At 42.5% G+C, this 119,474-nt stretch overlaps 1 protein-coding gene across 4 annotated transcripts; it reads right to left on the bottom strand.

The window, feature by feature from the left end:
* Window positions 1-7,132: 7,132 nt before the first annotated feature.
* STON2 (stonin 2) lies at window positions 7,133-107,037 on the bottom strand (the record flags this gene model as incomplete). 4 transcript variants are annotated; one of them, XM_084239577.1, is made up of 7 exons in its annotated part: window positions 7,133-7,216; window positions 8,771-8,973; window positions 15,671-17,509; window positions 53,763-53,933; window positions 80,915-81,112; window positions 104,576-104,860; window positions 106,950-107,037. In XM_084239577.1, 7 exons carry the CDS (start codon window positions 107,035-107,037, stop codon window positions 7,133-7,135), a joined length of 2,868 nt encoding a protein of 955 aa, XP_084095703.1. The 4 variants fall into 4 exon arrangements, with proteins under 4 accessions (XP_084095703.1, XP_084095704.1, XP_084095705.1 ...); XM_084239578.1 differs by having other exon boundaries at window positions 104,585-104,860; XM_084239579.1 differs by lacking the exon at window positions 53,763-53,933.
* Between the last annotated feature and the right edge of the window lie 12,437 nt (window positions 107,038-119,474).

Here is a 119,474-nt window from a genome sequence, read left to right as displayed (position 1 = left end):
AATTATGTAGGTGATACACCTAACTAGGATAGTGGGTCACTTATTAGCTTTTCAGTTTATGAAAACTGTGTTAATTGGGTGATGGGCCTTTTTTTTTTTTAAAGATTTATTTAATTATACAAGCACTGGGTACAGTCAGAAGTATGGGAGGGCGAGAGAATTCACCAGAGCCAGAGCAGAGAGCAGAACAGGCAGACCAACGAAATACACTGCTGAGGGGAGCAGCGGGTGGCAGGAGAAGTCTGCGCGCCATGTGGGACCCTTGTCGGTGGCCGGGGATCAAAACGGCACTGCAGAGGCTGAGGGCAGCTTCACAACCCAGAGCTCAACCACTGCGCCACCAAGGAGGCCCCTCATGGGCCTTTTTAATAATACTATTTTTCCTTATGCCTGACTGCATTAAGTTTTGCATAGTGATGAACTTTGCTTAAACATTTTTATTAATTGCTCATATTCGTAGCTCACAAAATGGTTTTACAAATGGTAATCAGCAGAACAATAAAAACAAAACCTCAGTTCTATAGTTAGCCAGTGTGTAGACTTTATTACATAGGCACGTATTTTTTTTTTTTTAACACAGACTGGTTTTACATAAAATTAATCACAATAGTAAAAAAAGTGACATCAAATGAGGGTGGATGATGACAGAAAATACAAGCCTTGGATCAGCTGAATCATTCCTTGGATCTGGCGTCCATCTATCCCTAAGAATTAAAATTCTCTATAGACATTTTAAAAGTGGAGGGTGAGGAGTGGTTGTTCTTCATCATTCCCTGACTAAAACAGTTTCTGTTTAATTTCTTGAATATAGCAAAGTTTTCTCCAGATTCTTTTGGCAGGAGGACACAAAAATTAATTAAATGTTGACTTAGGGTCACCATTCAATATTCTTCCATTCTCCCACTGCCGTTCTTCCAAACCCTCAAACCATTTGGTCCAACAGGTTACTAATAGGATTTAACTGCCTATCTGTTTTCCCACAACAGGTCCCTTTGGATAGCATATGGGGTCGCTGATCCTGAAGCACGAGTCCAGACAAAGGTGCTTAAGGCTCCAGTCACAGTGTGACTTTAAAAATGTTCACAACCAGTTTGGAGGGTTTGATCCGAAGCAGAGCATGGGACTGAACAGGAAGAGGTCCTGGAATTCTTTGCTCTGTCTGGTTGGAACTGATCCATTTCATTTGACCAACTCTAACTACAACCAGAAAAGAAACTAAAATTACACTAACGTATACCACAAAGGAGATGCTATTTTGTAGTTTGTACATGTTTAATTTTTTTTTTTAACTCATTTCATGCTGCTAAGACACAGTGAGGATAGGGAAGTCCAGCCCTTTCTTGCATCTCATTTTGCCATAACTTACAAACAGTTCCAGCATGTTTACTGAGTGTTTCCCCCTCACCCACTCAATTTCTGCAGTCCTTTGTATGAAAGGACACATCTATAAATCAGTGATCATCCTAATATGGCCTCAGTACCAGGGAGGGTTAGACCTACTTCTGCTTCAAGTAGCATTCAAATCCTAACATTCCTTTTGGGGACTCACAGCCACTGTTTAGCTGTGCGATGCTGGAGAACATTCCTGAGCACTGGTTATACTAAACTTTACTGTTCTTTTTAGCTTCCATTTTAATCTATGCTTGAAAGCAACTACAAAAAAGAGGATTGCTGAGTTTTTCTGTGTTACTGTTGTCTGGAAGATGATAAAGGGTAGAGATGATACCAGAAAAGAGGGACCAGCTTTTCGTAATCTTGAAAATTTATATATCTTGGTTTGTAAGCCTATGTGAAAAGTCCCATTGACATGAAGAATCAGTGATAGTGGTACCAAAGAATATTTTGGGAAATAACCAATAAAAGTGGAGTTGGAAAGGCCCGGAAGGAAGCTAGTCCATTTTCCTCACTTGTTCAGTGGAGTCACTGAAGGCCAGTAGGGAACAGCCAGTCACTTAATAAACATGGAGATTGTCCCTATGACTGTGTCCCTTTCAAGGATGCATAAAAATCCCAGTTTTCATGGCCTTCCCTCCATGACTACTCAGTGTCCTTGTGTTTAACCTTTGTTCCCTTTAGGGAAGCTGGCTGCTAGCACAGCACTTTGACCAGATTCTTGATAAATACTTGCTGAATCCTATGAATTGTATTGATTATGCCTGCTATGTAATCTTTTATTTTTCCTAGAGCTCCTTACTTTTAACTTTAAGGGATGTTCTCTAATTCAAGTAGTTTGAGGTTTGGTGGTCAATACTGTATTTGTCATCTCTTTATATTTTGTTTTCATATTGAAATTGTTTTTGAATCTATTTTTTGTATTACATATAATTATTATTTGCTTCTCTCAAGCACTACCAAACACATTACTATGGATAGTTTCCACCTTCATAGGTCTATAATTTCAAGTCCAGAGTTACATTTATCTTTTCAATTCTTAAAACAAAAACTTAGGACCAGACACTTAATCTGATTTGCTAAGGCACACTGGAAAATAGCAAAGATTCCACCCTCCTGCTTTAGTTAATGCATGGCAAAATATTACCAACACACACATTCTGTTTTACATTTATGTCTGCCTTATATATGTCATTCACTTCTCGTTCTTTAAATACATAAATATGCATCACAATATCCAAAGCGGGTTTCATTTACAAAGAGTAAAATTAAGAAATAGTGATTTGTAGGGAATTGGCACTTGAGACATTGGAAATATTTAGAAAAATTCTTTAGAACTTGGCAAGAATGCCATGACTAATTTTATACAAAGAGCCGTCATGGTTTGGATGGGTTTGGTAGTGTGGTGTTAGAGATAACTCATTTACTAGATGATATTTTTGGTAAATTTAATTTTTGAGGTCAGTTTTGTCTGAATATCCTGTTAAATGGCATTCTAGACATGACCTAAGCTCTGGATATGCTAGAATTAACTTACCATTATCATTCACAGAAATGTTAAAGTTACCGACAGAGAATTTCTATAAGTAGCTTAGATAGTGGCGTTTCCTACGCCAATCAATTTCATATTCTCAAGGCTCTTAGCAAACATTTCAGATCATCGTCTGCTTTCCCATTGCAAAATTTATTATGAGACACAAATTAGATCAGAAACCTTGATCTTACATCATGAGGTTTGGCCTTACTCTGACCATGGTGACAAAATAAGTAACAGTGACAATGGTCAGTGGCTAAGGTGGGGGACACAAAGACCTCGCTCAATTAGCCTGGCTGTGCCTTCTATCACACACTTTCTTCTCCTGCTCATCATTCCAACAGGTAAGCCTCCAGCTTGCAGATCTGTTTGACTTGCAGGATCAAAACTGAATCAATAATCTACTGTGGACAATATCTGTGCTACTCTCTCTTTGGGCACAAATATGTTTTTCAATATGACTAAGGTACATTGTAGCTCAAATTCAGCTACATTTTAAATGCTTACGTGATGACAATTAGTCATTAACTGACAGTGGAAACAGGAATAAAAGGCAAGAAAAATTATTTTAAGTCCTCCAGAAAGTAAAAGTACTCTAGCTTGCTGCCTTGCTGGCTTTTATACTTGATGACAACTTAGGGTTTAAGTAGTCCTAGGGTATTAATAAGGTCAGTATTCTTTTAGTGAAAATTTGATATACACCAAATTATTTCCCTTTATTTTATTAATGTTTGCCCTATAAACAAGGGTTTAAGGTGACTGAAACCTGTGTATTCTGAGTTTTGGGCTATGTAATAAAAATAAAAAACAAGATATATTCCTTGCCTTCAGAGAAATATTTCTTGGAAATGTGAAGTTCTAGGAGAAATAAACTGCCTTTACCCACTATATTTGTATAGGAATAACTCTTATTTCAAATAAGAAATACTTTAAAATGAAAAAATTCTCAAAATGTGAAGTCCTGCCAATAATGCAGAAAGTAAGACAGGTGTGGAAGACCAAATAGGAAAACAAATAAACAAACACCTGCCCAGATAATGTTTAATGTAAGTGAAACACAAAATTTTGATGTGAAATCACTAGTACTATATTTGCAAGGATGGCAAAAGGTCTCAATGGCCTCCCATCCCTCCCAATACTGCATATTCTCTGGCTTGGCAGACATTTCCTACCCTCTTTTGCTATAAAGTCACACAGCAAGCCACTCGAATCAAAAGAAAGCACAGCTCTTGATGCCATGTGACATCTGATTGTATTCTAAGAGTAATACCATGTGGTGGTAAAACTAATTCACTTTTAATATTTAAACATTATTGATAATATAAAAAAGGATTATTTGTGACCACAAACACACACAAATTCAGGTCCAGGATGGCAAACTGAGAATCTGCACATTAAAAAGGTAATTTGTCCAACTGTATTTCCTATGTAGGTTATTAGCAGAAAATGTAGGTCTATAATATATATAGTATTTTATCCCTCGAGCCCCTAAATGCTAACATTAACCAGTTTCCTAAGAAGAAAAAGCAAATTTGAAGAAAACAAGGTGACAGGTTTTTTGAGATTAATAATGTGCTTAGTGAATGTAGATAGCATAGAAAGGATTTTCTGAGCTCTTGATAAGAAAAAAGCACAAAGGCTATGAGAATTAACCAATGGGGAAAAGGTCCAATAAGCAATACACATGTTATGCTAAGCAGGGAAGGCAGAGATCCTGAGAGCGTGCTAACCTTGGGATGACCTTCACCTTGCCAACTCTTCACCCCATCTTGATGTTTCTATGAGGACCTCTCATGTGACTTGAGAGCAACAGGGAAGGAATACATCTTGGAGTCCTCACTTGACACAGTCCTCTGGGGGCCACATTCTATTTCAAAGAGCATTAAAAGTCACTTGTCAAAAAGACAACAAGTTTGAGAGTCCTATCACTACTGAGATTAACCTGATATATAGAAATGATCTTGGTAGTCATCAGCCCAAATCCAACGTAAGAGTTCCTTTTATAGCCTCTGGGATAAATAGTTATTTTAACCTTTGGGCATCTGCAGGAGCATGAAGTTTTATGAAGAGTCCACTCTTCTTTAGAACAACTTTTATTCTAAAACTATTTCTTATATTGAAGCAAACATCTATCATCCATAAAGTTCCTCTTTATTCCTATTTTGGCCCTTTGAAGCTATGTGGAAGAAGTCTAATTCCTTTTCCTTTTTAGAACCCAACAGAAATTTAAAGGCAATTATTACATCTTTCCCTCCTTCTCTGAACTCTCCTTTCAGCTATACCTTCTATTCTTCAGGGGAACTACTTCCCTGTTCCTTATATAATCAGATCCTTCAAACCCTAGTTACCTGCCTCTGGACTTAATCAGTTTTTTAATATCTCTCTTAAAATATGGTATTGAACCCACCCCTCCACACAGATGTGGACTGATGAATGCAGCATTCAGGGCTCCCTGGACTTCTGGTAACACAGCTTGAAAGCATTAACTCTGTGAATAGCCAATTTTGAATCCTGATTCAAAACTGAACTCACATTTCCCTAAGAAAACATTTCTGTATGAATGGCGATGAAACCTGGACTTTGCAACCCCCTTCCCATCAGCACACACATATAAACACACATTTGCAAATGTACATACAAGCATACCACTTGGTACTTAAAAAGAGGGTTGCATTTGAAAAACCCAAATAGGAGGGTCCTCATTAATGCCTATTTAATTTCATCCTTTTAGTTTCAGTCTTATGTTCAGGTATTTAAAAAAAATATAAGGTTTCCTATATCCTAGTGTCTGTATGGAGTTAGAATTCAGTGGATGTTCACTGATTAAATTAATCCTGAATCTGTCAGTCAACACTAGATATATTGTCTATTTATGTGTCATCTACAAATCCAATAAGGTGCTTTCTTCATGAGAGAAACCGGAAGGCAAAAAGAAGCTGTCTTTACATTACTAGGCAGGTGTCCCCTTTGGGATGGACAATGTAGTTCCTTGGATGTTAAGAAAACACTAAGATACGAACCAGAAACTGAGGTACAGAATGTGAACAGGACAGATGAAGGGGAAGAAGACTCCTGGGCTCCTGGAATGAGGATTTAATGTTCACAACATTAGAAAAATATGGCTTTTCTCAATATCTATCCCAGGGTCTTCTGTCTTTTAGATTTGTTATGACATTGTTATTACCAAACTCTGAATTGGGGGGGGGGGGGAATCTCTTTCAAGCTCAGTTTAGGAACACTTTTTAAAATGATCTTTTCAGCTTATATTTTCTATAAAGTTTGAGTTAAAGAGACATGCAACTGTCTCTTGTCCATGAGGTATAAAAAGAAATCCCAAATGCCCTTGACAAATGCCCGAGGTACTGGCAGGACACATTGATCTGTTTGTTTCAGGAATCAGAAATGGCCTGTATTTTTTCATTGTGAATTTGGGAATTCACTGAGATTGAAATGATCTTCTGACTTGAACACAATTTGGTAATTAATGTCCCTTTTCCCAAGAATGAAGAAAAATAAGCTCAATTTTGCTTTCCCTTTTTGCAGAATGTGGAGCTAATCACAGAAGGAAAAGGAACCTACTGTGTCTTGTCCCTTTGTTGACTGTGGCGCAGGGTGGTGAACCCTGGAACTGAAACCTTATATAGAAAAAGTGTTTCACTCTCAGAAATCTAGAATCAGGGTGGAAAGTCTCAGAAACATCTGCTGCATAGTGTTAACATTGAAAGAATGGAGTCACCTATGAAAGGCCTGGTAGACTCAAAGAGGAAATTTGTTTTGTAATTTTCTGAAATTTTTCTAGAGGGACTACAGGGAGGGAGTCTTAGCTAATTATTTTCCAGAAACTCATGTAAGTGACAGATGAACATCAGAAGGTAATTGTGCCAACACTGATGTGGGAGGTTCTTTTCCTGACTCTAAAGTCACATCAAACCACGCCAAGTGCCAAGGATAAGCAGAGCCAGACAAGGAGGCTTAGAGTTAACTAAGCCCCCAAAGTCAGGTGAGCCAGGTGCTTCAGGCGTGAGGAGAGCTTCTCCAAGCAACCACCTCTGAGTTTCCTGTTAAAGTGCAGGTGACTGCCAACAGGAAGGGCAATACACTGTCCCCATCACTGAGTAGCCATGGCAGCGACTGCCTTGAACTTCAGCTATTCAGGAAGATATCCTCTTGTGACTGTTGGATCAAGGCCCCTGCAGTAGAGCTTCATCACTGGACCCCACACTCCTTGGGATTTTCCACTTCTTCTCTTTCAAAGTCTGGCTTCAAACTCTTTTTTTGCTCAATTTCCACCTGCCGAGAATAGAAGTTGGAGAGAAATATCAAAAAGAAGAAAAAACATCCCACTAAGAAAATAAATCAACTGAGAACACTAGCCTTTTGAGAGTCCTTGTAATATTGCTAATGTTTGGGGCTTTAGCCACACTGGAGCTACTAGCCCTGTGTGTATCATGACTTTCTGTCTTTGCAAATGTCCTTGGTTTGATTTGGAATTTCCTTTCCCTCATTGTCCACCTGGAAAATTCTCATTCCATGCTGTGGAGAGTTGCTCAAAGGTCACTTCTTCTGTGAAGCTATTCTTGACTCATTAGTAGAGTTAGGTGCTTCCCTTGTGAATATTCCCACCGTATCTTGGACACCTGCCCAGCTCCAATGCACCCTAAGCTTAGGACAGGGCAAGTCCTCATTTACTCCTGCAAACCAGCAGTGGAGGCGTAGCACAGGTAATCACAAAGGTTTACCAAATGAATTCCTTGGTAACTTTATACCTCTCCATTACTTTTCTTTTTTAATAGTCTCCAAACTAATAAGTATTGGAGTATTTATTTATAGTTCTCCCTTTATCTACTGCAAAAATAGTGTAGCTGCTATTAAGGGGTTAATAAATTAATCTTGGCTTGAAAATGACAAACTTCAACTGATGCCTTTGATAAGTCAGGCAGGGAATCCTCTGAGCTCAGGAATTTCATAACAAGGCAGTTCCTCTCAATACCACTTTGACAGAATAGATGACAAGGTTCATCAGGTTGGGGAAAGAAACTGGTTTTTTTTTTTTAGGCCACAAGATGGAGTATTTGTTCTTGTTAGTTGAATGTTTTAGCTCACACAACTGAGGAAGCGTTTAGAGGAGGGATAAATCATCACATAACTCTAAGAATATTATCATGAATGAAAAATTATTGAACCACTTGTAAAATCTTCTTTGATCACCTCCCTTTTCCATCTTTGGCATTACTTTCCTCCTGTTGGATTTCTAGCCCTTCAGAACATAATCACTGTTTATGTCAGGACACCTAGCTTGGTTTCCTTCTTCCTCAGCCCTGATCCCATTGCAACTATAAAAGCTGGCCTATTTTTTGAGATTATGTCCTAACTTCACCCAGATCCATGCCATCGACTCTTATCATTGACATAAATGCTTCAAGTTAGCACTGGAGTGGCCACGGCAGGTACTGACTTGAACTTCAGCTATTCAGGAAAACATCCTCCCACGTCCCTTGGATCAAGAGCCCTGCAATAGGGCTTTGTCATTGGAGACCACACTACTTGGGATTCCAAGTTCACTCTTACAACACAAATTACATTATGAATGATGAATAATATCCCTTTACCCATTGTTCTTTTTTGTGGTTTTTCATGATGACTGAAAAATTATTCTCTTTTATCAGCCTCTTTTTCCCCTGCCACTTTCTCTTGCTCACTAAAGATTATTCATTAAAGGCCAGAGTAGACTCATCCACAGCTCTGTATGGAGAAGCTCTTCTAGGACACTTTGAATGAGAAGGGAGAGGGAACAGGTGCCAACAAATAGACTTGGAAGCATTAGCCAGCTGCCCCCTGAGGTACCTTGTAGCTGTAGTGTGCTGAATAATTAACCCATTTCCTGACGTCAGTCTTGTCTTCCACAGAGATGGATCTCACAGCAGCTTTGGAGGCAGAAGTTGTGGGCATGCTGAACTCAACATTCACATGACTGGCAAATCTGGAAGGCACTTCCCGGTCAGAGCCAAGTTCAAGGTGGCAGAAGAAACAGTGTGGGTGGCCAGAAGCTATGAAAGAGAGACAAAAGAATCTAAGGAGCAGGTTCTTTGGGGAGGACATAGAAAGAGAATACAGAGGAGCGACTGAAGAGTAAGGGAGGACTGGCAGTCTGCCAGAAGGGCCAGTGCTGAGCAGAGGACTTGCCTCAGCAGAAATCACACTGCATGAGTCCCAGACTCTGTGATAGGACATTAGCTGATGACAGCAGCCTGGAACCCCAGCAGCCAAACCCATCGCCTGAGATTAGGTTATTCTACCTGCTCAGGTCAGTGTACGGGTTGTAGAGTGGCAAGAGGGAGCCAAAGGGAACAGCACTAACATCTCCTAAAATACCAGTGACAGCCACCTGGAGAAAGAGCATGATTTCCTTCAAAAGGCAAACTGAATTTTCTTAATAGCATTTCATAGTTTAAAAAAAATGTGGGGCTGGCCTGGTGGTGCAGGGGTTAAAGAGCTCTATCAAACTATCACCAGCCACTGTGGCACGAGTTTGATCCTCGGCAAGGGAGATGACCCACATGGCATAGCAGACCTCTACTGTCTCGCCTGCTTCTCCCCTCAGCAGTGTATTTCAGTAGATCCAACTGTCTTGCTCCCCAGTCTATTTCTGGTGAATCCTCTCACCCCTGCACCTATGGCCTACACCCCAGCTCTTGTATGCATAAATAAATAAAAATAAGTCTTTAAAAAATGCTTTCTGGCATTTTTTGTTCATGTGAGGGAATGGCATTTGTAAATGACAATGCTCTATAGACAGCACACAGGTGTCAGGGAAGCCTATAGTACCTGAGAGAACACAGACAGCCACTCGGGACAGCTGGGTTTGACCCCAGTTCTCCTGGTGAGTAGCAGAGAGCCAGCATTCAGTCCTGTGTTCTCTCCAGGCCACTTCTGTAAAGTTGTGCTGGGGGTGGGGAACAGTAGGAAAGGGTAGATTGTCCCTTGATTCTGTAAATCTACGGTAAGTTCAACTGTACTTGTCTGGCAAAGTTAAGGTTTAGTTTGCATTTAGGAATTGTTATTAGATATCTGAGCGAAAAGGGGTAGAGGTTAGTTCTGTGCCCGCGGCCACTGAGGCCTACTTTGTCATTCTCCAGACGCGGTGGGGAGAGTTTGCTGTGCACCCTGCAGGTGCTGTGCTAGATGCTCTAAGCAGATTCTCTCACTGTATCTTCATTCCATTCCCTTGAGGTCCCAATTATTATATTCCATAGATGAGGAAACAAAGGCTTTGGAAGTAAAGTGAATGGACCAAAGTCACAGCTAGAAAGTGGCAGAGATAAGGATTAAACCCAGCAGCCTATCTCTTAACCTCTTAACCTCTTTGTCTGAGCCATAACCTCATAGTCCCCAAACCTCGAGACTGGTTTGTAGGGTGACAGGGCTGAGAGGAAGTGAATTCAAAGAACCTCAGTGCAGCAACCCGCTGTGGATAAACAGTGTGAAATGGCTTTGACTTCATTATGTAACAAGATCAGCCCTCAGTTATCTGAGTTTTCCCAAATAAACTATTCCATTTTTCTTTATTGGTCTGGGCAGGACTATTTAATCTCAGAGAATGAGAACATACACACCCACTCTCTAAGGAAAACATTGGAATGAAGTATGTGTTTTGCTCTGTTTCACAAATGCAACATATTTCAAAGGTTATTTCTAAAGAGTAATCTTTTGGGAAATTAAAATTAAAAATTTGCACTGATTTTGGGGCAGGCATTTAAATAAGATGCAAATAATTGTAAAATTACACTTTTTAAAAAATCCATTTGATATTTTTCAACAATTTTATACCATGGATATAATTACAGGAACACCTTGAAGATGCTGTTAGGTTTGGTTCCAGATTATATTTACACTATACATTATTTAAAAAAAATTAAAAACAAAGTGAGTACATACTGTTGAAAAACGGCACTATAGACTTGTCTAAATAAGGGTTACCACCAACATTTATTTTATTTTTTTTTAAGAGGCATGTTTTTATTTATTTATTTGTTTGTTTGTTTGTTTGTTTATACATGCACTGGGTACAGTCAGAAGCGCGGGAGGGTGAGAGAATTCACCAGAGCCAGAGCGGGGAGCAGAGCAGGCAGAAGGACCGAAGTACACTGCTGAGGGGAGCAGTGGGCGGCAGAAGAGGTCTGCGCGCCATGCGGGACCCTCCTCCGGTGGCCAGGGAGCAGCCGGGGGTCGAACCAGCACCGCAGAGGCCGCGGGCAGCTTCTCAAGCCAGCGCTCAACCGCTGCACCACCGGGGAGGTCCTACCTCCAACATTTAATTTGTAAAAAGAACAGTATCTACTAAGCACAAAAGAAGGAGCTAGGCCTGTATATAGCTATCATTTAATAAATATTTATTATAGACCGGAGACTGTGCCAAACACTAAAAAGCATCATCCAATTTCATTCTTAGTAGTTAGGTATTAATAACTTTTATAGATGAAGAAAATGAAATTTCTCTGAGAGGTTTATGTAAATCGCCTATAATCATACAACCATTAAATTGTAGTACTGGGAATAAAATTTAGATCTGACTGACTTCAAATTATAACCTCAAATCCTGATATACTGCTATCATTTAGATGACTACTAAGTACATAGAGGAGTCTCAATTTAATTCAACAGCAACTTGAACAATAGTTTTATCTAATTACCCTTATTTAAACATTGTTGGAAAATTGAAAAAGAATTACTTCCAGCAAAAAGGGCCCCACCAATAATGTATTCTTACCCCATCAAAGTGTATTCACAACAAACCATGAAAACAACATTTAATTGATTCTGAGCATATACTAATGATATACAGGGATGCTGGACAGATAAGGAAGCATAATTTTGAAAGTTAGTATAGTTTTTTTCATGGTAATGAAATAATCAGCCCATGCACTGTTATTTTTCTTGATCAAACTGAGAAAATTAAAAATTAACATTCACATTTCTATTTTCCATAAAAGGCAAATCATTTTGCAATTACCTCGTCATTTTCTTTACCTCATCTAATAAAAATTGGAATTCTAGCAAAGAAAGCTAACTCTACAGGACAGAATGTTTTATTTTCTGGCAGGTGATTTGGGAAAATAGCAGCACTTGTTCTGGTGCCTTCTAGGGTTAAGAAAAGCTCTAGGGATTAGGGTGGGAGGGCCCTTGGAGAACAGACAGGGCAGCTAATAGCATAGGCTGTTTGGGTGGGGGCCATGTTGGAATCCTGGCACAGCTTGTTGGTGTCTCTTGGTGGCTGGATCTGGGACAAGCCTGTGGGAGTTACTCTATTGGGGTGCCAGCAAAGCCCCGTGTACTGACCTGCTAGTACCAGGTCCCATGTAGTCTGACCAGCCCCTGGGGGATAGGGGTGCCGGGGGCCACTGCAGGTGAGAGTAGCCACACAGAGGTTCAGGCTTCCTTCATTAAAAATGGAAGTGGACCTCCCTGGTGGTGCAGGCGTTTGAGCGCAGCGCTGCGCTGTCCGCAGCCTCTGCAATGCTGCTTTGATCCCCGCCAGCCTCAGAGCTACCCACATGGCACGCAGACCTCTCCGTCTCTCCCGCTGCTCCCTTCAGCAGTGTATTTCGTCAGTCTGCCTGTTCTGTTCCCTGCTCTGTCTCTCGTGAATCCTCTCACCCTCCCTCTCATCTGGCCAGTACCACGGTTCTTGTATAAATTAAAAAAAAATAAACATAAAAATAAAAATGGAAGTGTGAGGATTATGAAAAGTAACCTGTAAAAGGCACCTTCCCAGAGCTGTCTGAAGACTAAGGCAGAAGAGCACAGAAAAGGGTTAATTACCACTGTCAATTCTACAGTTTCCATATGGAGCACCAGATGGGGAGGACAGGGGCTGGGCAATGAATTCCAGCAGTGGTAGAATCTGCTGACTGGAAATCAGATCCTGTACATCTCAAGGTTCTGGAAAGGGTGTGATCAATTTTCTGAACTGATATGGAAATATCCTATTGACCAGTGTGAGTAATAAGCCCTCTTTTTGGAGTTTTACCACTAAAAATATATGACAGCAAAAGCAGTGATGGGGGAAGGAAGGAGTTTAAGTGTGAAACATTCCCAAATATCTTTATTCTGTCCTGTATTTCAAACATCTTTCATAAACTAGGGTCCAGTAATCTGGAAACAAATGCATGGCATATAATTTGCATTTACTTTGCCTTGAGCCTACTGAACACTACCCCTGGAGAAGCATTAAGGAAAGTGTTTGCTCGCGACCTGCTAATCCCCCTCTGTCCTACACCTATTCCCCCTTTCTTCAATCTGTTTTTTTCTTTCCCTTGGGATATTGCCTTCCCCAGCATTGCATATCATCTGTGAGGTCAAGATGGTCAACATACATTGTTCTACCCTCCACTTTGGGGCCAAAAGGCATGAGAACAGAAAACGACTGGTGATATGTTGTCCCAATAGTTGCAGCCTAAGGAAACAGCCACAGTTCCTGATGTCAAGATCTATTCATTTTTTTTAAGATTTAATTTTTTTAATTTATGCATACAAGAACTGGGGTGTAGGCCAGAGGTATAGGAAGTGAGAGGATTCAACAGAGATAGAGTGGGGAGCAGAACAGAAGGATCTACTGAAATACACTGCTGAGAGGAGCAGCGGGTGAGACAGGTAAGGTCTGCTGCACCATGTGGGTCAGCTCCTTGGCCAGGGATCAAACTCGTACTGCAGTGGCTGCTGATAGCTTGACAGTGCTGACATTAACCCCTGCGCCACCAGGGAAGCCCCCAAGATCTATTCTTTCCGAAGCCTGCCTGTTCCAACTTTCCTTGAGATCTCTCTGCTACCTATAGCCTCCTGACAATTTCTTACTTTCCTCCTTTTTAATTTTCATTGTTGTTTAAAGTAGTCAGTCAGTCTTTGATGCTTATAACAACCACCACCTCCTATATTTCTTTTAAATATTTGAGCTAAAGAAGTATGAAACATGCGCTATTTGTGTACATACTGAGAAAATTACAAATCTCTGTTCTCATAGTGGAAATTATTTCAACTTTGTGTCTATCTAGTGTTACCTACTAAGAGGCAGCTGTGGGCACTGAGAAAAGAATCCTGGATGTGGCTTCGTGACTTCAGACGAGTTATGTCACTTTCTGGTCCTTAATTCCTCATTTGTAGAATGAAGTGGTAAATTATTCCCAAGCCCCCTTCCAGCTTGAAAATCCCAGATGAAAGTATCTAAATACGCACTTACTAAATCAAAGTTAACACTTCTAATAAACATAAACCAGAGGGCTTATCTTTTCCTATGTCAAGACTCCAGCCAGTTAAACAGTAATTTTGTCCCTACCACTTCCCTTCTCTTCCCAAGGGCTTCTGGGTCAGAGGAAAGCTCTCATGGACCCTGTGGCTGAGGTGGGGATCACAGAGCTACCCCCAGGAGAACAGAGAGCTGATGTTAGGGGAAATGTATGAGCAAGAACAAAGAGGAAGACTTTGTTTTTAAAATTCTGTGTGTTAGTAAAAAGGGGTGGCAAGTCCAGCCTCAAACAAGAGGTTCAATTGTCTCCTTGGTGAGCACCGCTACACCCAGTGTCTGACACAGTGTCCTGGTGTGTCCTGCTGCCTGGCATCCGGGGAGTGGAGCACGGGGGAGTGGAGCAGATGGCATTTCTCTTGCCATCACATCATATTGCACTTAGGGTGCGCGAACACAGCCGCTCCACACTCAAACAGGGGATGAAGGCCGAATACACTAATAGGATTCCATAACAGAAAGGGAAAAAAGAATAGCTGCTTAAGAGAAAGACTTTTCAACCCAGAATTTTCCCAAATCTTATTCTTTTTGCTCAGCTAGGATACCCACTTTTGTTAATAGATGGGCAAAATTTATTAGAAATACGAGAAGTAGTTTAAGGATCATGGGTTTGCTACATGCCATTGGGGTGATCCAGACCCACTCTAAGAAATAAGGCTAGTAGGGTCGACCCGATGACTCCCTGGTCCTGTCGTTTCTCTAAGTCTCACTGGACATGAGGAAAGCTGGTGCCTTCCAGCCTCACTCAAGCACAAAAGTGAGTTGAGAGCTGGTGAGCTGAGAGCTGGTGAGCTGAGAGCTGGCCAGCCAGGGCTGGTAAGCATTCTTTCTTTGTTTGAGTTCAACATTCCTTCCTTGATTTTTTTGTCTGGTAGAATCTCAGTCCCTTTGGACCTTCATGCCTTGGCTGGATTTCCAATGTGATCAGAGCCCATGACTCTTCTCACTCCCCAAATCCCAGCTCTGGGCCCGATATGTAATGGCTTACAGGCCTCACACAGAGTGGCTGGAACCATAAATCTAACTCCTCACCTGTATTGTACATTGGCTTGGCCATAAACGGACTCTTTTACCTACAGCCAGACCACCATTAAGAAGCTATCTCTCCTGAACCTTCTAGGATCTGGAAATAGAGAGCTTCCAGTGCCACAGATTATACCTTAACCAATCAGCCAAGACTATAAATTCTTAATCTGCTTAGCGGCTTAGCTGAGAAGAGTAATGTTTAGTTTTATGGAAGAAGTATGATTATAAGGGAGCGAAAAGATGGCGCAAACTGGGCCACCCATACCCCTTACTTTGCTCAGATAGTTTGACTTTTCTGGCCCCCTTCCTCACCCTCCAGCACTATTCCTGTCACACAACAAAACCCAGCGCTTCACAGGGAAAGAGGATGTGGCACTTTGGTCCCCTTCTTGCTTTCGCAACTGTGGGAGACCTCCACCTACCTGAGTTTTTGTCAGGCAGTCGGTTTATCCTCCACACAATGGAGTTAAAGGCATGTTCATATTTGGCAGTTCCCAGAGTTACTCTCATGACAGGCTCAGAGCCTGACACACTAGTTGAGCCAAAACTTGCCCCACGGTTCACTTTGGCTTTCAGAGACTTCTCCCCCAGCATGCTTTCCCTGCGGAAGTTTTTCACCCACTCACTGGGCACAGGGTAACGGACCATCACATTCTCACAGGGCACCTGAGTAAGAGGGTCACGGTTAGAGGAGAAGCCGGAAGACATCCGAAGCCAGCTCTGCACTTCCACCTCTGCCCCATTGATGCTCGCCACCGTCCTGAGTGTGAAAGGCAAGGTCTTCTCTGCAAACACTGTCCTGAACCGCATGAGCTCAAACCGGCACGCGTCCAAAGGGTTGAAAAGAATAACCCTCGAGGTGTTGAATACGTCCTCATCCACGCAGCCATGGAAATGGCACTCATGGAGCTTGATCCACTTGCTGGTGGTGGTAGGCATGATGTCTTGCCGGGAGACGATTTCGTTGCCCTTGACCAGGACGTCATTGAGACCCAAGCGGCACTCTGCAAGCCCAGAGAGGAAACTCAGGATGTGTATCCGTGTCAAGACATGGTGCTGGAGAATTTGGTTTTCTCCTTTGCTCACGATGCCTGAGAATTCATCTTTGACATCCACTGTGAGCTCCTCTTCAAGGTAATTCAAGCCAACTGTGGTCAAGTCCATTGACAACACCGGTAGATTCATGAGGCGGTTCTGAACTGCACGGATGAAGCTCAAAAAATCATCATAGTTGGTAGTGCCCAGCTTAATCACCTGTTCCCTCTCCGCCATGTGGGCCACTGCAGGTTTGGGCTGGTATTTCTTCTTCTCCTTATAGGTGACACGGTCTATCCGCAGGCTGTGGATCCTGCCATTCTCATCATAGTTTTGGAGCCTGGGTTCTGAAATCTCATGGCAGATCTCCAGCTTGAACTCACGAAAAGGTTTTTCCAGGCCCTGTTCATAATACAGCTGCAGGTAACCAGTGTCTGTCAGTTTGATGTAGATGGGTCCCCAGTGCCTGGAGGACATGATATTTTTCTTTTCAGGGATCCTCAGCATCATTGGCCACCCATCCCTGGGCTGGGACGGTGCTGAGCCAGGCACGTGGTCATCTAGTTCAATCCAGGCGATTGGGTCATCATCAGGTAGTGCTGTGTTACCTAAATGGTCAGGATCATCAATTTGGAGTTGTTTAAGCTTCTCAACAGCATCAGAGTGTGACTGGCTTTTGCTTGAATCATCAAAACTGATGGCATCCTGGTAGACGACAATGAGGGAATCTCTTTGGTTCTTGCCTGCGGTGCTCGAAATGGAACTGTTTTGGGACCGTCTCTCCTGCTCCTCAAAGAAATCACTGAAAGGGTTGATCGGCGAGGGTTGTACATCCTGTAGAGTCTCATTCAAGAAAGGATTGGTTGCCCTCCAAGGTGGAGGCTTGGTTATGGAAGGTGGGTGATTTAAGGAGGAAATGTCCAGCTTCTGAACTTTGGAGAAGTTCATCAAAGTGCTTTTGGGACGTTCCCTCTTCTTAAATGACCCCACTGAGTTATAAGCTACATCTTGGATCACAGATCCAACAGGCGGTGTACTTGGCTTCAGAGGAGAGGTGGCTGGTGGCAAAGGGCAGCTGATTTCATTGTCATCAAAAGTGACCCAGCTGGGGAAACGCGCAGAGGTCACTGGAGTGGCAGGGTGTCCATTCAAGGTGGGACTGCTGGCTTGCCAGTGGATGGCCTCCATCTCTACCTCTTCATCTTCCTGGAGTGAAGAAGAATTGTCTAAAAAGAAAAGGAGAACACATGAGGGGCAGCTCTTCAGGGTCTCTAGATTTATGGGAAAGTGAAGTAAGGGAATGAGGGATGACTAGAATTTTATCTAGAATCCAGTGCATTCCAAAGTAGCTCATTACTTATCAAGCATTTAGTATCAGCACGGAGCTCACCATAGGGGCTATACATTAAAGGCAGTAGGAATACAAACGGGTCTCTCAATTTTGAAGCACTGGTAAGATCAACTTACTTAACTCTTACACATTCTCCCTTTATTTTATAGAAGTTTCCAAAATAAATATTTACTCTGCTCTAAAGTATATATTCTTAGTATTTACACATTGAAAATCACCTCCTAGATAAAATAATATAAAACTCTGATAATATGACTGCAAATAACAGGGATTTTAGCCCAAAGGTGTCCAATAAATATTTAAGACAAAATGTTAACATCCTTAGTGTGAATTAAGTTCACACAAATCAAAAAAATATAAAAATCCTAGTAGGAATACAAGTAAAGGACATATATAGACAACTCAGAAAAGATAATTAAAAATATCTAATAAGCATGTAAAAAATGTTCAGTATCTTTAGCAATAAGAAAAGTAAGATGAAACTAAAAAAATCAGTGAAGATTCTTAAAGTTTTTATTATCAAATGAGGGTAAAGAATCTGTGAACAATAAATAGACACTGGGCCTGCAAATTGTTATAAACTCTTTGCAAAGTGGTTTGGCAACTTATATTAAGAGTCTTACAAATATTCATAAGCGACTTAGTAATTCTACCCAAAGGAAATAAATCAAAATTGTGAACCAAGTTTTGGATGAATGTTAAACTGAGACACAGAGTCATTAGTATTTAGTAACATGAGAAAATGTTCATTATATAATTTCCTCTAAAATAATTTTCCATCTTGTGGTTTCTTCATTTAACGAAGAAGAAAAAGGTTATGACAAATAAATTTCACCCTTGCAGGGCCTTTAAGGAAGGAGACTTGAGCCTTGATGAGGAAAAGATACAAAACTTTTTGGTAACACGTGGACCCTGTGTGTCCTAAGGGGTTCGTGGGAAGTGGGGGGTGGTGGTGGGGGGGGTGAAATAAAGTCTCTAGTAAGATGGAGTGCATTCTGATGAAGAAATGGCAAATCTGTCTGGCATATAGTAAATATTCAGTAAAGGTCTGTTGATTGTATGATTGGGAAAAGAAACGTTACTTGAAAACTTTGTTCTCTTCTCCCTGTTTCTGGAAGAATATATATGGTGGGGTGAGGGAGTAGGGGGGTTCTCTACCATCATTCCACCCACTCTTTCTACTGCCAGTAATTTGGAATCAGAGGAAAATAAGTACTTAAATAATTGAGTCAAATTGTTGTTTTCTCCAACCCCGCCAAACCTTCATGAACGTCCAGCCGCTTCAAATCAACAATGCCACACGTAATTACTAAGGTAATGGCACGTGGGTGGGATGTCTGGCTTGTTACCCACCTTTCCAAGAATATGTATTGAAATAACAATTTCCTCTACTGGAGATATCAGCTGGAAAATACAGGTTCACACAGGAGCACGGATACATACATATACATACATAACCACATTCACCCTAGGAACAGAATGAGCAAAAATGTATTTCTGTATGTACAGACCCTCTAAAGGATTTCAAAGCATTTTAAAGATAAAGATTTTTTAAAGAGACTCTCCTTCAAGTTAATCATTAATCGATTTCTATATATGTATAAGAAATTTATTTTCTGGAAAATGAAGGCAAAAGGGTCAAGAACAATCTAGGTTTATGAGGTTTATATTTTATCTGCTGTTGCTACAACTGTTACTGCTGCTACTATTGTAAAGAAGGTCATAGGGAACATGAGGGCCCCCAGTAATATATAATCAGTGCATAGCAACTGATCCTGCCTAGAGAGCTGGAAAAGGGGTGCATCTTAAATCTCACCAATTTCCAATGAAGGGGCTCTATGGGGCTTTTGTTAGGTGTTTCACCCAGGAATTCCTGCATCGGCCCACTCCTATAGTTAGGGGAAGCCTTATTGCCTTGGGCTTATTACCACTCCCCAGTTTCAAAAAGGCTGAAGTCCTTTTCCTTTGGAGGGCAGCTTTCTGCCAAAACTATTTATACTTCCCTGCCAAAGGATTCCCTTCTACTGGAAACCATGCCCTAAAATAGCATTTCTCATATTCTTCTCCCCCAAAAAGGGGGAAAAAATAGGCCTTTGTCTCTACTAAACAGTTTTCTTACAATAAATTCCTTTTAAAACCAAGTTATTTAAAATCTAGACAGTTCAAAACTAGACAGTTTTAAAGCATTAGGCTTATAATTTGAAGGAAGTGTCTTTAAATCTAGAGGAACAATTTTTAATTAAATGAATTTTTAGAAATTCTACAATCTCTGTGGCAGCTATTAAAAAGTATTAAAGGGCCTCCCTGGTGGCCCAAGGGGTTGAGCATCACACTGTGAAGCAATCCGCAGCCTCTGCAGCACCAGTTCGATCTCCAGCCAGCCAGGGAGCAACCCACATGGTGCAGCAGACCTCTCCTGTCTCATCCACTGCCCCTCTCAGCAGTGTTTTTCAGTCAGTCTGCCTGTTCTGTTCCCCACTCTGTCTCTGGTGAATCCTCTCACCCTCTCACCTCTCACCCATGCCCACATCTCTGGTCTGTACCCCAGCTCTTGTATGCATAAATAAATAAATCTTTTTTTTTAAAGTATTAAAACACTTAGTTACAAAATTCTCTCTCCTGCAGCAGGTTCATTGTCTATGATCTTTTTTAAAATCCATGTTCTGGCAAATTGTAGTGTACAGGTTAAATTTGGAACGATTATCTGTTTACTACATTTATAAAGAAATAATACTTTACTGAGACAATTTTACAGATGACAAGCAGAAGTGGTCCAGAGTTGACATGCAAATAAAGCATTTCTTAAGGTGAACCCAAGGACAGCCCAATACCATTTTTAAAAGATTGTCACTTATTAACTTGGATATCCCTATGGGTGAGCTCTTAATTTTGCTTCATTTATTATTTACTGAAAGACATCTGCAGTTGTTTTTATGAGCATTAAGCCATGTATTTGAGACTTTCACATATAAAAAAAAGCTATCTGTAAAATTTCTGGAAAAAATATTTGCATATATATGGCAAAAGCTTAATATCCTTAATACATAATGGCATTGTATCCTTAATAAAAATGGATACACTTTCACATACAAAAAATAGGATAAGATTAATGAAGAAATATGAATGTCTAATGACTATTTAGAAAAAAGTTTAACATTATAAAACAATATATATGATTCTCCCAGTGTCAGAGAGGCAAAGATTTAGAAATAATAATCATTATTTGTGACAAGATGAAACTTGCACTCTGATGAAAGATTAAAAAAATCTTTCTGAAGCACACTTTGAAAACTGGTGTAAAGTCTTCAAAAAAGTGATCTAAGAATCTCATTTACAGGGGAATTTATTCTAAGGAAAAAACAGACAGACATGCTATGAAGTATATAGTGGTGTATTTATCATAGCAAATTTGTATGAGAAAAAATGGAAACAATCTAACTGTCTAGTAATGGGAAATTGGCTATACCAATTTTTTATATCTTAATGGAGTCACACATTGTCATGCTAGTCTTGCATGTTTATTCACAAGGATGCTGGTCATGATGTATGTGTTGAGTGAATAATAACCACAGCCTATAATTTGAGCCAGACTACCTATATCTGCAGCTTATTAGCTGGGTGACATCAGGTAAGTAGTTTAATTTCTCTGTGTCTCAGTTTTCCCATCTATGAAATAAGAAAAAATATTAAATCCAACATGACAGGGTTGTTGGGAAAATGTAATAGAGATGTTAATGTCATTGTGCCTGGCAAATAATAAAACATGCAGCGATGGCAGCTACTGTTACTGCCACTACCAGAATTATGCATTTTCATGTTGTAAAGTAGATATGTATTAAAAAAAGTTGGAAAATAATATTTCATAAAGTTTTATGTGAAAACAGATATCTTAAAATTGATTTAAAATATTTTAAGGTGCAACCTGTACCCCTATGTTTATTGCAGCACTATTTATAATAGGTAAAACCTGGAAACAACCCAAATGCCCAAAAATAGATGACTGGCTCAAGAAGATGTGGTATATATACACAAAGGAATATTATTCAGGAATCAAAAAAGATAAACTCATGCCAATCGCAGCAACGTGGATGGAGCTAGAAAGAATTATGCCAGTGAAATAAGTCAGAAGGAAAAAAGAAAAATATTGGATGGTTTCACTTATCACAGGAATATAGGGAAGCCAACTAAGACAACACTGTTAAAAAAAAGAAAAAAACAGTACAAAACACAACAAAGCAAAAACAGAAAATTATAACCCAGAGACATGCTGCAGGGGAGGAGGAGGGAGAGGGATTAGAGGGAGGGAGGGAGGAGCACAGGGGACTGAGGTGATGGTGCACGGGTGCCTTGGGGAAGGAAACTCTATGGGGACTACACCTGAGTGGGGGGGGGGGGGCAAATATTGTTTAAAAATGAACAATGATGTAAAAAATAAAAAAAAACAATAATGAAAAAAAGAAAAAAAAAGAAAGTCCCGGGGGCGGTGGGGAATATTTTAAGGTGCAAACACAGGTTTACTCTTCCTACTAATTAACTTACAGGAAGAAAACAACTGCTTAGCTGTGCTCCATGTGGATAAGACAGCTGCTAGATCTTTTCTGAGATGCTCAGGATGGGCACTAAGCCGCCAATAGTGGAAACAACGAGGAGGAAAGGCCTGCGAATCTTTGCAGTAAGAAACAGGCATAAACCAATTATCTTTGGACAAAGTTAACAACCATCTTTAATTCCATTTTACTGACTTATTAAAACAAAATCCAAACCAAAAAAAAAAACAAAATCTAGCATTATTTTATTTTTTATTTTTATTTTTTTTAAGATTTATTTATTCATGCATGCAAGAACTGGGGTACAGACCAGAGGTGCGGGTGATGAGAGGACTCACCAGAGACAGAGCAGGGAACATAACAGGTAGACTGACTGAAATACACTGCTGAGGGGAGCAGTGGGTGAGATAGGAGAGGTCTGCTGCACCATGTGGGTAGCTCCCTGGCTGGGGGTCGAACTCGTGCTGCAGTGGCTGCAGATTGTGTCATAGGTTGCATCTTAACCCCTTGAGCCACCAGGGAGGCCCTCTAGCATTATTTTAATTAGAATCACTCCACTTACTCCAAATTACTTTTATTATGACTTGGGAGGCTGCCAAAGAAAAGCCAAGTACAAAGATTTGGTGCTCATTCTACATCACAGGGAGAATTTCCAGAACCTCAGTGCTGCTTCCTACTACTGTCTTTACCAATGCAAACTAAAAAGAAAGGATGTGTTCTCTCAGTGTTAGACCACAATCAATTTTAACTTCTCAAAAGATAAAATTAAATGAAGTGAGTTCTAATCAATCAACAAAAACAAATCAGCAGCACAAGAAAAAGAACTACGGGAAAATAAACAACAGTTTCTATGATGTGAGAGAGACCAGATACTCTCGTATTTTCCCCAGTTGTTAACCTAATTTGTTACCACAATGACATGTGCAAAAAAGTCAGTGAGAGCTGTTTATTGGAATTTATTAGCAGTGGCAAGAACAAATATTCTTGGATTATTGCAGTTTTCTTTACATAAAATATTAGTCACTATAAGAGCATATACTTAAAGCTGCATGTAGCCGGCCTCAGATGCACAATAGTTACTTGAATATTTGTGGTGTAATGTGTCAAGTGAAAAAAGGAACACAGAATTAGGGGACTTGAAAAGTATTTTAGAAATAATAAGAGTTGACCCCTTCATTTGGCAGAGGAGACAAGTTTGAGTAAATTGCCCATGGGGAGATTAGAAGTGAGGTCCTGCTTTTCATTCTCTTTAACAGTGGTATTTCCTTATGCTTGTTCATTAAACTAAAGTCTGGTTAATTTTTCCAATTATCTTTGCGATTAGGAAGAATTATCCTGACACAACTTTTAAGAGCATTGTTCAGTGGAGTAAAAGAAGTTAACTAAACAAAGATTAACATCACTTTATACAGGGAAGACTTGGGGCATGAATTCAGATTTCCTTCTTGATGAGTGAGAGAAAGCAGTTAGTTATCTGGACCTTATTAAGGGAGCTTCTAACTAGGGTGAAAGAACTGAGACCTGCTGAGTGCTCACAATACACTATGATAAAAGGGAGAGCCAGAGGCTCTGAGTCTAGCCATCCATTCTTAGCATTATCTAGGGGAGAAGATGTTTGGATGATGGTAAAGATACCTGGTCAGAGATATCCCCAAAGCAAAGAAGTCAGTTCATCAAACTACCACTTAACCACTACTTGATAAAATTCTTATCAAGAAAATTCAACACTACAGTTGTTTTTTTTTTTTTTTTTTTTATTTGCTACAGGAGCTAGGAAGCAGTGCTGAGCAACTTCTAATGATTGGTCCTGCCAGCTCCATACCTGCTCATCAAGATGGGCTGAACCAACACATTTCTCTCTCTCTCTCTCTCTCTCTCTCTCTCTCTCTCTCTCTCTCTCTCTCTCTCTGTGTGTGTGTGTGCCTGTCTGTCTGTCTGTCTCCCTCTCTTTCTATCTCTCTCTCTCTGTCAAAAAAGTAAGCTTAATATAGAGGACTTTAAGTTTGATGGATGACCCAGGAACACCCCCAATTTCTTATGTATCCTAATCAGTCTTTTCTCGCTGGTTCTAAACTTTGACCTCTGAACCTTTGGATTCCTGCTTTTGGTTTTCTCCTCAAACAACTGAACTCCCACTCAACTGTCTTGCTGTTTCCCTGGCAATACGCATATCTGATGTCAGCTTTTCTTTTTCTTAGATGAAGGCGCCAATCTCCAACTATTTGGGTAGAGACCCCCCCCCCCCCAACACCCTGCTGTTGTCTGATGGGCCAACTCCAGTTCACCATCTGAGGTCTTAGGTAGGGGCAGGACTAAATTCCAAAATGTATGGTTAATAGAAAAATCAGCATTCATTTTAGAAGGTAACCTGTTAACATTTCAATATATCAAGGTATCTCAAAGAGGGCTAACTCATAATGAGAACTTCTGAGAATCCGAGTTTTACTTATCTTTTCCTGCCATAGCAAAATCACCATATTTTCCATTTACCCTCAACTATTTCTTTTTTTTTTAAAGATTTATTTATTTTTATACAAGAACCAGGGTACAGGCCACATGCACAGGAGGGTGAGAGGATTCACCAGAGATAGAGCAGGGAACAGAACTGGCAAACTGATAAAATACACTGCTGAGGGGAGCAGCAAGTGAGACAGGAGAGGTCTGCTGTGTCATGTGGAATTCTTCCCGGCTGGCTGGGATCAAACCCGCACGGCAGAGGCTGTGGACAGCTTCACAGTGTGGCGCTCAACCTCCTGCGCCACCAGGGAGGCTCTACCCTCAACTATTTCTAAGCCCACCAAAGAAGAGTGAACACAGAGGACTTTCTAGGACCTGAACCCTTCTGGATGGGCCATGAAGTTCTGCTTGGTGAACTGTTAGACTCTTCTATGGTGAGTTAAGAAGTGGAAATATTCTTTTTGTTTTGTTCAGGTGCTTAAAAGAGAGGGAGTCAGAAGTTACTGCAAACCAGAATGTATAGTAGAGACAAGGGAAAAAGGAGGTCTCCATCTTCACTCTGATTTGAACATGGTTTTATGCCCTGGAAGTTCCAAGGCTGGAGACCAGGAAAAGGATGGCCCAGAGGGGCACTGGGCAAGTTCCCACAGACAGTGGCAGATCTGCAGTGCCCATGCCCTTACCCTGACCAAGGCTTGACTGCCCCTTTACCACAGAGGATATCCCACTCGGGTGCCTCCATATCTTCAGTCACTGTTTACCTGGACACCACTTGAAGATACACTCAGCAACAGCCCAGGATGCTTGCAAACGTCAAGGAACCCTTGGACTTCTAAAGCAGTAGGAGGAAAGTCAAGTTCCTGGACTTTAGTGAAGGTCTAGGTGAATCATTGTACCCTAAAGCAGGGCTAGGAGGTACTGAATTCTACTGTTAAATTTGGTCAGATGTCTCATTTTCAAAGAGCCTCATCATTTTTGGGTAAGAAGGTTAAATCAGGTTTCTGGCTTTGTAAGATGAGCCCTTGGTGCTGAAATATCCAAGGAAGGTAAAGACACAGCTTAGTATGGTTAACATCTCTTAACCACAACAGTTAGAGACAGAAAAAAGAACCAGGTTTATGAAGGATTAAGACACACCCAAGGTTAGGTGCTTGGTGATTATTATCCTGGTTATGTTGTTGAGTAACAGAAGCAGAGTTGTGCCTTGGAGAGGACGTCAATGTGACCACATGAAATTAACCTGGGGGTGTCTGTCTCAGCAAAGGCTCCTCTCTTCTCCCTTCACTATATGGGTCTACTTTAACTAGTACTAATGTCCTTCTAATCAGTACATGCTCCTATAGGGCTGAGACTCAACATTCTCTTTATAAATGATACTTACAATTCTAATGTCCATTGTACCACATGAATCATGGCCACTTATTCTGGGAGTGGAACTCAGGTGTTTCACCTGGCTGGACATGTCCTACTTCAAGCACACACAGCATGCTTTCTAGCCTTTAACAGTCCTGGGACAGTTATATAGTAGTCATACTCTGGTCAGATTCAAAGTTCATTCATTTTGAATTTTAGTGATGGAAGCTGCTACTTTTCCAAAGCTGACTCTATAAATTCAGTCAGGGACTGATGACAAGGGCAAGGAAACAGTTGGGGGCCCTTGCACATGATCGCCTATGCTTGTGCACACGTGTATTAAGGTCAAGGAGAAGAAGGGGCATCTGTGTGAGTTGGTATCAAGCCTGACTCTCTTCCAATTGTTAACACTGCTGTGCTATAATACAGCTTTGAGGAGAAATTCAGAAAGTCGTTTGGAGGCAAGAGGCACACTCAGCCACCCTAAGATCATCCCTAGTAAAGTTATGGGCAATTCCTGCAAGCCAAAATGATCCTGACAAATAATTTCCAATCACCTCTATTAGCCAGAGCTTATTCCCAGCAACGACAATGATAAGGAAAAAAAAAAACCCAAATGGCTCACATGTGCAGTGGATTGCTTCTTTTCAATTGAATTTGGAGTCCATAATTTGATTTCATTTCAGTACTTGTCCAGCTCCCTCTTAGCTACCAAGATCAAAGGAGACATTCTGACAGATGATGGTAGATGCAATTTATAAACTGTAAACATCACAAGTTCAGATAGTATCTTAGAAAACTAGGACAAAGACTAATTCCTAGCATAACAATAGATTTATTCTAACAGGAAGAGATCCATTACTACTCCTGACCCTCTCAAATTTTTCAGTGGGCCTCATGAGGTAGGAAACCTGCAGACAGAGTGAAAAGCTATTGCCAGATGATCCTCCTTGGTCACAAAGCAAGGAGTCAGATTCTCTTTGGATATTTGAATGGAATCACTAGAGGGCAGGAGAACATGGGAGCTGAGTTACTGACAAGGAGGCACCCTGAAGAGCCTGCATATTTGTTCTTGGTGAATAGAACTTTAAAGCTGCCAAGGTTCCTAACCACTTGTGGGAGATCACAAAAATGGCCCCAGATACTCCCTTTCTCCCTGTCTTTGGCAGTCCCACCCCACACTGACTCTGAGCTAGAGCCTGTGACTGGTTTTAATCAAGAACAGATACACGGCAAGCTGAAACTTGAAAAGGGCGTGTGCACTGGGGCTCAGCCTCTTCTATGGTACTTGAAACCCTGACACCATCCTGGGAGTGAGCCTGCAGGGTACTGGGTGACCATGTGAAATGGGGGCAAGGCACCCCAATAGACTAGGCAACTAGGATCAGGAGTAAGCACCTAAGGAGATCGTCTCAGCCCTGCACAGACCGGGAACTGTGCAAGCTTGCCTGGATCCCTGATTTGCATAATCTTGAGCTAAACAAGTGGTTGATTTTGGGGTGGGGGTAGAAGAGGAGGCACACCAAATTCAGGGTGGTCTATAACACAGTAAAAGCTGATATAACAATTTTCCAAAGTCTGAGTCTTCCACTTTTCTTTTCATTCCATAAACCACTATATCCTTAGAATAAACTCCTTAAATAAATTGCTTAAAGTTAGTAAAATCCACTTCTGTTTTTTCAATCCAAACTCCTTGACAGTCAGGCAGGAGACAGATGAAAACATTGGGCAGATCTGAATTCCTAGAACTGTATAAACCTGTGTGGTTATTGTGCAAAAACATTTCAGCTTTACTGTTGCTCTCTCAACTCTCCCTTGCACTGTTCACAAGGAAATTGAACAGTATTCTTACTGCTTAAATAATATAAGGCACATGCTTCAAACTGTACATTTAGAGAGAAGGAATTCAAGACTCATCAAAACTGCCATCTGTGGCCTGGGTCACCCCAGGCATAAATAGGTGGGAAGCAGACAGGCCCCGACAACCATTGTCAAGGGGTCATGAGCAGGCCTGGGGCTCCAGGAGATTCCTATCCTGGCTACTCCACCTCCAAGTTCTGTGACCCCGGGCTAGTTACTTGAAAGCACTCTCCACTGTAAAATGATGGTAATAATAGTATTTACCTCTTAATTTGTGGTTTGGACTGAGTTAATGTACACACACAGAGCAAACATTATATAAGTATTTGATGTTATTTTCATGGGTATTCCTTAGAGCCAGGTAGCCCTGGGGAAGCTCTCAGAAAGAGACATTTGGCAATGTAGGAGTTTTGATGAAGCCACAGAACAGAGGATTTATTTCCAATCCTGGCTCTGCCACAAAACTTGCTGTAGTCTCAGGCAAGTCATTTCCCCACTGTGACATGGGTCAATCATAATCCTGGTTCTCATTTGAAAGCAAATATGAAATTACTTGTGTAAACATGCTTGCGAACATTTGAAAGTGCTCAGCTGCTGTGTGGTGGCGCCTACCGTCACTGTTCAGACATGGAGTGATTTTAGATTCTCCATTGGTCCTATTGTTTCTCGTGATGTTTGTGTGGGCCCCACGTAGATAGTCATTGCATTTTAGAGACAGACCATAAAAATGCAGAAAGCAGTCTTGGAATAAACACCTACTTACAAATATACTAAACCAAAACCTGCATGTTGAGAAGTTTGGTTACATGTCAGATAAAAGAGGCCACAGGCTTTTTAAAAGTCTCCCAGAGATCTTCAATGTTTCCAAGAAAGGAAACACAATCAAGTAATCAAAGAATGGGAGAAAGTGGAAGGACAAGAACTCTCATATCTTAAACAAGGTGAACTTAACTGAATTGTTCCCAGCTCCCCCAGGACCAGAGTTGAGTCTTCTTGACCTCAGCCAAGGGTGACTCAGGATTGAAGTCTCGTTGTAGCTAACGCACTCACAGGGGAATTTATTTTAAAGCACATCAGTCTCATGGATGATCCCATCACCAACTTCTAAAATAAGTTAACAGTCTATTTCTTAAATACCAAGATTAATTGTGATAATGTTTTTTAAAGATTTATTTATTTATACATACAAGAACAGGGGTACAGGCCAGATGCGTGGGAGGGTGAGAGGATTCACCAGGGACAGAGTGGGGAACAGAACAGGCAGACTGACTGAAATACACTGCTGAGGGGAACAGCAGGCGAGACAGGAAAGGTCTGCCGTACCAAGTGGATATCTCCCCAGCCGGCCGAGATCAAACCCACACTGCAGAGGCTGCGGACAGCTTCACAGCGCTGCGCTCAACCGCCTGCGCCACCGGGGAGGCCCAATTGTGATAATTTTAAGAAGTTCTATTTTAGAGCATTTGGAAGATGCAGAAAAACATACAATGAAAAGCACCTGAATCTTGCTGTCACCTGAAATGATCGATGTCACACTTTCATGTGTCCTTCAAGCTCCCCCTGAACATTCATAAACACTCCTACACGCACAAAGTAGGGGTTATTCTACATCTATCATTTTAGTGCCTATATTTTTTGCTTATCATTCTTAAATGAGAACTTTCATGAGACAATATTCAAAACAGAATGTGGAAGACATAAGCCCCAGAGGTTTTTGGCAGTGTTTGACCAAGTTGTTAGCAAAATTATTGTGTATGCTAAAGGAGTTTGCAGGACAGAGCAGGTAAATACATTAATTCTGGTACGTGTACAGGGTATGTGGACAGTAACAAGAAAGCATGAGCCTGGGTACAGGATGGTCAATGCTAATGATTTGCTTCCTGAAGTTAACTTGATTCCTGCTGACATTTAAAGTCAGAGACTTGAGTAGACAGAGATGAAGTAATGGGTCAGGACTTTTGTTTTGAAATCTAAAGCTCCTTGCCCGACTATGACTCACTATGAATGTTGACAAACATACTGCCTTCCACTCTTTAAAAATAGTAACCCCGTGTCCTACACTGAGGGCATGGCCCAGGGCTCATACTGAATCTTTTCTGCTGCTAGATGCACAGCCAGCCGGCACTTGGGTGCCTTGTCTCCTCTCTCTGTATATGAGCAGTCACTCAAAGGACCTAAAGGTGGGGTGCCTGCCCTTCTCGAAGCAGCTACATTTTAGGGCATGTTGTACAACACAAAGCACAGATTTGCTTCCCCAAAGACTTTACAAAAGCATGCACCAGAGAATATAAGGATATCGTTATTTTCACGAGGACACTTATGATGAATCTGATAAAGGTTGTCAGCAAGAAAGAATAAATAGGGCCTTCCTGTTGGCGCAGTGGGTTAAGCACAGCACTGTGAAGCTGCCCGCAGCCTCTGCAGTGCAAATTTGATTCCTGTCCAGCCAGGGAGAGTCCCACATGGCTCGGCAGATCTCTCCTGCTGCACCCGCTGCTCCCCTCAGCAGTGTGTTTTGGTCTGCCTGTCTGTTCTGCTCCCTGCTTTGTCTCTGATGAATCCTCTCACCCCCTCAGGCCTTTGGCCTGTACCCCAGCTCTTGTATAAAAATAAATAAATCTTTAAGAAAAAAAAAAGAAAGAATAAATAATCCCAAATGTATTTCGAGAGGAAGAATGTAACTATGCTCTCTAAGACCTTAAGATTTCTGGGTAATACTAAGAGAGGTACAGTAGCTCGCTTGCCCTCCTGTGACTATGCAGGTGCCTCTCCTTTTCTTTCTCCTTTTCCTAATAAACCTGTTCTCTTAAAATGTCAAAAAACAGACAAACAAACAAACAACAAACACAAAAGATTAAGACAGGTACAGAGCATGTAGAGGAGATAAGTACAAACTGTCTTCAGAATCAGGACAAAATTGAATTGGGGAAAGAGATTTTTATGGTGTTTTACTTCAAAGTATGAATTTGGAACAGGATTCTCTAACCTCACAGAAGTTTGGTGATTCTGGAGTGTGTCTGAAGTACTCAAGTAACTTTGGGAATAGAATTCAGATTTCAGGGCAGGAGAGGCGCCTAAAAGGAAAAAGGGCAATTACCCACCACCACCGCCTCCTCTCTAAGACAGCAGCAGCACAACCAATGCTTTCCATCCACGTATTATTGGCCAGAGTGTGCCCAGAGCCATACGGAAACATTCTCCATGACCCAGGAGATTCCTACCAGAGGCAGTTCTACTAGTATTCCTGTGTTAGCAATGGGCATATGGAGGCGCTGAGGTTAGGTGAGCAAGCCACAGTCGTGGAGCTGCTAAGTGGTAGAGCTAGGATTTGAATCTAGAAGGATGAGCCATACCCCTGGGCTGGTTATTTGGGGGTGCTGTGGCTTTGGGACAGCATCTCAACCTCTTTAAAACTATCTGATCTTTTTATTTCCCCCCTATTTATATTTTATTTTCTTACATCATTCATTTTTGTTCAATATGTGATTTCTCTCCTCAGGGGTAGTCCCCATAAATCTCCCATCACCACTTCCCCTGTGAACCATCCCCATAATCCCTTGTGCTCTTCTCTTCCTTGCTCTATGTCTCAGAACTACAATTTGCCCGTTAGTTTTGTCTTTTATTTTTCTCTGACTCTTTGTTCAGTTCCCCTATATTCCTCCTATAAGTGAAACTATCAGATATTTTTCTTTTTCCTTCTGACTTATTTCACTGAACCTAATCCCTTCCAGCTCCATTCATGTTGCTGCAAATGGCATGCGTTTATCTTTTTTGATTGCTGACTAGGACTCCATTGTGTCTATTTACATCTTGATCTAGTCATCTGTTTTTGGGCATTTAGGTTGTTTCCACATCTTAGCTATTGTGAATTGTGCTGCAAAAAACACAGCAGTGCAGGTTTCCCATGAAATTCATGTAAAACTATCTAATCTCAATTTTCGAGTCTTGGATTCCTCGCTTTTAAAAAGAATAATAATAATCCGGTCTAAACACCTCAATAGGGTCTGTACGACCAAATGAGACAAGTGCATGCCCATGAATGGTACCAGTAAAGTATATATTGCTATACAATTTAAATTCTTTTCATTATTACTGACAAAAGAAGAGTGTGCTTTTTCTTTCATTTTGAAAGTTTCTTTTTTTTTTTATTAGTACAAAAGTTTTAATTTTAATAATCAACGTAGGGCAATGAAATAGTTGATATTCACTGCTGGGCATATTAAGTACTGAGACAGAACAGAAAACAGCCTGTATCAGCAGCCAGTGATTAGGGGAAAAAAAGGAACTATTTTGACAAGACAATGCCTTAGAATGGCTCCTTGGGGTGCTCTGTGGGAGCAGTGATAAAGGCCCTTGCTCTAGTGGCTGGGGAAATGAACTCTCAAGGATTCTGGCTCTCCAGATAATGATTTCCTGTTTCACAAAAACAAAGCACAACAGCTGGAAATAACAGCCTCTCTCTGGTCCGGCCCCTATTCCACATCTAAGGCAGTATACTCTGTAAGGGCTGAAGAACGTGTCTCCAGCTCTAGGTCTCTAACCCTCAGCTGTTTCAGATGGACAAAAATGCCAGAACTTAAAAGCCAAGTTTGGAAAGAATTACTTGTGAGAAAAGTCACGCTGGACTCAGGCTTGATCTATTGGGAGTCATTAAACTCCCCCGCAGGGCTGATATTCCCGTCTCTACACCTCTGTCATGGCACACAGACAGGCCCTGTTGTGTTTATTTTCCCACTCTGACCAGCAAGATCCCAGACAAGAGAAGCTGCGTGAAAGAAAGTCTGCTAAAATGAACTGTCCTGGGAGCTTCCTCTGGGAACCTCAGGTTGGGACAGAGGACAAAACAGGCATCTTCTGCAAATAAATGATAGATGAAGGATGCAGAGAGTAATAGCTCACCATTAAATGACCTGTGAGCATATTACTTTCGGAGATTTGAGAAACATCCATGTCCAATCAAAGTGACTATGATATAATGACAGAAAGAGGTAACAGGAATGGGCCTGAAGTCTATTAATTAATCTAATTAATTACCTAAAACTGAAGAGAAGTTTCAAACACAAGTATTTGAATGGAATCACTAGAGGGTAGGAGAATATGTTGACTGGAGAAAATTTAGAAAATACAAACAAGTGAATGATATAACAAACAGCGTCCAAAGTTCCACCAAAATATGAAACAGTTGGCTATTAAGAATGTTGATGAAGGAGATGATTAGAATAACAGCAAAAAGTGTTCATAAATTAACACTTGATTTAACACCTTGTGCCACCAGGGAGGCCCTTATAATTGATTTTTAAATAAGATTTTCTATACTGGGATAATCCGGTGGGGGTCTGATTAATACTGGGATTATCAGGTGGGGGTCTGTGCCTGGTATTAGGATCTGTCCTCTTAGGCAACATCCTTGCACCTCCCAGGAATAGTACAGAAGTTATCCCTACATGCAGGGAATGAAGTAAATTGAATACATTGTATATCGAATATATTGTGAGAGCATCCCAATAAATGAAGAAAAAGTATCTTGTAAAGTTTGACATTCACTGATGACAAAAACTTGCAGCACAGTAAGGATGGAGGAGAACTTTCTTAGGTTGAAAAAGAACTTTCTTAAGTGTGCATATTTAAAAAAAAAACCCCTCTATTATGTAAAAAATAAAATCTGCTACCATCATAATGGTGAACATTGAATGCTTTCTCCTGATCACACCACTTCTATTCAATAATATACTGGAGTCCTTAGGCCCTGTGATGAGGTAAAGAAAAGAAATAAAAAGCAAAAGAGGTAAAACTGTCTTTATTGATAGGTAACATACTCAGCAAACCCAAAAATATCAACAAAATCACAGAACTAATAAATGAATGCAGCAAGCTCCCAGTATAAAAAATCTTATTTAAAAATCAATTATAGGGACCTCCCTGGTGGTGCAAGGGGTTTAGTCTCAGCACTATGAAGCTATCTGCAGCCACTGCAGCACAAGTTTGATCCCCAGACATGGAGGTGACCCACATGGCACAGCAGACCTCTCCTATCTCGTCTGCTGCTCCCCTTAGCAGTGTATTTCAGTAGATCTACCTGTTCTGCTTTCCACTCAGTCTCTGGTGAATACTTTCACCCTCCTCCCTGCCCCCCTGGCCTGCACCCCAGCTCTCGTATGCATAAATAAATAAATAAATCTTTTAAAAAATAAATAAAAATTTATATCCAGAATATATAAAGTTCCCACATGTCAATAATAAAATTATAAATAACCCAGTAAAATGTAGGTTCTTCATACAGGAAGTTTTATAAATAGTCTTATATATATATAGCACACAAAAAGGGGCTCAACATTATTAGTATCCAGGGATGCATAAATTAAGCTACAGTGAAATTCTACATCTCCACTGGAATGGCTAAAATTAAAAAGTATGATAATATCAAGTGTTAATAGGATGTGGAACAATAAAAGCTCTTATATATTGGTGAAAATATAAGATGGTAAAATCACTTGGAATTAATTTGGGCAGTCTCTAATAAATTTAAGCACTTATCTACTTTAATGATCTGGAAATTTTATTCCTATGTTTGTGTGCTAAAGAAATGAAAAATGCGTTCACGATAGATTCTTCAAGAACATTCAAAGCTTTACTTATATATAGTAAAAAACTGGAAACACCCCGCATAACCATTAATAGGAGAATAGATATGCAAATTGTATCATATTCAGTAACAGATTACCACTATAACAATAAGCCTATATTAATTTCTTTATACTACAGCAATATGATGAATCTTAAACCAAGATCTGAATCTCAAGTCACTATCACACCATCACTCATCCTGGTTTGATTCATTCACTTAATTCCACACTACCAACCCCAAAACGTAGATGCTATCAACCCTCAATTTTAATAATGAAAAACATTCAGAGCAGAAAAAGAATATCAAGGGTTATATTTATTCATTCATTAACTCATTTATCATTTGCTAAGCATAAACTGTTTGCTGCCAGACAGCATGCCATATGCTGAGAATATTATGTTTGCAAAGGTAGACATGAGATTTGCCTTCTACTACACACCCGTGCCAGGTACTGTGACAGGCTTAACATTAAAAAATTACTAAGACACCGCCATGGCCTTTAAAAGTCAGAGTCTAGCAGAAGAAAGAGGGAAATAAATGACCAGTTACAAAGCAGTAAAAGCAATTACAACACAGAATGCACTTACAGGTATACACAACATGCTATGTGAAGTCAAGAAAGAAAAGGACTGATAATTCTGAGTTGGTTGAAGCCAAACAGAGGAAAAGTGGAAAAGTTCAAGAGTTGGAACTAAATACACCAGGTGGGGATGCCCACTGAGTGTTCATGTTTATGAAATGTAGTTATCATTGGTGTGGGAATAAGAAATAATACCTGTAAAGATCTAGACACATACAGAAAAAAATCAATTTACATGTAGATTAGTTTTTGAACAATAACTGGCGTTAGTCACATTGTCAACATATAGGCCAATTTGGAAATTTGTGTCCATTTCCAGTAAGGCTCACCAGCACCTCTCTATATAAGAACATGATTAACATTTGGTCTGGTTTAAGACTAGATCCTAAACTGAGAATAATTGGCTGGCTTTTGACCTCCCTCCCATTTGAACCTGCCTAAGCCCCATTTTGAAACACAACACTGTGGATTAAATAGAAGTGGCTCTCTTAGTTTGAGTGGCTTTTAGAAGGGTAGAGGCCAGGACCCCAAAACATTCAGGCCAGTGGGATTAGGAGCCATTTGCAGTGTCGCCTTGTACAAAATCATTCAGAAGCAGGCGTTCTATCAGCTGCCTCCTCTATACCTATCTCCCAGAGCTGCTCAACTTAATCTGCATCCGCTGCTCTACCATAGGTCTATGACTTTCTAGAACAGAAGCTAGCAATAAGTATTCATGTGAGAGGCAGCCTTGTAGGATAGAACCAAATGGCAGAACTTTCTCAATAAACAGAGGCTCTTCATGTATTGCCTACACCCAAGATTTTAATATAGATAATGGAATAGACTCTGTGTTGCTTCTAAAGGCCCAGAAAGTTAGTACTGCTTGGGAGTTATTTGCAAGGCTGACTGGCTTTCTATTGCCATTTCCAGTCAAACCAGAATAATCAATCACACCAAGTGACTGTGGTGCCAGCCTTTCCTCTCCTAACCACAGGGTTCAACGTGCATAGTTGACCAGATGACCCACAAACTGATGTAGGTGGTGTTCACATATTTAATCATCAAAGCATACAAACACACACACACACACACACACACAAACATGCACTGCAGGGACACACTCTCTCCACGTGGAGACATAGCAGGCTTGCACTGAGCCACAGACAGGCTGTGGCTGATGCTGGACAAATTGTTTAAGCTCTTCAACTCTCAGGTCCCTTACCTATAAAATGGGATAATGATGCCCTGCAGGATGATATGAGAGGTACAGATGTTGGCAGTGCCTGGCATAGTGCTTTGCATTTAATAAACACCTAGTAAATGATTATTTCTGCTATCATAATTAATGTAAGGCACTGCCATGTATATGTTTGGGAAGCCAGGGAGAAGATCTATGCCAAGAGACTTCTTTTATTGAATAAAGGCCACAGTTAAGTGGCTTTTAGCCTGAAGGGATGTGGGGGTGGGGAGGGAGAGGGGAGCGGGAGGGGCATGGGGAGAGGGAGAGAGAGGGAGAGAGAGACAGAGAGAGACAGAGAAACACAGAGAGAGATAGAGTAAGGATATAAGAGAATATTTATTAGGTAAGTGGAAGATATCAGGAGAGTGAAAGAGAACTGGATATCGTATTCCTAAGCTAACAAGGCATTTGAAGGCAAGGTCTATTTTTTTTTCCAGAAATAAAATGGTATTTGTTTTATTGATTTACTAGGCTTATATCTGTGTTTAACAAGTAAGCAGGGCCTATGTTTCATTTTACTTTTTATTTCAATCATTACTACCTGCTCCATCAGAGCTAACATAAAAATATTATAGATATTTCTGAGTGTACGTCGTCTGGACCCCGCCCTGTGGCTGTGACTATGCACAGGAAAAGCAAACCAATGGAGTGGTCCAGATAAGCAGAAGTGCCCTTTGTTCCCATGGTTGAGGCACCGCGCCACCCCAGCAACACACCTGACATGTTCCATTCACACCAATAAGGACCCCAATCAAGCAATGAACCCTAGAGAGGGTCCAAATTTTTTAAAAAGATTTATTTTATTTATGCATACAAGAACTGGGGTACAGGCCAGAGGTGTGGTTGGTGAGAGGATTCACCAGAGACAGAGCGGGGAACAGAACAGGCAGACTGACTGAAATACACTGCTGAGGGGAGCAGAGGGTGAATCAGGAGAGGTCTGCTGTGCTACGAGGGTCACCTTCCTGGTGGGCTGGGGATTGAACTCCTGCATCTTAACCCTTTGCGCTACCAGGGAGGTCTGAGGGTCCAAATCTTAACAAAGATCTGCCCAGCTTGTCAGCTTCTATCCCAGTAAGTTGATCCGAAGCATGAAATATTTTACTGTCCCAACCTGGACTAGCATTTAACACACATACACCTCCTGCTTCATTCATCCTAGGGAGGGTTACTTATAGTTTATAGGTGAAGAAAATGAAATTCACAGAGATGAAGTAGCCAGATTTCAAAACCAGTGTCCTTTCCATCCACTTGAAATATAACACACCTACAGAAAACTGCTCCTAAGTTATATATAGCACCCTAAATTTTTTTTTAAATAATAAATTTTATTTTTATATTCCCCCATACAATTGCAAACCCCCCATTCTGACCCCAATCCCTCCCCTCCCACCCCCCACCCCCCAAAAAGTGTCTCTGGTTCATAGTTTTTTGTTGATTTTGATTTTCACTTTCTTATATTCATTTTCCTGGTCCCTTATTTAAGTTTTCTAGATTCCTGCTATGAGTGAGACCATCCGGTATTTTTCTTTCTGGCTTATTTCACTGAGCATGATCCCTTCCAGCGCCATCCATGTTGCTGCAAATTGCATGTGTTTATCTTTTTTGAATGCTGAGTAATATTCCATGGTATATATGTACCACATCTTCTTGATCCAGTCATCTATTTTTGGGCATTTGGGCTGTTTCCAAAGCTTAGCTATTGTAAATAGTGCTGCTATAAACATAGGGGTAGCACCCTAAATTTTCACAAGCTGGGCATGTGTATAGCCAGCACCCAGATAAAAAAACAAGCCCCTCACACTCCTTACCTATCACTCCCCCACCAGGGGTCAGCATTATTCTGACTTCTTACAACTCTATGAACTTTCACCAGATATTGACCTACAGAAATCTCTCCTTGTATTGGATCCCAAAGTTTTGCTCTTGGAATTATTCGATACTTTCAATACAACTATGTGGATCAATACATCTTATCTTTCTAATTATGACTATAAACTCCTTGAGGTCAGGATTTTACACATCTTTGCATTTCCCTGGCACATTTAGTAGGGAGTGATTACTCCATAACATGCATATCTGCACTTACTTTATGCTTCCTGTATATCTGACACTGTTTTAAGCACTCTACTTGGGGTACCTCATTGAACCCTGTCTTCAATGACATTGGTGCTGCCATTATCTCCCTTTTACAAATGACAAAGTGAGGCATGGAGACTGAGTCACTTCCTCAAGGTCATGGGGAGGAGTAGTCAGGATCCCAACCCAGGCACTGTTACTACAGGCTCTGCATGGATTGCTTTTATAGCCATTATCTCATTAGTTTGCTCTCTTTTTATAAACTTTTTAATTAAAATAGAAAATGCTCATAGAGAAAAACAAAAACCCCTCATTTAAAGCTCAAGAAAAGGGCCTCCCCGGTGGCGCAGCGGTTGAGCGCTGGGTTGCGAAGCCGCCCGCAGCCTCTGCAGCACCGGTTCGATCCCCGGCTGCTCCCCGGCCTCCGGAGGAGGGTCCCACATGGTGCGCAGACCTCTTCTGCCGCCCGCTGCTCCCCTCAGCAGTGTACTTCGGTCCTTCTGCCTGCTCTGCTCCCCGCTCTGGCTCTGATGAATTCTCTCACCCTCCCGCGCTTCTGACTGTACCCAGTGCTTGTATAAATGAATAAATGAATGAATAAATAAATAAATAAAATATAAAAAAAAATAATAAAGCTCAAGAAAATCTTTCCAAAGTGAAGGCACCTGGGAAACTCACACCAACATTATGAGACAGAACATGTATGTGCCCATCCCAGTCACTGTCCACCTGCCAGGGTGTCTTCTGCCCTGACTCCTAGTTTTTCAATTTTATATATTTTTTAAAGATTTATCTATGTATGCATGCAAGAGCTGGGGTGTAGGCCAGAGGTGAGGGAGGGTGAGAGGATTCACCAGAGACAGAGTGGGGAACAGAGACAGAGTGGGGAACAGAGCAGGCAGATCGACTGCTGAGGGGAGCAGCAGGCAAGACAGGAGAGGTCTGTTGTGTCATGTGGGGTTAGCTCCCTGGCCGGGGATCGAACTCGTGCTGCAGTGGCTGTGGATAGCTTCAGAGTGCTGAGACTTAACCCCTTGCACCACCAGGGAGGCCCCTGTTTTTCAATTTTATATAAATAAAATCATACAGTATTTCTTCTTTATATTCCTGACACTCAATCGTTTGTTGCAAGCAGTGTGTTAATTTATATTTTTGTATTTTATTCAATACACAATTTTGTGTGCCATGATTTACCCATTCTGGTATTGATGGACAGTTGCTAACTTCCAGATTTGAATAATCATTGCTAGTGCTGATATAATGCAAAACTAAGGGGCAGCCAGAGAACCCAAAGTGTTCACAGGAAAACCCAAGTTGCTTTTCTAAGAGTTCATGCCTACCCATGTGTATAAAAGCAAAATAATAAAACCCTAGTGTGCACAAATATTTTTAATTGGAGATTTCAAAGGGAACAGTGGGGGAGAGAAAGACTCCTGAGCAAGCTCCAAAATCAATCACCCCCTCTTGGGCAAACAGGCAGGGCCTAAAGCCTAGCAGTCAAGGACCAAAGCAGAGCCACCAGGAGCACGGATCCCAGGAAGTCTCCTGGCATGAAACACAAGTAAGAGGTTCACAGGACCCAAAGGGCCGGGCAAGGAGAGAGGGTGCCACCCAAAAGAAGCCAAACTAAGCTCCCACAAAGTTTTCCTCTGAAATTTGACTCTTTAGGAAAATGAAACTGAAAATGGTGGTCATTCATCTATGAAGGTGGGAGCACTAGAAGAAACCATCTTCGAATGCTTGCCAGCAGCCCCAAAGTTGTTCTAACTCCTGCCCTTTCTAACCTTTCAACTTAATTGCTCAATTTTCCCTTCAATTCTGTGCATACACTCCCCACCCCATGCCCCACGATATCCTTTCAATAAATGCTTTTTATTTCTAATTAGCCGGAGTCTATTTCTGTCATCGACAGTCAAAGAATCCTAAGGATCCCTTCACTTGCTCTTCCCATATTGACATTTCTCTCTATTTTTATATACAGCACTAAACACAGTTGTGCAGCTTGAACAGTCATACTGTTCAAACCAGAAATTTCACTTTCTTGAAACTCAGTCCTCATCCTTTCGTGACTTGAGTATAATTTTTTAGAACTATGAGCTTCTTGACATCCCAGAGATGGTTCTGCCTTGACGCCCAACACATTAGGGGAAAAACAATGGCACATTTAATTCACTAGCTCCTAGGGAAATAAAGATAAGAAAATTTAGCAAAAACTGGACATTTTCCATTGAAGCAGAAAATAGAAAGGTACCATATGGCATTAACCCCTTATCAAGCAAAGAGAGCTCTGTAGTTGTGCTTAAGCATGATAATTATTATCTATTTTAGCTTGTGGCAAAAATAATGAGCACAGATAATTAAAATGGAAGAGTAAATACTACTTTGGGCAGAATACTGTTTAAATAAGGAGTACTTCTAAAAATCAAATTAATCTTAAATAGTCAACAGGAGGGGTGACAATCCACAAAAACACTGACTACTAAGGGGCCTCCCTTGGTGATGCAGAGGTTAAAGAAACAGCACTATCAAGCTATGCTCAGCCACTGCAGCATGAGTTTGATTCCTGGCCAGGGAGCTGACCCACATGACGCAGCAGACCTCTCCAGTCTCACCCACTGCTCCCCTCAGCAGTGTATTTTAGTAGATGCGCTTGTTCTGGTCCCCACTCTGTCTCTCGTGAATTCTCTCATCCCCACCCCCTGCCTCTGGTCTGTACTCCAGTTCTTGTACGCATAAATAAATAAATCTTTTTAAAAAAAAAAAAAACAACACTATTATAACTGGAAGGTGTTTGGGGAATCATCTCAACGATCACTCTTACAGACACTTCATGTTTCACAAATATAAACACAGGCCAACATTAACAAAAGAGATTTTAAAAAAAAGTTATACCTCTAGGTAAGTGTAAGCTGGTGAGTCATACTTGTATTCTTGCAATGATGCCTTTATATTAGGCATTTCTGGTCTAGGTCTTTCATAAGACACTTTTTTTTTTCCAGACCCCTGCATTGTTCTTCTCCTGGTCTTCATTCCCTCAGGGACTTTCTCACAACAGTCAAAACTCACTTGAAATCAAAGCTGATGAGTAAATTTCTATAAATTTATTTTGTTTTAAAAGGGGATAATGCCTTTTAAAACAAGGTAGTATACAGTATACATAAAAGCATGAACTTTGATTTAGAGAAATCTAGGTTCTAACTGGCTGATGTCTCATCTCAAACACAAGATGGTCCATTTGAGCCTCAGTTCCTTCATGCTTGAGAAGGGGCTAACAGTCTGACAGCTGTGGCTGGTATATGACATATTGCATCTATTATACTTGCTTTTGTTGTTATGAGTAAAGAAGGAGAATGGCTTCTGTTGGCTGAACATAAATTGGATATGAAAGACCTTCCCATACAGAAGTTTACGAGTTCTGGGCACGGGCACTGTCATTAGTGAATGTCAAGACTTACACTGTCTTTGGATTCACGCAATCCAGCTCACACCCAGAAGTTACTTTTAAAAGGACCCTGTCCCAGCAAAACACAACCACAGAGCCCATGGACTAAAGGTGGGGCTATTGTTCACAAGTGTCCCTCCTGGTATTGGACAAGGCCTGGGCACTCACTCAGGCTATAGTTCTGAATCCACCCTTAGCATGGAAAGGGAAGGAGACCATGTCAAGAGAGGGGCTTTAGCTTCAGGGAAAAATGAAGATACCAAAACCAACATGTAGGAGGCTTTTTAGAGAAGACAGCTTTGTCTTCACTTGGCTTCATGAGACGCATAGCAACCCCAAACCACATATAAGTGGGGATCTGGACAGGCTTTAATAGCAATGCCATATTCTTAATTCATTCTGGTGAAAGCCTTCACACACACACACACACACACCAAAGTTAGAAGAATAAATATAAATCATAGGAGTTTACAGATAGGATAAATTCAGGACCATCTAATACAGATATGGAAATTAAGAGCCAACACTTAAATGAATTCTCCAAGTGCTGGAAGAACAAGTATTCCAGCCCTAATTCAGGGCCCTCCATATGTGTTCTCATGGTTTATTGCTTTTCCCAAGTGACCATGGAATAAAACTATTTGAGTGTCATTGTTTGGAAGTGTAAAGGCGGTCATCTGGTGCAGGATTCTCAAACAGGATAGTGACACCTTGACCCAGCCGCTTCCTGTCTTTGACACATTTTCCCTGACTCTCCATAGGAAATACACATCTGTCCAGTGTGCAAGAGAAGCAGTGATGACAGAATGAGGAGTTCCTGTTTTTTCCCTCCTGAAGGTCAACTCCCCCACCAACTCTGCCCTTAGATACAGGCGTGATCAAAACAGACTCAGGCTTCTGCGCTCCTTACATGGTGCCAGGGATTGATTGCAAGAATATTTAGTAGTGGAACCTCATCTTCCAGCTCTGCAACCCCAAGAAAGGGTCAGACCTGCAGAGGGACAAGACTTGGATATTTATGAAAATATCTTCTCAAGGATAATCATCCTTAAGAATTTTTGGTTTTATTTAAAATTATAAGATATACATAGATAAATGATAGGTTTGGCTGGCATTTGAGCTAAGTGGCATGTGCATATAGGAAAGTGAGCCTGGAACTTTGATTGCCACTTCTGGGAAAATGGAGCTGACTCTGTATTCCTCTCTGTATTGTACCTGGTTTTACATCCAGATATCAACAGGTAAGGAACCAGTATGTTGTGCTGAGAAGAGCGATGGACTACACAGGGCACAAGTCTTCTTCACCCTATTCTAGTCTACCTAACTCTGCTTTCCTCTTCCCACATCAGAACAGAATTTAAGAAATACCAAATGACAAGGGCTGCTTCTAATTGAAGATGGGCAATGGAGAAAAGAAATGGTTGAACTATGTTTTCATTTTATTAAAAACAGTAACAATTAAAATTTTTTTAATTCAATTATGTGCCAGGAACTTTGCAAAAAACTTGTTTTTCTTCTTTTATCTTAATTGTTTCTTACAAGACTCCTATGAGAGAAATTTTTAATACCTTATAAACTGAAGGCACAAAGACATTTAATAACATGCCCAAAAATGTAGTTAGGAAGTAGCAGACTTGAGATTTAAAAGAGGCTTTGCCACTGGAAAGAAAAAAAAACAAAAGGATTTTCTACGTAAAGAATTTTGTTGAAATATAATTTATTCCTGACAGGTCAGGAAAGAGGCAAATTCCTAAGAAACCAAGAGGTTGCCTAAAGCTGAACTTTCTGGAACCAGTCAGAGGACTAAAATAGCATCCAATTCCCACTTATTATCACTGTTGTGTGTACTTTGGTAAATGAAGAAGTGGCCGATTAATATTGCTCAGTGAGAGCCTTTTGGCTTGGCTACTTGTCAACCAGACACAGTTATTTCTTGGTCTTTCGCCAATATGGCACAGCACACTGTCTCCATGTAAGTAAGTGAATACACAGAATAGATGTACGTGTATGTTAGTGTGTATGTGTGAGTGTGTGTATGTGCACACACAGCATTTATGCAGTCTAAGGGCATAGCCCACAGGCACACCTTGAATTCTTAGCTAAAATTCTTTTCTTCCCATAAAGAGATTATGTAATTGTTGTAGTCATTCTTCTCTTCCTGAAATGGCTTTGGGAGGGATATGGACAGGCAGGCTGGGACTTAAGCTCCTTGACTGGTCCAGGCATTAAAGGCTGGTGACAGACACCCTCTGTGTTTGTGGGTGCTGGTAAGAAAGGAAAGCAGCAACAGTTACACAGAAAAAGGCTGTCCTTTGTCATCAGAGATGAAATCTCCAGGGAGAGGGACCAGAAGAGAAACTTTACCCATCTGAACTACCTGTGTGCTTGAGCCATACCTCCTATACCTGGCTGATGTGCATCTATCATACTCCCAGCCTAAGGAATTCTTGCTCAGCCCTCCTAGCATCTAGACTAGAACTTGCTGTTTAAAGTCAAATTGCCCCTTAATGTTCAACGTTCAGTGGCTAGCTCTTGGGCTCGTGATGCCATTGCCATAACTGGACTGGTCTAGAGGAACCTGTCAATCCTTTTGGAAAATGGGACCTTTCTGGTTTTTGAAAGCAAAAAAGATTTCTGGAGTCCAGTCTGCTGAACCTTTTGTGTAAATTCTGATAGCAAACTCCTTGTGCCATTATTCAACACTTGATGTAAGAATTCTGTTTAAGAATAACATCCTCGCCTGTAAAGTCTGGCAGTCAAAAAAGGGAAAAAGAAAAAAGGACCTTTACTTATTGGCAAATTAATTAAAAAGACAGTCTCAGGTGTTCACTCTCCTTGCCTCTCTGCCTCCCTTCCCTCCCTCTTCCTCTGTTCTCTTTTCCTCTCTCTCTCTCTTTTTCCTTTTTTGTTCTGCTACTTCCACTGTTGATTCTATCTTCCATAATTCTTCCAGGGCCTTGCTTCATTTTATGGATTCTGTCACAAAAGACCAGTCAGTCCAATCATGGAAAATTTAAACCTATCTAGTGATCAGATCAAAAGAACCCAGGGTTGTTTTGTTTTAAGTCCCCGAAGCATATTTTGGGTGTGGGGTGTGGAAGAGGAACAGGGCAATAAATATAAAGATCCTTGAGGGTGGAGACTATGATTCCATCATCTTTGCACTCTCCATGAGACCTAATATAGTGCCCCCTGTCATTCCAGGAATATCTATCAAGAGGCACTTACACCCAGAATCAATGGTGAACAAAACAGATTGGGTGTGTGCTCACAGAGCCCTCAGATCATGGGCAAGAAGAAAACTTGATTTTAAAAAACCCCAAGAGAGAGACCTGAAGCCTGAGGAGGTCGAGGCAAATGGCAACACCTCAGAGTCTCCTAGTGCCTTGCAAATTACAAGCCAGTCAACAAAGCAATGCCCTTTCTACTTTTAAAACAACTGGCACGTCACCTCTACTGTGTGCAAAAGATGTGAGCGAAATCCTAGAAATGTCATCCAAGTCTTTCGTTTTATACAGTGTGGGATGAAAATTCCCATATGAGCTGCCCACGACCCTTTCACTAGGACTAGATACCCCAAATCAGGCTCCTGGCTCCCAGCCCAGAGCTCTTTGGACTCTCACCACTGGAAGAGCAGTTGTGGTAGTCCCAGCAGACACAGGATGGTGATCACGGGATCCTGAGACATAAAGGTCAAGGGATTATCCCATATTCAAATGGTAGGTAATGGGTTGGCGATAAAAGTTTTTAAAAATTGGACATTTAGTAAAAGAACTCAGTACTGCTCTGGAGAAAGGCTTGCTACAGAACAAAGAGTGAAGCAGGCCAATTTCCCTTTTGTCTGTGTGCAAAATGGAAACAAGATATAGAAGTCATAACAATACTGTGGCGATGTGATAATAAATCCAAAGTGCGCTTTACGGGTCTATAGATTTCATCCATTAGCTGGGTAAGAGCTACAAGCAGCCCTACGTTCTATCATCACCCCATCTGGCGTGACGCAAGGCACAGACCTCAGAAACAGGTTGAGAGTGTTAAGGGCCTGGGAAACCCCTGGAAGTTAGTGCTGTCTGAGCAGCTAATCTCTGGGGTGCCACCATTTCCTCTCTTCTCTTTCTAATACTGTGACATCAAGTGAAAAAATAACCCTCTACTTCTCATCCACCTTAGCATGTCCCAGTAAACAATGCAGGTAGAGTTGATCAGAAAGGCAGGTAAGTGAAAAGGGGATTCTACATTCTCGTTCATTCTAGTATCTGCAGACTTAGAAGGGAATCTGGTTAATAATGCAAGAGTTTAACTCTATTTGTTAAGCAATGATGGTAAGAGAACATTTTCCAATATTGCCAGGGGATGTCTCTGAGAAGAGAGGCCTGTTAAGAAGGGAGAAAATGGTGCTATTGATTACAGATCAAACCTCCATTCCTTCCCCACCTCACACCTCTTAGGGGACGAAAGACTGGAAATGTCCCTCCAACCTAAATAAGATCTCACTCTGCCACTTTGATGATTCTTAGCTCCTGCTTTGTGTGAGCCTCTTTGTCTCTGAAAGAAGATGCTTCGTGGAAACATCATAGGAAAAAAAAAAGTTGTTCCCAGACAATGAAGTCGTTTGAGTGTGGACATTTCCAACACAGGCAGGCGACAATGCCCGCAGAATTCTCAACCTGTTGCTATAGTAGCAGAAAGAATGTGATTCCAGCAGCTCCCAGCTGAGATCCACATCCAAATCCCTGCAGCTCCGGGAGAAAATATTAACCCATCAGTGCCCTTCCTCAGAAGCAGAAACACCAGGTAAGATATCAAAAATTTCCTTAGGAGCTGAATGTTGTCATCCTAACATTCACCTATTTATTCATTCACCCAAAACTATTTGTTCAGATTCTGTTATGCCAGCTCATAGGTTTTCTGTGGTAAACATGCAGACATAGCTCTTGGTGTTGAGCAAAAGGATGATATTAAATCATTGCTCAGATATTTTATGTACCATCGATATGATGTAGCATCAGTTTTCAGTAAAGACATCACCAGAAGGGAAACAACATATCTGTGATAATCAGATTATATATATATATACACATTAATCACACAATTATCTGTTTCCATGTGTTAGTATGACAAAAATACCAATCAGATCATGCCTCCTGCAAAGCACTGATTTAAATGAGGTGTTTAATCAAGTCAGTTTTTCACATAAAATAGACGAGATTGGGCGCGTTCAGGGTGGTATGGCCGTAGACTTTCACATAAAATAGAAACAGCATTGTTTGTCGGAGAAGCGCTGGAAGCAATTGCTGAATAGTCACCAGGCAACAGAAATGGCAGGTGAAGTCTCAGAAAATATACAAAAGCAGCACAGTCATAAGGACCTGGGGAGTGACTTTTCAACAGTCCCCACTCCAACTTACATCTGTTTCAAGACAGTATCAAAGGAACCTTAGGAAATCGGATTTAGAAATGACCTATTATCCAGCTTACTTTGCCTTACATTGTGGTGCAATCTCGTATGATCGAACACCTTCCTGCTAGACTTGTTTCCCTTGGAGAATTAATAGGGGGAGGTTGGAGTTTCTTAGCAGGATGAAGTATATAGGTAATGATATCCTCACAAGCTTTTTGGGAAACAAGGCAGCATCAATCAGATTTTCAAGGAAAAGCTAAAAACCAAGAGGGCAGGTTGCTAATCTTGGTTGGCCACTAGATGTGGTCTCAGGGAAGTCATATAATCCTTTGTACTCTCAGTTTCATCAGAGGTATATCAGATACACCATGGAGCTCCAGAGGCACAGAATGAGCAATGCCTACAAATCAGTGACCTGAAATAAAGTATTCCATTATTATTCTCAGTAACACCATAAAACATGGTTTTTCTGCCCTGGAGAACCTCAACTGTACTTTCAAACTCTGGTTTCTTATCTCCACTAGAGGCAGAAGCACAAGCCTTTCACAAAACTAATCAGGGAAAGAAGTTTCATCAGGGAGTGATCTTCACCCGTCTCTTTTCACCATTGCAACACTGGACTAGGTTTGCAAGAAGGACCCAAATGTTTGGTGTAGATGAAATATTTTTTTGTGTTTTTTTGTTTGTTTGTTTTTGCCTGAGAACTAATGATAATGAAAGGACATTGTGTGGTTGAAAGTAATGACTCAGCCCCCCAATATAATGGCCTTCCTAGAAGTGGGTATTGAACAATTAAACCTCGTCCCCAGTTTTAATTGTAACTATGACATTTGAGGTACTTGCAAGAATTCTTTTCATTTCAAAATCCCATTAGACAGATCACATAGCAAAGACTGAGGCTACTTCCACATTACAAGGTTCAGGTTAGTTCAAGAAAATGGACACTATTCTCCCTCTTGGTTGCTCTGGTATCCAGCTATGGCTTCAGCAGCTTTCCAAAGCAGGACAATTTATAACTCCCTCACATGCTCCTCACCCACTATGAAAAAATCACTAGTAGGACCCTCATTCCTCACCTCTCTCAGTATCCATGTTCCTTGCCACATGACTGACAATTTCTCCCTGAAAATATGTATTTTCCTGCCCTTTGATACTGGGTTTGGCCATGTGACTTACCTTGATCAACAAGATGTTAACAGATTAATGACACAATCAGAAGCTTGCTCAGTGCGGCTTGTGCTGTGTCTCTGCCATCACCATGGAAGAATGCATGCAAGCTAACATGCATTTGTCCCAGGGTGAGGATGAAGGACATGTAAAGCCAATCCTAAATCTGCTCTAAATCTAGGTTAACTGATTGTCCCAACACTGACATTTTGTGGTTCCTTGTAAGGCAGCGTTATTACAGCAACTGAGACAACCCCCATAGTCAAATTCACCTACAGTCTAAGAGTTAAAACACCACCTTTTACCTTTTTCAATGCATAAATTGATAACAGGGCTCTGATTTTTTTCCTCCAGTAGACTGTAAGTTTCCCAACACAGAGTCCTTTACATTGCCAGCATTTATTCATAGATTCCATACCATATTCTAAATTCCCAGGGATGAATGAAAAACAAAACATAATTCCAGCCATTAATTTGTTCCTGTTAACTTTCTCCCATCCAGGATCAGGGTCAATGTACTTTTGCCCAAAGATGATTATAAAGTTTATGGAAGTAGACTAAGTCAATGAACTCTGAACCAGCCAAGTGTTATTTACCAAAGTACAGCTAAAGTGGAATCACTATATTATTTAGTGATAGAAGGAACTGACATAACCATAGGGTTATAAGTTTTTAAACCTAGTCAATCACCAAAGCTTTCTAAATTACAGATTTCTAGATTTCTATCTACATATATTTGGCTGAACCCTGGCACAGGCCTAGGCATCTGTGTTGTTAAAAAAAATCTCAAAGTAATGTTGATGATCAAAAGAATTGGGGCCCTTCCCCACCTACTAGAACTCCTCCATCTCATAGATGAATATCTTCTGAGTTTCACTAAACATTTGTGATGACATGAATAGCCTCAAAGTGAACACAGAAGAACGATCTCCAGAAAATCACACATGTCAGTTAGTTATTGTCTGCCTAACAAATTATTCCAAACCTCAGCAGCTTAAAGCAATATGTATTGATTATTGCTCATGAACCCATGGGTCTGGATTGTCTCTTCTCTGCTGGGTCCACTCATGTGTCTCCATTAGTTGCAGGTCTACCATTGTCTCACATGTTTCATATAGGACTGCTGTCCAATGGGGTGACAAGGGTCTCTGGGTCACAGCAAATGAGCTCAGGAGGGACCACGTGGTGACAAGGCTGGATACCAAAGAAGCCAGCAGAGGTGAGAGAGGGCTCTCAGAACCTAGGCTGGGGAGGAGTACACAAACACACTTTAGCTTCTGTTCATCCTGTTACAGGGCAGGGAGAGGGGCAGCACAAACCCCGCAAACCTGCCTATTCTAAATGGGTTCTGTCATCCACCGCATCAACACAAAACATGAGACTTTAATGGGAAGGAACTTTAATACAACTAGGAAACAATACAGGAAAGGCAAAGAATCTAGTTTCTAAATCAAGCACTCAAAGTTATCCGTCCCCTCGTGGGTAAAACTCCACCCAAATGGGATTGGCCCAGAGCAAGGCCCCAAAGACTGCCACAAGTCTAAAGCATCTTCCAGTGGGGACCCACAGAAAAGGGTCAGAAACAACCAGACAAGCCCGGAAGGAAAAGAGCAAAATCAAAATCAGGATAAAAGCTGCCATGGTCACCTCCCCATGGGTCTCACCCACATCTGTGTCACCTAGTCCACGACCAAAAGGCAAGTGCAGTTTCTTCACATGTCTCTAGGCCCCATGTGCCTCCTCCAGGTCTCCTGGCTCCCTCCTGCTTCCTTCCTCATTCTCCTCTACAGCTTCTTCTCTTACTGCTCAGCTCCACCCTCTATTTGGGTGGGGCAGGGAACCTGGAACCTCCCCCTTTCCTGGGGACCACCGTGTTACAATCCCATTGGCCAGGGTAAGTTATGAATTCCAGATTCAGGGGCTGGGGAAACAGACTCCACCTCTCCATAAGAGGAGCTACAAAGCCAAAGTCACATCACAAGAGAAGCAGGGGGGGTGGGGATAAGAGGTCATTTTTGCAATCTATTATTAAAAATAATGGGGGAGGTGGGGAGATTGCCACCTCTGATCAATTGTGATTTCTACATGAAGACCAAAGTGTTCATGCTAATCTCAAAAATGAAATCCTCAGGTGGCAGCTTTTTCTGATATTCCTCATTTCTACTCCTACTGATACACATGAACACATCCTATTTAATCTTTAAGATCTCAGCTTGATCTAAAGCAAAAGCAATCTACTTAACTATCAGCACTATTTTACAGTATCCTTGGAGCTTTTAAAGATGATGTGTATGACATAAGGCTTTGTGAGGGCAACTCTGTGAGTCCCTTCCAGGCCTACAGTGACCCATGATCATCAGGACTACATGCTCCAAAGGACCCCACAACAAAAATATGAGGAGCACCAATAAGCAATTCAGAAATATCACAGGATAAAGGATAACACAGAAAACCAGCAAATACCCCGAGGGCCAGGAAGCTAGACCTCGATGAATATTTCAGGCTGATGCTAATTACATCTTAGCCACCAGCCTCTGGCTACGCCTCCTTTATGGCATTTCTCTACTTCACTCACCCTTGCCACAACTGTGGCCATTTAGGAAATGTACTGAAAAGACAGTAGCTCAATCCACAACTGTTTTCCCTGATCCAGGTTCTATGATGTTGCAGTCGAGCTGGCAGGTAGCAGCAGTTGTAGTATTTCTACAACGAAGGTGCTGCTGTCTGTTTTTGTGTGAAATCAACATGACCTTTCAGTGAGCTCCACTCAAATTCTTTAAACACCTACTTGTGAGGTCTGGGACAACAGTGGGTGGTAGAGAAAGGAATTCCAGAAACCAGAAAACACAGGCTGGCAAAGAAGGGGCTGGCCAGAACTAGGCAATGCCTAAAGGTTCCTTGGAGGGAATACAGAAGCGAGGTACAAAGTACCCGCTGCTCCAGTACAAAGATGTGATCAGCACGTGGTACGGTTCCCATTGTCTGGCCAGTTTCCAATCTGCTTGATAGGCTCGCTGCACTGCCTAAAAGACTACACAACAAGAACAGATAATATATATATATATATATAATGAGGGCCTCCCTGGTGGTGCAAGGAGTTAAGCCACAACCTATGAAGCTATCCGCAGCCTCCGCAGCACGAGTTCTATCCCCCAGCCAAGGAGCTACCCACATGGCGCAGCAGACCTCTCCCGTCTCGCCCGCTGCTCCCCTCAGCAGTGTGTTTCAGTCAATCTGCCTGTTCTGTTCCTCACTCTGTCTCTGGTGGATCCTCTCACCCCCCACACCTCTGGCCTGTACCTCAGTTCTTGTATTCATAAATAAATAAATCTTTAAAATATATATAATGAAACAAGCATAAGATTTACTATAAAGATGACTCAGAAAAGCCAAATTCAAGAAGATATTGTCTTCCACTTACCGTAAGAAGAAACCTTAGGAAGTGTGAAAACCTATATAACAGGCCAACAATGGGAAGTGCTGCCCATGCCCTGCCAAACTGTATTCTACTGCTGAGCCAACGTCTGGAAGAGAAGTAGATTTGGGAGGGATGGTAATGCTTTTATACTGTGATGTGTCACAGCCAAAGGACAAAGGCCTTTGAGGGCCAGGAAGGTGCTGTCAATTCCAGGAGCAGCTCACAGTGGCATCCACTGGTTTTGTATTCATCCCTGAAGAGTCACAAACCTAAACCTCACATTTCTAGTTAAAATCATCCCAATCTCCTCCTGCTCACCTGCTAACAAAATAAGTGACCTTCTTGGATGTCTAATGAGCTGGCTGATGGGGCTGCTGTCAATCTACATTTTTGATTAATTAGCCAGGCTTATAGCCAAAGCTATAAGCAAGCAAGCTCCTGGCATTATCACCACAGGCACATGGTTAATGACAATGATGAAGAATTAGTTCCTTTCTGCATGACATCCTGTACTTTCCTGGGGCTTTGAAGAGAGGTATACAATCCTAGAGGATTTGCACTCTGTGGTCTTCTCCACTTCAACACACACGCATGCAGACTTTATGCCCTTCTTACATGCCAGGAAGTTCAGATGTGTCATGTTGGTAGACTGAATTTTAGGGCTATTGTTTACTGCTGCTGTATAAACCTAGATATGCTCAGTGCAGGCTGCTCTTTTCAGGGAAGCATTAAGTTGCCTCAAAGCAGTGCCAGGAAAACCACCTGCGCTGCATCCTGCAGAGACACCTGGGCACACCTAGCATGTGTGTCACAGAAGTGCTGCCAGTCGAGGGCATTCTGCTAGAAAAACCTTAGTTCATCATCTTGGCACTATAAGGTCATCACGGTGTCACGGCTCGAGGCTGTTATGGAAACAGGGCACTCTGTAATGTACTATAGCAGTGTAGTATAAAATTGATGCTATGCATAGTCTTAACTTTCCTAGAATTTGGGGTGGGACTCCTCCTCAGGTATTAAAGTTTGGGCATGGTCAGGAGCCAGAGGCAGTTTTATTCCTTCACATGCCAGTGCAATCAACAGCTTGTGTTTAGAATAAATATTTGAAACTCAAAAGCCTGTTAACAATGCAGCGCTTGACTGCTCTGAATTACTCTCTCACCCACAGCCATTGAGGGAGAAGTTCTTGGCACCAGCCCTACGCAAGAAAACCTGCTTCCCAGCCTCCTCCATTGCCTTCCGAGCCTCCCCTCAAAGGGTTCTCAACACACCATACAAAGATCTCAGTTTTCTCCCTCAAATACCACATGAATCCCACATTGAATATTACTTTTTCCCCCACCCAGAGCACCACAGATTTCATTCAAAATCTCCATGTTCATGTTTAATTAGGCCAGCTTCTCTTTAACTCTTTTACTCAAAGCCTCTTCTGGCATTTATCATTCACTATTGCAATCTTTTAAACAGGGTTTTTATTTGCTTGTTATGTTTTGGACAAAACTGTCCTCTTGATCTCTTTTAAAGCTAAGGTAGCAATTAAGCTACTTTTCAATTAGTCAGAGATGCCCAGATATTAAAATGCCCACAATCCTTAGCACTTTCCCTTCCTCAAATCCTATTTGGTAAGCTATGTGCCCCCCACTGCCCCCTGCCCCCACTCCCACCCCCTGCCCCCCCTCTACTCCCCCCCTAGGGCTGAAGGGGTAAGTAGTACTAACCAGAGGTAATTAGTATGTTAAGTTTGGTCCAAGGGCAGGCTATCAGGTTACAAGTTCTAATAAACCCTGCTGGGAAAAGGCATTTCTTTGTCTCAGAACTAACCAACTAACCAAACAAAACACCTTCAATTCTACCAGAAACCCTCCTATCTAAACAAAATAAATGGCATCTCGACTAAATCCCATCGAAACAGCGGGAAAGAAAAGCCCACACCAGAGTAATTAAAATGAATGAAGTGGCCCCACTGCTGGCAGCCCTTACCACAGGGAGCGCAGGTTCCCTGCAGACCCTCACCAGGGCTCAGAATCCTCCTGGGGTGGGGTGAGGGCGGTGAGGGGTCCAAGACTTGGGTGTGGGTGCAGGTAAGCTCTTTGCATGCTTGACCGGGACTCTCAGCCGTCTGCCTGCCTGTCTGCCACTCCGTCCTCTTGTCTGGGTGGGAAGGGCCAAGATAAAAAAAAAAAAATGAGCAGGTTACTCACTGGTCTTCCCAGGCTGGGCACACCCAGGAGGAGGGAGAGGCCAGGCGCAGGCAGGGAGATTCTTCCGAGGCTGTATGAGAGATCTTGCTTCTGATTCCTTTTGTTAGTACTTCCTGAACTTTAAACTGGATCTGCAAAGGCATGAGTACTTTGGGAAGGCAAATAACACTCGGGTAATTAGATTCCCAGAGCTTAATGCAAAGGTTACTTTGTTCTAAAGCAGTGCTTTAGAACACATACTTTTAAGTTTAACCCTGAAATGTGTTTCCACTGTGCTAGAGCATTAACGCTGTCACAGGAAATGAGGCCAAGGGGCTGCCCTGGTTCAGGGGCATGCAATGGTCTGGAGCAGGCAAATCTGATTGTGACTTACACAATGAATTTCTCTATCATGTAGGCTCTAAGTTTTAGAGAAACAGGATTCTCAAGAGTTTCCCAGGTCTGAACTTTGCATTCTACTAGAGGTACATTCCTGAAGTTGGTTATCTAGAAATCATGGTTTTGTAAATGGTTTCACACTGAAAATGCAAGACCTCGTTACTTGATAGCCGCCTTCCATAAATACTGAAATGAAGGCTTTCATACATGGAGGGATCCCTCAGTCACCTGTCTGTTTTGTAAGCGTGGGTGTTCACGAACAAAGGCAGAGCAGTACCGTAGGGGAAGCTGGAGCAATGCAGCTGAGCGTGAGCAGAAAGGAATGAACACAGAGCAGCAATGACGGGACCAGGCACTTATTAAATCCTGTAACTACCCAGACGAGGGAGGTATCATTCTTTCCCCTTCCCATCTCAGTCCACTGGAGCTCAGAGGTTGGGTGGTGTTTTGCAACCATCCCAGGCTGGGTAGGTTCATCATCAGGTGAAAAGATAATTTGGGAGACTTTGGTGGATTTTTATTAGGCCTTTACTGCTGAATCAGGGGACAGACCAGCTTTCCCTCTCAGTATCTTTCTGGCGGTCTCCTCTCTGTAGTTGTGCCGACTCAGAGTGGCACCATCCTTACATCCCCTCGCCCCTCAGCATGGGTGTCCCCATTTACATATGTGCACACTCCGTGCTCTCTGGGTCCATGTGTCCATAATTATAGGTGTGGGTGCAAGGCCACAGGTGCAGGTCATAGACGGTGGGCGGGTATAAAAGCCTGATTTTTTGCACATTTACCCTACAGGTGGCCTCAGGAATCAGCCAGTGTGCAGACGGTGCACCCAGCATTTGGACACAGTTTGCCCAAATCTGAGACTCTGTGTTATAGTCTCACCAAGTCACCAGGCACGTCTCCCCCTGTTCACTTCTCTTCCACTTGCCATTGGACTAAAACTAGGTCACGTGTTCATAAATCTTTATACCATTTCAAACACTGATATGGCATGGTGTCTAATTCTGCAGGATGCCAATAGGTACAAAAAATGTAGAAAATGTACTAGATCGGGTTCTCGACTGTAAATTCTCACAACTCTAATATGCAAATAAATATCGTAGCTCCCAAGACAACTCTAATATGCAAATATATATCTTAGCTCCCAAGCTCAGAACAGAGAGTGTTGTTTCCAGTTCCCCAAGTTTCCCCAGATACCCTCCTTGGGAGGAAAGGATCTTTTGGGCTATTGTACTTTTGTACTCCTCTCCTGCATCTCAATACTTGTGTTCTCCCCCAGTACAATGGCATTGGGGTGGGGCCTTTGGGAGGTGATTAGGTCAGGAGGGCAAAGCTCCCAAAAATGGAATTAGTGCTCTCAAAGAGGAGATTCTGCAGAGCTGGCAGCCTCTGCACACAATACGTGAGGATACAAACAGTTTGCACCCCAGAAGAGGAGCCTCACCTGCCCACGCTGGCACCCTGACCTCAGACTTCCAGCCTCCAGCACCATGAAAAATAACTTCTGTTGTTTCTAAGACACCCAGTCTGTGCCATTTTGTTATAGTAGCCTGAATACACTAAAAACACCTTTTTTGAACTTTAAAAAAAAAAAAAAACTATGACAAAAAATATTAAATAGCATGTAGGAGTAAAAAGTAAAAAGTAAAAATCTACCTTTTTTTAAATAACTAGTCCCATTCCCCAAAGGTAACACTGTTAGAAATCTTATGTGTCTGCCTCAGAAACTGTTATGTGTATAAAGCATTTACAGGTACCCTTTTAAAAATACAGCAGTCTCTCCCTTATCCTCAAGGGATGCATAGCAAGACCAAACCCATCCAGTGAATGCCTGAAACCTCAGATAGCACCAAACCTTATACATGTTTTTTCTTACACATACAGACCAATGATCAATTCATGAATTAGGCACAGTAAGAAAACAGCAACCACAATAATAAAATGGAACCATTATGTCATTATTCTCTTATAAAGGTTCTGTGAATGTGGTCTCTCTCTCATAGTTGAACTTAATATTTTCAAATCCTGGGTGAAATGGGTAACTGAAACTACAGAAAGCAAACCCAGAGATAAGTGGATACCACTGTCACATAGCCAGGATTGAGTGTATCCATGATGTGTTAGTTGGCACTTTTTAAAAAACTTAATGATACAGTGGAGACATTCCATATCAGCATATCGAATTGCTACTGGCAAGGAAGAGTCAAGAAAAGCAAAAGCAGATCTATAATAAAGATTGACCACTTCCTAAAAGGGTCCCCCTATGTGGCTCGCAGGATGCTTCACGATGGAATATCAGGGCAGCTGTCTCCTTCCTTTTCTGGCTATAGCTATGGAAGGCTCCATACCTGACACTGATGTACAGGATGGGGAGGAACCAAAGACCAAAGTTGCACCCCAGGCCACTGTGAGGAGGATCTGATGAAGTGCAGTCACCATTTACAGAGCAGGTTCATTGTTAACAGGCTCTTGTCTTGTTAACCTCACCTTGGCTTCTTATAAATTCCCGACATGATCAGTAAGATCTTGAAAAAACAGAGCCACAATAAATCTCAATCATTTCCACGATGCAGAGATTTCAAAATTGGCTCCTACAACCTTTTTACTAATGAATGAAATGATTTTCATTTCATTTTCATTTTCATTTCATTTCATTTATGTGGGTCTTCCCTGAGGGCACATACCTGTCCTAGTGTCTCAGCCATGACACAAAATTCAAATGTGCATCCCCATAGTGTGTGGGAATGCAGAACAGAGTGTGTCATGAATCTTATGTGATGTTAATATGGTTAGAATAAGCAGCGAATATTTAATTAGAAATAGCTTTCCCTAGAATTGCAAAGGTCATTTGAGGAATGATTTGACTCATTTCTCTCAGAACACTGTCTAGAGAAATGTAAATCAATACGTTCTTATTCTCTTAATATATTTTTCTGTAAATGCCAGAGAGCCTTTGAAATCAGTCTACTGGGCTATTTACCCCAACCTTGTTGTGGGAGCATCTCCGTAGTTTGAGAAATCACCCAAGGCCGTTGCTTGATTTGGGGTGTCTAGGCTTTGACCTGATCCTCCTGCCAATCAATCATTATTTCTTTCTTTCTCTTCACTTTTGCTCATCTCTCTCTCTCTACCCAACTTCCCAGGCAAGGAAAGTCTTGACGGTAAAGTAACAGAGACAGACTGAAAGACTTGCTAGAGGACTTGCATTTTTTAAATGCAGTTACAGTTTTAAAAAATACTTTGCAGTTTACTCTAAAAGATGAAAAAAAAGGGGAACTTAACTAATCCCTCCTCCAGCTTTGACGTCTACCCCAATATTAGACTGTAACTTTGAGCATAGGCTGAGAACATGACAGAAATTTATTCATTTTGGGGGTATTTGACCCTTTCTTGTCCTCTGTTTAGCATAATCTTCATGTCTAATGCTTTGTGGCTGATTCTCAGTTAAATTCATGAAAGACCATCCATCCAGAAAGATGTCTACACCTGGCACAGCCCCAAGCTGACATATGCACACAGAAATGCTGGCTTCGCTGCTCTGCAGCAGGAGATATGCAGGAACAGCAGCGATCGAAGACAGGCAAGGAAGCTTTACTTTTGCTCTGCTCAAGTCACAGTTCAGAGTTACAGCTTCCTGGTCTCTCAAGTGAGGATAATTTCATTTACCTAACAAGGCTGTGAGTGCACATTAACTGAAAGAAGTCTGTAGAACATTTTGTAAATGGCCAAGGACTGCACAAATGTCAGATAGTGACCATCACTGCTACGTATGTTCATTTAAGTGAGCAGTAAAGCTTGGTAACTAGTTAACAGAGGAACCAAGTTGCTTTGGCTGCTCGTGGTCCCCAGCCATGGCCCTGCTATTCCCAAAGTAGGTCCATCAGAATAACTGGCAGAAAAGCACAATCCTATCAACAGTAGAAAATGGACCAGATTATTTTCATGTGTTCACAGACCTTTTCCTCCATTCATCTTGCTGTATCAGACCTTCTAAACTATTTCCTTTTAATATATTTCTGCAACTAGTTTAAACATTTTGTTATGAAAATTATCAAATGAGAGAAAAGTAGTGTCACAAGACTCCATATATATATATATATATATATAGTACCAGCTTCAACAATTATCAATTCATTCAAATCTTATTGCATGCATATCCCTAACCCACTCTGGATTATTCTGGAGAAAATTACTAGTATCATTTTATTAATTCTATTAATAAATTAATAAGAATTAATTTTATTAATTCTGCAAGTATTCCTAGAGGCTAGGGATTCTGTTTGTAAATATAACCAAAATGCTATCACATTCAGAAATGAACTATAATTACTTAAACATTGTTTAATATTTGATAAATATTAAACATTTTGGGTGATTTTTTGGTAGTTCAAATCAATCCTGCAATTGGTTGATAAATGTTATTTTTTCCATCTAAAGGTGCTTTTCACATGTTATTTTCCCTTAATTTATTGCTAAAACACCAGGTTCTTTTGTTATGTAGATTGTCACACAATTCACTCCTTGAGGATAGTTTGATTTAACACATTTATCTATTCCTGTTTTTTTTCTGTGAATTCATAGTTAAATTTAGAGGTTTGATCAAATTCAGATTCGATTTTTAGAGAGAATAGTTAGTTGCTAAGTGGTCCTGTGTACCTTAATCAGAGCGCAACTTATATACGATTATCTCTGATTTGGATGCTTAGCAACCACCTAGAATCAGGACCTGAGTATTACTTCATAGGGATTAGGAAATCATGATTTTTCTCCCATTACTTCTTAACTGGTAGGCTACTGTTATTAAGAGTTTACATTTGTCTAAAATGAGAGCATGTGTTTCTCACTTCTGTTTTTGGCTGTGAGGTGTTACATTAAATAATCTGTTACTTTTATCTATATATTTCATTAAATCTATTATGCTAAAAAGATGACTTGGTTAAATTTAAAAAGGCAGATTTTGGGGGAAAACAACTAGAAACATTAATCAGAAACCTTCAATAAAAGGGTAGAGAAGATCTGTCCACACAGTACATTGTTGAGATTCAAACTTGAATCTGACCCTTGTGAACTCCATGAACTTTGGTCAAATTTTTAACATTCTTATCCTACAGTCATGTCATTTCTGAAATGGTGATAATAATAAAATATTTATAATAATAATAAATAGCCTGTGGCTTTGTGAGGATTCATGATAAAGTATCCAAAGAGCCTGTTCTGATATCCAAAAAATAGGAGACTCTCAACAGCTGACAGTTACTACTAGTTTCTCAATTGTGTCCCCTGCACCCAGTACAATGCCTGGAAAACAGCAGCTGCTGATATATGTTGGGTGAGTAAATGGCAGATTGGCTTAACTTTGTCCCAAGCCTGCGATGACTTTATTTCAAGTTCCTGGGGATACAGAAACAAACAAAACAGTCTCTACTCATGAATTTACACCTAATTATATGCAGGAATGGAAAAGGGCATTATTTGCTTCCAGGTGAATTAGTCCCATCAGCTATTTTGAAAATAAGTACTACTGGTAATCACAGGGCTAGGCAAGAGAGGGAAGTAAGATGAACTCAACTACATCATTAGAGAAGGTATCAATTTTCACTAAAAGAGAGACTTATTTGTACTGTTATTAACTGTGAGTTTGCCTGGGATGTGTTGAGGGCTTTCCAGTGTTGTGGTTTGAGTTTCATCCCTTCAAAAGGTTGGTTCAACCTGTGAGTGTGACCTTATTTGGAAATAGTCTTTGCAACTGTAATCCAGTTAAGATGAAGTCATATCGGCTTGGGGGGGCTCTAAATCCAACCATGGGTGTCATTATAAGAAAGTGCATAGTGGGCCTCCCTGGTGGGGCAAACTATCGGCTTGCCACTGCAGCACGAGTTCGATCCCTAGCCAGGGAGTTAACCACGTGGCACAGCAGACCTCTCTTGTCTCACCTGCTGCTTCCTCAGCAGTGTATTTCAGTACATCTGCCTGTTCTGCTCCCCACTCTGTCTCTCTGGTGAACCCTCTCAGCTCTACCCCCTGCACCTCTGGCCGACACCCCCTCTTGTATGCATAAATAAATAAAAGTGCATAGAGACACAGATACACAGGGAAGAAGACCAATTTATTTGTTATAGAATTGTGAAGTGGAGGCAGAGGTTAGAGTCCTGCTGCCTGGAGCCAAGAATTAGCCAAGGATGGCCAGTAACCATTAGAGAAGGTGAGGAAGGAATCTTCCTCACAGTCAAGGGAACATGGCCTGACTGACACGCTGATTTGAGATTTGTAGCCTCCAGAACTATGAGAATACATTTCTCTTCTTTTAGGCCACCCACTTTATGGTATCTTGGTACAGTGCCCTAGGAAACTCACACACCCAGGGATTCCAGACCAAGGATGTGCACAGCTCAGCCACCTGTGTCTTAAAGCCTACCTATAAATTGGCTAGTGGGAAAGAGAGGAGAGCGGCTGGGAATCCCAGGAGACACTGTATCAATGTTAATTCCCTTCCATCAACTGAGCCTGTGATTGACTCTTCAAAGCTGTGCAAGTACCAACAGGTAAGTCAGCTTTACTTGAAAAGCAGGTAAGCCGAAGCCACAAAACTTGTTGGCACTGATACCTTGGGAATGAGGGTGCTCTTTGTGGAGGTTGGCAAGAGGCAAAGGGGAAACATTCACATCATCCAGGCAGAGTGGGGAAGCACCCTCCACCAGCACCAACCGGTCAATCCTTATTCTCTCAGAGGGAGGCCCAACTGTCTAGTGGAGATGCTTCCCAGCTCTCCCCCAGCTGCCCAACCTCCACCCCAGCCTTGCTCAGAGAGAAAGGGAAGTTAGGATACAGTAGAGGTGCTGGCAGGCAAGAGGCGCTGATTTAGGACCCCTTAGACATCACAGTCTGGATATATACAATAGTAAATGGTGCTGCTGACCACATACAAATGCTCCTAAGCCCCCTTTGTGGGGCAGGCACGGGACTGAACACTGGAGAGATGAAGAATGAGCTATATAGTCTTTGATAAATTGTGTTGGGAATATGGGATTGCTTTTTATTTCCCTCTTAAAATATTCTTTAATATTATAAAACTTTTATGGTGAAATGCTTAAAATTAAAACCCTGATCTAATCTTTTAAAAGATATATTCCATGCATTTATTCATAATGTAAGTGCATTTTTTTACAACATTGCTCAATCATCAGCAAAACGGAGCACTAGGTGCTCAGGGAGGCGGTGTCTGCCCCCTCCTCCCCCATTTACCCTCACCCACCTCACACTCCAACACTAGGTCAGTAGCACATGAATTAACACTTAATTGGTGGCTAATTATTTCAGGTGTGCTAGTTTTATTTTCCCAGATTCCCTCCCCCAGGGCATACATCACCTTGTCACACTAGCTGTGAGCACCTACTCAAAGCCCACCATGCCCCAGGGTTAGCTAGCTCTCCAGATGGGACTTCGCAGTCCACTTTTCTTACCTTTCTGGAAAACGAGCCATAACAAGCTGCCTTGTGATTATGTCAGGACAAAGGAGGAAGCAGAAGAGACTATGACTCAGATTCCTGCTCACCTTTGGGGTCTGCTTAGTCGCTTCCTATTGGTTCACTCTGAAATGGCACCACCAAGACCGTCAGGCAAAATATGCAAGTGGGACTAAGGGTTCCAGCCGTGAGGCACCAGCACCTGGGAAAATATGCGTCTGTGCGTGTGCACACATGTGTCCTGGCAAGTGAACACCTGAAGGCTAGAGCCACTAAACCTTTCTTAGGTAGAAGCAAAAAAAAAACCAAAAACAAAAAAAAATAGACTTTTTCTTTAACTTCTAGAATTTTATTGTTCCTTTGTGACTGTCACAGATGCTTTGACTAGTGCTGGAAGCAGCAAGGATTGGGCCCCATCCATCTTTGGAAATGCAGGTAGAAGTTGTATGATGTGCCAGACAATATGATGAGTTATTTATAATTGTTCTTTGTTTATTCCATTCAGAGGCTCTACCAGCTAGTACTCACACTGTTTATATTTAGAAACTGTCTAGAAGGGGCAGATCCAGTCCTGGGGCCTTCAGCACAGAATTCCTGCCTGACCACAGCTCACCACTGTTGGGTTGGAGGAATACCAATAAAACCAGTATCAAGCAAAATTGCTAGTTCCTAGCCATTTTTCTACCACACCCACCATCAGTCAAACTTTGACAGGTGGCCCTTGAGTGAGTCCACCAAATTAGCCTCTCTCCAGCCACGGGCGGGGGAGACCAAGAACCCTGCTGATGTTGTCCAACTGGGGCTGAAAGTTGCATCCCCCCTCCTCTCTTCACCAGCAGAATCGAGGTCAGAGGCGTAGAAACCAAACCAAAGTTCCCAGGAGTCACACATTCTAGCCCACTGCTGCCAGCCACTGTGGGAGTGGGAGGCACAGGGGCAAGGGAACCCTGACTTTCCTTCATTCCCCAACAGCTTAATGAAGATCTGGGCTGTTGTCATCCCAGGGAACAAACCCCATGGCTGTCTGAGAGAGACTGACTTTTATTCTCAAACCACGCAACAGATCCTCCTTTGAACTCAAAGTCAGCCATAAAATGGCTCATAAACTTGTATCTGGGGTTACAGCCCCCTTAGAGTAGGAGACCAGATCTCCTCCAGCCCCTGGGTTGGTTGAAACCAAGCTGCTAAGGAATGTCCTTGGTGTTTTTACTGGGGGTGGGAGGCTAGTGAAGGCCTCAGCTTTCACTGGGCTGCCGCAAGGCAGGGCCTTCTTTGGCCAGATTTTTGCTGTTCTTGAAATCATAGGTGTATTTGCTGACACCATCTGTGAGCAAGAGAGGATATCTATTGGTTGCGTGCTTTCGGATAATTCTGAAAAAAGTCACATTAACATTCTGAGGTTCATGGGCTTCCCTGGTTGTGCAAGGGGTTAAGACGTAGCACTATGAAGCTATCTACAGCCACTACAGCACAAGTTCAATCCCTGGCCAGTGAGGTGACTCACATGGCACAGAAGACTTCTCCTGTCTCACCTGATGCTCCCCTCAGCAGTGTATTTCAGTAGATCTGCCTGTTCTGTTCCCTACTCTGTCTCTTGTGAATACTCGCACCCCCCCTCACACCTCTGTCCTGTACCCCAGTTCTTGTATGCATAAATAAATCTCTAAAAAACCACTGTGGTTCTAGCACATAAGTGACCCTCAAAACTAGATATTTTGGGCCTCCCCGGTGGCGCAGTGGTTGAGCGCTGGGTTGCGAAGCTGCCCGCAGCCTCTACAGTGCCAGTTCGATCCCCGGCTGCTCCCCGGCCACCGGAGGAGGGTCCCACATGGCTCACAGACCTCTCCTGCCGCCCGCTGCTCCCCTCAGCAGTGTACTTCGGTCCTTCTGCCTGCTCTGCTCCCCGCTCTGGCTCTGGTGAATTCTCTCGCCCTCCCGCGCTTCTGACTGTACCCAGTGCTTGTATAAATAAATAAATTAATTAAAAAAAAACTAGATATAAACAAGCACCGTCTTTGAATCTAGTCAAGAGAAACCAACCATTTTCTTGTGACATTTATTTTACTTACACTCTTTTAAATCTCTTTTGGGGATAGAAATTCGAGGGAAGAAGTCATCATTATTAAGATATTTACACTATGTCACTGACGAGTTCTCCAAACACTCTTAAATGTATTAAACCTACCACAGTGCCTTGAACTTCTTTTGTCATTTTTGTACCACTAAGAAGACTTTTTTTTTATGACCTGAGAATAGCTAGCTGCTTTCAAATGGGGAAGAAGTTGTCATATGGTAAAAAGATTAGATTTGTTCTTTCTGGGGCCTCCCTGGTGGTGCAAGGAGTTAAGTCTCAGCACTATGAGGCTATCCGCAGCCTCTGCAGCATGAGTTTGATTCCCAGCCAGGAAGTTACCCACATGGCGCAGCAGACCTCTCCTATCTCGCCCGCTATTCCCTTCAGCAGCGTATTTCAGTAGATCTACCTGTTCTGCTCCCCACTCTGTCTCCAGTGAATCCTCTCACACACACCACTACACACCTCTGGCCGATCCCTAGCTCTGATTGTATAAATAAATAAACCTTAAAAAAAATGTTGTTCTTTATGAACCCAAAACATGGTGGATGATGGTAATAATAACTATAATAATTATTATTTGAGTGGAAGAGTTGACATCTAATAAGGACACACACACACACACACACACACACAAAGCCAAAGAGTTTTCTAAGAACATTCAATATATTTTCCCTTTGTCTTCACAATGACCCTATGAAATCATTACTATGATTATTCTAATTTTGTAGATGAAAAAACTGAAACAGAAAAGTTAAGTGTGTTGTATAATGTCAAACTGTTAATAAGCAGGGAAGCCAGTCTTCAAACCAGGCAGTCAGCTGCCAAAGGACTAGTGGGTCAATAGCAAAGTGATGCCGAGTTCATTGTAACAGTGTGTGAACATGGGATGAGCAGTCCCTCTAGGGAGAGTGCATCCTTGCAAGTGGGAGGTGTTCAGGCAGCCACTGTTGGAGAGTTCCCCCTTAGCAGGACACTGGCAAGCTTCCCCCTAAAGCCCTGGGGATGCTCATTTCTTCATATTCCTTCTACTGAGGTGCTTAATATCAACACAATTTTATTTTCTAGATTTGGACAATTACTAAAGTTATATTTTTCATCTTTATCTGGCAGTCGGTGTGCCATTCAAAGAGCAGAGGATCCATTTATCATCACAAATGATATTCAAATTTCTGTCAAAAGAACAGATTTCGGTTTGTATACCTTTTCTAAAACTGCCTCCCTTTCTTCTTCTTGGAAGCAGATGGTAAATTATGTCTCTGTCTGTTTCTGTTCTAAAGCCAAGAAGCTTGTCAGTGAGAAGGATGCTACCTAGCACCTGCAGTTTGTACTACTGTTAGGTAAGCCTCAGTCAGGATGGATGTCAAGGTTCAGGCAGACAATGAGGCTGGAGATGATGCTGACTTAAGAGTCAGGTAAGCTTCCAATAAACCAGCCTCTGCGAGTCACTATGCCCCCTCCAGAACACTAAACAATACCCACTTCCTCTCTGCTAGAAGTGCCAAGTCTAAGCAGCATCTATAAAGTAGAAATGAAATATTAGATTTGTTGAAAGACTGCTCAGTTTGTCTCTCTCTATATTTTCCCTTCTCTTCATTTATTTAAATATTAAGACTCAATTTCAATTCCACCACACACTATGGCACTTTCTAAACAAAGGAATTGGATAATGTACTAAGTTCATCTTTCAGCCTAGAAATAATCAAGATGAGACTCTTGACTTGGTTCATAGAATCTCTAAAGCACTGACATAACCGCCCTTTGTTAGTCTTAGGGCCAACAAGGAGGAGTCTAGGCTTCAAGCAAGTTCTTCATAGTTTCCTCTCCTTCTATTTCCAGTTCTTTGACATCTATTTCAAAATGCCCTTTCTGGGCACCTGGAAGGATGGAAGGATCTGAAGAATTATGACTATTGTTACTTCCACAAGTGAGGCTAGTATTGTTGCTTCCACAGCAAGCCTTAGGCAGAAACAGAGCAGAAGGAAGACAGGGAAGGGACAAGATAAGTGGGGAGGAAACAGCCTGCAGCAGCCTGCTGTGCCATCATAGGGGCCAGGCTGCTCTGGTGAACAAAGATTTGCTGCTAAGAATAATATAAGAGTCAGCACTAAAAATGGTGATCCATTCTTTGTAAGACGAATGCTCTCCAAGATACTGAGAACCAGCTCTCTGTGGTAATGGGAAGGAAAGGAAAAAGGAGTAGAGAAAGATCTAGAAGAAAGAAAAGAAAAATATAAGGAGAAAAAAAAGTCCTAGTACTACTCCTAATCCTGATCCCAAGACACACTCATTCCCATCTCATGTGATGTGAAGGGATAGTCCGAAGAGATGGACAAAACAGGGAAGGAAGATGCTGGGCGTGGAAGATCCATTCACCCCCCTCTTAAGAGTTTTTTGTTTGCTTGCTTTTTGTTCTGAGGACTGACATATATTGTGAGTCATATTCTTATATGAAAAATCCTGCATCTATTAGGGAGATAATTTGTAATTTGAGAATGTCAACACAAGAGGAAACAAGGGGGCCTCCCTGGTGGTGCAGGTGGTTGAGCGCCACACTGTGAAGCTGTCCACAGCCTCTGCAGTGCAGGTTCGATCCCGGCCAGGGAGAAACCCACATGGTGCAGCAGACCTCTCCTGTCTCGCCTGCTGCTCCCCTCAGCAGTGTATTTCATCAGTCTGCCTGTTCTGTTCCCCGCTCTGTCTCTGGTGAATCCTCACCCTCCCGCGCATCTGACCTGTACCCTGGCTCTTGTATAAATAAAAAATAGATCTTAAAAAGAAGAAAAGAAAAGTTGCATTGGCCTGAGGGCAGCAATTGGGGCAGCAAGGGTGACATTGACAGGGGGAAGAGGGAAAGGCCATGGAAGCAAACGGAACTCTAAGCTGGAAGCGTCACTTCCACCTGTATCTCACTGGTCCAAAAGCAAGTCACACAGTAAAGCCTCTCGTGAGTGCTGCCTACATCACAGGGAGGGACAGTGAAAGTCTTGACCAGTCACATCATCTTTCCTTAGATATCAGTGCTGAGGGCTTAAGGAGAGAGGGAGAAATCCAGGACTTGAAAATAAAGATGAACAGCTCTGAACGGTTGCCATCTAAATGCAGTGAAGAGACACAGTGCCTTGCAAACAGACATTCGGTGAGAGGAGGGGGAACTAGATTGAACTATGGAGATGTGGAAATGGCCCCACAGTCCCAGCATCCTCTGCGGGAAAAGGACAATTACTTGGCAGAGGGAAAGCAGTAAGTCTCCCGAGATACATTCCAGCTCCAACTAATAATGTGTTGCTTGAGGCAACCAATTTGTACAAACAAACCAGTCCTGAGGAGGAGGGGGCGGGGAGAACACATAAAAGTAAACCCAGCAATTGCTCCCTCACCCCATCAAGCTCCCTCCAATTCACCTTCCTCCCACCTCTTGTCAGGAAAGCTTTCCTTCCTCATTCCAGTTCCACAGAAAAATGCCATCAACACAAAGCTCACTGAGTGGCCTACCCTTCAGAAAATGGGGAAGAAAGAAAATTCTTTTCTGTCATGGTGTTTACAAAAAGTAGCTAAGGACACAAAATAGAACATCATTTTGGTTCAATTCTGCTGTTTTTCTGCAACTTAAAATTTTTTTTTCTTCCCAGACTAATTCCTAGCTCTAAAATATGAGAAATTCTAAAAACTGCATTATAGTGTAATCATCATAATGGTTACTCCTTATTATATTCCAGAAACTTCATGTTCCTGGTGTCATTTAACTCTCAGAACAAACCTGCCGGCTCCGTATTATTGCTATTGTTTCCATTCTACAACTGAGGAAACTAAAGGTCAATGAGAATAAATAATCTGCCAAATATCACAGAGTAGGGGAGGAATAGAGCTGGTGTTTGCCCCTTTGCCAAACTCAGAAGACTAGGGTTTTACAATATTTATACTTAGTTCTCACAAGGAATAAATTTAAAAACAATTACATAGCTTTTTTAAATCTAGAAAAGACTGTAATATTTGAAGTACTAGTCTCCAACCCCACCCCAAAGCCAACAGTTCAGGCTCTATCCCCCAAAGAGGCCAGCCCCCAAACAGATTGATCAAAAGATATTTTAAAATAGCTCCAGGAATATATTGAACTTTATTTCTAAATGGAAATATTTTAATATTTTTTTAAAGATTTCTTTATGTATGTATACAAGAACTGGGGCATAGGCCAAAGGTGTATAGGGTAAGAGGACTCACCGGAGACAGAGTGGGGAACAGAACAGGAGGAGCTACTGAAATACACTGCTGAGGGGAGCAGCGGGTGAGACAGGAGAGGTCTGCTGTGCCATGTGGGTCAGTTCCCTGGCTAGGCATGGAATTAATGCTGCAGTGACTGATGAGCCTTAACCCCTGCGCCACCAGGGAGGCCCAATTTTTGGGCTTTTGTAAATGTTCTTTAATGCTAGTGAGCAGTTCTAAGATCTCAAAGCAATTTTCTGGAGAAACTTTGCTAAAACACAGGTTTCCAGGCAGCTGGCTTTTGCTGTTTTCCCATAACTCTTTCCATCTGCCCTATGAAGACACTGCTCTCACTACACTCTAATTGCGTTTCTTTCCTCTCAAATACACCCAGAGCCCTCACTAGATTATAAGTTGCTTAGGGGCTGTGGCTCATCATTATGCAGGCAGGTCCTCCCAGGGCTTGGCACATCATAGATTCTTATTTGTTGAATTTAAATGAGTCAACTGTGCTTCATTGTACAAGGACCAGGAGGTCACCACACAGATATTCTTAAGGCTTTTGTGCCACAGATCCTTTGTCAGTATAACAAAGTCTAAGGACAATATGTTAAATACATGAACAATATATAGGACGTAAAAAGAAACTACTTATATTAAAATACTTATCAAATATTAAAAACAAATTTCATGAATTTTTGATATAGTAACAGCTATATTTCTTTATTAACTATTAATAAAGTCAGTAACTATCATGATTTCCAAGTATCCACGCAATCAATGAGATCTGTCTCAACTCTAATATACTATGGAAACATCTGTAATTTCTGTTGATGATTTAAGTGGAAGGTATTGCGGGTACTACTGTGGTTTATTGTCTACATCTGTAACTGAGGAAAATGGGTATTTCACTAACCTCCCCAAGTACTAGAGATAAGACAGATGGAAATTATCCATGCTAATGGACCGTGTAGACTCTGAGTGGTTCAAGTATCTAGTTTTGATCACCTGTTTGGAACTAAATTCTGATCTATGGGACTGAATGCAGAGCTTGGTCCTGCCAGAGCTCACACAGCAGAGACAAACCTGCACAGTGCTGACAAGCCTGGGTGTCCATCCTAATTGTGTCACTTAGCCAATGTGTGGCTGTGGGCATTGGAATCCTCATTTGTAAAAGGAGGATAACACCACTAAAAAGAACATCACAGAATGCAATCAATAAAAGGCATTGCAGTTTTCACCTCCTTGAGGATTAGTCCATTAGCAATCCTAAGAGGGCCCTGTAAAATCTCTGGTTGGAGGTCACAGATTTTTTTCATTTTTATATATTTTTAAATTTATTTATGCATACAAGGACTGGGGTATAGGCCAGAGGGGGGTGAGAGGATTCACCAGACAAGAGTGGGGAGCAGAACAGGCAGATCTACTGAAATGCACTGCTGAGGGAAGCAGCGGGCAAGACAGCAGAGGTCTGCTACACCCTGTGTGTAGCTCCCTGACTGGCTAGGCGATCAGGGATCGAACTCATGCTGCAGAGGCTATGGATTGCTTCATGGTGCTGTGCTTAACCCCTTGCACCACCAGGGAGGCCCTGTGAGCCACACATTTTTTTTATTAAGTGATTCCAAAATATTTAGATTATTTGTTTGGGACACAGCATCTTAAGCACTGCCACATTTTCTCAGATTTTGCTCCACACCTGTAGTTCAGCAACCACAAGAATCTACTTCAATACCACAGAAAAGCTTTCCCCAAATCACCATCTTTGTATTCTCAGAGGTGAATAAATAGGGATGGAAAATACAGCTGCTTTGGTCAAAGAATAAGTGGAGATATGTAAATTTAATAGAATGCTCTGACCCATCATTGCACCCACATACATCTATTTTTTTTTAAAATTTACAAGATTAGGGGCCTCCCTGGTGGCACAAGGGGTTAAGCACCACACTATGAAGCAATCTGCTGCCTCTGCAACACGAGTTCGATCCCCTGCCCGCCAGGGAGCAACCCACATGGTGAGGCAGACTTCTCCTGACTCGCCTGCTGCTCCCCTCAGCAGTGTACTTCGGTCAATCTGCCTGTTCTGTTCCTCACTCTGTCTCTGGTGAATCCTCTCAATCCCTGCATCCCTGGACTGTACCCCAGCTCTTTTATGCATAAATAAATAAACCTTTAAAAAAATTACAAGATTATAAAAAAAAACCCAAATAAGAACAAGAAAAGCAAAATGAATGGAGATGGCTATAAAATTGCCTGTCATTTAAAAACATGGGCAGGGCCTCCCCGGTGGCGCAGTGGTTGAGTGCTGGGTTGCAAAGCTGCCCGCAGCCTCTGCAGCGCCAGTTTGATCCCCGGCTGCCAGGTGAGGGTCCCACATGGTGCTCAGACCTCTCCTGCCACCCGCTGCTCCCCTCAGCAGTGTACTTCGGTCCTTCTGCCTGCCCTGCTCCCCGCTCTGGCTCTGGTGAATTCTCTCACCCTCCCGCGCTTCTGACTGTACCCAGTGCTTGTATAAATAAATCTTTAAAAAAATAATAAAATAAAAAAATAAAAACATGGGCAAAGAGTCTCATTTCCATACTCACTGCACCTAAGTGTTCTCTTTTCATTCTTCCCCACCGTGAAGCTACATTTTAATTAGTAAACATTCTTAAGCATTGGGAGTTGGACAATAGGTTTAGAAATGATGGTTTTCCAGTCCCAAATCAGAATAGTGAATTTATTTCACTAAGTTCCACTATGCAACTTCAATGTGCCAGGCAGCATGGTGAGAGCATAAAATGAATTTGATGTGGTTCCTGTTTCTTAGTGGGGACTCCCGAACAAGACACTGGGCTCTGATATGAAAATCTCATCAGGGAGGTCTGCACATCTGTAACTGTGATATCCACAGAAAGGGGAGGCTCCAGGTCCCCTGCCCCACTCAAGGAAGGGTGGAGTTGAGTGGAGAAGAGAAGCTGAGAAGACAAGGAGAAGGGAAGAAGATCAAGAATATTTGGAGGAGGCATGTGGAGCAGAGACATATGAAGAAGCTGGTGGGCCTCCCCAGTGGTGTAACGGGTTGAATGCAGCACTGTGAAGCTGCCCACAGCCTCTGAAGCGCGGGTTCAATTCCCGGCCGGCCAGGGAGATTCCCACATGGCGCAGCAGACCTCTCCTGTTGCGCCCGCTGCTCCCATCAGCAGTGCTTTTGGTCCGTCTACCTGTTCTGCTCCCCGCTCTGTCTCTGGTGAATCCTCTCACCCTCCCACACCTCTGGCCTATACCCCAGCTATTGTAAAAAAAAGAAAAAAAGAAAAAAGAAGCTGCTTGCTTCCAGCCTTGGACTTGTACCAGGGACTTGAGGGACATGGAAGGAGACACTTGAAAGAGACAGAGACGTGGCTGAGAGACCCGTGGGGAGGCTGACAATGGCAGCCTTTATCTTGACTGGGTTTTGATTTTGCTCTTTTCCTTGCAGACCTGCCTGGCTCCTACTGTGCCTTTCCTATGGGTCCCTGCCAGAAGGTGCCTTAGACTTGCGGCAGGATTTTGGGCCTCATTGGCCCTGCTTCGGTCCAACCCTGTTTAGCTGGGCTTTTACTGATAAGGGGATGGGTAATTTGGGGTGTTTCATGTGGAAACTATTTTCTTTCCTTTCTCTTTATTGCACACCAACTGTACTAACATTCTTTTCCACTGAGAAGAGTATGTTTCTTTTCCACACTAAGAGTATGTTTGTTTATGCAGCGGATGGAAGAACCCATTTTGAGCAGGCAGATTTGGGGACCCCAGGGTGCCACTCCTTTTGCCCCATAACACTTACATCCCAGGGAACACAGAGAAGCAATTAGGGTCTACAAAAGATAGCTCTAACCACTTCCCACAGCTCACTGCATTCACAAATACCAGCCAGTCACAGTATGTACGTGGTAGGTGAGCCAAGGAGAAAGACCTGGGTTAAATCCCAACACCATGCTTTCTAGTTGTATGGCTTTGACCAAATCATCTCACCTCCTCTAGCCATTACTTCTGCATCCATAAAATGGGACAGTGACACTGTAGCATGGTGGTCCCAAGGAAAAGGGGAGGCACCAGGTTCCCTGCCCCATCAAAGGAAGGGTGGAGCTGAGCAGGGAGAAGCAGGAGAGAGGAGTCTGAGGATAGAAGGAAGCAGGATGGAGAGCCAGAAGCTGACCTGGAGGAGGCCCATGGAGCAGAGAGACATGTGAAGCAGCTGCACTTGCTTTTTGGTCTTAGACTGGTGAAAACAGATGTGGGCGAGAGACCCGTGGGAAGGTTAACAATGGCAGCTTTGATTTGGATTTTGCTCTTTTCCTTCCAGACATGCTGCCTTTCTTATGGGCCCCTTCTGCCTCTTTCTTACGGGTCCCTACCCAAAGCGGCTGTAGACTTGTGGCAGGCTTTTGGCCCCAGTGGCCCTACTTGGACCAACCCTGTCTGGCTGGACATTTACCCACGAGGGGATGGGTAACTTTGGGTGTTTGATTTGGAGACTTTAATCTTCTCTTTTCTTTGTTGCACACTAACTGTATTAAAGTTCCTTTCCATTTAAAGGTCTTACACATTAGAGTGTGTTTTGTCTTGATGTGGTGGATGGCATAACCTATTTAAAGCAGGCAGGTTTGGGGGTTCTGGGGTACCCCTCTCCTTGCACTGTGTAGGGTAAGAAAAAATGTCAGGCTTTTCTGTCCTCCCGCTATCAGGATAGATGAGGGAACCCTGTGATCCTGAATGCATGCCAGATGGCGGGCACCTGAAGTGGGTACACCTGCGCTAAGACTGTGCTTTTAAGAGTGGCGTCACAGGGACGCCAGCAGAAGCCGAAGAGAAGCCAAGAGAGAAGCAAAGAAGCAGAAGCAGAGAACGCCAGTGAGCCCAGATAGAGTGAGGATTTGCTGGAGGCTGGGAGGCCTGCCAGCCTCCCGGTCCCCCAGCACCACTGTCTGCCGTGTACCTGGTAATCCCAATAAAAGCCTGCAAAACCACTGAGGACTCTGATTCCTCCTTTACCTGGTCTGCTGGATCAGAAAACCTGCACTGGTCCATTCCTGACCTTTACAACTGTAATAATACCTACTTTTAAGACTGTGAGGATTAAATGAGATATATAGAAACCATTTTTTAAGTTATATGTAAAAATCCTTTTAATGGCAAAAATCTATTTGCAGATTTTTTTTTTCATAAGCAGATTATGATATAACCTACTCTTTTCCATATTTGCAATGACTAGTAAAGTACCAGTTTCATTCAATAACATTTGTCTTTCTGAGAAACTTTAGAACCTCTCTAAACAAACTTTCAAAGAAAGCAATCATTAGAGTTTGTCTTTTTTTAAAATAGAGAATAAAACCAAAAATACAGAACTTAATGGAAATAAGAAAAAGAAAAATCCTGAGGTAATAGAAAAAAGGCCAAAATGTGTACCATGAAATGAAAGAAAAAAAACAGTAATTTGATTTAAAAATGTGTTCTAGGTTGAGCGCTGGGTTGCGAAGCTGCCCGCAGCCTCTGCAGTGCCAGTTCCATGCCCGGCTGCTCCCCGGCCACCGGAGGAGGGTCCCACATGGCGCACAGACCTCTCCTGCCGCCCGCTGCTCCCCTCAGCAGTGTATTTCGGTCCTTCTGCCTGCTCTGCTCCCCGCTCTGGCTCTGGTGAATCCTCTCATCCTCCCGCGCTTCTGACTGTACCCAGTGCTTGCATAAATAAATAAATAAATAAATAAATCTTTTTTAAAAAAAAAAGTGTTCTACTATTCTTGATTTTGAGGAAGACACTGCTGTTCAAGGTGAATACGGATATTGCTGAATTTTTTAATTAGGGGAAAGAGTTTTCAAAATATGTTAACATTTTTCTTGCAAGCAAAATCTTTTCAAGTGAAACAAAAGATAAAAAAAAAAATACAACTGTGTCTCTAGACCCACAAGAATCCCCTGTAAATCCAACCTGTACCACGATAATCACTGTTTACCGAGAATCTGGGCCCCTAAGCCTGATCTTGGGCTCCACCAGCTGCAGCAGGATTAAGACAAAACCGACAACAGAGAAACCTGTTAGATCTTGTAAAGAGATACACAAGCCCAGGTGAGGCTCTCAAGCTACCATCACCAACAAAGCAAACTTTCTGAGCATCTAAAAAGTTCTTGTCACAGAAATTGAGATCTCAAGTCTACAGCTTTCTACCCATCACAGACACACACTTCAGAGAGAGAGAAAAAAAGTGAACCCCTTGGGCTATCATCCTACTGCTTTGGCAGAATTCCATTGTGATCAGTTAAAAGTTAAATGCAAATGAATCAAGAACATCTGGTCTACATTTTTTTTTAAAGCCCAAGAGGGTTTAAATACAAAGAAAGTTTGGTAAAATGTAGTCTTGGGTCTGCTGAATCTAAACATAAAAAAAAAAAAGGAAAAAAAAAGGCCAAGGTGGTAGCAGAGCATGAGACCAAGAAGGGGCTTTGTAAATCTCCGTACATCTGGGCAAGGTTGTCAGTATATTTCTTTCTGGTTTCTCTGGTTTCCCAATACTTCAGCAATGGTATGTTCTTCCAAGTCACTTGTGCCAGTTTATGGAAGTTTGGGTTTCTGTACATTAAGATCTGAGCTGTTGGGCCTCCCTGGTGGTGCAAGGGGTTAAGACACAATCTACGAAGCTATCCGCAGCCACTGCAGCACAAGTTTGATCCCCAGCCAGGGAGCTACCCAAATGGTGCAGCAGACCTCTTCTAACTGGCCCACTGCTCTCCTCAGCAGTGTATTTCAATCTGCCTGTTCTGTTCCCCTCTCTGTCTCTGGTGATTCCTTTCACCCCCCGCCCCCACACCTCTGGCCTCTCCCCCAGTTCTTGTATGCATAAATAAAAAAATCTTAAAAAAAAAAATCTGACCTATTAGATAGTAGGACAATATGGGCAAAGTGAAGGTTAAATTTGCTTACATATGTATAAAAGTGGGTATACTATAATAACGTATACACATACAAATATAATTTCAGGACTTTTCAAAGTCTATATTAAGCTAATACAGGCTATGAATCTCCAACAGTGAGCACAGCATGACTTAACACATCATCCCCAGAATCCTGGTTTTTCTTGAGTTGCTGCTTGAGTCACACTTGGGAGAAATGCTGGACTCTTAAACGCAAATGGGTTGCAGATGTCAGGGATGCAAATGCCTCTCACCACCTGTAATCTCACACCTTTCATTCTGAAGCCTGTGTGCACTGTTATGGCTGTTACTCTGATCACAGCTGCTGCTGCTGCCTTCAGACCAGTAACCCTTGAATCACCACAGTTCTCTTCCCACAAAGCTGCAAAAGGGAATTTGTAGACACACCCTCAGATAAGTAAGTGGAGGGAAACAAATCTTTATTTAGGTAGTAAAAAAAAGTTTATTTAGAGGAAAAAGAACAAAAGCAAAGACTCCAAGGCAGGGAGGCCAAAAAGGGACCAAAGATGCCGTATGGACCCCTGTCTAGGAGATATTTAAACCTTCTTTTCTTCTATTCTAAAATCTCTTCATTCTCTTTGTGACTGGTTCTTTCTCAGTGGCTGTATGTCTCTGGACAGCTGTGTCTAGATTTACAGCTCTTATCTCAATCTTTCTTTCACTGCCCCTGTCTAAGTTCTCTTAAAATTTACTATCCTCATTAGTCATGCTGGATTTCTCTCTCCTTATCTCAGAAGGCTCTTCAGCTCTCAAAGTCTCTGCCAATGCTGTCCCCAATGCTGCCTACTTAAACCCTAACTTGCCCAAGGACTCAACTCCAGAATCCATGCAGCAATGACTAAACACCTGTAATGAGCTTTGTTCCATCTGGACATCTTTGGTTTGCATATATGCCTGAGTATTCTAACACCACTCAAGGGGTTAAGACACAGCCTATGAAGCTATCCACAGCCACTGAAGCACAAGTTCGATCCCGGCCAGGGAGCTACTCACATGGCACAGTAGACTTCTCCTGACTCGCCTGCTGCTCCCCTCAGCAGTGTATTTCAGTGAATCTGCCTGTTCTGTTCCCCACTCTGTCTCTGGTGAATCCTCTCACCCTGCACACCTATGGCCTGTACCCCTGTTCTTGTATGTATAAATAAATCAATCTTTTTTTAAAAAGAAAAGAAAAGAAAAACAAAATGGAAGGTTACCACTTAGCAGCCTAGGCTACTGCAAACACTTGTTTCCTCCTCCATGATTGCTGTGGACTGCCAAGGCAGAAAACTTATTTTTATCCCCTCTACGCTCTTACTGTTTACAATACAAACCCATGTCAGACTTGTGGCAGTTCAGGGCACGTCTGACTGGTGAGCATGGCAAGATGTACCTGCCATGGGAAGGTACCTGGAAAAGAGGGGGCTGAGAGAGGAAGTGGGTGTTGCTAGGAATCCCTCACAGGGATTCAGTTCCTAGTCTCCTGCCATTTGCACTGGAGAGCTAAGGCCCAGAGCAAACATCAACATTGCTCTCCCCCACACCCTGTGATTTACCCAAGGTAAAGGATTTGTTAGCCTTCCTCCTGATTATCCCCTTGGTGAGAAAATGAGAAGAAAGTGTAGGCTGATCACAGAGTCTTCCCCACCGCAGTTATGTGGGAATCAGGACTGCCCGGTGGGGCTGCCAAATCCCTGCAGAAATCCTGCCACAGATGACAGGGAGGAGTGTGTGCACAGCCACAGGGCCAAGATAAACAGGCTGGGCCTGGGCCACCGTCATCCCGCTCCACACAGATGAATCACAGGGCATCTGCCCCTGTCGCCTGCTCACACATAGCTGCCAGGGAGGGCCGGGTGGGCTGTGCTGGCTGAGGGAGCTCCTGTGGAGGAAGAATTCTGAAGCTGCTCCTTGCCTTCTATTTTCACAAAGCTAATGCCATGGTGGGGAGGGCACATGACAAAAGTCTCCCAACACAGTTTCTCACAAGGATCCCCAAATCCTCATCACAGAAACTAATGACCCAAAACTTAGCTCTGCATATACCTATGGCTTGTTGCTGAGAGCTGAGAACTGCAAAACCCTCCCGAGGTCTCAACCCACACACGTGTAGTTTATAGTCCTCAAGGGGCAATAAAGTAAGAAGTAATTATCTTTTTTTTTCAAAGGGAAATGCAGCATGGAGCTATTAAGATAGGGGCTTTTTAGAAATTCCTAGTGCCTCTGCTCTGGAGGAAGCACCTCCACAAACACTCTGCTGCCTGCCTCGGGAGGGACGCTGGCCCCAATCCACAGAGGAGGAAGCAAGCTCCGCGGAGGTGAGTGCCGAGGAGGCAGAGACAGATGAGAGCCTGCTCCACAGCCTCCCAGCGACTCAGTTCACCCGGAATGAACCATCCAGACTCGAAGCAGAGCTCTCCCAGAGCTGGCCACAGTTACAGGCCTGGTGCCGGCGGAGGACAGTGAGTCTGGAGGGCTTTCCAGCGTGTACAGATTTCTTTGAAGCTCTCAATAGCTTAACTGAAAGCATTTATAAATCCCTGCTGATGGGGTAGACAGACAGGAGCCAGAGGCTTACAATACTTGGTCATTCCCCTAAACCTTATTTTTTCTACTCCTTCCATCCTGGGATCTATGGTGAGTTAATGGCTCTTCAAAGCCAGGACTCCATCTGCCCTCATAGGTCAGGATGTTCAGGAAGAGCCTCTTGGGGCTTCATCCACTTTCCACGCTGCCTGAGAACAACTCCCTGAGCCTCTCAACTCAGGGCCTCACCTTTGCAGGGCCTTAGAGGCACCAGTGGCCCCCTGTGGGCATGGAGGAGTGTGGAGGTGAGAGGCAGAGGAACACACTCCATCATGAGCAGATGGAAGCAACCTAGCACCTGGGCAGCCTGGGTCCTGGCCTGATCACTAAAGAATTGGGAGATTTCTTTTTAAAATGCAGTTCAGAGGCTTGTTTAAATAATACATACTGTGGGCACACAGCAGTTATCTCAAAACTCTCATACTTGCTAAAGAAGCAAGAGTTTTCTTCAGGCACCACCTGTTACTTAAAGTTCTTTTGATCCTATTTGTGTTAAAAATATCCTCCAAAGTCATGTATGTATGTGTGTATGTGTGTGTGTGTGCGTACATATGTATATCAGGAATCGCCTATAACTCTCTGCACAGAATGTCTGGAAGGTGACCGCAAACTAATAACGATGATGACTTAGGCAAGTGGCCGATCTCAGAACTACTGGAAAATGCTTGGGAACTTTGAAACCCAATCACATGGGTTCGTCCATTTATTAGCTGTGTCCTCTTAGACAAGTTTCTTAACCTTCCACAGACTCAGGGTCAATGAGGAAAAGGGGAGAATGATACCTGCTGGGACTGAAAAGTACACAGGGCACGCTCAGTACATGCTGCTTATGATTATAACTACTGCAAAAAAGGAAGTTACCAGCAGAGCACAGCTCTAACCCCCATGTGGCTATGGAAACTGCCACCTGCTGAAGGGAAGAACTGAGAGCATCACTCAGCATCCTGGTTCTGCATTTCATCTCATGTAACTCCTGGCATGAACTAACTCCTGATGTGGTGGTTATTGTCCATTGGCATTACATTACCTGTCACCCCACATCTATTCTCCACCCATGTCCACCTGCTCTGTGGTCTGTTGGGTGACCCCTGTGGACTGCCTTCCCAGGACCTGTGCTCTCTGGCTTCTGACTGGGATCTGCCCATGGACAGAACAAGCACAAGATCCAGGTATTTATTCCCCTTCTTGCCTGACATGGTGCAGCCTGTGGGGCAGCCCCTCTTCCATGATGCCAGCACCCTTTCATTAAACTCTCTTCAGATAGGCCCTTTTCAGGTACCACCTGTTTCCTGTGGAGACCATGATCAAAACAAAAGGGGAAGAGGTTTTCTCAATGTGAAGAGTAACCCTAACATGACTTTTAAAAAGAGAATGACTAAAGCTAATTATCAGCTTTGTAGACACTTTATTAATTCCAGCTAGGATTCTGATTTTCATCATTTGAACCTTCATAAGTAAAGAGCAGTTTTCACCTAATAACAAAGTAGAGAGGCCACCGAGAATGCTGCCTGAGCCTACAGGTTCTGACTTTTCCTGTAGGAGGAGCCCATTTTCCATCTCTCTAAAGCAGTAAGAACCCCAGAATAGGAGGGACAAAATGACACTTACTCTGTGTAAGAAAATAAGTAAGTTGTTCCACATCAATGGTTTCGCTTGAAGCTGAGAACAGCATGCTAAGGTAAGTACTGTCATTATTATCCCCACATTTCAGATGATGAAACTGAAGTGTAAAGACACTAAGGATTGGGCCTCCCTGGTAGCACAAGGGGTTAAGGCGCAATCTATGAAGATGTCCGCAGCCTCTACAACACGAGTTTGATCCCCGGCCGTCCAGGGAGCTACCCACACGGCATAGCAGACAGACCTCTCCTGACTCGCCCGCTGTTCCCCTCAGCAGTGTACTTTGGTCAATCTGCCTGGTCTGTTCCCCACTCTGTCTCTGGTGAATCCTCTCACCCCCCACACACATACCTCTGACCTGTACCCCAGTTCTTCTATGCATAAATAAATAAATAAATCTTAAAAAAAAAAATAAAGACACTAAGGATCTTGCCCAAGGTCACATAGCTGTTATGGCAGAACAAGGATTTGAACCTGAGCAGCCTGATTCCAGAATCTATTCTCGTCACCAATTTGCATCCTCTACAGGAAAGCTTGGAAAGGAGATTGAGGCAAGGAGAAACAAAGGAAACAGCGAGCACAGCCTCTCTTCTAACTGTCTCAGCATCTTCCAATCCATGAAATGTTCCCACAGTGGGGACAGGTTTGTGGGGGGCATATGGCAGCCACTGACCAGGATCACTAGCCACGGAATTCAACCATAATTCAGGAGGTGACTGTGAAAATGAAATGCTATGAAGAACTGTGGCAGGTGAAGAAAGACTGTGAGAAACCAGGATTCACTGCAATATTGTCAAATACCAAGCCTTTAGTCTGCAAGGGAGATCTCTCTTATAGAAAACCTTCTAGCGGCAGATAGTGTGAGGGCAAATGTTACTTGCATTGGAAAAGTGATCCAGAGAAAAATTCTTGAACAACATTTTAAAGAGAAAAAACAGATACTGTTGGACACACTGGATAATTTCTTCCACAGAGAAACTATCAGTAACTCTAGCACCTTCAAAGGAAAACAATCTCTTGGACCAAATAACCAAAAATACCAAGGACACACACCCTTCCAATGCCGTCCTAAAGCAAACCCGGTACACAGTGCTTGCTGACAAGCCCATATTCCACCTGCAGAGGCAGCCAGTATTCCATTCTAGTGTACACCTACTGGAGATTAATCAGAGAAACCCTGGGGTGTTATGGATTGCTGGATAACTCAATTCAGGCAGGGCAGAAAAAAGATAAAACTGCAAAATGATTTGTAGCCTGGACACAGTGGCTGAGACCTGATTCTTATTCTGCTTCATGTAATATTTACTTTGTCTCTACCTCCCGCTTGCTGAAGAGGGAGGATGTGTGGGTGGTACAATAAAAGAATCAGACTTGTGCATATTACATATAGTTCAGTTATCCAAGGAGGAAATAAGTTGACAGGGAACAGTCAGAAAATAACACATTAAGACAGACTGTCAAACGGTTTCCCAAAATTAATAAACTGCCAACCAATCAGCCACAACCTAAGCCCATGTTTCATCCCAATGCAATATTTGAATCACTTTGGATTCTAGCTTTTTGACTGAATGGCTAAGCCTGAAGTCATTCTGCAGACAAATCTGGCTGTAGACATTTGAAAGATGGCTATGGGTCACCAAAAGTGATTGCAAAGCCCTCTAGCATGATGTTCCCTCTTACCAGTCGAGTCGGCACCAGAAGCCCTGCCACTCATCTGCTCCTCGGCACTGATGAGCTGCAGGTCTGTGTAGGAGGGGCCCAGGCTAGGACTGCTGGTGTCTTCAGAATGTGTAGTCCAGCTGCTCTCGGAGGTCAGAGGGCATCTCCCCACGGAGTCGAAGGAAGGACATGTCCAGCAGGGCACGGTCAATGGTAGGGCTGTGGACAGGACAAAAACCAAAAGTATACACTATAAATAGTTGTACTCTGTTTATCTTTAGTGTCTGTCTTACTTTGATGTTGCTCAGTTCCTTACGAAATGTCAACAGTCATACAAGGCCAGGAAGTATAGGAAGGAACACTTAGGATTCAGGTGGGGAAGCTAATTGACTGAGAACCATGGTTAGTCCACATTAAAACCAGTACTACAGTGCAGGTCTGATGACCCTCAAATCAAAGAAGATCACACTGGAGAATATAAATGATTTTAAGGGTCTACTTTTAATTCTAAATGTAGAGTTCAGTTTCATTCAACCCAAACTACACATGACTTACAGTTTCATCTTGATCCTCACATGTCCTTCATTTTTAGTGGCAGGCTAACAATCTTAAGAAAATTCACCAATTTACACTGCAAAATTGGAGCTAGAATGGATGAAGGGACAAGCAAAGATATGAAGCTATGTATGTATTTGCATATCAGTGGGATACACCTCTGCTTACTTGAGTTTGATTGCAATTGGCTATTCTGCGGACACACAGAAATAGAGACCTACTGGTTGACATGTAATACAAGGGAAATATCTTTTAAGGAGGAAATGAAGAAATTCATGGGGTTGGCTTTATCGCTTCATCTTTGAGCAATAAATTCAGCCTTTCAAAAACCACTTTGGAAAATTCTTTTTTTTTTTTAAATCAAGTTTACTAATGTCTCCAATTTGTCCATAGTTAATTGCCTACCACATGGTTTCTCCATGGTATTGCATAAGAATCTGATTGCAAATTTAATGCTAGTACTGAAAACAAGTGCTGAAAGAGTTTGGACAGGGAAGGAAGGAGAAGAAATAAATTAACATTTGTTAGTTAACATTAAATTAACATGCCATGTTAAGACATCTTTACAAATGTTATCTCATTTCACCCTTCAATCCTGACCAGGATTTTACACAGAGGGAAATAGACTCAGAGAGATTAAGTAGATAGAAAGTCAGTTCGTATGGCTAGAAAATTAAAACTGTAGAGCTTGGTTGGGAAATAGTAAGAGAAAATTTGTTGTAGAGCAACCCCGATACAAAATGGGGTGCCTGACTGTGGGTCCTCACCTGCGCGCTTAAAAGGACTTATCAGTGCTCTACTGGAGGCACACGCGAAAGGTCAATAAAAGGTTTATTTACAAGGGAAGAGGAAATGAGGAAATGTACAGCTCAGGGAGAAAAGTGGGAGACAAAGTTTTAAATGCGTCCTACCCGATCCGCCGATCAGGAATCCCAAAATGGCACCCTGAGAGCTGGCCGCAAGCCAGGAGCCGTGAAGCCAGGAGGCGAGTGATAGCGAGCCCCCCAAGGCCCACGTGTTTGGTTTTTATACCCAACCTGGCTGCCCAACTCCACCCTCAGGTCCCAGCCACCCTCCCTTTGGTGGTGATGGGATTTGTCTTTCCCAATGTCCTGATGGCTTTAGTCTGGAGTGGGGGTGGGGTCCACAAAGCCTGTATGGGATTAGTGCAGTACATCATTTCCCCCTAACAAATTGAGCTTTAAGAGGGAAGAAAGATTAATAGTAAAGTTTGGGACATAGTATCAATACAAAACTACAGAGGACTTTCATTCGATATTTTCTTAGGCATTTAGAAGACATTTAGGACATTTCTCTGGAATGCTCACAGCTCACACCCCCCCTTTCTATAAAAATGTCACTATCTCAGGGAGGAATTCCTGATTTGCTCCAAACACATGAGGCCCTGTTTTTGCTTTATTTCTTTTTAGCATGATCACTGACTAATGCACTACATACACAATGTCTTCCCCTCTAGAATTCAAGCTCCAAGTTTCTTGGAGGGAATTTTGATCCATTTTGTTTTCTCCTGCACCCCCATTGCTAGAACAGTGCCTGATGCATAATAAATATGCATTGGTTATAGCAACAGAAATACCACAAACCATTCCATAGCAAGTTATGTTAAATATAGCTTGTTTAAACTTGTAACTATAAAAGCCCCATATAAACATGGAAAAATAAATAACAACAACCAAAAAAAAAAGAAAAGAAAAGCTAAACATGGAAAAGCTAAACCTAGGGCACTATTTCCTGAAGTATAGTAGACACAACTCTGAACTACTGTGGAAATAAAATTAAGATATAAAGCCAAAACTCAGGAGTCTCCTTAATTTGTTCACAATAGTCAGGATGTAAAAATCAGTTTTTTTCCTTCTGTATATCATTTTTTGGTTCCAGCTTTTATTACATCGCTCATAATTCTTTACTTTCTTGCTTGCCCTATAATGTAATTTAAATAATGTTATTATAATTTACTTAATAAGTCTCTTGTGAAGAAAGCGAAGGGCAAAATACCTAGAGTTAGCCCAGGAAGGGAAATCTAACAGATTTAAGGCTCAAAGTCAGATATCCCAAAAGTCTCTGTAAAGGGCAAATTAAGAATTCCCCTTTCCACCCAGCTGAGGGTAGCAAAGAAGACCCTGTGCTTTAACACTGGATACAAGGTAGAGAAAAAACACCTCCTGAGAACTTACAGTCTCAAGTTGTCCCGCATGGGGGCTTGCAACTAAATCTACTTGTGTGGCCTAAAAAACCTCTAGTCTGAAAACTTGGCCAAAGTATTTTCAGGTTGGTGGTCACCTCAAGCACCTGGCAAAAGCACATACTAATCCTTTCTATAGGAGAATACCTTAAATCAGCTATACCAGAGAGAATGTTCTTTAGCTGATATGCACATGGTAATAAATATCAAATAAAAATACAAAATATTTAAGAAATCAAATCACCATGAATAAGAGCCAGCAAGGTGTGCAGAATGGGTGTAGGGTAAAGAAAATATCAGGCTTTTCTGCCCTCCCGCCATCAGGATAGATGATGGATCCTTGTCCTGAATGCATGCCTGATGGCAGGCACCTGGAGTAGGGTGTGGGCATAGGTAGATGGGATTCAGCTGAGCTAAGACTGTGCTTTTAAGGGTGGCATCTCGGGACCCCAGCAGCAGCAGCAGCAGCAGCAGCAGTAGAAGCCGAAGCCGAAAGAGAAGCAGAGAAGCAGCAGAACGAACTCCAGAGAGCTCAGACAGAGTGAAGATTTGCTGGGGGCTGGGAGGCCTGCCAACCTCCCGGCCCCCCAGCACCCCTGCCTGCCATATGCCTTGTGAACCCCATTAAAAAACCTGCAAAACTACTGAGGACTCTGACTCCTCCTTTACCTGGTCTGCATGGGATCAGAAAACCTGCACTGTGTCCATTCCTGCCCTTACAATTGGCGTAGTCAGCAGGATCCATGCAGACGGGTATGGAGCCCTCCGAAGACCTGGAGGGACTAAGGAGAACAGACTGTTTGCCTGTGATGATGCTGGAGGCGCCATGGTGGCACAGAAGGTGGACAACGTCCACGAGCTACAGGATGAGACCTGGCGTGAAGGAGACGTCCGAGAGGACCAGCCAACGACACTGGAAAGGACCAGCCAACGACACCGGAAAGGACTATCCAATGACCCCTGAGGCAGCAGGCCGTTGCTGAAGCGGGGAGAGGCCAGTGGACTTGAACTGATGGACTGATGGACTGATGGACTGACAATCCCGCCAGAAGGCGGAGGACCTTGGCAGGTTATGTTTTTTTTTTTTTTTTTTTGAGAATCTGGGGGTGGCCAGTGGGCCTTGATGGCCAAAAGCAGCCTGTGTATGCCCAACAGCCAGGTGGAGGAGAAAAGCCAACTAAGAAGGCAAAAGCTGGTACTGATGCTAAGTTGAGAAGCCCTAAGCGGCTGTTAAGCAGCCTGGGTATGCTGAAGCCCTGTGAGTTTCGTAAAATCACCTGTGGGTGATGCCCTGCTCATTCTTGAGTGAGGGTGAGGAGCTGAGGAACCTGTCCTTGGGGGACGGGTGGGGAACGTGGCTTGGGGTGGAGCCCAAGCCAAATGTAGAGTTTGGATCCCCAACCCATGTGCTTGTGCAGTGGGTTGGCCTGAATGCAGGGGTCTGCGAGTCGCATGGGTGGCCATGAAAGCCGAATGTTGGAGCGACTGCAGACAGAAACCCTGAGGGTTGGCGATTACCCCCAACAGAATAAAACTGCCAATCCCAGAGCTAGTGCATCCTGGGGGTGGATGCTGTGTGTGCCTTGTAGCCGAGACTACAGCCAGAGAAGGCCAGGAAGCCTGACGGCTCCTGGTGTGTTATAGTAGATGCTGTGAGTGATTCCCCTCCCTCATATGAGCAGGGCCTTTGGCAGCAGATTTGGTGGCTCATCTGCTGGTACCAATGTCTTTTGCACTTGGTTGGTGCCCTGCCTGGACTTATTTGTGTTCTGTTGTATTTTGTTATATTGTATTTTGTTATATTTGATGTATTTGTTTTTGTGGGCCATGGCTGCATTGTTTGTTTGCTTAGAAAATTGTATATATATATGTATAGACTGTATGGCAGAAAACCCTGAGGGGGTGGACTGTAGGGTAAAGAAAATATCAGGCTTTTCTGCCCTCCCGCCATCAGGATAGATGATGGATCCTTGTCCTGAATGCATGCCTGATGGCGGGCACCTGGAGTAGGGTGTGGGCATAGGTAGATGGGATTCAGCTGAGCTAAGACTGTGCTTTTAAGGACGGCATCTCGGGGACGCCAGCAGCAGCAGCAGCAGCAGCAGCAGCAGCCGAAGCCGAAGCCGAAAGAGAAGCCGAGAAGCAGCAGAACGAACTCCAGAGAGCTCAGATAGAGTGAAGATTTGCTGGGGGCTGGGAGGCCTGCCAACCTCCTGGCCCCCCAGCACCCCTGCCTGCCATATGCCTGGTGAACCCCATTAAAAAACCTGCAAAACTACTGAGGACTCTGACTCCTCCTTTACCCGGTCTGCATGGGATCAGAAAACCTGCACCGTGTCCATTCCTGCCCTTACAGTGGGGAAAGAAGATAGAAACAGACCTGCAAAGAATTCAGCAGTAGAATTAAGCAAAAAATATAAGTGTGTATAATAGACTTGATGTTGTTTTTGGAGCCAGTGGGTGTGGAGTGTGGGGTCCTTGGGTTCCCCCCCAGGAAAGGTGTCACCAGAGCTCCCCTTTCAGCGGCATGCGGAGAGTTTCCCAGGCACGTTTCTCCACGAGATAGAGACATTAGTTATATTTAAAGAGCAGGTTTATTAGAAAAGGGACAGAAGAATAAAGGACACTTGCATAGACACCTGCCCCAAATGGGACAGGTTTGCTGAGAAAGGCCTGCATGGTTGCAGGCAGGGGGCCTTGAAGAGAGCTGCCTCTGCTGAGGGAGGTAGTGAGGAGAAGCCCGGGTAAGTACAGGTCACAGGCAGGCAGGAAGGCTGCTGCCCTGCAGAGGGAGAGAGTAGGTGAAAAGAAGAACCTGCATAGTCACAGGTTGGCAGAAACACAGCTGCCCCGTTGTGGGGGCAGCATTAGGTTTTATCATCTTCTTTCGGTAGGGAGGGGCTCATCTTTGTGGGTGGATAGTTTGTTCCTTAATCTTCATTTCTTCACCTTCAGGTCTGTGCTCCTGACACTCCCTACAGCACTCTGATACCTGCTTGTTGGTGCCTAAGGATCTTATTTTCTGTAGCTGGGCTTGCTGGCTACGTTAATCCCTTCTCCCCACTACTTCCTTGAGTGAGACAGGTTCCTGATCTGTGGCCTCTCCTTTTTTATTCTTTGTTCCACCAGGCTTAAGGACATTTAAAGAAGAAAAGAAATGAAAATGAGAAAGAAGCATAGAGAATTGAAAGAGAACTACATGAATTTCTGGAAAAGGAGTTAACTACAAATATAAAACTGGACAGTATAGAGAAGCAAAAAGATGAAAACATGAAAAACAGGGTCTAGGGGGCCTCCCTGATGGCCTAGGGGTTAAGCCTCAGTTCGATCCCTGGCCAGAGAGGTGACTCAGCAGCAGACCTCTCCTGTCTCGCCCACTGCTCCCCTCAGCAGTTTATTTCAGCACATCTGCCTGTTCTGCTCCCCACTCTGTCTCTGGTGAATCCTCTTGATGGAGGACAAGAATAGAAAAACTGGAAAGGAGGCCTCACAAGACTAAAACCTGACTCACACAAGGAGGTGGGGGTCGAGGGGAATAACAGGACCATTAACCCAGCTGTAGAGGTCGTGACCCTTAGGCATCAGCGCCTTGTCACAAGGCCTGAGACCCAAGCAGGATCAGATGCTATAGGAAGTGGAGCACAGATCTGAGGGTAAAGATAAGGAGATTGGGCCCACCCTGGAATCCCTGCCTGATTTTGCCTAGTTATCCCAAATAAGCAACAAACAAGCCACTCGGAGTGACCCCTCCCAAACAGAAGGGGAGTCTATCAAGGCAGTCTCTGCACAGGCTCGGGGCAGCGATCCCACTGCCCACCTGTGACTATGCAGGTGCTTTTTACTAACTCTCTCTCTCTGCAGGGCAGCAGCCTCCTGCCTGCCTGTGATCTGTACCATGCCAGGACTTCTCTTCACTGACCTCCCTCAGCAGAGGCAGCTCTCCTCAAGGACGCCCACCTGTGACCATGCAGGCCTTTCTTAGCAAACCTGTCCCTTTTCCTAATAAATCTGTTCTTTAAATATGACTAACGTCTCTGTCTCATGGACAAACTTGCCTGGGGAACTTGTGTGCTGCTGAAATGGGAGCTCTGGTGAAACCTTTCTCAGAGTGAACCCAAGGACCCCGCACTCCACAAAACTCCATCACTCTTAACCCCCCCACACCTCTGACCTGCACCCCAGTTCTTCTACATGAATAAATATTTTTTTAATGTTTAAAAAAAAAAGAGGGCCTCCCTGCTGGCCTAGGGGTTAAGTCACAGCACTATCACTGCTATGGCTGTCACAGGGCAGGGAGAGGGGCACCCCAGAACCCCCAAACCTGCCTGCTCTAAATAGGTTCTGCCATCCGTCTTGCATCCACAAGGAACTCCTAGAAATCAACAAGGAAGAGACCACAAGAAAAAACTTGAACAGGCATTTTCTGAAAGAAAAAATATTCAAATGGCAAAAAAAAATAATAATAGATGCTCAACCTCATTTGCAATCCAAGAAATGTAAATTAAAATCACACCTGCTGTTATAGGGCAACCCCGATACTGAACGGGCTGCCTGGCTGTGGGTCCTCACCCGCGCGTTTAAAAGGGACTTATTAATACTCCACTACAGGCACACACAAAAGGTTAATAAAAGGTTTATTTACAAGGGAGAAGGAAATAAAGAAAATGTACAACTCAGGGAGAAAATGGGTAAATAAAGTCTTTAATGCGTCCTACCCGATCCGCCAACCTGGAAACCCAATGGCACTCTCAGAGCTGGCCGGACGCTGTGAGCTGGCGGAGAGTCAAATGGGGGACCCCTCCAAAGCCCACGTGTCTGGCTTTATACCAACCTGGCTGCTTAACCCCACCCTCAGGTCCCAGCCACCTTCCCTTTGGTGGTGATGGGATTTGGAGTTCCCAGTGGCTTTGGCTTTGGCCTGGGGTGGGGGTGGCGTCCACAAAGCCTGTGTGGAATTAGCTTTAGGACATCCTTTCCCCCTAACACTGTCATCACTCTTCTTCCTTGCCTTTCTCCCAGCCTCCCCATGACTAAAATAGGAGAATATGACAATCCCAAGTGTAAACAAGTTAATGGGCCTGCAACATCTTTTACATATGCCTGATGGGGGAGAAACTGGAGCCACTTTTGAAAATGGCTTGTTGTTATCTGATAAAGTTGAAGATAAGCACACACAACTGCACAGCAATCCTCCCTCTGACATTTTTATATAAGCGAGCCACTTGCACATGTTCACCAGGATGTATGTTTTAAATCATACCAAAAAAAAAAAAAAATGCTCTGAGAGCATCCTCTCAATTGCCAAAAATAGAACCAACCCAAATATACATCAGTAATAGAATGGATAAATAAATCATAGTATATCACTATACTGTAACACAAACTAAGGAGCTGTTGCTACAGGTAATGACATGGAAAAAAATCCCATGAATAATGTGTTAAAAGTGCAGATCGCAAAATATACCTACAGTATTATTCTATTTGTATAAAGTTCAAAAACAGGTTAAATTAATTTTTATCATTCTCAAAGCATGTGTAGGAGTGAAACTGTTAAGTAATGTCGTAAAACCCTGAAGGTGGGTGATGGAAGAGGACAGAAAGGGGACATCTGGAAAAAGGACATGACCTGCAGGAAAACATGGGGGTCTCCAGCTGATGATAAGATTCTATTTATTCAACTGGGTCATGGATTGTACTATTGTTCTTTATAACAATGTACATTTTAAATATGTTCCTTTGTATTTATTCAATAGATAAAACAATTTATTAAAAGCACATATCAAAAGACTCCCTTTACTCAGAAAGCAAGCCATTTAGATTATTTCTATTTTCACATTGGCTCTTAACATTTTTGGATAAAACTTCAATGCTTCCCTTGAAGGAGAAACTAAGAATAATATTTCTGGGAGAGGCAAAATCCCTGCATCCCACAAAGTGTTCTCATTAGGTCTAATGCACTTCATTTATTTATCAGCTTAGAAGTCTTGAATGAATCATTTTATTTAGGTTCTGAATTAAATGTCCTCAGGCCACAAGATCACTTGAATTAAGTGGAAATATGGAGCTTGAAGCTCTCTCTTCTCCCGGGGGCCAGACCTTTGAAAGCTGGGCCAGTCACAAGCTACTGTCATCAAGATGCTTCAGAACCACAATCATCCAGCAAGGACTAGAGAATAAGGAAAAAAAGAAATCTGCCTCCTATGAAGCTATGTGCAAGGATTCTGGATCCAGACTGCCAGGTTCAAATTCCTGATCCAGGCCTGCAGCCAGGGGCAACCAAGTGACCCAATCCACCTGCTCTGTGTTTTCATTTGTAAAATGAGGCTGATAATAGTACCCAACTCATAAAGGGATTAGGTTAATCCTGACATAGGACTTGGAAAAGTGATTAGTACAAAAAGTATTGAAAGGGGTAGGTGATAGATATTATTTCCTGATGTATATATCATTATGTCTAAATCTACTTCAAATCTCCACTTAGATCTCTGGCTTTATACATCTGAAACTAAGTTCCTGTTATCCCTTCCACACTGGCTTTGCATCTTTTCAGGTGCTCAGAGTGAAACCTTTGAGTCATCGATTCTTTTCATATTTGGTCCATCATGTCTTCTTTTCAAAATAAATCTGGGTTCCAATTACTCTCTCTGTCTCCATGCTACTGAAACTGGAGAACCCCCCTCAGGTCTCTGGCACTTGGCCCAGAGCACTGCTTGCAGGCAGTACAAGCAACAGCCAGTGGTAGGCATTTTACTGCCCACCGCTGGTGGCCCCACTGGGGCTCAGGCTGTGGGCAGAGGCCAGCAGTGATGGTGGACAGCAGTGGTTCCCCTACCACGCCCACCCCAGGGCATGCAGCTCACCGGTACCACAGGGCCAGCTCCAGCGCTGTGGCTCCCTCCAGCTGCAGGCAGTGGATTTGGTGCCTGCATTGTGGAATGGATCAAGTGCAAGCTATGAGCAGATTGCTGCCATGGGCCAATTGACCATAGTATTGAAGTTGGTCTGATCAGACTTGTGTGTGTGTGTGTGTGTGTGTGTGGTGGGTGGGGTGGGGCGTGGGGGGTCTGAAAAGGAGTTTACAAGGTGGGAGGGAAGCCAGCCAGCTCTGGACTCTCGCATGACAGCTGGCCTCCGTACTCTCAGGCTCACTCACACTCCCACTCAGGCTGAACTCTCTGAAGCTCACACTCACACTCTGAGACACGCTCGGGTGCCGGCACTCCGCGCCGGCATTCTCAGACTTGCTCAGGCTGAATTGCGTTGGACTGGATTCTGGCACCCCTGCACTCCTGGGCCTGCTCCCCAGCTGCACTCCTGCACTTGCTGGGACTTTGCTTGGGACACTCGGGACTGGACACTTGCTCACTTGGACTGGATGTCCTCAGATGCATTGAGAAGCCAAAAAGCTTTGCAGAGAAGCCAAAGAGCTTTGCAGAGGCCGGGGCCCCTGCCTGTCTCTGGCCTGCCTTTGACATCATCTGCCCCACCAGACAAACTCTCCCATTTCTTTTATTTACCCTGTAGGCTTAACAACCTTTTTACATTTCAAGGAAAAGAACACACTGAGAAAATAGCACCAGAATGGCTGAACTCTAGGTGACAGCAACAGCAAGCGGGAACCAACTTAAGTCTCCCCCTTAAATCTCCAAACACTTGTGTCACAAGGATATCTTCATCTCCTCTTCTTCCTAATTCACTCCATCCCAAGTACTCATTATTTGCAGTTTCTTCCACCTGAAAGTGTAGCAGGGTGGTCCCCAGGGAAAGGGGAGCTTCCAGGTTTCCTGCCCACCCAAGGGAGGGTGGAGCTGGGCAGGGAGGAAGAGATGCTGGAGAGGCTGGAGAGGAGACAGGAGGTGGGAAGAAGAATGGAGAGCCAGGAGCCCTGGAGAAGGCACATGGAGCAGAGAGACATGTGAAGCAGCTGCTCTTTCTTCTAGGTACTGGATTGGTTGAAACAGATGTGGGTGAGAGTCCCTGGGGAGGTTAACAATGGCAAAATTTATCTTGGATTTGATTTTCCTCTTTTCCTCCCAGACTTCTCTGGCTGTTTCTGACTCTTTTCTATGGGTCCCTGACGGAAGGTGCTTTAGACTTGTGGCAGCTTTCGGCTTCAGTGGCCCTGTTTTGGGCCAATCCTGTTTGGCTGGGCATCTACCCACAAGAGGATGGGTAACTTCAGGTGCCTGATTTGGAAATGTTATTCTTGGGCTTCCCCTGGTTGAGAACTGGGCTGCGAAGCTGCCCGCAGCCTCTGCAGCACCAGTTCGATCCCCGGCTGCCAGCAAGGGTCCCACATAGCTCAATAGACCTCTCCTGCCGCCCTCTGCTCCCCTCAGCAGTGTGCTTCGGTCCTTCTGCCTGTTCTGTTCCCCGCTCTGGCTCTGGTGAATTCTCTCCCCCTCCCGACTGTACCCAGTGCTTGTAAAAATAAAAAATAAATTAAAAAAAGAAACTTTATTCTTCCCCCTTTCAGTATTGCACACTAATTGTATTAAAGTTCCTTTCCACTGAAGGTCTTATGCACCAGAGTATGTTTTGTCTTGATGCGGCGGATGGCAGAACCTATTTAGAATGGGCAGGTCGGTGGGTTCTGAGAGCCCCTCTCCTTGCCATGTAACAGACAGTTCCTTCCACTATTTCTGCAAGGCTCTCTCCTTACTCAAAATTTACCAGAGTGACTCTCTGACCTTTAGCAAAATTTCACATCATCTTACCGTCTTCCCTTTTGTTGCCTCATTTTTCTCACTTTCCCATGTACCCCATTATCTAACACACTTACACTGTGTCTAGTCCTTCATCATGTGTGCTCTATGGCCTAAGAACATCTCGCCTTTACCCCTGACTCGTGCATGGTGGGGGAGGAGGCTGAAAGTTCCATTGTCTGAATGAACTTACAGGTTGTCAGCTAAAACAATTGATATAACAAATTTTATTATCTTTTGGGGCCCTGGGTTGATTAAGATTTTATTTTATTTTATTTTTTAAAGATTTTTTTTATTTATGCATACAAGAACTGGGGTGTAAGCCAGAGGTGTAGGGGGTGAGAGGATTCACCAGTGACAGTGAGAAACAGAACAGGCAGATCCAATTGAAACACAATGCTGAGGGGAGCAGCAGGCAAGGTAGAAGTCTATTGCACCATGTGGGTTGCTCCCTGGCTGGCCTGGAATCAAACTCATGCTGCAGTGGCTGCTGATATCTTGATAGTGCTGTCATTAACCCCTGTGCCACCAGGGAGGCCCCTGATTAAGATTATAAATAGCGGGCCTTCCCTGGTGGCGCAGGCGGTTGAGCACAGTGCTGTGAAGCTGTCCGCAGCCTCTGCAGTGCCGGTTCGATCTCCACCGGCCAGTGAGGGTCCCACATGTTGTGGCAGACCTCTTCTGTTGTGCCCACTGCTCCCCTCAGCAGTGTATTTCGTCAGTCTGCCTGTTCTGTTCTCCACTCTGTCTCTGGTGAATTCTCTCACCCTCCCGCATCTGGCCTGTACCCCGGTTCTTGTATAAATAAATAAGTAAATCTTTAAAAAAAAAAAAGATTATAAATAGCCATATACACTTGGATGTCAAGTTTACAAACATTTTAACTTCTACTTCCTAGGGCTGATTTTTCTAACGTGGTAACTATGCCCACATAAGAATAAAAACCAGAATTAATTTCATTCTTCATTTTAGAGTAATGCCAGTGGCTTTCCAGAACCGACTCAGAGGAACTCTTGCTCACCCCAGAGGGCTTCACTGGTAAGAGACTGCCCAAGTGTTAGGGAATCTCAGTTTGGGGAGAACAGGGACTATGTCCAACTGATGTAGTGAGAGAGGATAGGTCCCTCTTCCTGCCCCACCAGATAAGCTTTCCTCTCTGTTGCATTTAACAAGTTTGTCTTCTTGCATTCTAAGGAAAAGGACATCCCTAAGAAGATAATAAGGAAGTTAAACATCAGGTGTTAACAAAGCAAGCCTGCACCCACCCAAAATCTCCACATGCCTGCATCAAAAGTACATGCCAACCAGTCCCATCTCCCCTTTGCAGACCCTTGCCCATCTCCCTTTAGTTTTACTCCCTTGTATAAATACCCCTGCAAGCTGCCTAAGAGCAGGACAGTGGTCTTTCAGACACAAGTCTACTGTCCTCCTTGGTTTGCTGACAAATTAAACTACTTTTTTTCTTCTGAAACTGTTTCCTTTTATTGGCTAAGGGAAACTGAGGCTGGAGTTTGGTATCACAACTGTCAGAATTACACCAGAACCCAAATATATTTTGCATGAATGAGTTCATTAACGCAGGTGTTAAGCAGTTAGTGGGTTTTTTTTATTTTAATTTTTTTAAAGATTTATTTACTTATGCAATATAAGAACTGGGGTACAGGCCTGAGGTGTGGGGGGTGAGAGGATTCACCAGAGACAGAGTGGGGAGCAGAACAGGCAGATTTACTGAACTATACCACTGAGGGGAGCAGGGGGGCGAGACAGGAGAGGTCTGCTGCGCCATGTGGGTAGCTGGGGATCAAACTGGTGCTGCAGCAGCTGGTGATAGCTTGATAGCACTGTCTTTAACCCATGCACCACCAGGGAGGCATAAGCAGTTTGTGTTTTGAATCCCATACTGAGGTTGGGATTGGTTACAAGACCCCCTGAGTGAGTGAGAACATTCTCAGGAAGTGAATTTGGAGTTTTCATCAAATATTTTAAAATCCCCTTCAGATAACTAGAAAAAAACTTTTTCCAGAGGCCTCCCCACCAACTCACTATGTCATAATGGTAATTTCAAGAACAACAAAAATATAATGAATAGTTTTAAGTGTATTTTTTAAGATAGCCCGTAGAAAAAGTATATATGTATGTGTGTATGTATTAGACATATGTGCATATATAAGTGTATATATTGTGTGTACGTAATCACGTTATATTGTGTATATATTGTGTTTGTGTGTATGTAAGTGATACATGTATACCCATATACGTATGTGTGTATGCTTTGTGTGTCTTATAATGGGAAGTCAAAAGCTGATAATAAGTTGTTAGGGGGAAAGGATGTCCTGCGCTAATCCCATACAGGCTTTGTGGACTCCACCCCCACTCCAGACCAAAGCCATCAAGACACTGGGAAAGACAAATCCCGTCACCACCAAAGGGAAGGTGGCTGGGACCTGAGGGTGGAGTTGGGCAGCCAGGTTGGGTATAAAAACCAAACACGTGGGCCTTGGGGGGGCTCACTGTCGCTCGCCTCCTGGCTTCATGGCTCCTAGCTTGCAGCCACCTCTCAGAGCGCCATTTTGGGATTCCAGATTGGTGGACTGGCACAGAACAATTTCCACAAATTAAACTCTCTTAGCAAGTCACTACAAACAAATTACACACAAACACACAGAATCTTCACAAAGCCCAAGCCAGTTTTTCAACAGCAAATCGACATGAAACAAACACACTAGAGAAACCAAAAATCACATTTGCGCTTATGGTAGCCAGTGCCATAGGGAAGCCCAATTTCCCCATGGGGCTGACTAACCATGGATGGCTCTGTCCTAAATCACGTTGGACGCCAAATCTGATATAGGACAGGGAGAGGGGCAGCCCAAACCCCTCAAACCTGCCTATTCTAAATGGGTTCTGCCATCCGCCGCATCAACACAAAACATATGACAATTTAATGGGAAGGAACTTTAATAAAAACTAGGAAACAATACAGGTAAGGCAAAGAGTCTAGTTTCTAAATGAAGCACCCAAAGTTACCCATCCCCTCGTGGGTAAAAGTCCATCCATATGGGATTGGCCCAGAGCAAGGCCCCAAAGCCTGCCACAAGTCTAAAGCATCTTCCAGTGGGGACCCACAGAAAAGGGTCACAAACAACCAAACAAGCCCGGAAGGAAAAGAGCAAAATCAACATCCAGATAAAAGCTGCCATTGTCACCTCCCCATGGGTCTCACCCACATCTGTGTCACCCCGTCCACGACCAAAAAACAAGCGCAGTTTCTTCACGTGTCTCTAGGCTCCATGCGCCTCCTCCAGGTCTCCTGGCTCCTTCCTGCTCCTTCCTCAGTCTCTTCTGCAGCTTCTCCTCTTCCTGCTCAGCTCCACCCTCCCTTCGGTGGGGCAGGGAACCTCCCCCTTTCCTGGGGACCTCCCTGTTACAGATCGGGTAGGACTCATTTAAAACTTTGTTTCCCACTTTTCTCCCTGAGCTGTACATTTCCTCATTTCCCCTTCCCTTGTAAATAAACCTTTTATAAACCTTTCGCGTGTGCCTGCAGTAGAGCATTGATAAGTCCTTTTAAGCACGCGGGTGAGGACCCACAGTCAGGCACCCCGTTTTGTATCAGGGATGCTCTACAACAAAGTTAGTAGATAAGAAATGAGCATAATGAAGAGGAGGATGTCTAGGTTGTTAAACAAATTTCACTTCACTGTGAACTTTGTTGTTCCAGCTAACAGCTCTTTGTCCCCATAAAGGGGAAGTCACTTAGCCATTCTGCAGTGGGTTTCATATACATCTTTCATCTTTTCATTCACTAACTGGAACAATGACTAAGTGAGCACTTACTAAGTTCCGCGCTCCATATTCCATGCATGAATTGAAATTAATGTTCTAGACAAAGTCCCTTTCCACTGGTGAGGAAGAGGTGATAACACACAAAGTGTGTAACTAAATTTCAGAAGATAGAGAGAGATTTCAAAGACATTTAAAGCAGGAAAATGCTGGTGGTTGGGAGGTGACACTTGAGCAGAGCAAAAAATGTGAGGGAAGAAATCCGGGGAACTGCAGAACAGAGACACATAAATGACCTTGTTGGAAACAGCTGGAGAGGTGGATTGGAATAGAGGAGAGCCTAGTGGTGAGGGGCAGAGAGCGCCTCAGGCTCTGACAAAGAACAACTCAATTATAATTCATTCCTGAGGATATCACTATCTGAGATGAATTCCAGAAAGGACATTAATTACATTTAAAAAGCAGAAAAGAACAAGTCAAGGTATTAAAAGAAGATAAAACCTCCTCTGTTGAGGAGGGAAATACATATGCATGCCAAATGCAACGGATCTTGTCTATATATTCACCAAAGTGTTGGGGTGTTACTGCACCCCCATCACCACTCATCCCTAGCAGCCAGAATGAAAAACATAATAGAAATTAACCGCTGGGCTAATCTTCTCCAGTATCAACTCTCTCAGCTGCCATCACTGCCTTCCACTTAAGTGGCTGACATCATCTCTGGTCCTCCCCTAAACAAGTGGCTCTTTCTCTGGTTCCTGATAATTAGCTTCCCCAGACACAATGGGTAGTCCTTAACCCAAGCTTTTAGGGAAGACATTTGAAGCACAAGTGAATACTCCAGTCTTGCCTGGGCTTTGGGACAAATGATCCGGAAATGAAAGTTTTTTTTATGCTTGCAATTATGCATATCCTGCAGTATCTGCATAATGGGTCCAATTCAGCTTTGACCTTGCCACAAAATTCCCAGGTCCATGGAGGAAGGTCAGTGCATGAGTGAACAGGATATTAGTGCTGATAATATTTCATGCTGGTATCAGTGCCTAAATTTTTTAATTTTGGGAATGAACTTTGCTTTTCAATTTATCTGCATGCATTTGTTAACATGCTTTATGAACACACACACACGTAAAATGCACTTACATGAAATCAGCCTTTGCTGTGAGAGGATTTTTAAGAAAAAGATTTTAGGGGACAGGCAAGTTTAGTGCTACATTCTTTCTGGTGCATGGTAGAATTTTAAAGGCAGAGGAGGGAAAATGCCAAGCTAGGACACCTTTCTGTAATTAGGGATACTCAGAAACATTACTGCTGAAGGACCTAGTGTGAAGAAACTCCACCTAGGTTTGGGCTCATTTTAAAAAAAGTGTTTCTTTAGAAAATGATACAAAAATTCAATTATGATTTGAACAAAATTTTGGTAAAGATTTTGGTTCTGCTCATGATATAGCAGAATATTTATACATTTAGTTCAGGATTCAGAAAACAAGTTTTCAGTTAAATTTCTTAACATTTTATTTTACAGTGTAACCTAGATCAATTGTACAGTATTGAAGGACAGGCCTCCAAGATGTCCAGAATAAACCTTCTCAAGTTGGGTCACTTTGGCATGTAGATTATTTGGAAAAAATGTAAATTGAGACCTGCAGATTCAAAAGAAATTTTTACCACTCCCTTGACTACCTAGAAGGATAAAAACTGGGAGTATTAACCACAATCAGGATTTTTACTAGAAATAACCTATTGGAGAAACCTATCCACATGGCAGGACAAGCCTGTAATTATAGAACATCTGGTCTTTGTCATGAGTCACCCTCTTGTCATCTCCTGAATCCTCCTCCTCCATTCCTGAAGCCCCAGGCTTACCCATTCCTTAGCTCTGAAGAATATTCTTGTTTTGCCCCATTTACTTTAGAATTTACATCCATGTAGAGGCTCCATACATATATAACTAAACATGTTATTTTCTTGTACTAATCTGTCTGATGTTCATTTGATTGCTCCACCAGCCTGAGAAGAACCCAGAGGGGTAGGGAGAAATCTCCTCTCCGCCCCTACAGCATCTTCAGACTGGAGATGGAAACTGTATTCTTGTGGCTAACTTAAGTCTTTTTTTTTTTTTTTAAAGATTTATTTATTTATTTATACAAGCACTGTGTACAGTCAGAAGCGCAGGAGGGTGAGAGAATTCACCAGAGTCAGAGCGGGGAACAGAATAGGCAGACTGGTGAAATACGCTGCTGAGGGGAGCAGCGGGCATGGCAGGAGAGGTCTGTCACGCCATGTGGGACCCTCACTGGCGGCCGGGGATTGAACCGGCACTGCAGAGGCTGCAGGCAGCTTCGCAGCCCAGTGCTCAACCACTGCGCCACCAGGGGAGGCCCTAACTTAAGTCTTATGCTTAAGTGTTGGATAATTAAAATTCTACTAAAAATCTTTCTACAGAGAATATTTGTCAACACGACTTGAGTCAAAGTAGTCTTGTCAAGTCAGAGATATGGACTCCACATTTGGCTTCCACTAACTTTCAGGAGTCTCAATGGGGAAAACAAATTTTAGAGATGATTCAAGGGGCATGGTTTTATATGCCCTCTCTTTCCTAGAGTGGGTGCCTAGGGGGGCATTTCTCCATGCTATTCGGGATCTTCTAAGGTTGGAGAGATGAACAGATTAACATCAGACAGATTAATAGGAGAAAAGGTCAAAGGTTAGTGGCATATAAGGAGATTTTACACTGTGATAAATTCTACACTTGATCTTAGCCAAAAGGCCGAGAAGCGATTGTGATAAATTCTAAAGACTAGTGGAGTAGACCTGAGATATTTATTCTTGTGTTTAAAGATCTGAGCATCAAAGAAATGGAACACTCTACATGTTAGGCAAGAAGGGGTAACTTCACCCTTTATCTGAGAATAAAGGTAAGATTCTTAGAGAGGAAATGTTCAATGATAAAGCTATAACAGGATGAGACCCCTACCCCCACGTACATTCTTCGAGGTCATAGAGCAGGAAGCAGTGATTTCTTCTATTAGAAAAAAGGCAGAAGTTTAGGACACCATTGTCTCTTCTTCAATGAGGTAAGGGCAAAGGACTTAGAAGCAAGGACAAAAGCTTCTCTTCAGCCTCAAAGGATTTCATTGCTCCTAGTTGAAAATACTCTGCATATTGAGAAGGCCAGTTCTGAGAATCTTGGGTGGGTTGATTTAGGCACCTTCATTAGTATCCACAGGCCCACAGAATGGATGCCAGTTCTCTTTCCTACATATGTGGTTATAAAAAGGCTTTGTCATTCAACTGTTACTGTTCACATTTTTTCTGAGCAAGATCATGCATCTCCAATCATCATGACACTTACTTCAAATCCTGTCCTACTTGACATTCAAAAGAAAGTTGTTCCCTGCATGGATTAAGCATTTCTGGAGTTGTTTTCCCCACTATCTGTTGCTCCTGGTTATTCATCACCCTTGGTGTGCATAATCAAAAAAAAATAAATAGCCAGGTCACCAGGGTGGGGACGACTCTTCTGGCTCCACTAAGTCCCTTAGTGCAGCTTCTAGCATTGAAATGCCACCAAAATAAGAGATTTATGGTGAACGACAGCCTCTTTGTCCTAACTCCACTGTGCCTACAGTCTCCTTGCATTTTAATTAAGGCAATAGGGCATTCCCATTCCAGGCTGAAATCCAATGCTCCCATGGCTTTTTTCTTAGGTGGCATAGCTTGAAAGAGAAATTCTTTTGTTTTTTGCTCCTCTTCTGTCAGAATATCTGTGAAGAGCGGAGGAATGGAGGTTGGGGAAGGAAAAGGAGCACCCCAGCATTTCTCCACCTAGACTCTCCATGTGTGCATCCATGCAGGCTCCATCCTTTCTTTCCAGCTTCGCAAGCCAGGATGTTAAGTATGGAACAGCTGGCTAACTAAGGCCCCAGTTTGTGCTCCCAGAAATTCAAATGGGACTTGTTCTAAATAGTCCCACTTAATGCCCCTTTCTTTTTTTTTTTTTTTTAAGATTTATTTATTTATGCATACAAGAACTGGGGTATAGGCCAGAGGTGGTGGTGGGGGTTGCGGTGAGAGGATTCACCAAGACAGAGTGGGGAACAGAACTGGCAGACTGATTGAAATACACTGCTGAGGGGAGCAGCGGGCGAGTCAGGCAAGGTCTGCTGCACCATGTGGGTGGCTCCCTGGCTGGCCGGGGATTGAACTCGTGCTGTGGAGGCTGCAGATAGCTTCATAGTGCTGTACTTAACCCCTTGTGCCACCAGGGAGGCCTTAATTCCCCCTTTCTTGTCCTTTCACTATTTCTCTTAGGCCAAGATCATGATTTTCTCATGAAAGAATATTTATAGAGAGGCACATGGGATAGTCCAAGATACACATTTTTCCCTTTCTCCTGACACAAAGATATGTGATCAGAAAGTGCTGAGCATTTAATAGAATCAAAAGGGACATGGGGAGTAAAATGGGAAGAAACTAAGAGTTTGCAAGTACATTATAGGAAAGAATTAGTTTGTTCTGATGATAAGTGATGGGAAGGCTGAAGTCAAATATCAGTTTCCATGGAAACTTTTTTCCTGGCTGAGCTTCACATCCTGCAGGCATGGTGGTGTAACCTTTATAAAGCTTACAGAAGACCGTACACTTTGGAGGTGAAGTGCCTGCATACAACATGTGCTTAATCAATGGCCTGTGCTACTCCCTTAGCCCAGACTGACTTGCTCAGCTTTATGCAGATGGCTCCATTTTAAAATTTTGGATACTTGTTATAGCAACTAACCATGGTGGCTGAACAATTTATCAAAACGTGGTGGTCTAAAACAACAGAAATTTATTCTTTCACCATTCTGGGAGCCAAAAATCTGAAACCAGAATGACTCGGCCAAAAAGGAGATGTCAGCAGTAGTTCCTCGAGGCGGGAATCTGCTTCTCATTTCTTCCAGCTTTCAATGGCTGCTGCCACTCCATGGCCTCCTCACTCCATCTTCAAGGCCAGGATGTGCAAATGCCTTTCTGTTCAGGCTTCAGGTTGTTTCTCTCTGTGGGCAACATCTCCCTCTATCTTCCTATCATATGTGAACGTACTTAAGACTATTCCACTATGCAAAATCTTTAATTTTTCTTTAAGATTTATTCATTTATACATACAAGAGCTGGGGTACAGGCGAGAGGTGTGGGGGGTGAGAGGATTCACCAGACACAGAGTGGGGAACAGAACAGGCAGACTGACTGAAATACACTGCTGAGGGGAGCAGCGGGCAAGACAAGAGAGGTCTGCTGTGCCATGTGGGTCAGCTCCCTGGCATGCTGGGGATTAAACTTGTGCCGGGCTGCAGTGGCTGCAGATAGCTTCATAGAGCTGAGACTTAACCTCTTGCACCACCAAGGAGGTTCCCTCAAAATCTTTAATTTAATCACAACCTGAGGACACTTTCTCCACATACATTTACAGCTCCCAGGGTCTAGGTCCTGCTTTCTTTGCAGGCCTTTCCTTAGCCTATGGCACTATGAAAAGTTAGTATTATTGAAAGAGAAGGAGGCACCTGTTACTGCAAGAAGCCAAACTGTCTTTCTGTGAGGACTCTTGCTACAGACACCTTGTTATATTGTCATGCCTGCTGTTATGCATGTGATATTATTGACAAAGTTCATGAATCTAAACCTTCTTATTCAAATTAAAACCTAACTTGGGGGCTGTCTGCATGACCTATGTCAAGTGGATTGAAGCCTACTTTTTCCTGCTTATCACCTGGCATTAGTGCTAGCTCCCTACTGAAATCCACGGAGTTGCCTATGTGGGCAAAGTGAGTCTGGGCAGATGGAATACACCCTGCAGACTTCTATTTAGGTTGGCTGATGGGTTAGTAGGGACTTTGATACAGACTTGGGATTGGACCCTAGGAATTACTACCCTTTTTGCCACTGCACTGTCACTCTGCCCCCTGTGGTTCTTGGATCCCTAGGTTAGAAGCACTGCAGAATTGGGGCTGGCCCTACACATAGCTTATTCCTGCTTCTTGACTTTACCCCAGGCCTAGAGACTGCTCAACTCCACAAGGTTAAATTTTCAGTCATGAAAACAGATGAAATCATTAGTATTTAAACAATTCTTGCATCAACATGATGCTTTCATGCATTTGAACGCTGTCATTTCTTGATTTGTTCTCTAGTAATATCAATAAATCCCCTATCTCTAGTATAACGAGGGTTAGGACTAGGGTGAGAAAAGTGAAGTACGCATCTCGGGTAAACAGTTGAAGAAAGCACCAAAAAGTTCAGTAATCAAATAACATTTAAAATGCAATACTGAAAATTATCCATAAATAAAATTTTATCAATAAATAAAATTATTGGAAACTGGGCCTGGATTAGGGTAAGGCAGATGTGGCATTTCGCAGTCACACAACTGTCGGTTGGATCTTTCATTTTTAATACTGTTATTTTGTTCATCAAGGATTTTTTCAGCATTATTTTGATTTTTAAAAATCATCTTAAAATGATTTTTAATCAGGGTCTCCCTGGTGGTGCAAAGGATTAAGATGCAGCATGTGAAGCTGTCCGCAGACTCTGCAGTGCAAGTTCGATCCCTAGCCAGCCAGGAGCAACCCACACAGTGCAGCAGACCTCTCCTGTCTCGCCAGCTGCTCTCCTCAGCTGTACTTTGCTCAATCTGCCTGTTGTGATCCCTGTTCTATCTCTGGTGAATCCTCTCACCCCCCACACCACTGGCCTGTATCCCAGCTCTTATATGTATAAATAAAAAATGAATCATTTAAAAAAATGATTTTTAATAAAACAATTTAAATTCAATTTTTTTAAAAAAAATTATTCATATCCCCAGTTAGTCACAGAGAATATTAAAAGTTGTACGTGAGAATCAAGATTTAATAAAATTTATCATCTTTCCTACTTCACTGAAAGTAGTAAGTGAAGTTGACCTTTTGAGTATGAATACGTAGTGGCCAGAAGTTCTACTCACCATCACTTTTGTACCATCAATGTCAATGCCAATGTAAAGAAAAAGGAAAATACCATTCTAGGATTAGGAAAATAATTTTGACCCCACAGACCCCTTGAGAGGGTTTTGGAAAAACCTAGAATCCACAGTCCACATTTGTTGAACTGCTGTCTTATGTAATATGTTGTTGTTTTTTTTTAAAACTTTATTCATTTATGCATACAAGAACTGGGGTACAGGCCAGAGGTGGGAGCAGGGGTGAGAGGATTCACCAGAGACAGAGTGGGGTGCAAAAGAGGCAGATGTACTGAAATACACTGCTGAAGGAAGCAGAGGGTAAGACAGGAATAGTCTGCTGCGCCATGTGGGTTAGGAATCGAACTCGTGCTGCAGAGGCTGCAGATAGCTTTATAATGCTGTGCTTGACCCCTTGCGCCACCAGGGAGGCCCAACATGTTTCAATAATATGTCAGAACCATAATCAGTAACAATCCGAGATCCCCAGTCAGATGGGAGAAACATGATTATGAATAATCCCACAGTTAGCTTTGCAAAAAAGTAGTGGTGAAGCACTGGAGCAAACTGGCCCATCTATCAACAATTCTGTTTACCAGAGAGAAGGAGGAAGGAGCTGGGGCTAAATCTGGTGAGGGGATCAACTGGATGTTGAAGGATGGAAACTAGACTTCTGCTGGGGAACATCATGCAGCATGTACAGATGTTGATGCATAAGTCTGTACACCTGAAATCTACCCAATGTTATAAGCCACTGTTACTTCAATATAAAATATTTTAAAAAGCACTGAACACCAGACCCAAAGAGTATTCAGTAAATACAGCTTATTAAATTATTATTCTGTGCTGATCCCCTGCCCACATGTATGAATGCTTCATCAGTCTGCTCTCTTGCCAGTGTTATATGTTCAATAAAGGTCCTCACTCCTCTGGCTTCACCAAACATCCCAGAGCAGCTTCTGGCCATTTAAATGCCATGGAATAAGAGAATGATCATTAACAACAGCCCCCACTTCTGAAGATTTAAATTCAAGAGGTCTGGAATGCAAGAATGTCCACTTAACTGGTGACCCTGTTAGAGAAGGTGGGTGCTCCACACTTTGAGAGACATTCATTTCTACCTGTAAAGAGCTTACAGCGTAGGTACTGAGTAAATACAATTCCAATCCCTGAAACATAAATAAATATGCATACTTCCAACAGCCAGGGTACATAGGTAAAAGGCTGGATATAGCATAGAACTCATAAATCCTTTCATTTCTTTACATTCACAAAAACTAGCTACTGAATTATGCCACGAGATCTTTGCCTGCTTGCGCTCGCTCTCTCTCTCTCTCTCTCTCTCTCTCTCTCTCTCTCTCTCTCTCTCTCTCTCTCTCTGTTCTTCTGGAGCAGGTAAAGCAGACCTGTAGTGAACAAGCATCCTTGCTGAGCACAGACCCAGAACCCTTCTAGCCTCCCACCTGTCCTACCTGTTTCTTTAGGAGGCGGTGATGTGCTGCTCCAGGGCGTGTCATCTTCAAACTGAACCCAGTTGCTGATGGCCGAGGCCAGATCAGGTGCGGACTGCTCAGGGCTCCCAGGAGGGGAGGCTGCTTCAGAGATGAGGCCCATCTTTTCAGAGGCATCATCCTGTTCCGAGGGGGAGCGGTCCTGAGCACCTCCATCTGCCAGGTGGCTGTCCCCGCAGGAGCTCTCAGACTGGTCTGAGGAAGACGACAGTCCTGGAAGATGCTCTTCAGTGCCCCCTGAAACAGACACCAGACATCACCATCACATCATGTGAGAAAAGCCATTCTTCATAATTGTCTCATGGAGGCAAAAAGCCAAGCTGGACTAGAACTGACCACAGGAATCATTATTACTAGGGTGAGGGTGAAGAAAGAGCATTCCCACCTGTGCGCTATGCTAAATAATATATACAAACCTTAACCTCAGTGTGTCCATCAATAGCATCCAGACAAGGTGTCATGTTCACTAATTCTGTGTGTGTGTGTGTGTGTGTGTGTGTTCATTATTCTTACCTCAGCATCTACTCCAGCTGTTCGAGGTCACAAACAAAAATGCTTGGAGGCCAAGCAAGAACTATAACTAAGTTGACTAGCACAGACAAAAGGCAATAAGGACTGTTGGGGACTATAGCTAAACAAGAGAACTTCTGTCTGAACTGAAGGCATTCAAATTCAAACATTTAACTGTGCAGTCCAAACTACACACATCTGCAGACCACACTTGCAAACGCTGCATTAATGTGGCATAGGGGCTCCTCTCTAACTCTGGGTAACACTATTTGTCCTTGGATATTTAACAGCCTTCAAAATTCTTCTTTACAATGAATTATATTCAATTGGGATGGAGGCTACACATTCCATTTAAATGCCATGGAATAAGAGAATGAGCATTAACAACAGCCCCCACTTCTAGACCTGTGCGAAAATTCTAGACCTGTGTGAAAATTCATCAACTGCACATCATAAATGGCCAAATTCACTGTATGAAAACTTAAAAAATAATTTGAGGCACTAATACAAAACTCCTTTCTCTCACCAGAATTCAAATAAACTGATCCATCTACATGTAATCAAAGCTTTTAGACAAGCACTATCTGAAAGAATCAAAGGTGAGCCACCTATGTAATTTAAAGTTTTCTAGTAGCCACATTAAAAATGTAAAAGTTGAAACTGTGTTCAATAATAGCTATTTCAACCTAGTTTAGTTGACAATTTATAATTCCAACAGGTGATTAACATAAAAATTGTTCATGGAATATTTAACTTAGTAGGTTGAAATTCAGGGGTGGGTATTTTGCTCTCACAGCACATCTCAACCAGACTCGCCACATTTCAAGGCCTCTCAGCCACATGGCTGGCATAATGGACAGCACACCAGTGAACTCATACTTCCCAGGTGTTGATATGAAGTAGGTTGATTTTGGTTGGCAGTGGCAGCTGCAGCTGAACAGAACCCACTGACAAGGCTCTGTAATTAACTCCTATTTTCCCTTGACCAATGTCCTGCCCACTAGTTCCCTGGAAGTCAGTTTGGCCATCTTCACTGTGCCAGACACTGTCCTAGGCACTTGACATATTCGTTCATTATATCCTCACAACTACCATGAGGTAGGTACTGTGATTGTCCCTATTGCACATGTGAAGCCCAAGCAACCTGGCTATGACATCTGCAATTTTTAACAATCAGGCTTTAAAATCTAAGAAAATCCTGGGCCTCCCCGGTGGCGCAGCGGTTGAGCGCTGGGTTGCGAAGCTGCCCGCGGCCTCTGAGGCGCTGGTTTGATCCCTGGCTGCTCCCTGGCCACCACAGGAGGGTCCCACATGGCGCGCAGACCTCTCCTGCCGCCCGCTGCTCCCCTCAGCAGTGTACTTCGGTCCTTCTGCCTGCTCTGCTCCCCGCTCTGGCTCTGGTGAATTCTCTCACCCTCCTGCGCTTCTGACTGTACCCAGTGCATGTATAAACAAAACAAAGAAAGAAAGAAAGAAAGAAAAACATGCCTCTATTAAAAAATAATAATAATAAAATAAAATCTAAGAAAATCCAAATTTCTGTGGGAGTAACAATCAAAGGTTGGAGTATATAGTATTGCGTAAATACGGAGTTTACCTGTCTTGGAAGAAACTTGGTGTTCCCAGGCTCTTGCTTGGGGGCCTAAGGCATCTAAGATGCTTCCTCCAGGTTTCTGTGTCAAAGAATCTGCACCTCAGGAAAGTAATACACTGTCTCTTTTTTTTCATACTAAGATCCCACCCAATGAATGATGAGGTAGAGGCAGGCAAGGTTCTTTGCGAATCTTTTCACTAAGGAAAGGAAAACACATCTTACCCTCAGAAGGGCCAGAAAAAAGTGGCTCTTCATTGAAAGAGACCCACTCTGACTGGTGGGTGGCAATCACACGGTCCACAGTCGTCATGCTAGGAAGGTGCTGGTCATCTTCACACTGCTAACCTCAGGAAGACCCCAGAGTAGTGTCTGGAGTGGTGGGGTATGGTAGCACGGTGAACTTGGGCCTGGTTCTGTTAGGGATGTCTTGCAGAGGGCTAACAAGAAGATTAGCTTTTCTTGCCTTCAGTTAGTTTGCCAAGAAGAAATCTGTTTAAAAAAAATAATTAAAATTAAAAAAGATAATCATCACATTATACTCAATATACACAGACTTTCTCCACAGCCCACAAGGAGGTCTGGATGGTTTCCAAATTGCCTTACTTCTTTCGTCCTGTCTTAGCTCCCCATCCCTAATATAGAACTATCTGCCTTCAGCATTAAGATCTTAGTGCAGGTTTTCCCCACTATCTGAACGTAGAGCATGCCTGTTAATTCGGTATGGCTTCACATGGCAGGAGGGGTTGCTGAGAATGCTATTACCATTGATATGTATGGAGAAAATTTTTAGCATTTCTATACTCAAAAAATAACATATCAAATCATATCAAATAGGAACATTCTACTTTCATGGCCAGGGGAATATCTGTATAAGCGTGTCTTTATATTAGACCTGCATATAATCACACAAATTTCAGCAATTGGATTCCCAAATTTTCCCAGTAAAACAAATACTAAAACTTTCAGGGGCCTCCCTGGTGGTGCCAGGGGTTAAGACGCAGCACTATGAAGCTATCCACAGCCACTGTAGCACAAGTTCAATCCCCGGCCAGGGAGGTGACTCATGTGGCGCAGCAGACCTCTCCTGACTCTCCCGCTGCCCAGTGAGTATTTCATCAGTGTATGTCAGTCAATCCGCCTGTTCTGTTCCCCACTCTGTCTCTGGTGAATCCTCTCACCCCCACACACACCTCTGGCCTGTACCCCAATTCTTGTAGGCATAAATAAATAAACCTTAAAAAAAAAAAACTTTTCAAAGGGTTTTCACTCTTTTACCAGATGGCAAAACACAAGCATGTTCTTTCCTATTCAATTGGTGCAGTTTCTTGCCGCAGGCAGGTAGCTTTCTGCAAGCCTGATTTAAATCTTTGGCAGAAACCCAACAATCTCCAGATGGTATCTCCAAGCACGGTTTACCAATCAAGAATAGAAATGGAATCACTTTGTTCATTTGGAGCAAGAGTGGGGACTATCTGATTTAGAGAAAAATGTGAGTTAAAGAAACATTTTCAATCTAGGTGAACTTGACTATGTGAAAGTCTAGCCTTGACTCACACTACAACTATGGTTATGTATGTAGTACTCGGTAGACTCATTACTTTGTACTATTAATGTCCTTCTACAACTTGAACCTGACTGTTGATCTTATAATGAATTCATAAAATCTGAATTAATGCAAAATTAATGTGTTTCCAAAAAAGAACTACTATTTGTATTGAACAATATAAGTTCTTTTTAACAGAATACTTACAATATTCATTTTAGTGAACAATTTCACTCATAGCCTTCTAATTGGCACACAATAAAAAATGTTGAGGAAGTTTCACTACAGGGGATTGCAGAAAGGAAGAATACTTACTGGGGGAAGCTAGTAATATTTAATAAGTTTTGCTTTGGGGGTAATTAAAAAAATAATTTTGTAATATGATACTAGAAATAATGTTTGCAAGGAATTTATAATTTTCAGAAATATTTTCATACCATATTTCATTTGACTCAAAAGTCATTTTAGTTGCACAAGACACGTAATATAATTTCAGATGAAGAAATCTTGCCTGAGGGAAGTTAAGTGACTTATTCAACACTCTTGCTGTTACCAGGGTCTTGTCTGGTCTAATAAGTTTCCTTTACAGGGCCTCCCTGGTGGCCTAGGGGTTAAGTCTCAGCACTATCACGCTATCATCAGCCACCGCTGCAAGAGTTCCATCCCCAGGCAGGGAGCTACCCACACGGCACAGCAGACCTCCCCTATCTCGCCTGCTGCTCCCCTCAGCAGTGTATATCAGAAGATCCGCCTGTTCTTCTCCCCGCTCTGTCTCTGGTGAATCCTCTCACCCCACACTTCTGGCCTGCACCCCAGTTCTTCTACACATAAATAAATAAATCTTTAGAAAAATAAGTAAGATTCCTTTACAGATATAGGTGCATTCTGGCTGAGAAACCAAGAGCACTACTCAAACTACACTCGAAAGAAAAGCCCCCAAAACTTATCTCCCTTTCCTTAGCTTATCCAGCCTCAGTCCAGACATGGCTGGTGGCTGATGGGTGAGTAGTTCCAAAAAGTCTTGCGGAACAAAATCATTACAGGGACGCCCCATGGTGACCCTGTGAAGTGGATTCTAGGTACTTGCCATTAAACAGACGTATGCAGCAAGCCATGAGACACCAGGGCTTGAGGAGGGCTGTGTTGACAGCCAAAACCCACAGAGGAGCCCAATCATTTGGAGGCTAAGTTCGTATAGGAATTCATGACTCCATAAAAACCTCACCCATTTTTAGAATGTGAATCATAAAGTGAGGTTTAGAATCCTCACAATGAGAATTTCAACAGAGGGTTGACCAAGTGACACTTGAAAATTCATTAACCTCTGGGTTGCCATTTCAGAAAAAATCTTCCTCAGCATCCCTTACACACATAAATTGGAGAGGACTTTTGGCAGATAGGATAGGAGTCATATAAAAATTTGTTTGGGGTCAATCCTCTAATCCACATTCATGAGCCCAAGGCATCTAGAGAGATATCAGACACCCTTTGAGATGGCAACTCTCAAGCAGTTTGCAACCCAGCTGGGGAGTTAAAGAAACAGTAGAACAAACAGAAAATTTGGGAATAACTGCCTGCTGCAGAACACAGCAAAAATGCTGTGCCAGTTTAGCATCAGAGAGCCCTTCAAGGGAGGCAATCATCAGGCATCAGGCAGGTTTCTTGGACTGAAGGACATCCTTGTTCTGGACCACTCGCGAGGAGGGTTAAGACAGCTGTGGGACAGAGCATGATCAGCTTCAGTGAAGATTAAGAATCACTGTTTTTGATTAAGAACTTGCTTCTAGGTAATTTTGGGCCAGAGGAGGAGTTCTCCTATCTGAGGCCCACAGAGCTGACCAGCTACACTCACTAACAGGCACCACTCTTGATGACTGAGCTCCAGGCCACACTCGCAGTTACCCTGAGATTGTGAGTTCTGCAACCAAGGTTAGTCACATTAATGCAAACCTGTCGTGTTTGCTGTTATAACAATGATTTTTATATTTAACTTCATATAAATATTCAAATATAAGGATGAAAAGAAAGAAAATTATTGTTTCTATGAGAAGAAGGAGGAATTGAATATTTTATAAAGATGATTTCACAAAGGAGAGCCACTTTAAAAATTTGATGTTGATGACTATAAAACATTGAGGGGGAAATATAAAATTCTAAACAGATTCTGTTCTCAAATTGTGTCAGAGACATCTTTAAATTTGCACCTCTTTAAATAAACTAAAATTTGGATAATGAAAAAGGAAAGAACTTGCTTTTAAGGTAGTGGAGAGGTCGATCTGATGAAAACTGAGGTGTCCACAGAGAGTTGATGAACCAATGAGAAGAGTTAGGTGGTGAATGGGAAGGTGCTGGAAGTTGATGAGCAGCCAATGACTGAAGAAATATGCATCAGGAAGATTAACTTTCCTGTACTGAGCAGGAGCTGGTGATGGAAGCTATCGGTCAGAATAGGACCTCAGTGTGTCCCACCGTCAGAGGCCAGCATCATCAGGAACTAGTGCTGGGTTCTTTATACTGGGCTACCTAGGGTGTGAGTGTACAGGTAGGAGAAGATAGTGGTGTCTGGCAGCGTACAGTTGGTGCAGGGGTGACAGGGACATCAACTGTTATTTCAATGGCAGTAGATAGTAAGGGCATTAAGAGACCACTGAGGACTTGAGCAGTAAGTGATCAGGATCTGTGCCTTAAATTGGGAGGGAGGACTCTGAGCAAAAGGGCAGAGGAGCAAAGGTTTTCTAGGAAGGGGAAGCAGGAATGGCATGTCTAGTTGACAGTGAGTTATGGTCTGTTTGTTGTAGAGCAACCCCGATACAAAACGGGGTGCCTGACTGTGGGTCCTCACCCACGCGCTTAAAAGGACTTATCAATGCTCTACTGCAGGCACACGCGAAAGGTTAATAAAAGGTTTATTTACAAGGGAAGGGGAAATGAGGAAATGTACAGCTCAGGGAGAAAAGTGGGAGACAAAGTTTTAAATGAGTCCTACCCAATCCGCCAATCAGGAATCCCAAATGGCGCTCTGAGAGCTGGCTGCAAGCCAGGAGCCGTGAAGCCAGGAGGCGAGCGACAGCGAGCCCCCTCAAGGCCCACGTGTTTGGTTTTTATATCCAACCTGGCTGCCCAACTCCATCCTCAGGTCCCAGCCACCCTCCCTTTGGTGGTGATGGGATTTGTCTTTCCCAATGTCTTGATGGCTTTAGTCTGGAGTGGGGGTGGGGTCCATAAAGCCTGTATGGGATTAGGTCAGAACATCATTTCTCCCTAACATGTTTATCTGAGGAGGATGGGAGTGGAGTTGAGTGCACTGGGAAAGGAGGGGCTGGGAAAGACAGCTCTACATTTCAGAATGAGTTTGAACTCTTCAAACTACCCTTTCTGTTGCTAATGTCTTGGTTCACCCCCTCATTGTCTCTTATCCACAGTTCTGTTTAAGAAATCTTCAGTGGCACCTCACAGTCATAGACTTTTCCTCCTGATTCCAACTAATCCCACAAACCTTCTGTACGCTGATAGTATCTTTCCTGAACTCATTGACCATATCATAATGAAATTATTGCTAATATGGCTACCATGCCAACTAGTCTATAAGTTTCCTGAGGTAAGGGGCTGGATCTTTTTCTTCTAGATGTCTCCAACTCAGAATAGGGTCTGGAATTTAGTAAATGCTTGTTGAATAAATGGTTGAATTAATAAACAAATGAGTGAACAAACAAATTAACTTGTACTATGTAGTACCTACAAAGTAGGTAGCCTCATAGGTCTTTTGAGCAGATAAATGATTTTAGGAAAGTTAATTTAAATATTATGTATAAGATGGTTTAAGAGACAATCTAGAAATAAGACAACATGTTCAATCTCCTTTCTCCTTAATCTAAAACTCCGCTATTCAATTCCAAAAAGGACTCATTAGACATAATATAACTACTGAAATTTGGCTTATCCAAATTGAGTTGTTATTTAAATATAAATAACAATTTCAAGTACAAAATGTGTAAAATATCAATTTAACAATTTTATATTGATTACATCTTAAATAATATTTTGGGTATACTGAGTTAAATAAATATATTGTTAAAATTAATTTCACCCATATCTTTTTTCTAATGAAGCAACTAGAAAATTTACAATAACACATATGTGGCTAGCACTATATTTCTGTTGGATAGCACTGCTCAAAATAGCCATTTTTAAAATCAAATTCTTATTTTGTAGGGTAATTTTCACCCAACACAGAATTTGAGGTTAACCTCTTTTTTCCTTCAGTATTTTGTCTTTCAGTCTCTATTGTCTATGATGAGGAACTGGTTGTAATCTTATATCCCTATTATAGCCTATCATTTTCCCTCTAACTGCTTTCAAGATTTTCTGTTAGCTTTGGTTTTCATAATTGACTATGGCAAATCTAGATGTGTTTCCTTAGAACTTATCTGACTTGAAATTCAGGTAATATCTTGAATCTGTTTGTCCTTTTCCACTAAATTTGGAAAATTCAGGAGCTATTTCTTCAAATATGTTTCTCTGTCTCTTTATCTCTTATTGGTATATCTTCAGATTCAGCAGTTCATTCTTCTGTCATCCTCATTTTCCTATTAACTCAGTTATTCAATTTTTCCATTCTATAATTTTCTTTTTCTTTTTTAATAGTTTGTATTTCTTGGCAGCGAGACCCTGTATATTCATTCATTACAACAATATTTTCCTTTAATTCTTTTAACAGTTTTATAATAGCTGCTTTATTTGCCAAATCCAACATCTGAAACATTTTCTTATCCATTTCTATTGACTTGTTTTTTGTTTTTTTGTTTGCTTGCTTTGCTTATGTGCAACATTTTTCTATTTGCATACCTCATGATACATTGAAGGTGGACTAGATTTGGTCTTCCTCTGATGAGAGGTGACTTTTGCCATAAGTCAGACTGCCTGTTAGCCTTGATTGCGTGGAGGTATAGCCTTCCACTTTGCTGGATGGATTTATGAAAAGTCATGAATATTCCTCCGTCCCTTTAACTCGTGCTGGGGTCAACTTCCAAACTCAATCTCAGTATTGGCACTAGCACTGGGTCTTAGGTTTTGTTTGAGTGAGTTTAAATAAAATAGGCCTCACTCTAGCACAGGGGTTGGAAAACTTCAGTCATAACCCAAGCCTGGCCCACTACCCTCCTTTTTGGAAATAAAGTTACATTATAACAAAACCACAGCTGTTCATTTATATATAATCTATGGTTGGTTTTGCTCTACAATAGCAGAGTTGAGTAGTTGCCACAGAAATTGTATGGCTCAAGGGGCCTGAAATAATTACTATATAACTCTTCATTAAAAAATGCATTAGCAACATGATCCTTAGCACTTAGACAGATTTGTTGTATCTTTTCTGGATGCTTGGGAAGTTAATAGGGTGCTAAGGAGGTCTTTCCAGTGTGGCTGGTATCTCTGTCCCATTCTCAACCCTAGAGCTGCCACTTTTGGTAAATTTCTTCTGGTTTCAGTCTGTAAATGTACACTCTACTCCAGTCAAGGATTCCCTGGATACATGCAGTCACTTCTACTTCCCCCTTTACCAAACAGCTCCCTCCTCTCAAGTGCTCTGCAGGTTCTAGCTGCTTCAATTGCCCTGAACTCTGATCTCTGTTTCCTCAGCTCAGCAGGACTGCTGTGCTTGGCTTAGATTCCAAGCTAACCCTCCTGGAGTTGGGAGACTCTCCCTTGGAGCAAAGCCATCACAATCGCTGGGCTCACCTCATGAGATTTCCTTCTCTCAGAATCAGAATATTGTGCTTTCTGTTGAACAATAACTGAAAATTATTTCTAGCTTACTGTTTACAGTAACTATTTCTGTTTACTGTAGAAGGACTAGTTTGTTGCCAATTTTAGACAGAATTAAATGTCCTCCCCTCAAATATTTCTTTAAATATTTAAAAATGAGCTTTTGTTCATTTTTAAAAAGAGAAAAAGAGACAAATTTAGATGATCTAAATTAGGGTTATTTTATACTGATGCCCTTAAAATATTAATCAGAAGTTTTATAGAACTTTCATAAGTCACATAGCCATATAGGTTAATTGCATTCATTCAGAGTTGGGACAATGTTTTAATTCATTAGATTAGCTAGACTGTATAATACTATAGCATAATTCCTGCATGGTTAATGGTCTAGTGGAGGTTATTTAAATCTGATAATTTACTTGTCTTCCCCTTATATCTCTTTGTCACATGTATTCAACTAGATAGACACCTACTTTGGAAATTTCTGCATCTACTTTTTGGCTTTAAGTCTACTAACAGATGCTATCCAGTCATCAAGGGCCTATGAAGAAATATCTTAAGTGAGATCCCAGTACTCATTCCAAACCCCAAAGTGAAACCTCAGCTTTTTTCTGATCAAGGACAATCATCTTAAGGTGGAAAGGAAAAATGGGAAATGCTCAAAGTTTACGCATTTTTTTGGAACTATTTTCCAAAGCAAGACATTCAACCAACTTACTGAGCCTTCAAGTATGTGCTCAGAATTGTGCGTAATAGCCAAGCCTGGTTTCATAGTCCAAGACTCTGTGTCAGAGGGATACAGAAATCACAAAAAGTATAATTGAAAGTTAGAGTAACCGTGGGCCTCCCCGGTGGCGCAGCGGTTGAGCGCTAGGTTGCGAAGCTGCCCGCAGCCTCTGCCGCGACGGTTCAATCCCCGGCTGCTCCCAGGCCACCAGAGGAGGGTCCCGCATGGCGCGCAGACCTCTCCTGCCGCCCGCTGCTCCCCTCAGCAGTGTACTTCAGTCCTTCTGCCTGCTCTGCTCCCCGCTCTGGCTCTGGTGAATTCTCTCACCCTCCCACGCTTCTGACTGTACCCAATGCTTGTATAAATAAATAAAAAATAAATCTTTAAAAAAAAAATTAAAAAAAAAAAAAGAAAGTTAGAGTAACCGTGCTACTTGCTTCCTAAGTTCTCAGAATAAACAGAAGCCTGGAAGGCTTGACTACCCTATAAAAAAGACTTAAAATCAGATTAAGGACTTGGAACACTGCTTCTTTTCCTTCTTCTCTCAAATGCTTTCCTTTATGAGGAAATAAAATGCTAGTTAACAAACCCATATAGAGTTCACAGGAGAAAATACACACACATTTTAATTAACAAGTGCCTTGATGCTTTAAAAGAGAAAAGGTGAGTGGTCCTGATTGTTTGCTCTTCCTATCTTTTTACCATTTTTTTCCTTCTTTCATTTAAATATTTCGTTCTTTAAAAATAAAAAGAGATCAATCAGGATTCTTCCATTAGGAACTGCTGAATAGAATAACACCTGAGCCTCAAGTCAAATATATGTAAGAAAGTACTATGAGGGCCTCCCTGGTGGCGCAGGGGTTAAAGACAGTGCTCTCAAGCTATTGCCAGCCACTGCAGCATGAGTTTGATCCCTGGCTGGCCAGGGAGCAACCCTCATGGCACAGCAGACCTCTCCTGCCTTGCCCGCTGCTCCCCTCAGCAGTATATTTCAGCAGATCTGCCTGTTCTGCTCCCCACTCTGTCTCTGGTAAATTCTCTCGCCCCCTGCATCTCTGGCTTACTCCCCAGCTCTTGTATGCATAGATAAATAAATTTTTAAAAAAAAAGAAAGTACTCTGAAAGGAACATGTGTCAGCACAAGGGGCTATGGTGATGGTTCAAGGGTGAGCTGGTGGTGAGAATGTTATGGGGAATACACAATGATGTAAAAGATATAAATTAAAAAATTATAAAATATATAAAAACTATAAATATATTAAATACATCAAAAATAAAAGGAACATGTGTCATATTTCACATAGTCAGTATCTAACCATGATCCCCCAAAAACTAACTCCTCCTATTTCTCTCTCAATCTTATACATCATAATCCCTTATTCCTAGATGTCTGTCTTTGCCCCCTCTAGTCACAGTATTTGTATGTGTTTATTTAAAAATAAATACAAATGAATATATGTATACATAATATATGCATATCCCAAGGTTAGAATTACACGTATTCTATTGCGTGACTTTACTTCAAAAATTAACAATCCCAATGGCTGGGCCATCCAACAACTCCATTTGAAGTCATGGATCTAAGTCACATGGCTTGAAAAACAGGCTGCCTCTGATCCTGGGTGTGTTCCTGAGGCAGAGACCCTGAAGAGCAGATACCTAAACAGGGCATCACATTTAGTCAATGACCCTGGTAGGTGGTCAAGTTTTAAAGTTTGCAGAACACTTCCCAGTACTGTGAGCTCTTAGGAGGTACTGGTTTACTCCATCTTCACACTCAGCTCAGCTCACTTCAGGTTCAAATCTGGAATAGCAATACTAGTATTCTGCCTGTAAGAAAGTAGGGCGGGGGCCTCCCCAGTGGCTGCTCCCCGGCCACCGGAGGAGGGTCCCACATGATGCGCAGACCTCTCCTGCGGCCCGCTGCTCCCCTCAGCAGTGTACTTCAGTCCTTCTGCCTGCTCTGCTCCCTGCTCTGGCTCTGGTGATTTCTCTCACTCTCCCGTGCTTCTGACTGTACCCACTGCTTGTATAAATAAGTAAATAAATAAATCTTTAAAAAAAAAAAAGAAAGTAGGGAGTTGGTAGGTAATTTCTTGTCATCACTACTTCAGAGCCATGTTTCTATACTTTGGGTGTTCCATCGTGAGATGGCCAGATTCCTTGGAGTCAACAGGGGTTTTATGGGTCCCATTTGTGGCCATATTTCTTGGGTATAACCCTCAGAATCCATGAGGAAATAAAGCTTAATAAAATATTATATTTCACTGAAGTTTAAATGCCACAGATTATAAAATTCATCTAATTTCAGAGATTATAAATTATGTTAAAATAAATATATATGTATACATATATTTTTTGAATCAAAGACATGCACTCTGATTTTTATACCAAATACCAAAAATTATAGTTAGTATATATTTCCAGAATGCAAAGAACTTCATGGACTATTTCATTTTTACAATAACTGAGATAAGCAGGGCAGATATTATCTCTCACATGCTGGAGAAGGGAACTGGTTCAGAGAAGTTGCTTGACTAGTCTAAGAACACACAGATAAACATGACAGAGTTGGGGCCTCCCTGGTGGCACAAAGGGTTAAGATGCAGCACTATGAAGCAATCTGCAGCTACTGCAACACGAGTTTAATCCCCAGCCAGGGAAGTGACCCACAAGGCACAGCAGACCTCTCCTGTTCCACACGGTGCTCCTCTCAACAGTGTATTTCAGTCAATCTGCCTGTTCTGCTCCCTACTCTGTCTCTGGTGAGTCCTCTCATCTTCCACACCTCTGGCCTGTACCCCAGTTCTTAAATGCATAAATAAATAAATCTTAAAAAAAAAAAAAAAACATGACAGAGTTGGGGCAGAATCACAAGTCTCCTGACTTTAAATTCCACTTAACACTACACCATTCTGCCTTCCAGAAAACAGGCACAACAATATCTTAGCTGTATCTCCAATATCCATATCCTCCCATCATCCAGCACCAGAGGATGGGTCATCATTGGTTGAGACAATCACAGTAATGACTACCCCAAACTGGAGGCCCAGTTTTCCTGGTCTCCTTTGTAACTAGGAGAGCTCACTTGAGCAAGTCCTGGCCAAAGAAGTGTTACTGAAGTTATTGTGGGGAATAAAGTTCTGAGAAATGTTTTTTGTCTTTGTTTTGTTTTACAAACAAATGAAGTGATAGATTTTCCTCATGTAGCCCTCATCCTTCCACTTTCTCTTTGTTCCTGTCTTGGGTATGGTCAAGATAGACGGAGCTATGATAACCGTATAGACATGCAATGGAATATTAATATGATAATCATACTACACAAGAAGGAACGTTTAAGAGAATCATAAGAGCTATTGGCCCTGATGTCATGGAGCCACTGATCCAGTATCAATAATCATTCATACCCATATTTATTGTTAAATGGAGGAAAGTTTGTTAAAAAAAAACTTATCAGTTTTCTGATGCATGTAGGCAATTGCCATTCCTACTGATATGGTTAAACTATATAAGCAGAAGTGCATGACGACCTCCAAACCCTGGTGTTACTTCCATTACATTGATCACGTTACATTGTATGACAAAAGGAACTTTGCTGTGCAATTGTGGTTATTAATCAATTGACCTTAAAATAGGTGACACTCCAGGCAAGCCTATATACTACATAGTATACATGCTATGTAGCCTACTATATATACTATATATATATACTATATATACTAAATGATTTCACTTATACGAGGTACACAGAGCAGTCAAATTCGTTGAGAAAGAAAGTAGAATGAATGGTGGTTGGCAGGGGCTGGGGGAAGGGAAAATGGATCAGAATCTGCATTTTGAAAGATGAAAAAAGTTCTAAAGATGAATGGTGGTAATGGTTGCACTATAATATGAAAGTCCTAATGTCCCTGAACATTACACTTAAAATGGCTATGACAGTAAATTTTATATATGAATATAATGTATATATTTTAACACAACTAAAAACTTCTCTCTCAAAAAATGACCATTCGAACTAAAATGATGCAAGGCAATCTTCATAATCAAAGGGGAAAATATACCTGTTTTGTGACTTTTAAACCTTTTTGTCCAAACAGGGAAATTTAAAAATGATAAAACTAACAACTTATTCTGCTGTAATTTAAATTATTAGACATTAAAAATTAAAGTTGTTTATTTCTGGTTAGGGAAAAAAGAGGATAACGGGCAGGATCATGATGGTGTAATGAGGGAAAGGAGGTTTGTATCAAGATGTGTCTTTTTTTTAATATTTATTTATTTATGCATACAAGAGCTGGGGTACCCACCAGAGATGTGGGGGGTGAGAGGATTCACCAGAGACAGACCGGGGAGCAGTACAGGCAGATGTACTGAAATACACTGCCAAGGGGAGCAGTGGGTGAGGCAGGAGAGGTCTGCTGCACCATGTGGGTCACCTCCCTGGCCAGGGATCGAACTGGTCCTGCAATGGCTGCAGATAGCTTCATAGTAATGCGTCTTAAACCCCTGCGCTACCAGGGAGGCCTTTGTATCGAGATATATCTTGGACACAGGCACTAAGGACATACTGATGTAGGTCACATTTAAGGCAGCTAAGGCTGGAAAGAGACTCTGGTTGTGGATTGGGTGGATGATACTGCCATTGTCTGGGGTTGAGGGGAGAGTCAGAATTTTCAGATTAAATATTTATTTTTAAACACGACAAATTTGGTAT

Source organism: Talpa europaea (genome assembly GCF_964194135.1).
Source record: "Talpa europaea genome assembly, chromosome: 8".
In the NCBI taxonomy this organism is placed as follows: domain Eukaryota; kingdom Metazoa; phylum Chordata; class Mammalia; order Eulipotyphla; family Talpidae; genus Talpa; species Talpa europaea.
This window is presented reverse-complemented; position numbering and strand designations above follow the sequence as displayed.